This window comes from Osmerus mordax, chromosome 18, assembly GCF_038355195.1.
Source record: "Osmerus mordax isolate fOsmMor3 chromosome 18, fOsmMor3.pri, whole genome shotgun sequence".
NCBI classification, from domain to species: Eukaryota; Metazoa; Chordata; class Actinopteri; order Osmeriformes; family Osmeridae; genus Osmerus; species Osmerus mordax.
In genome coordinates, this window is record NC_090067.1 from 14703043 (window position 1) to 14846260 (window position 143218).

A 143218-nucleotide genomic window follows, 5' to 3' on the forward strand; every position below is an offset into this window, starting at 1 on the left:
GAGGTAGAGAGGGAGAGAGGTAGAGAGGGTACAGGGAGAGAGGGAGAGGGTACATGGAGAGAGGTAGAGAGGGAGAGAGGTAGAGAGGGTACAGGGAGAGAGGTAGAGAGGGAGAGAGGTAGAGAGTGTACAGGTAGAGAGGTAGAGAGGGAGAGAGGGAGAGGGTACAGGGAGAGAGGGAGAGAGGTAGGGAGGGAGAGAGGGAGAGAGGGAGAGAGGGTACAGGGAGAGAGGTAGGGAGGGAGAGAGGTAGGGAGGGAGAGAGGGAGAGAGGGAGAGAGGGTACAGGGAGAGAGGGAGAGAGGTAGGGAGGGAGAGAGGGTACAGGGAGAGAGGGAGAGAGGGAGAGGGTACATGGAGAGAGGTAGAGAGGGAGAGAGGTAGAGAGGGTACAGGGAGAGAGGGAGAGGGTACATGGAGAGAGGTAGAGAGGGAGAGAGGTAGAGAGGGTACAGGGAGAGAGGTAGAGAGGGAGAGAGGTAGAGAGTGTACAGGGAGAGAGGTAGAGAGGTAGAGAGGGTAAAGGGAGAGAGGTAGAGAGGGAGAGAGGGAGAGGGTACAGGGAGAGAGGGAGAGAGGTAGGGAGGGAGAGAGGGAGAGAGGGAGAGAGGTAGGGAGGGAGAGAGGGTACAGGGAAAGAGGGAAAGAGGGAGAGAGGGAGAGAGGGTATGATGGGCTTGTTTGATGGTGCAGGATTGTGTCCTGGTACTTTTGATCATGTCTCAGTTCTCTTTATCATCATACACACATGCAAACACACATACGAACACATACACACACGTACAAACACATAAACAAACACATGTACACACGTACACACACATAAACACACCCCCCATCACCGTCAGACTGCAGAGTAATGCCTGCTGCTTTGAACATTGCATTTTAAACTAAATTAGCTCGTCAACACACACACACTCTCATAATTCAACACAGACTTCCCTCTCACACACAAACACTCTCACACAACAAACACAAACAAGTAAACACACAAACACCCACATAATTATGTGTCCAAGAGAAGTGTTGTTCATTAGGAGTGAAAGGAAGAGCCAACAGCACATCATGGTGACATCGCCTGATGATCTCACTATGACCCACGGTACACAATACATTTACATTACATTTAGTCATTTAGCAGACGCTCTTATCCAGAGCGACTTACAGTAAGTACAGGGACATTCCCCCAAGGCAAGTAGGGTGAAGTGCCTTGCCCAAGGACACAACGTCAGTTGGCATGACCGGGAATCGAACTGGCAACCTTAGGATTACTAGCCCGACTCCCTCACCGCTCAGCCAACTGACTCCACAATACCAAGCTCTGATTGGACCAGCTCCTGGAGGGACCTATTTTGATTGAATAGACTTTGAAATGATATTCCCTTATCATTAAATATTCAGGAGAGGTTGTAGGAGGAAGGGATAGTAGCTTTAATAACTTTTTCCTGTTATGTCAACACACAGACACACAGACACACACGTGCACACAGTCTGCTGTCACAATCATGTGTGAACAGGCTTAGACCCAGACAGTGAAGGAAAGTGTATCAACCTTGTGACCTGTCTAACCTAATGGATTGGAAAGTTTACGTCATATATTCATGTATTGGAAAGATTAAACTTTGAGTTCAGTGTCACATTACCAAGACTGTGGCCTGAACACTAATGAACTGGTCTAGTGGCTCACAGTGAGGCAGTATAGAGTCTGGTGGATCACAATGAGGCAGTATAAAGTCTTGTGGATCACAGTGAGGCAGTATAGAGCCTGGTGGATCACAGTGAGGCAGTATAGAGCCTGGTGGATCACAGTGAGGCAGTATAGAGTCTTGTGGATCACAGTGAGGCAGTATAGAGTCTGGTGGATCACAGTGAGGCAGTATAGAGTCAAGACTGTGGCCTGAACACTAATGGACCTGGCTAAACTACCACAAGACCTTCTGGAGCACACACAAAGAACCACACTACACCTCTCTCTCACACACACACACACACACACACACACACACATACAGAACCACACTACACTTCACACACATACAGAACCACACTACACCGCACACAAACACACCACACACATAACTACACTACACCTCACACACACACACACACACACACACAGAACCACACTATACCTCACACACACACACACACAACACTTTGTGCACACACACTCATACACACACACTACACTTCGCATACACACAGAATGCACAAGACAGTTTGCGCACACACACACTGTGGCAACCCTGGAGCTCAGGGTCATGTGATCCAGGGGGAGTACCACAGGGTCCTGCTCCCTAGCTGCTTACGAGGACCACAGCTGTACCTTGTCAGCCTACCAGGGGAGCCGCAGCATGTCAGCTGACCAGTACAGGGAGGCAGGGGAGAGAGCAACCATGGCCGCAGCTCCATGCCATGATTCACCTGGTTTCCTCTTTAAACTGGCCTAGAGCCCCGACTAGCGCATGGAGGCTGACCTTTCCCTCCACCAGGAAGTCCCACCTGGTTAAACTGTCCCTGGTTGTGCTATCTTTCTTTCTTCGGTCATATGACGTCAAAGCCTGAGTGAGCTCCCTGGTTACCACAACACACACACACACTAAACCTTGAGCACACACACATACACACATTCAGACACACTACACATCGCACACACACACTTAAGCATACACACCTGACATATTTGTGTTATTCCCTCACCTGACTGGTCAGTCAGTGTGTCTTATGTCTCCAGTTGCTTTAGTGATGTTTACATCAGGCTCTGGGTGTGTGGACCTTATATTCAGGACCCTGGTCTTTCATCTCTCTCTTTCTACCTCCATCTCTATTTCTCTATCTCTTGCCCTGTCTCATTTACCATATCTCTCTCTCTCTCTCTCTCTCTCTCTCTCTCTCTCTCTCTCTCTCTCTCTCTCTCTCTCTCTCTCTCTCACCATCTCTCTCTCTCTCTCTCTCTCACCATCTCTCTCTCTCTCTCTCTCTCTCTCTCTCTCTCTCTCTCACCATCTCTCTCTGTCTCTTTCTCTCCATCTCTCTCTCGCTATCTCTCTGTCTCTCTATCTCTCCATCTCTCTGTCTCTCTCTCTAAATGATATGGAGAAAGCAGGAGTATGCTACTAACAGCTTTTTCAGTGTTTAAAGCGCTGAGGGCAGGGCTGTGTTCACCATCTGAAAGGAATTTTAATTTATCATAACTTCTTGGTCACCTGAGACTGGACTGGTTTTGTTTTCAAGTGTTGCTGTTTTGTTTTGCTTCATTTTTATTTCTTAGCATGTGAAGAGTAATGGGTTAGAAAATGAGAGAAAACAGGAGTGAGGGGGAGGAAAGCAGCAAGACATAAAGGTAATGGGAAAGAAAAAGGGAGAGAGAGAGAGAGATAGAGGGTACAGGTAGAGAGGGAGAGAGAGAGTTAAACCATTGTGGGAGAGCTACGGTGTGCTAGAGAAAGAGATTAAAAGGGGCAGGAGACCGAGAGAGATAGGGAGAAGAGGTGAGAATGTGGACTGGAGGGATGAAATATTGCCTGCTGTCACAAGAGAATGGACTGGAAGTGCTTTGCCCTGATGGAAAGACCACAGAGGAAGTGTGTGTGTTCCAACAATGCTTATACTGATGTCACACACACACACACAGCCAAAGCTTTATGAACCCTAATTGAGACAGTTGCCCTTCTTTCCCACAAAGTTGGTTTACATTTTTATCTTTTCACCTCCTATTCTCTCACCTTTCTGTCCCCCTGTCCTCTACCCTCCCCTCCTCCAACTGTGTCCAGTCCATGTGTCTCTCTGTGTGTGTGTCTGTCTCTGTGTGTGTGTCTCTGTGTGTGTCTGTGTGTGTGTGTGTGTGTGTGTGTGTGTGATTGTGTGTCTCTGTGTGTCTGTATCTCAGTGTGTGTGTCTGTGTGTGTGTGACTGTGTGTCTCTGTGTGTGTGTCTGTGTGTGTGTGTCTGTGTGTCGGTCTGCGTGTATCTGTGTGTGTGTCTCTGTCTGTCTGTGTGTGTGTGTGTGAATGTGTGTGTCTGTGTCTATGAGGGTTTGTGTGTTTTGTGGGTTTGTCGGTTGTGGATGCAATGCAGTTAGTAAATAGCTAGTACATTACATTTATTCATTTTAGTAGACCAACAACATACTGTAGAACTATGCACTTCTGCTACTTGATCTTATCTATTCATGTGTTGCTTTGAATAAAAGCACCTGATAAATTCATTAAATGTAACAATGTAAATTCATGGGCTGTGCGTTTCTTTGGCTCTCTAGGCAGGGTTGTGGTCAGGCTCTGTGCTGTGTTCAAGCTATGCACTGTGTTTGGCTTCCTGGGTGGGTAATACCTGAGGCTCTGTGCTGTGTTCAAGCTATGCACTGTGTTTGGCTCCCTGGGTGGGTAATACCTGGAACCACTGGCCCTAATGAACACCGCTGCAGCCCCTCGGTAAAGAGAGGAGAGACGGGGAGAGAGGGATAGGGAGAGAAAAGTAGAGAGAGAGAGAGACAGAACGAGAGGGGGTAAAAGGGAGAGGGAGGGAAGGTGATGATGAGATATCTTGAGTTCCTGCAATGCGACATTACAGAGACCTCTCTGTCCAGGACATCCTATTGGTCAAACTGTGCCAGACTGTAAAGGATTCTGGGTCAAGTAATATTCAATATATTTGAGTCCGGGGCCTACTTTGCACAGGGTTAGGGTTAAAATGATCGTATTTGGAGGATGATTATCATGCATCTGGCAACATTTTACCTCACACAGCCTTAGTCACTTACTCAATTATGCAAATTAGGTGATGGCGTCATTTAGCGGCTTTTTGCGACTTTTAGGACAGCCAATAGCTACTTTCCTTACTGAGGAGTTGGCAACACTGGTCAGAGCCCGCGCAAGAAGGTGGAACATAAGGGAGATACCCTTTCCAAAACTTGTAAGGGCTTAATAACTAGTTTATGAAAGACCCAGAGAAACACAAATATCCAACGAGGCACAATCTCGGACAATTTTGGAATTCCTGCCGGACGCATTTTTTAGGTCTTGAAAAGAGGACATGTCCGGGTTAAGAGGATGTATGGTCACCCTATGCAAATGCAATATTTACGCTGCTGAGAGCTTGCACAAACACAGACACACAAATACAGACACACACACACCGACTCAGCCACTCAGATTTCTTTTGGGACATTCCACCTCCAGGCAGTCTGTTGGAGGAGACTTTAGGGGGGGACAGGAAGGACAAAGGGAGATGGAGAGCATGTTCATATGATGTCATTTGACTCCCCTCTTTTGTCCTCCCTCTCTGCTTCCTGGAGGAGTGTGGTAGAAGTTTTTGGATGCACTGACTCAGCCGGTGTGTGTGTGTTAGCAGACCTTTCATCCCGAAGACATGGAGCACCGTTTCCTCATGAGACTGTGGTGAGTAGAACTAATGGCACACACACTCACACACACACACACACACACACACACACATACTCATACACACACTCACACACTGTGGTATAATTGTAAAATAAAGTATACAATAAAAGTAGCCACTCCCGGAGACGAACATAACGCCCCTCTACCACACGTCCATCCATGATGCCACAACACTCATACACACACACAGACACACCCTCTACCACACGTCCATCCATGATGCCACAACACTCATACACACACACAGACACACACTCTACCACACGTCCATCCATGATGCCACAACACTCATACACACACACAGACACACCCTCTACCACACGTCCATCCATGATGCCACAACACTCATACACACACACAGACACACACTCATAACGCCCCTCTACCACACGTCCATCCATGATGCCACAACACTCATACACACACACAGACACACACTCTACCACACGTCCATCCATGATGCCACAACACTCATACACACACTCATAATGCCCCTCTACCACACGTCCATCCATGATGCCACAACACTCATACACACAGACAGACACACCCTCTACCACACGTCCATCCATGATGCCTCAACACTCATACACACACACAGACACACACTCATAACGCCCCTCTACCACACGTCCATCCATGATGCCACAACACTCATACACACACACAGACACACCCTCTACCACACGTCCATCCATGATGCCACAACACTCATACACACACACAGACACACACTCTACCACACGTCCATCCATGATGCCACAACACTCATACACACACACAGACACACCCTCTACCACACGTCCATCCATGATGCCACAACACTCATACACACACACAGACACACACTCATAACGCCCCTCTACCACACGTCCATCCATGATGCCACAACACTCATACACACACACAGACACACACTCAGACATAGATATTCTTGTCACCTGCAGCCTCACACAGTATGTATTCTGCTTGTTTAATCATGTTTGATGTGGATAAAACCTGAGGAGCTGCTGGAAGAAGAGGAGCTGACTGTGGAGCTTTGGAGCTGACTGTGGAGCTGACTGTGGAGCTGACTGTGGAGCTGACTGTGGAGCCGACTGTGCAGCCGACTGTGGAGCCGACTGTGGAGCCGACTGTGGAGCCGACTGTGAGCTGACTGTGGAGCTGACTGTGGAGCTGACTGTGGAGCTTTGGAGCTGACTGTGGAGCTGACTGTGAGCTGACTGTGGAGCTTTGGAGCTGACTGTGGTGCTGACTGTGGAGCTGACTGTGGAGCTGACTGTGGAGCTGACTGTGAGCTGACTGTGGAGCTTTGGAGCTGACTGTGGTGCTGACTGTGGAGCTGACTGTGGAGCTGACTGTGGAGCTGACTGTGGAGCTTTGGAGCTGACTGTGGAGCTTTGGAGCTGACTGTGGAGCTGACTGCGGAGCTGACTGTGGAGCTTTGGAGCTGACTGTGGAGCTTTGGAGCTGACTGTGGTGCTGACTGTGGAGCTTTGGAGCTGACTGTGGAGCTAACTGTGGAGCTGACTGTGACTTACTAATTAAAAACTAAAAAAACCCAGTCCGTCGAATGCTAGCTTTGGTGTGGCTGGGGTATGTTGACCCACAGCACAAGATGGCGGCTGCCGTCTATGGGCAACACGCGGCACAACCAGTTACCTTGTGGCTTGACGATGGTAGGAAAGTCTATTGAGTCTATTGGGAGTCAGGTGGCTGAGCGGTTAGGGAACCGGGCTAGTAATCTGAAGGTTGCCAGTTCGATTCCGGCAATGTCAAATGACGTTGTGTCCTTGGGCAAGGCACTTCACCCTACTTGCCTCGGGGGAATGTCCTGTACTTACTGTACGTCGCTCTGGATAAGAGCGTCTGCTAAATGACTAAATGTGAAATGTGAATGAGCAGATCGACAACATCCAGGAGAATCTTAATAGAGTTCGTCGAGGTCTTTGATTGTCCAGAAGAATGGAAAGTTTCCTGAATTTGGCTATCCGTCAAATTATGTCCTTTTCCAGTCTGACACAGTCCCTTTATGAATTTTAACCCACAACGGAGTTGCTTATCCGACAGCTCACCAGTTACATTCAGAATATGGTTACCTAGTTGGCAAAATATCCAACTAACTTAAAGGTCCCATGACATGAAAATGTCACTTTAGGAGGTTATTTAACATTAATATGAATTCCCCTAACCTGCCTTTGGTCCCCCAGTGGCTAGAAATGTTGATAGGTGTAAACCAAGCCCAGGGTATTCTTCTCCGCCTTGAGAAAATGAAAGCTGAAACGCTCGGTTTTGAAAATGCTACTTTTATGACGTCATAAGATAAAGTTTACCTCCCCTTTCTCTGCTTTGCATGCCAAGGGAATCTGGCACGCCCTTGAGAAACTGAGCTACGACCGTACGAGTGCGATATCGTTTTTTACTCAAGAGACATCATGGCTTGCAAACGAACGAAGTACAAGAACAGTTGCTCAGTGTTTTGATGTACAAATGAAACCCAAAATCTTTTTTTAGTTCCTTTATCTGAGCCTCTGAAGAATCAGTGTCTTAATTTTATTTTCTCTGGAAAGGCGCCGACACAACTTCCCAAATTTTTGTATGTTGCTTTACTGTATAGCCTATGGTTACCTAGCTTGTTACCCTTAGAATGTGGCTGTAACATTAGCTCTGCAGCTAACAGCTAACAGCCCGGTTACCGTCGCTAATGTAAATGTACATAGCATCAAGTATGTGTGTGAATACACATGCTGTAACGTGAGTGTTGTACACTTCTTTGTTATTTGGATAACCGTTCTGCTGTTGGTGTTATGGCGGGCGCGATATCCACCTCTCCCCTCTTCATTAGCATTTAAAGCTACAGACAGAAACGGCACATCCTGAGGAAAGCTCATTGTGGGACTGCTCGTAGTGGCTGTAATTCTGTACCAAGGCTGAATTTCGGGAAAGAGACTTCAGATACAGTATTAGGGGACCACTAAGGCCTAAATAAAAGCATCCAAAAACAGCATGTCATGGGATCTTTACTATCGTAAAGTTTAAGTTCAACAAGGACTGCAACACTCTAATCAAAACTTGACACACACAAACTCAGATCTGATCTCCACCATCTTCTCCCTCCTTCTGTTTCCCTTCATCCCAATATAAATCTTAGCAAGGGGCTACATTGTTCTTTTTGGTGAAATTAAAAACTAAGAATTGAACTATTTGACTTGATATGTTTACTGCTGTTCAAACAATTGTATATGTTGCTTAAAAATAAAATATATTGTGTTCAACAAAAATATTTTACAGCTGTAATCGCAATACTGTGATACTGTGAAACCATGGTATTTTTTCTCAAGGTTATCATACCGTAAAAATCTGAAACCAGCCCATGCCTACATACAGGTAAAGGTCTGTTTTGCAGATAACATCATGGTAATGTACACTAAGGTCACACTGCTATTCCTGGTTCCAATCCCCTTCTCATCCCTCTCTCCCTTTCTTCTCGCCTTCCCTCTCTCCTACTTCTCTCTCCTTCCCCAACCATTCCCTCATTCCCTCATTCTGGTCCTTCACTCTATCATTCTCTCTCTTTGTTTCTAACGGAGTGAAACCACTTTTCCCCATCCATCTTCTCAGTTATATACGTTATTTATCTGTCCATTCCTCCATCCATCCATTCATGAGCCACATTACTCATTTATCCATGCATCTCTTGTCTCAGTATGTTGGTATGTCTAGTGTCTGAGGGTTAGAGATAGTGAGAGAGAGTGAAAGGGTTAGAGTTAGAGTGAGTTGGGGACATTACATTAAGTGAACTGTGTAGACACAAAGATGTGTGTCAGCGTGGAGATACTCCTTAGCTGTGTGTATGTGTTGGAGGGGAGAGTGTTAGATTTACTACTCACCTGTGTGTGTGTGTGTGTGTGTGTCTATAGGAATCAGTCGGGTAGATTGTGGCTGATCTCCATATCTTTCCATACTCAAGAGTTGTTCCAGTGAAACCTTACTTGTGTATGTATGTGTGCACATGTATGTATGTGTGCATTTGTATGTGATTCCTTGTGTGTTCCTTGTATGTTTCTCCCCCATGAAGTTAAGTTCAACTGTAGTTTGTTCAAGATCAAGGCAGGAAGTAAACAGTAATTAAGTGTAATTTAAACCAACCGCAGGGCTCTCTTTGATGGCGTGTGTGTGTGTGTGTGCCTGCGTGTGTGTGTCCATGCATGTGTGTGTGCGTATGCGAGTGACTGTTCTCTGTAACCCTCTCTACAGATCAGACTGGGTGATTAGGTTTAGGACTAGATAGGTTTAGAACCTGTGTCTGTGTGTTGGTGCAAGGTACCTTAGGCTTGTTGAAAAACTGCATCCAGTCTCAGTCCCAACACACTGCCCATTATCACAGTGTGATTCCCTGCCATCCCCAGCGCCTAAGAAACGATCTGCTCTATGGACCCCCCCACCATGATGAATAATGGAAGGTTCTGATGTATGGAACCCCCCCCCCCCCGATGTTGAATAATGGAGCAGTCCGTATGTCCTTGTGAAACTGGAGCACCAGCACTGGGCCTGGTCACGTGATACCCCAGGCTGCCCCTAGGCCTCCTGGGTAACAGCGGGCGGTAGGCTGTCGATGTGGGGCACTGTGCTGGGGGCTCTCTGGGGCTCTCCCTGCCCCCTGCCCCTCCACACACACTTTCCAGGCCCCCCCCCCCACATCCTCCCTGCCCCCCCACACACACCCTCCCTGCACCCCAGCCTCCCACACACACCCTCCCTGCCCCTCCCCACACACCCTCCCTGCCCCCCAACTAACACTAACCTGCACACATTAATTCTTGAATGAAAACTGTTGTGACCTTGTTGTCTGGTTGGTGGGGATCTGAGATATCTTATTGTTGAGTGTGTGTGTGTGAGTGTGTGTGAGTGCACGTATGTCTCTTTTTGTGTGTGTTTGTGTGTGTGCCTCTGTTCTGTGTGTGTGTCTCCCCCTTCCCCCTATCACCCTCTCTCCCACTCTCCCCCACCTACACCTCTCCTCCCTCTGTCTCTCCCCTCTTCCTCTCCTCCCTCTGTCTCTCCCCCTCTTCCTCTCTGTCCTGTGGCTTTGCCAGCTTGTTTCTGTGCTTTGATTCACTCAGGTGTTTTTTGATTTATTTGTAGTCGGTCACATCTGGCTGCTGTGTCTGGGCGTCAGGGTCATCACTGATTTGAGGACCCCAAAATGGCTCCTGTTTCATGGTGCCCTGAGAGCTTAGAGGGGCCATCATGTCAGAGCTGCACCCAGGATAGGAATTCAAAACGTCATGGCTCGTCAGTAACAGTTAGAGTTATGGAGAGAGACGTGTGTGTGTTCATGTGTGCATGCTTGAGTGTGTGTGTGTGTGTGCTTGCATGAGCAGAGTGGAGCTAATGTGGTTATTAGAAGTGATTGTGATTAATTGGATGATTAGAAGTGTTCACTGACAAGCTGTTCAGTCTGATTACACATCAGTTTGATATAAAAGACACCTCTTCCAACCCCCACACCAAGGACGTTCCAGAGGTGTTCCCACACCAAGGACGTTCCCTATAACCTCCTCCCTTGCTCCAGCACTCCTCCATAATCTCTGTTTTTAAATTACTCTAAACAACCTCCTTCTCTCTCCTACACTCTCCTCCTATCTCCTTCTTTCTCTTCCTCTGTCTTCTCTCTCATACTCTCTCCTCCTCTTCTCTTCTTTGTTCATGAATGTTGTTTTGCAGGCTCAGTTGTTTTTACTGATTGTTGATTGACAGCCTCCACACTCTGACACACACAGTTGAACAACTGAGCAAGCAGTCAATTGGTATGTGAATCTTTCTTTTTGTCTTCCTTTGCCACCTCACAGTCTTGTCTAAACACCAGGCTGGTATAAACACTGCCAGTACAACATCCCAGTCGGGATGGGAAGAATGAGGGCTCCTTCCATTCATAAGTGCAGAGCATTTCTCAATGTTACCTTGGCTAAACAACATGTGCAATGTTACCTAAACAACTGGAAGTACATGAAAGCTCAGTATGAATGAGGAAGCATGTTATTCATAACACTGGAGATGAGGGAGGTGTAGTGTGCATTAGTGAGGAGGTGTGATAAGGAGTGGTTGTGAGTAGTGTAGTATCTAAAGGCACACAGTGAGGCAGTATTGAGTCTGGTGGATCACAGGGAGGCAGTATAGAGTCTGGTGGATCACAGTGAGGCAGTATAGAGTCTGGTGGATCACAGTGAGGCAGTATAGAGTCTGGTGGATCACAGTGAGGCAGTATAGAGTCTTGTGGATCACAGTGAGGCAGTATAGAGTCTTGTGGATCACAGTGAGGCAGTATAGAGCCTGGTGGATCACAGTGAGGCAGTATAGAGTCTTGTGGCCGCTGACAGGAAGGACTGCCGATGGTGCTGCTTGTGACACCAGGGTGGGATCTCTACTTCCTGGTAATTAGATACAAATCTAATAGTGTATGGTGTGATATGGGTGAGACATGGAATATTATGTGTGCATGTTTAAACTATCAGACCTTTCACTCATGGTCTCTCGTTCTCTTTTTCCCTGTTTTCCTTTCTCTCTCTATCTTCCCCTCTCTCTTTCTTCCCCCCTCTCTCTCTCTCTCGCTCTCTCTTTCTCTATCTCTCTTGCTCTTTCTCTCTTCATCTCTTTCTCTTTTCCCCACCATTTTCAGTTCAAAGTTCTGGCGTTCTTCTTTCTTCTATTTTTATAAACACATGAATGCGCACACACACACACACCCTGAAGCACTCAACACAGAGAGTGCTGTAGTAACAGAGCCACAGAGCAGACATATTCATCACTAAGTGAAGTAGATTGTCTTAGTCTGGCTGTGCCTAGCGTAATGGAATTACAGACATCTCTCTCCTCCATATGGACCAAGATGGAGATTGTTGAATGTTTGAATGAGTTTCAGGTTGTATTTATTTTTTTAAAGAAAAACTGAGCAAATGCTTGTCTCAAGTTCTGGGGGAAAAAAGAAGGTTATGGCAGAGGGGAGGGGTGTAGGAAGGGTGGGGCAGAGGGGAGGGGTGTAGGAGGGGAGGGGTGTCGGAAGGGTGGGGCAGAGGGGAGGGGTGTAGGAAGGGTGGGGCAGAGGGGAGGGGTGTAGGAAGGGTGGGGCAGAGGGGAGGGGTGTAGGAAGGGTGGGGCACAGGGGAGGGGTGTAGGAGGGGAGGGGTGTAGGAAGGGTGGGGCAGAGGGGAGGGGTGTAGGAAGGGTGGGGCAGAGGGGAGGGGTGTAGGAAGGGTGGGGCAGAGGGGAGGGCTGAATTAAGCTATGTAGCAACATCAGAATCAGCTTTAAGTAAGTTTGTACAAACTATTACTATTACTATTTACTATGGCCGGAAGGTGCATACGATAAACATATAAGAGTTTTAAATATAAAATGTAGAAAATATCACATGTAGAAAATGTACAAAAGTGTCTAAATAATTCCAACCACTACTATACAATGTAATATATATATATGTATATATATAAAAAAAAAATACAATAAAAAAAAAAAAAGATATAAAGAAGTGTAATGAACAATAAGTGACCGATGGACACATGCAGTTATACATAAACACACACACACGCACATATAAACAAGGCTGTAGAACTGACCAATAAGGGTCCCCTTTGAGAAACTCAAAGCAACAGAACCTCAGCTGTGAAAGCAGACAAGTGACACATTCAGGAAGGGCTGGTGACCGTGTGGGTGTGGGTGTAGTAAACTAAGAACACATTTACCTTAAGGGGGACATTTTCTTGGGCTATTTCTAGAGGGTCTAGTGTTAGTGTTAGAATAACATGAAGGTTTTGAGTTATACAAACACGATTTTGAATGAGTGAATTGTGTGTCCTCAGTAGAATGGAGTGTGTGTGTGTGTGAGAGAGAGAGAGTCTTTATGCACACCTGTGTGTGTAAGTGCATTTTCATGTACCAGTGCGTGTGTTTATGTATACCTGCGTAGGTGTGTGTGGTGCTGTGTGTAGTGTTAGTGTGTACCATGACATGGATTTTGTACTGTTTTACTGAAGGCCCCGCGAAGCCTGCGCTTTGGACTGGGGACAAATAAAATCATTTGTTTTCCAACCGACGAGGACATTACATTTACATTTATGCATTTAGCAGACGCTTTTATCCAAAGCGACTTCCAAGAGAGAGATTTACAAAAGTGCATAGGTCACTGATCATAACAACGAGATAACCCCAAACATTGTGAGCAGCCAAAACATGAGGCATACATTGTGAAAAACCAAATAAGTGCCAAAGGCACTTATTCATACAATATGAAGACATGCATAACTGACAATGGGTGGAACAGCACACACGCACATACAGAAAGGATTATATGGGTTAAGGTTGGATTATATGGGTTAGGGTTGGATTATATGGGTTAGGGTTGGATTATATGGGTTAGGGTTGGATTATATGGGTTAGGGTTAGGGTTGGATTATATGGGTAAGGGTTAAGGTTGGATTATATGGGTTAGGGTTGGGTTAGGGTTAGGGTTGGGTTAGGGTTGGGTTAGGGTTAGGTTTGAATTATATGGGATGAATCATCTCCCAGGACCTCAAGTGGGAACTGAACATCAGCTCCCTCACCAAAAAAGCACAACAGAGGATGTACTTCCTACGGCAGTTTGAAGAAATTCAACCTGCCAAAGACAATGATGGTGCACTTCTACACAGCCATCATTGAGTCCATCCTCACCTCTTCCATCACCATCTGGTACGCTGCTGCCACTGCCAAGGACAAGAGCAGACTGCAGCCTATCATCCGCACTGCTGAGAAGGTGATCGGCTGCAATCTGCCTACCCTCGAGGACCTGCACGCCTCGAGGACCCTGAGGCGTGCGAGGAAGATCGTGGCCGACCCCTCCCACCCTGGTCACTACCTGTTCCAGCTACTCCCCTCTGGCAGAAGGCTGCGGTCCATCAGGACCAAAACCTCACACCATAAGAACAGTTTCTTTCCATCTGCTACTGGCCTCTTCAACAAGGCCAAGGACACCCATTGACATTCATTCACTTATTTAACTATTATAAGTCCATCTAATGGCAATTCAGTATGCATAAGCCACTTTATCTCAGTATCCGATTGCACTATGTTGACCATTCACGTTGCTCATTCTATTCTTATTTTTATATTTATTTTATTTTATATTTAAATTGTTGTATTCTTAGATTGTTTAGTTCTTAGAAATAGTTAAACTTTTGTACTTTTACTTAATTTAAGATCTGTATATGTTTAGTGTTTTGCACCTCCCTGCCACAGTAAATTCCGTGTTAGTATAACATACATGGCGAATAAACCGAATTCTGATTCTGATGTGGAGGCTGATCATACGTATTAATCTGACCAGGCAGTTTAGATCGACCGTTATCAGGATGTCATGGAAACTCATTATGCAAATCTGCTCTACATGTTGTAACCTAGTTCATGCAGTAACCTAGCAACACTCAAGAGTTTGTGTGTGTGTGTGTGTGTGTGTGTGTGTGTGTGTGTGTGTGTTTAGTACATCTAAGGCCCTCTACACAGAGCAAGGAAACAATAAAGACCTCATCCAAAATACACGAAAATGCAACATAAATACTACCTAAGAGCAGTTTTGCATTGTGCAAACTCAGAGTCAGCATGAAACTCCTATTCAGACAGCTCCTTCTTCTATCCCTCTCTCTCCCTCTTACTCTCACTCTCACTCTTTCCCCCTCTCTCTCCCTCTTGCCCTCTCCCTCTCTTTCTTTCTATCCCTTTTTCTCTGTTTCTGTCTCCATATCTTTGAATGTGTTCTACAGTGCTGTGTGAGTGTTCTACAGTGCTGTGTGAGTGTTTTACAGTGCTGTGTGAGTGTTCTACAGTGCTGTGTGTGTGTTCTACAGTGCTGTGTGAGTGTTCTACAGTGCTGTGTGAGTGTTCTACAGTGCTGTGTGTGTGTTCTACAGTGCTGTGTGTGTGTTCTACAGTGCTGTGTGAGTGTTCTACAGTGCTGTGTGGGTGTGTTCTACAGTGCTGTGTTCTACAGTGCTGTGTGAGTGTTCTACAGTGCTGTGTGAGTGTTCTACAGTGCTGTGTGTGTGTTCTACAGTGATGTGTGAGTGTCCTACAGTGCTGTGTGAGTGTTCTACAGTGCTGTGTGTGTGTTCTACAGTGCTGTGTGAGTGTTCTACAGTGCTGTGTGTGTGTTCTACAGTGCTGTGTGAGTGTTCTACAGTGCTGTGTGTGTGTTCTACAGTGATGTGTTCTACAGTGCTGTGTGTGTGTGTTCTACAGTGCTGTGTGAGTGTTCTACAGTGCTGTGTGTGTGTTCTACAGTGCTGTGTGTGTGTTCTACAGTGCTGTGTGAGTAATGGAATGTCCTAGGTGGTATTCTGTAGGAACCTACAGGAGAGGTGGGGCAGGGAGGGGTGGAGAGCAGAGAGAGAAAGACTCTCTCTGCCTGTCTCACTCTGCCTCTGCCTGTCTCAGTGTCTCTCTGCCTGTGTCACTGCCTGTCTGTCTCTCTGCCTGTCTCTCTGCTTGTCTCTTTACATATTATCTATGGCTATTGATTAAATATCAAATATAAGTTTCTTCTAGAATGGTGAATATTTCTGATGCTCTAAAACAGGTCAAAAAGTCCATAATGAATAAATATCCCACATTTACCAGCTGAATGTGACACAACATGTATTCCTTTATCAACATTTGTTGTAGCTGAGCTGAATAGCTCCACTTCCTGAGTGAGACATCTTTAACCCTCCTGAATGGGGCTGCAGTGGATGTGTGTCTGATTGAATGTTCCCATTGTTGCTCCACGAGGTGCTGTGTGAACAAGTTAACATTCTCCTGCTGTAAACCACCATGCTGCAGTTTCAGAGAAACACAATGGATCTGCTTTCACAATGAGGAACTGTTGAAATCTGCACAGGCCAGACAGTGGTGGTGTTCTCTGAATGATGTCTGTACATTGTCTAATGTATAGACATGATGGTGATGTTAGCAGTGATGTTAGCGGTGTAGAGATGTTAGCGGTGTAGAGATGTTAGCGGTGTAGAGATGTTTGGGGTGTTGAGATGTTAGCGGTGTAGTGATGTTAGCAGTGTAAAGGTGTTAGCGGTGTTGAGGTGTTAGCTGTGTAGAGGTGTTAGCGGTGTAGAGGTGTTAGCGGTGTAGAGATGTTAGAGGTGTAGAGATGTTAGCAGTGTAGTGATGTTAGTGGTGTAGAGATGTTAGCGGTGTAGAGGTGTTAGCGGTGTAGAGATGTTGGTGGTGTAGTGATGTTAGCGGTGTAGAGATGTTAGCGGTGTAGAGATGTTTGGGGTGTTGAGATGTTAGCGGTGTAGAGATGTTAGCGGTGTAGAGATGTTAGCGGTGTAGAGATGTTAGCGGTGTAGAGATGTTAGCGGTGTAGAGATGTTTGGGGTGTTGAGATGTTAGCGGTGTAGAGATGTTAGCGGTGTAGAGATGTTAGCAGTGTAGAGATGTTAGCGGTGTAGAGATGTTTGGGGTGTAGAGATGTTAGCGGTGTAGAGATGTTTGTGGTGTAGTGATGTTTGCAGTGTAAAGGTGTTAGGGTGTTGAGATGTTAGTGGTGTAAAGGTGTTAACGGTTAAATGTTCCTTCAGATTATCTCTGAGGGTCAGAGCTCAGTCATTGGCTGAGTGGATCAGTCATGTGTATCTGTGTGTGTGTGTATGTATCTGTGTGTGTGTGTACGTCTGTGTGCATGCAAGGCTTGAAATAGCTTTTTTGTTGCATATGCTCCCGAAATTGTATGTACTCAAAATATATTTGAGAGCATTTGTGGGGGTGCAAATAATCGTTATGGTGTAACCTGTTTTATTTCGTACAAAACACTCGATCGATTGATTGATCTTTAATGCAGATTTTATATTTCATATATATTTTTAACCTCCTTGTCACTCACTAACTAGCGGTCAAAATAAATCCAGGGTTCTCAAGTCTCATGCATAGTTCCATAATGACGGCGGAGAAAGATGCGAGCGAAGCCATTCGGTCAGTTGTGGCAACGCTGCCTAATATTTAGAAGTTAAAGCCGGAGCAAGAACAATCTTTGATCCCCACGGGGTTTGTTTGATTTTCCAGCTAGCTCTGTTAGTCCGTTAGGGAGTCAGGTGGCTGAGCGGTTAGGGAATCGGGCTAGTAATCAGAAGGTCGCCGGTTCGATTCCCGGCCCTGCCAAATGACGTTGTGTCCTTGGGCAAGGAACTTCACCCTACTTGCCTCGGGGGAATGTCCCTGTACTTACTGTAAGTCGCTCTGGATAAGAGCGTCTGCTAAATGACGAAATGTTAATTTAAATGTAGTCGTGAAGTAGTTGGCTAAGGCAAACGCTAGCGATTGGTTATGGCAGATCCAGAGTGGCTCTGGGCAGATCCAATAGTTTTATATTTCAACAGAGTACCCGCCTTCAAGGAAGTTAACGCTTGTCAATGGAGCGAGCCCAGACTCTCTGTACAAATGAAATGTACGAGAGTCTGGTTAGGACCAGGCTACCTTGATATTCGGTAGGTGCTCCAACATTTTCAAAATTGGGAGCACCAGTACCACCAAGTAAAAAAAGTTCATTTCAAGCCCTGGCGTGTGTGTGTGTACAAGCAGAGACAAGCAGAATGAGACACAGGCTCCACGGAAACTGACTGGAGGATTGAAGGAAGTAGGTCAAGAGCAGACTAAGAGAGGGAGAGATACAGAGAGAGGGGGTGATAGAAGGAGGGAAAATGGGAGGAGAGAGAGAGAGAGAGAGAGAGAGAGAGAGAGAGAGAGAGAGAGAGAGAGAGAGAGAGAGAGAGAGAGAGAGAGAGAGAGAGAGAGAGGTGGAGAATAAGAATGTTATTGCACAAAGACAGATTCAACACGCTACATACCCTTACTCTTACACATTGTATTTTGCCGTATTCTTTCCTCAAGGTGTGTGTATGAGGTGAGGTGTGTGTGTGTGTGAGGTATGTGTAAGGTGTGTGTGAGGTGAGGTGTGTGAGTAACATGAGTAAGTCATACATACACATAACACACATAAACAAGCAAATCACACACACTCTCAAGACACCCAGCAGCATGTTGCATATGAAGTATTGGTTTACACACACACACACACACACACACACACACACACACACACACACACACACACACACACACACACACACACACACACCCACACACACGCACACACACTCAGCCCTTCCAGCTTGTGGCCTCCTTATGGAACTCATTCAGAAAAGCTTGTTGTCACGGCTACACCAATGACACGGCTGGATCTCTAGCTCTTCCTATGTGGAAGCTCTTATTCAGCCAATCAAGGAAAACAGAACATTATCTCAACATCTGTCCTCTCTCTCTGTCACTCTTTCCCCCTCCTCCCTCTCTCTCTCTCTGTCTCTCTTTCCCCCTCCTCCCTCTCTCTCTGTCTCTCTTTCTCTCTCCCCCTCTCTCTCTTTCTCTCTCCCCCTCCTCCCTCTCTCTCTCTCTCTCTCTCTCTCTTTCTCTCTCCCCCTCCTCCCTCTCTCTCTCTCTCTCTCTCTCTCCAGGGTTAGGGATTGAAAGGGAGTGAATTGCCAGTCCTCACTAGGGTTAGGGTTAGTTAGGGTTAGTGTTTAGTAGGGTTAGTATTTCTAACCCATTACAAAGGGAGTGAATTGTCAGTCCTCACTAGAATGTTAAAACAAGGATTGAAGGATTCTCACCAGCCTGCAGATTGGAGTTGTTTTCAAACACAAATGTGTAAAGTTTGAAATTTGGGTTCTCTGTAGTTATAATTTTTATAGGTTAATTCCTTTTCAGTGTCTGTGTGTATCTTTCTCTCTTCTCTCTGTCTCATTCACTCTCACACACACACACACTCACAAACACATATTTCCTGCTTTCTGAAGTCAGTAGGCATTCTAACCGTAGACATAATAAAGAGTCGACGCCACACTGGCTGCTGGGCGCGAGAAATGCGGCCGCCATCTTGGACAGGGCAAATTCCTAGATGCGTAGCATCAGAATAACCAAGATGTCAGCACTGTGCAGCATATTCCTGCTCAGATCGGCAGACAATCGCAAACAGGGCTCGGGGGATTACTTTCACCAGTAAGATTTAACATCACCATGTCCTGTATCATAGCTACATGTTTGACCTTTGCAGCAAAGCAAACCATGTGAAATTCAGTTTGGTTATGATTAATTAAATGCGCTGACAGCTCATTTTCCCAGCCAAACAGATGACACTGAGTGGAGCGGGTGCCCGTTCCAAGATGGCGGCCCCACGGCTCGTCAGCGCCAGTAGGCAGTAGCGGTTGATGCGGCGTCTACTCTTTATTATGTCTATGATTTTCTAACCACTGGTTTCTTCTTCCCTGTTTTCAGGTGAGACTGGCGCAGCCCTGTCGCGCCCACAGCGCCCCCTGTCGGCCCGGCCGGCCCACCACGCCCCCATGAGGAGCCACCCCAGCCGCAGCCTGTCCCAACACTCCTCTGGGGGAGGGCCCTGCCACTGCATGCCCGAGGACGGCGAGCCCAGGGTGGGCAGGGACTACCATCACCACCACCCCTCTGAACAGTACCAAGACCAGTCGTACTACCCCCCTGGGGGGCCCCCGGAGCCCCTGGCCCTGAAGAGGCACCATGGCCACTCTGGGGGAGGCACCTTTCCGCGCTCTCATCCCAGCCAGCACCCCCCCCTGCAGGGGTACGACTCATGCGAGGAGTGCCTGACCACAGTGGTGGGTCCTGGGGGGAAGGTGCACCGGATCCCCCCCGGCCTGCTGGAACAGTTTGAGAAACTCCCCTTCCAGCCGGACGGCTTCCACACTCTGCAGTACCAGCGCTCGGCCAGCGGGGAGCAGCGCAGTGAGAGCCCCTCTCGCATCCGCCACCTTGTCCACTCTGTCCAGCGACTCTTCGCAAAGTCCCATTCACTGGAGGCGCCGTCCAAGCGGGAGCACAATGGCACGCGTGGAGGAGGGGAGTACCGGGGTGGGCACCGCAGTGGGGGGGAGGAGGGGGGAGGCCCTGGCCACCAGTCACGCTCCGCCCGGCGATGCAAGTCCCGCGAGCGCAGCAGGAGCGGAGACTCCCGGCACGAGTCTGGCCGGCGGCACCGCAGCAGGACAGCGGGGTGGTGGAGCTCTGACGACAACCTGGACAGCGACAGCAGCTTCTTGGTTACTGGGGGTGGTCCCAGGGGGGGGGCGGGGCTACCTGGCAGGCCACGAGAGCCTGGACTCAGCCATTCAGGAGCTGACACTGAAGAAGCCCAGGGGAGGGGGGGGGGGAGGGGGGGGGAGGAGGAGGGGGGCAGGGGGCCCTGCCTGCTCCTGCTCAGGGGGAGTGCATGGCGTGCACCAGCATGATGCTGGCGGGAGGCGAGGGGGGTGGAGCCTCCCTGAAGAGGAGCACCTGGTCAGCTATGACAGTCAGCCAGGCTCGGGAGGTGTACCCCTCCACTAGGGGCGGGGCCCTGGACAAGGCTCTGGTTCCCATGGACAACAAGATGAAGGAGAGGAACTTCCACTACCTGCAGGTATGTGTGTGTGTGACAGTGAGGGTCCAGACTGAGAACAACAGAGTACAACAGTACTGTTGGGATGAGTGATGAACACACAGCTGAGACACACACTTACATGCACACAAACACTCTCATACACACACGTACTCACACACACACATTATACACACGCATATGCGCGCACACACACACATGCATACTGGTTATTAAACTCACAGTCTTTCAATCTCTTCCATTTCTCTTAGTCTCTCTCTTTTCTCACCTGCTCTCTCTGCCTCAATTGCTTCTAGTCATTTGAACACATCTACTGTCAATGTCTTTGTACCGCACACACAAACTCACACACACACCCACTCACACACATTCACACACAGAAACTCAGTCAAACTCACACACACACACGGTGCTCCACCATGCCGGCTGTGTTTCTACAGTAACAGGAGGGAGCGACAGGAGCTCTCATCAGGACCTCAGCTGTGGAGGAGGGGAGGGTGGCCTCTGATAGGAGGAGGGGAGGGTGGCCTCTGATAGGAGGAGGGGAGGGTGGTCTCTGATAGGAGCATGGGAGGGTGGTCTCTAATAGGAGGAGGGTGGTCTCTGATAGGAGGAGGGGAGGGTGGTCTCTGATAGGAGGAGGGGAGGGTGGTCTCTGATAGGAGGGGAGGGTGGCCTCTGATAGGAGGAGGGGAGGGTGGTCTCTGATAGGAGAATGGGAGGGTGGTCTCTGATAGGAGGAGGGTGGTCTCTGATAGGAGGAGGGGAGGGTGGTCTCTGATAGGAGGAGGGGAGGGTGGTCTCTGATAGGAGGAGGGTGGTCTCTGATAGGAGGAGGGGAGGGTGGTCTCTGATAGGAGGGGAGGGTGGTCTCTGACAGGAGGAGGGGAGGGTGTCCTCTGATAGGAGGAGGGGAGGGTGGACTCTGATAGGAGTAGGGGATGAGAGAGGATGAAGGGATGAGAGAATGAGAAGATGAAAGGATGAGAGGGGATTAAGGGATAAGAGGATAAGGAGATGAGGGGATCAAGTGATGAAGGGATGAGAGGATGAAGGGATGAGTGGATGAGGGGATGAGAGGATGAGGGGATGAGAGGATAAGGGGATGAGAGGATAAGGGGATGAGAGGGGATGAGGGGATGAGAGGATGAGGGGATGAGAGGGGATGCTGAGTGTTTAAACTAACAGCTCTGAAAGGTGGAGGACAGAAAGCCAACACTGTGGTGAATCTCTGTCTCTCCCTCCTGCCCTCCTCCTATATCTCCTTTCCTCTCTGTCTCTCCCTCCTGCCCTCCTCCTATATCTCCTTTCCTCTCTGTCTCTCCCTCCTGCCCTCCTTCTATATCTCCTTTCCTCTCTGTCTCTCCCTCCTGTCCTCCTCCTATATCCTTTCCTCTCTGTCTCTCCCTCCTGCCCTCCTCCTATATCTCCTTTCCTCTCTGTCTCTCCCTCCTGTCCTCCTCCTATATCTCCTTTCCTCTCTGTCTCTCCCTCCTGCCCTCTTCCTATATCTCCTTTCTTCTCTGGGAAAAAAAGGGATACGAGGAAGTAGGATAGTGAGATAGTAACCCCTAGCTGAGGGGGAGGGGGAGGGGGTTCGAGCTAGAGAGATTAAACGGAATCATCTCTTTAAAGTGATGACCTTTAAAAACACACTTGGCTGGACAAAGCCATGCACCCAGGACTAACATGTGTGCACGTGTGTGTGTTAATGTGTGTGCATGAGTGACTCACACATGCACAGGCACTCACATACACACAAGAACACACGCACACACAAATATACTGATGAAAATATGTCTGTCTCTTTTTGGTTTCTGTCTGCTTACCCCCCTCTCTCTCTCTCTCTCTCTCTCTCTCTCTCTCTCTCTCTCTCTCTCTCTCTCTCTCTCTCTCTCTCTCTCTCTCTCTCTCTCTTCCTCTCTATCCCTCTCTCTCTCTCTCTCTCTCTGTCTCCCTCTCCTTCTCTACCTCTCTCCATTTCTCCCTCCTTCTCCCTCACTCCTTCCCTCTCTCCCTCCCTCTCCCTCCTTCTCTACCTCTCTCTCTCTCCCTCTCTCTCTGTATCAGTGTTTTTCTAGTTGTCAGAGTTTCTCGCTCTCTGTAAGTCTTCACCTCTGTTTCTACCCATCCTCATTACTGCTCTCTGGTGCAGCATGTGTGTGTGTGCAAGTTTGTGTTCCTTAATGTAGGCTACATGTGTGCATGTGCATGCACATCCAGATAGGTGTCTGTCTGTGTGTGTGTGTGTGTGTGTGTGTGTGTGTGTTGTGGTAACCACTGAGGTGAGCCGCATACAGTCTAAGCACAACAGGGGCAGAGGTTAGGGTCAGATTAAAGGGTCAAGGTAAAGGGTCAGGGGTCATATTAAAGGGTCAGGGCAAGGGTCAGGCAGAAGGCTCAGGGGTCAGATTAAAGGGTCAGGGTCAGGTTGAAGGGTCAGGTTGAAGGGTCAGGTTGAAGGGTCAGGGGTCATATTAAAGGGTCAGGGGTCAGGGTCAGGTTGAAGGGTCAGGTTGAAGGGTCAGGGGTCATATTAAAGGGTCAGGGGTCAGGGTCTGACCCTCCTCCTTCTGAGGGCACCACACCTCACGCTGTAGAGGGTTCCCACATGTTGCCAACACGAAGTAGTTTCCTCATAACACAACCTCTGGATGATGCAACAGCAAAAGACATCAAGTACATCTGCCTGGTGTTTACCAGCCTGTACTAACCTGTGATGTTGGGTTAGTTAGGTGTTTACCAGCCTGTACTAACCTGTGATGTTGGGTTAGGTAGGTGATTACCAGCCTGTACTAACCTGTGATGTTGGGTTAGGTAGGTGATTAACCTGTATGCATCATACTATGAAAACAAGATTTATTACAGTAATGACACTCCCATGTTATGTATGTATGTGTGTGTCTATGCGTGTGTGTGCATTCTCATGTGTGTGTATCTGTGTGTATATATCTGTGTGTGTTTGTATCTACCTGTGTCTGTGTGTTTACCTGTGTGTGTCTACCTGTGTGTGTGTGTGTGTGTGTCTACCTGTGTGTGTCTACCTGTGTGTGTGGGTGTGTGTGTGTGTCTACCTGTGTGTGTGTGTCTACCTGTGTGTGTGTGTCTACCTGTGTGTGTGTGTGTGTGTGTGTGTGTGTCAGGTTCCCTCAGGTGAGTGGGGAGTGCTCCCAGGTGAGATCCCCTGCAGGAGGATGAGGAGTGGCAGCTACATCAAGGCGATGGGGGACGAAGACAGCGGAGAGGACAGCCCCCAGGCCTCCCCCCGGACCCCAGCCCTCCCCCCGGCCTCCCCCCGGACCTCCGCCCTTGCTCAGAGAGACGCCTTCAGGAGGTCCGTCAGCATGGACCAGAGGTCCTGCACCCCCAAGTAGGGCTCAGTACTCACACGCAAGCACATCCACACATCTTTTCAAGCAGATCATCTCATATCAGTGTTTGTGAGTGTAAAGCAACAGTGTGTGTTTCCAGGTCCTCCTGTCAGCAGTGTACAGACTCCCACCCAAAGAGCCACGGTCGATCTCGTAGCTACACTCGCTCTCTCACCAGCTCACAGGTAGCACCCCTCACCTACAGCACTGTGTGACAGAGCATGTGTGTGAGAGAGAGAGAGCATGTGTGTGTGTGTGAGAGAGAGAGAGAGAGAGAGAGAGAGAGAGAGAGAGAGAGAGAGAGAGAGAGAGAGAGAGAGAGAGAGAGCATGAGTGTGTGTGTGTGACCCTGTGCTCTGTCTGTCCAGTTCGGGGCCAGTCTGAACAGTCTGAACCGGCAGTTTGAGGTGGTGTGTGAGAGTATGTTTGGGGGGGCGGAGTCTCCTGCTGTGGAGGCCCTCGACCTGCCCGGATCCTTCCGCACCCGTAGCCATAGTTACGTCCGCGCCATCCAGGCCGGCTGTTCCCAAGACGACGACTGCCTGTCTGTCTTCTCCATGTCGGGTCCTCAGGGAAGCTTAAAGAGCGTAGCTGGTGAGTTCATCCCTCTCTCTCCTCCTCTCCCCTCCCTTCATCCCCCTCTCTCCTCCTCTCCCCTCCCTTCATCCCCCTCTCTCCTCCTCTCCCCTCCCTTCATCCCCCTCTCTCCCCCTCTCTCCTCCCTTCATCCCCCTCTCTCCTCCTCTCCCCTCCCTTCATCCCCCCTCTCTCCTCCTCTCTCCCCTCCCTTCATCCCCCTCTCTCCTCCTCTCCCCTCCCTTCATCCCCCTCTCTCCTCCCTCTCCCCTCCATTCATCCCCCTCTCTCCTCCTCTCCCCTCCCTTCATCCCCCTCTTCTCCTCCTCTCCCCTCACTTCATCCCCCTCTCTCCTCCTCTCCCCTCCCTTCATCCCCCTCTCTCCTCCTCTCCCCTCCCTTCATCCCCCTCTCTACTCCTCTCCCCTCGCTTCACTTTTCTTCTCCTCCTGGTCTCTACCTTTCACCTCTCTTATCCACTCCCTCCTTCAATCCCTGTTATCTTTCCTCCCTCCCTCTCTCTCAGACAGATCCTGTCCACGGTGTGTGTGTTCTACAGTACGATAGTTTTAGAGGGCTAATATTTCCTGGCTTAGACCTGCAAATCCCCCTGAGATGTATTAAAGCCTGTGAGAAGTGTCATATACACACACACACACGCACACATACAAACATGCACACACACAAAAACATGTGCACACACACACACATGCACACATTCACTGCAGGGAGCTTGTCTTCCTGGAGGCTCATCACGTCTTGGAGACAGGCGGGTTGAAAATAAAGAACCAAGAAGAGAGAGAGGAGAGAGAGAGTGTGAAAGAGAGAGAGAGAGAGAGAGAGAGAGAGAGAGAGAGAGAGAGAGAGAGAGAGAGAGAGAGAGAGAGAGAGAGGAAAGGGTATATTTACAGTCTGCATGCTCTCAATTCTTCGGTTTAATATTCCTCTCAGGTTTAATATTCCTCTCAGGAAATTGCTTTATCGTCTTAAAAAACGAGTAAAGTTAGCTCTAAGGAGAGTACCCTGACAGTCATTGCATCTGTGTCCCTCCTCTTTCTCCCTCTCCCTCCCTCTCTCTCCCCTCTCCCTCTCTCTCCCTCTCTCTCCCTCTCTCTCCCTTTCTTCTCTGAAAATGAAACCAACAAAACAAACCATACAGCCTCTATCTCTGAAATTGAGGATGTTGGTATGCTGAAAAACCAAGATTTGCTCTTCTTAATAATGACTTTATCTCTTTATCGCTATCTCTCCATGTCCATCCCTCTTTCTCCATCTCCTTCCTTCCTTCCAGCTCTGTCCTACAGTAAGGCTCCCTCCTCTGTTACATGTTGACTTGCTGTCCATAAAGTTTTCCGACCTGCCATTGGTTGAAATTCAAAATTTGTGTCTTGCCTCCCCTCTCCTCTCCCCTGCCTCTCCCCTCTCCAGTCTTCCCCAGCCGAAAGGGTGGCCCCCCTCCCCCCCTCCCCCCGCGCATGTCCAAGTCCTCCCTCTCTGTGCATGCTCAGAGCTCCACAGAGTCCACCCAGGATGCCTACTTCCAGAGCACAGGCCAGCCCCCACCCTCCCAGCCCCCACAGGCCCCCCAGGGCTCGGGGCCCCGACACCCCCGGCAGCACAGCAACTCGGTGGACCTGGGGGGCTCCGAGGGCCCCTCCTCCGGGCAGACGTCCAGGGCCGGAGGGGGTTACTACACAGGTACCGCTCCACGCGGGGGACACGGCCGGCTACACAGCAACTCAGCAGAGAGCCTGGAGGGGGGGTCCAGGGAGCTGGTGCCCTACGCGGGCGGGGGGACCATGAGGAACAGGCACAGCGGCTCAGCTGACAGCCTGCTGGAGGGGCCGGGGGGCAGGGGGGGCAGGGGGGGCAGGGGGGGAAGGGCTGGTGGCAGCCTGGGGAAGGCGTCCCTCCCCCAGAACAGCGTGGCCCTGTGCAGGTCTGGAGGAGGAGGGGTGGGGCAGGAGGACGGGAGAGGACACAGGTGGAGGCCGTCAATTGCTGTGCAGGTGAGGGGGGGTGAGGGGGGGGGGCGAGGGAGGGCGGTTGAGGGGGAGGGGGAGGGGGGATGGAGGGTTGTACAATTTTAACTGTACAGTCCGTCTAACAGGTGTGTGTGTGTGTGTAAGGTGGACAGCTCAGAGACCCTGTCAGATTCGGAGGCTGAGGGCCTGAGAGACGTCCACTCTGTAGGGGTGCAGGTGGAGGATGACAAGAGGTACTCACCATCATCATCCTCACCATCCTCACCCTCACTATCCTCACCATCATCCTCACCCTCATCACCATAATCATCAAAGTACTCCTAACACACCATCATCCGAGTCAGTCATCATCCTAATATGGAGTCAGGTGGCTGAGCGGTTAAGGAATCGGGCTAGTAATCAGAAGGTTTCTGGTTCGATCCCTGGCTCTGCAAAATGACGTTGTGTCCTTGGGCAAGGCACTTCACCCTATTTGCCTCGGGGGAATGTCCCTGTACTTACTGTAAGTCGCTCTGGATAAGAGCGTCTGCTAAATGACTAAATGTAAATGTAATATACCCAGGCTCTCGCTCTATTTCTCTCTAACGCCTGGGACACACTGGCTGCGATTAGCTGCGAAGCGCTTGGAAGCGCCGCCTTTTTTCTTTCGGCCGCGATTGCCTGCGACCGGCAGCGATCGTTTTGGCAGCTGGTTGAATTATTTCGCGAAACGCTTGCGAAATCGGCTGCAGGATGATGAAATACACCATATTAGTTGACATATTTGAATAAAAAAACATATTATTAAGATTTTACTACATTAATTGTAGACTACGGTGAACATTTGTAAAGTTGTAGACTTTATAATTTTTTTTTTAATATTACTTTGGAGGCCTTCGTACTTTACCAATATTCACTCTATATAAAACCTAACTACACAATGTTGGTAACGAACGGCCGTTCCATGTGGTTACCCTGATAAAAACAAATGAAGATAAACGGATTGATCTGTTGAGCCAGCATGCCCGTAGTTGTTGTGTTTGTTTGAGAGAAACGAGTTGTCACGCGTTGCACACAACACACACGCGTACAGACACAGTCTACCGAGAGAGAACCCCCAAGTCTATTTCTAAAATCAGCGAGAAATTCAAGGAGATGGACGACATCAAATTAATTCTCGAAGTTGGAAAGCACAGGGATTTTTACAAGGACAACTTAGAGAAGGATCAATGCTAGGATGCTGTTGGGGCGGCTGTTGGGATAACACGTTTCCTAAATATAGCCTATGCCATGTTTATGTACCATGTCAGCGTTACATGTGAAAAAGGAACGCTCAGAGTAGCTGAAAGACTTGGTGACCGGCGCGGAGAAATGCGCGTCTGGTGTGAACAGCCTTGAGCCAGTCGCAGCCGATTGTGACGCTTACAGGCACTTCCAGGCACTTCGCAGCCGGTGTGTCCCAGGCATTGCGCTGTTTTTCTCTCACTCTGATACTGTAAAGTGATAATTGTAACCATGACTACCTCAAATCATACACACAGCATGGTTTTTACACATTACGTAACCTTGGTCCTAATAATACACCCTGTTACCTACAGATCAGGTGAACTCACACACACACACACTTCCATCCAGCTCCCCTCATCCAGCTCCCCTCATCCAGCTCCCCTCATCCAGCTCTCCTCATCCAGCTCTCCTCATCCAGCTCTCCTCATCCAGCTCCCCTCATCCAGCTCTCCTCATCCAGCTCTCCTCATCCAGCTCTCCTCATCCAGCTCCCCTCATCCAGCTCTCCTCATCCAGCTCCCCTCATCCAGCTCTCCTCATCCAGCTTCCCTCATCCATCTCTCCTCATCCAGCTCCCATCATCCAGCTCTCCTCATCCAGCTCTCCTCATCCAGCTTCCCTCATCCAGCTCTCCTCATCCAGCTCCCCTCAGATTCAATTAGCAGTGTAAATGAACACATCTAGGTTATCATGTATAACTTTTCCTGTCTCTCTCTTTCTATAACACTCACCTCTCTCCTCTTCCTCTCTTTCTATAACCTCTCTCTCTCTCTCTAAATGCTCTCTCTATCTCCTCTTGTCTCTCCCCCCAGGAGGGCTCGTTTCCGGCGTTCCAACAGTGTAACGGCTGCCGTACAGGCAGACCTGGGCCCAGAGGGGGGCTTCCTACTGGGGGCCCCCGCCCAGGACAGGGGCCTTCAGTTCAGCTGTTCCTTCCAGAGGCACTCCTCTGAGCCAGAGTCGGCCGGCCAGTACGCAGAGTACCAGCGCACAGTGCACACACAGGGCCAGTGGGCCTACCGAGAGGTGAGCAGACTGCGGGGGCTGGGGGGGTCGAGGGGGCTGGGGTGCTGGGGGTCTACCGAGAGGTGAGCAGGCTGCGGGGGCTGGGGGGGTCGAGGGGGCTGGGGTGCTGGGGGTCTACCGAGAGGTGAGCAGGCTGGGGGTAGGCTTCCATATATTATAGCAATCATCTCCTCTCTCCTCTCATCTCCTTTCTCCTCTCCTCCTCCTTTCCTCCTCCTCCTCTCCTACTCCTCCTCTCATCTTCTCCTCCTCCTCCTCTCATCTTCTCCTCCTCTCCTACTCCTCCTCCTCTCATCTTCTCCTCCTCCTCTCCTACTCCTCCTCCTCTCATCTTCTCCTCCTCCTCTCCTCCTCTCCTACTCCTCCTCCTCTCATCTTCTCCTCCTCCTCTCTTCCTCTTCACCTCCAGGGAGGCTACTCCCCAGACTCCTGCCCCCCCCTGCACCCCCCCCTGCCCCCGCGTGCCCACTCCCCCCTGCCTCTCCTGTCCTCCCTGGAGGGCCCTGGCAGCCTGCCCGACTCCACCCGCGCCTCGCCCTGCCCCCGTGAGGGAGAGATCTTCCTGCGCCTGCTGCAGACGGAGGTGGAGAGGATGGAGGGATGGTGCCAGAGCATGGAGCGAGAGGCGGAGGACAACAAGCTGCCGGAGGAAGGTGGGTGGAGAACAGGTGGATAGAAGAGTGGGAGAAAAGGGTTAGAGAGGGAGGGTTAGGCACTGTAGCAGGAGGGAGGAACTGAAGCAGGATGAATGGAGGGAGGAAGGGATGGAGGGAGGATGGGATGGATTTCTGTCTACTTCCTGGTTACTTCCTACTTCCTGTCCCCTTCCTGTGCTGTGTGTAGTTCTGGAGCAGATCAGGAGTGCCGTGGGCGCTGCCCAGATGCTCATGTCTCAGAAAGTACAACAGTTCTTCCGCCTGTGCCAACAGAGCGTGGTGAGTGAGTGTGTGTGTGTGTGTGTGAGTGAATGTGCGTGTGTGTGTGTGTGTGTGCGTGTGTGTGCGTGTGTGTGTGTGTGTGTGTGTGTGTGTGCGTGCGTGTGAGTGTGTGTATGTGTATATCAGAGATCCAAATCAAAGCTTCAAATACATTTAAATCAACCCCCCCTCCACCCCCCTCCTCCTCCTCCCCAGGACCCGTCTACATTCCCGTCCCCATCCCCCCAGGACCTGGCTGGCTGCTGGGACCTTCTGCAGCTCAGCATGGACGACGTGTGTCTGCAGTTCCAGGACCTCCAGAGACTGAAGGACTCCGGCTGGAAGCTGCTGCCTGACAAGAAGGTGAGTGGTGCCGGGGTGGTGGCAGCCCTCCTCCTCTTCCGCTTCCTCCTCTTCCTCCCTCAGCCCTCCTCCTCTTCCTCCTTTTCCTCCCTCAGCCCTCCTCTTCCTCTTCTTCTTCCTTTTCCTCCTCCAGATAAGTTTCAGCAACAAAATGGCTCCTGAATGGAATTGTTTCTAAATGTTTGGTCGATACAAGGCCTTCAACCAGCTTTGCTGCTTCTTTTATCAATGTTTACATTATTATACTATTTAAATAGGGTTAGCATGTCTCAAACTGGGGATGATCTCGTAATAGAGGTGTGTGGTATAGAAAGATGAGACTTCAGTATGGGCATAAACATTTATATATATAGATATCGTAACTGAAATTAAAGTGTTCATAAAAATATGATTTAGAACAATTGAATCGTATAATAATTCCATGACATTTCAGTATCACTGAAGTGGAACGTCTATTTCAGTTCCAGTCAGTTAGTAGACGTGTTTGTGTGTGTTACCAACCAGTTCCTTCTATGAAAACTAACTCTGGTCTTTCTCTTCCACTTCTCCATCTGTCATGTTCATTTATTTATTTATTTTCATGCTTTGATCCATATTCATCCGTATTCAATCCTGCCCTTGTCCGGAAATGTGTTGTTTTAATCTTAAATATAATGATATAACGTGGTCTTACCTCTGTGTGCATACAAACCTAACACGCCCCTCCCTGTCATGGCCTTGTTACCCTCCTTTCCATTTATGACATCATAATCTCCCTTTTTTGCATTTATTACATAATGATCACTCCTCCTTTTACATTTATGACATCATCAACCCCTTTGCATGTATGACATCATCATCACCCCCCTCTCCATGTATGACATCATCCTCACCCCCTTTCCATTTATGATATCATCATCACCCCCCCATTTCCATGTATGACATTATGATCACCCCCCCCCCTTTCCATTTATGACATCATCGCACCTCTGCCCGCATAACAGGATGACAATAAGCCACCTCCTCCGTTACCCAAGAAACCGCTGGGTGGGGTGGGAGGCAGCCTGCGTGCGGACAGTGTGGGGGCGGGGCTGCTGGTGCCAAGGGGCGGGGCCGGGGGCGGGGCCAGGATGCTGCCCTTGAAGGAGAAGTCTCTGGACCTGGCAGATACACGCAGGAGGCTGCAGACCAAGAGGGCCGCTTCCTTCAGACAGAACTCAGCCACGGAGAGCGCTGACAGCATCGAGATCTTCATCCCAGAGGCGCAGACTAGGCTGTGAACGGACTGGGCCTCTCTCTCTCTCTTTGTGTCTGTCTCTCTCTCTGTCTCTGTGTCTCTCTCGTTCTCTGTCTGTCTGTCTGTCTGTCTGTCTGTCTCTCTCTCTCTCTTAGTCTCTTGCTCTCTGTCTCTCTAAGCCCTGTCCACCTACTTTTTCTCCTAACTACCTCTTCCTACTAGAATCATCCTCCATGACTCATCCTTCCTCTCGCCCTACATGTTCCTGCTACATCTGACCCCCCTGTTTGGACAGTGCTGGTGAAGCACCCGGCCCAGGCTGTTCCAGTACTCACCATGAATCACAGAGACAAACCTCAGAAACCATCGTGGAGACAGTCAACCTGACACCCCACTTTAATCACTCTGAATCAGACAAAGTAGAGGAAGAGAGGAGAGGCTGGTGGGAGGAGTCTAGTGCTTGTGGCATGAGTGTGTGTGTGTTCCTCATAGTGGTGCTCCTGCAGAGGAAACAAATGCTCCAAAAGGAACGATAGAACACGGTTCGATATAGACATTTATCTATTATTCACATCAAAACAGACACAACAGATGACCCCAGATTAACCTTGACTACGTTTTCATGAGAGGGACTTCCTTTAAAAAAAAGTATTTGGAACAGACAGGTCCTCTGTGGGATGCAGGTGATGCAGACTCAGTATTCAGACAGGTCCTCTGTGGGATGCAGGTGATGCAGACTCAGTATTCAGACAGGTCCTCTGTGGGATGCAGGTGATGCAGACTCAGTATTCAGACAGGTCCTCTGTGGGATGCAGGTGATGCAGACTCAGTATTCAGACAACAGAAACCAGTCTGCAGTGAAACCCCAGTCAGTGCTTGTCTACCGAAGGATGCACTGTTGACCTCTCCTCTGAGTGAAGCATCTCTTCCTAACCCTGACATTCACCGCTCTGTGTGTGGACTCTATCAAGCTCTTTGAAGGCTGAAGGCATGTGTGTTTTCACACGCAGCTGGCATGTGCTAGTGGGAGTGTAGCATAGCGTAGCTGTGCACATCTGACAGCCAGAGAGCATCATAAGCAGAATCCTGTCATGTTTGCTTTTAACATCTTTCTGATGTTGAACCTTTTAATGTGGATGAGTGGGATGGGCGGCTGAAAGCTGTTTTTTAAGCGCTTTGAGACTTTACAGAATGGGTTCCTTCTTTCACTGTGAGACAATGGCGCCCCCATGTGGCCAACTGGTTCCTGCTGGGCGCTGAGCATCACATTTACATTTAGTCATTTAGCAGACGCTCTTATCCAGAGCGACTTACAGTAAGTACAGGGACATTCCCCCTAGGCAAGTAGGGTGAAGTACCTTGCCCAAGGACACAACGTCAGTTGGCATGACCGGGAATCGAACTGGCAACCTTCGGATTACTAGCCCGATTCCCTCACCACTCAGCCACCTGACTCCATCACAAGAGGTGGGTCTGCCTGGTCCCCTGCCAGTTACAGATGTAGATAAAGATGTATCTGTATACTTTTATACGAGAGATATACATTCTTAAGAATTCGCACTGTATCACCTGGTCAGCTCCAGATCATCCAGGGTAACACTCAACAATTCACCCAATCAGAGCAGAGAGGAATCTCAACAACATCTGCAGAGGATTTCTTTGCTCCCCTCCCTTCACACCTCTTTCCTCTCCTCTAACCCTCTCTCCTCCCTTCTCCTCTCCTCTAACCCTCTCTCTTCTCTTCTCCTCCTCTATCCCTCTCCTCTCCTCTAACTCTGTCTCCTCTCTTCTCTAACCCTCTCTCCTCTAATCCTCTCTTCTCCTCTCCTCTAACTCTCTCTCCTCTCGAACCCTCTCTCCTGTCAACTATCCCTCTCTCCTTTCCTCTATCCCTCGCTCCTGTCAAGTGTGTGACCCAAACAGGGGAATCCACTCCAGTTCATCCCCATAGGGACACAGCCAATCTCCTATGTATTATATTATAAGATGAATCCTCCCTCCAGAACTACAAGGCTGGTAAACAGGAAGCAGGATGACAGTGTGTGTGTGGCTCACATGGTGTACTATAGGAGCAGTAACAATGGAATTATTGATGAGTTGGTTGCCCTTGAAAAGAGGTTTATGTGTGCACTCATGTTTGTGAGTGTCATTTTCCATCTTGTTTTGTCTCCAAGGAGATGGTATGGTATGTTTCTCTAAGCATAGTACAGTAGCATGATCCAACTGTCGTCCCATTGTAGTTTATACTTTTGACAATTTCATTTTAAAGAAACTGTATGTTTGCTTGTGACAGAGAGACAGTGGCAAAAACGTGAAGCTCAATTTAAAAGAAAAAAACAACAACATATAAACCCTAATCCTCCATTTTGAAAAGAGACAGAATCTCACAAGCATGACTTGGCTTTTTTTCTAAATATTTGAAATGGACTGTAATGAAAATGAAATATTTTAATTGGAGATGTATATTTTATAACGTTATTTACATTTATAGAGTAGTAGAGATGAAGAGTACAATATATATGTACAGTACAAAGAGAATCTATAATGTGAAATACAGTATTATGATCTATACGTAGCATCGTGTAATATTACTACTATGTGGCATATTCAGACGCTGTACGTGTACTCATCAGACTGATGATGATCACAGGGTACAAACTGGAGAGAGAACTCTGCCAGGTAACACTCGCTCTTTACACCTTACCTAGCCCTCTCTGTCTCTCCCTCTCTCCCTCACCACTCTCTCCTCTCCCCCTCCATCTCTCTCTCTTCCTCATCCCCCTCCCTCTCTTATCCTTCTATGAACTAACTCTGTGTGCCTAACCATGTGTGGGCTTCATTTGATCTATACAGCTTTATGCATTATATAGATTATACAGACATGTGCATTATCTCAAGAGAATTGATATTGTGTTTTACATTTGACTGTATTAACTAAAACTTCTTACATGTAATCACTTTATTCCACACACTCTTTCTCTCTCTCTCTCTCTCTCTCTCTCTCTCTCTCTCTATCTCACACACACACGCTCACACACACCCGCTCACACACCAATACATGCACACACACTCTTTCATATACTGGAGGTTAGAAGAACACAGAGAAGCCTGCTGTATGGTGTTTCAATGTTGCATGCTTTATATCGTATCCATGATACAGCCATGTGAAATATTTAGTCCATCTATCAACGATACACTAACATTCTCTTTACTTGAAAAACTGTTTAATGAAGTATCTCCAGAACAGGGATGCTCTGGGTTTATCTGGTGGATAGCCTCCGTTAGCCTACAGACTCTTTTCTAGCACTACCTAGATCTGTTCTAGCTTCTATTGAACACACACACTTTCACACATGCACACACACGTACACACACGTTCACACGTACACACACACGTTCACACATGCACACACACGTTTACACATGCACGCACACACATATTTATGTGAACATTGCATCTGAACTTAAAATGCCACCTTGAGATCTTGTGTCGAAAAGCTTTTTCAGAGTTGTGTGAGACAACCCTCTTGAATCAAGCACAAACAGCTGAGTCACTGTGAACAACTCTAGTCCCTCTGACAGGACTGCCGTGGAGGGATACTAGGAGAAGTAAACAGGCCTCAGTTTGGTATCCATCCACTGACTGTTTTCTTTCTCCTTGATCTTTCTTTTTATTATTTCAAACTATTTAATAATGGGAGATGGCTAAACCCAAGTGAGTTGTGGTGTCGTTAGCAATGTAGTTTGTTAATGGCCATCTTGCCTTTTACAAAGGAAACACGTTTTTCTTTCCATGGGCGATTGTGGTTGCCATACAAACGTTGTTCTACACAGTTGATGAACATTGTTGACAGTAGGGCTGGTCTTCTTTCCTTGGGGTCACCCCAGCACTCACAAACACTCAGAGACTTTTTGGAACAGAAGGACAATCCCAACGTTCTGGAACAGAAGGACAACCCCAACGTTCTGGAACAGAAGGACAATCCCAACGTTCTGGAACAGAAGGACAACCCCAACGTTCTGGAACAGAAGGACAATCCCAACGTTCTGGAACAGAAGGACAACCCCAACGTTCTGGAACAGAAGGACAATCCCAACGTTCTGGAACAGAAGGACAATCCCAACGTTCTGGAACAGAAGGACAACCCCAACGTTCTGGAACAGAAGGACAATCCCAACGTTCTGGAACAGAAGGACAATCCCAAACCCGCCGTAGTACCTCAACCTCTAGCCCAGGTTCTAGAACACAAGCATGGAGCCTTGGGAAAGCATTCTAAAAATGAGGGGCACAGTCTCAGAGTAGCCTGTCCTAACCCTGCATCCTGGAGAGGCCTATAGTCACACTGAGCCCAAAACCAGTATATCGCCAGTATCTCCTAGACTTGTAGTGACAAGGCTGTAGTCCCAGGTGGAAGTGTTCAGTGGTAGCGTGTGTGTGATGTAGCATGGCCCGTCCACACAGTAACCTTGGCTCACAGGGACCCGTGTGGGCTTGTAGACAACAACAGAGTAATTACTGTGTAATTACATATATACTAATCACCCTTATGTTTAACTACATATAAATATTATGTTGCCAATGGACGTTAATCTTAACAATATGACATAGAAAAATTATTAGTATTATTAGTATAATTATTAGTCCTACTACTTATTATTGCCATTGCTGTCATTATTCTGAATAATATTGTAATTTTAAATTATATGGGAACCTGTAATCAAGGGCGTGTTTTGTGTCCAGTCAAAGTAGCCTTTTCTAGGGAGATCACTTTTGGCTGCTACTGTAGAGGGAGGTACACCGTCACCATGGTGACCGTGTAGGGCGTCATGAGAAACGGACGGACAGGCTGACAGAACGCTCAGCGTCCACGGTATGCCGTCAGACTCCGTCACTTCCGGTCTTGGAGGAGGTAGAACCAGTGTCCTCCCAGATTCTCAGTAGTATTTATATAATGTAGCAAAAACAAACTCCTCTCCTATTTCCACTTTCCCCTTCTCTCTCTCGGCGTCTCCTGTCATCCCCAGGGTTAGGGTTAGTAACCCTAACCCTAACCCTTCTCTCTCTCGGCGTCTCCTGTCATCCCCAGGGTTAGGGTTAGGGTTAGTAACCCTAACCCTTTCCCCTTCTCTCTCTCGGCGTCTCCTGTCATCCCCAGGCCGCCTGCAGGTTTCACACAGAAACTGTTCTTTGGATTCAAAATATGGCAGTTTCATGTTCATTTTTTATACACGTTTGACTCTGTGCCAAGCTAGGAGATGTGCTCACCAAACAGTGTCAGTGTCTTTTATGTTAGTCTGAAAATTGATCATCTGATTTTTGCTTTTGTTAAGTGGAGTGACAGGAGGATATAGCAATAGTGATGCCATAGTGAAGAACCTGTTTAAGCCACCAATGGATGCACAGATGCATGAAAAAACCCATCCTGATTGGTCGAGAGAGCTCCACAGGGGGTGGCCTGAAGATGTCCCAACCAATGGGAGAGAGTGTAGCACAGTTAAAGTATTAATCATAATTATGTTTGGTGTCTTGTGTATATCTCTTTCTTTTGTACATATATAATGATATTAATTTATTGATCAATGTTTACTGAGATAGATATGTAGAAAACACTGCTATCTGAAACCAGAGAAATGGCACACTGTGATGTGGTTTACCCAACACAGAATGTATCCCTGGCAACCGTTGTCCAACATTTTCTAATGGCTTCTATTATTACTATTAATATGATTATTATAAAGCTATTTTTAGCGAGTGAAATTAAAAAGGATACGTGTTTGTCTTGGTTTTTCTTTCAAGTTGAATCCCTGAATCCAGTATGACCTGACTCCTACATCAGTATGACCCCTACATCAGTATGACCCCTACATCAGTATGACTCCTACATCAGTATGACCCCTACATCAGTATGACTCCTACATCAGTATGACCCCTACATCAGTATGACCCCTACATCAGTATGACTCCTACATCAGTATGACCCCTACATCAGTATGACCCCTACATCAGTATGACTCCTACATCAGTATGACCCCTACATCAGTATGACCCCTACATCAGTATGACTCCTACATCAGTATGATCCCTACATCAGTATGACCTGACCCTACATCAGTATGACCTGACCCTACATCAGTATGACCTGACCCTACATCAGTATGACCTGACCCTATATCAGTATGACCTGACCCTACATCAGTATGACTTGACCCTATATCAGTATGACCTGTCTTTAAAACCCAACACACCTCTTCTGCTAAATAGGAAACCATCCACCCGTTACTGAAAAATGTTTTTTTTTTTTTTTTGAAAATATTTTACAAAATTGTCAAATATAATACAGAATTTCTTTATGCAAAAACATTTTAAAACCCAATTTTGCCCACAGAGAAGTGAAAGATAAAGTGAAGCCTGTGAGAACACCACTAAACCTAAAACCTTCATTCACAACCATCCTCTGATTAAAACAACCATCTTCTGATTAAAACAACCATCGGCTGATTAAAACATCGCAATTAACAATCAAAGGCTTTTCAAAAAGGACTAGGGAGAGTGACAAAGTCATAAAAATATGAATCTGACTCATTCAGAGCATCGCAGTACAATTAAACTACTGACAAATGTGATCCTTGTGAGCATGTGAGGACTCTCACACCTGCACAGCCACCAGACTGTCGTCCTAGTTGCTGGTACCCCATCATCAGGTCAGTCTGACTGAGGCAGCAGTACCAGACGCTGGTGCTGCAGCCTCCAGGTGGATCTACTGCACACTATCCAGCCGCAGCATCCAGGCCTGGCCAGGGGTGAAGGGTAGCTCAGGCAGCAACACGATGAGGCCAGAGGGGAGCAGGGGAGCCCAGCTCAGGCCCTGGCCCTGCAGGGTCACCTGGTACAGGGTTAAAGGTCAACACTATAGCTCAGAGGCTGGCCCTGCAGGGTCACCTGGTACAGGTTTAAAGGTCAACACTATAGCTCAGAGGCTGGCCCTGCAGGGTCACCTGGTACAGGGATAAAGTTCAACACTATAGCTCAGGCCCTGGCCCTGCAGGGTCACCTGGTACAGGGTTAAAGGTCAACACTATAGCTCAGGGTTAGGGCCTGGCCCTGCATGGTCACAGGTCAACACTGTAGCAATACAGATGTCGTGCACAATAATGTTGATGAAGCTAGAGATGGCCTTACTGTGGTGGTCTCGCTGGTCAGGGGTGCAGACAGCTTGAGTGTTGCTGTCGGAGGCTTGGTGAGAAGAAAGGCATACACACTGGTCCCTTTAGAAGTATACCTGAGAGGAGGGGGAGGGAGGGGAGAGACACACACACAAACAGAAGCCATCAGAGGGTCTCTCCCACAGTGAGTCCCTAATCCCTCCTCCCCTTCATACCCCTCCCACCCCTCTTTCCTCCCTCCTCCCCCTCCCCCCTCCCCCTCACCAGATTGGCAGGGAGGTGTTCTCCATCTGCACCCTCCAGGGTTGGGAGCCGTAGATGGCGTCCCCGTTGACCCCCAGCCAGGCCCCCATGCCCCTCAGCCTCTCCTCAAACAGGGGGGGCAGTATCCCGTCTGGGGTGGGGCCCACGTTCAGCAGGTAGTTACCTCCCATGGCAACCGTGGTCACCAGGTCCTGTTTTAAAATCAACAGCAATGAACAAACAGCGAAGAAGGGATGTCAGGGTTTTTCCTGCGTTCATGGTGTTTGTGAGTGCCCCCTAAAGAAACGTAGTTAAGTCAGAAGCATGGTGTTTGTGAGTGCCCCCTAAAGAAACGTAGTTAAGTCAGAAGCATGGTGTTTGTGAGTGCCCCCTAAAGAAAGGTAGTTAAGTCAGAAGCATGGTGTTTGTGAGTGCCCCCTAAAGAAACGTAGTTAAGTCAGAAGCATGGTGTTTGTGAGTGCCCCCTAAAGAAACGTAGTTAAGTCAGAAGCATGGTGTTTGTGAGTGCCCCCTAAAGAAAGGTAGTTAAGTCAGAAGCATGGTGTTTGTGAGTGCCCCCTAAAGAAAGGTAGTTAAGTCAGAGCCGGGTGTTTGTGAGTGCCCCCTAAAGAAAGGTAGTTAAGTCAGAAGCATGGTGTTTGTGAGTGCCCCCTAAAGAAACATAGTTAAGTCAGAAGCATGGTGAGAGGTTTCTGGATGTGTGAGCATAAGCTGCCCTGCAGGCCCTGTGTAAAAGGGCAAGAATGAGAGAGAAAGAGAGCCCACACAAACCCACACCTGTATAATACCAGGCAGGTCCATCAGCTCAAACATCTTCATGTTTCTACGGTAACCCCAGGAGGCGGTGTCCACAGACGTGCACTTCTCCCACTTGTGATTGGGCAGGACTCCTGGCGTGTACTTGTCTGCACAGTTATAGTAGCCGCCATGTTTGCAGGAGCAGCCCGCCCCCCACCTGTCATTGGTCACAATGGTGTCCTGAAGGATGATGGATACGAATACAATACAATCACCAATCATGCTGAATAACCTAAATGATTACCTTTTACGGCGACCACAAACACAGTAAATTACAATGAAATTGATGTGATCCACAATGTATTGCTGTATCTCTGTGTGGTAGGTATCAGGGGCAGATCCACAACCTTTCTGCTGGGGTAACCAGGTTAGACCAAGGACTTTTATCAGGGTGCCAAAATAACAAGCAAACTTAGCGTGTAGCAGGTGTGTGTGTAGCAGGTGTGTGTATATCAGGTGTGTATATATCAGATGTGTATATATCAGGTGTGTATGTAGCAGGTGTGTATGTAGCAGGTGTGTGTATAGCAGGTGTGTGTGTAGCAGGTGTGTGTATAGCAGGTGTGTGTATATCAGGTGTGTGTATAGCAGGTGTGTATGCAGCAGGTGTGTATGCAGCAGGTGTGTGTATAGCAGGTGTGTATGCAGCAGGTGTGTATGCAGCAGGTGTGTATGCAGCAGGTGTGTGTATAGCAGGTGTGTATGCAGCAGGTGTGTATATAGCAGGTTTGTGTATAGCAGGTGTGTATATAGCAGGTGTGTATATAGCAGGTGTTTATATAGCAGGTGTTTATATAGCAGGTGTGTGTATATCAGGTGTGTATATAGCAGGTGTGTGTATAGCAGGTGTGTATGCAGCAGGTGTGTATATAGCAGGTGTGTGTATATCAGGTGTGTGTATATCAGGTGTGTGTATATAGCAGGTGTGTGTATATCAGGTGTGTATATAGCAGGTGTGTATGCAGCAGGTGTGTATGCAGCAGGTGTGTATGCAGCAGGTGTGTGTAGTGTTCTGCACCTTTACAGGGCTGTCGTTGTAGAGCCAGGCCAGGAAGTGTGTGGAGTTCCAGTAGGTGTCAGGGGCCTCCCAGTCACCATCAGACCAGATCAGCTCCGGCTGGTACCTGCACAACACTCAGCATGTAACGTGCGTGTGTGTGGTACCTGCACAACACTCAGCATGTAACATGCTAGATTTTGATCTGTCAGTGTCACTGTCACCGGGGAGTCAGGTGGCTGAGCGGTTAGGGAATCGGGCTAGTAATCCGAAGGTTGCCAGTTCGATTCCCGGTCATGCCAACTGACGTTGTGTCCTTGGGCAAGGCCCTTCACCCTACTTGCCTCGGGGGAATGTCCCTGTACTTACTGTAAGTCGCTCTGGATAAGAGCGTCTGCTAAATGACTAAATGTCATGTGTAAGCAAGACAAAGGGGGCGGGGCTAAGGGCTGCACAGACATTCATTTGGAATAGACCAACCGGCCTGGGGGAAAGGGGGGCCGGCCAACCGTGTCACTATCTTCTGCCAACATTTTTATTAGTAGTTAGTTAAATTATAAGGCAAGCAGTCCTCCAGCCCAGAAGTGTCTCGGCCCACCGGGAATTCTCCCGGTGCTCCCGATGGCCAGTCCGCTACTGTGTGGAGGTTGAACAAGTACTTCCAGAGACGACAGAGAATTTCAATTGCAATCTGAGAAATATAGGTACCAAAGCCACTGAGAAGAACTGTCATCACCAGCTGCATCACAGGCACTAAACTGGCTATAATTCCAGAAATCTGTGTGTGCCACCAACATCATTGTGGGCATTGTGCCCTATATACAATTCCAGGAATCTGTGTGTGTGTGCCACCAATTTTATCACGGGCCCTGTGCACTAGTGTAACATAATTTTAGGGTGTCTTTTACCTTATAACCATGTTGTAAAGCTCTGGCAGCAGCTTATGGAAAACAAAGTCTTGAGTTTTGAAGCCATTCGCTTTGTCTGCCAGGTATAGGGGATGAAACCATTCAAACAGTGAATTGTAGAGTCCGTAGTGCAACGACCTGGGTGTGACGGATAATTAACACAAATCCGTAAAATAATAGTTAACATTATTTCTGTGGTTGTGTTGTGACTGACAATTACCTAAAACATCGATAAAATCCCAAATATATATGAGAAAAGGTTTGTTTATACCTGTTGCGTACTGCCTCTCCCAAGTCACCGACAAGGTCTCGGTGTGGCCCGGTGTCGACGGAATTCCAATTCCACGAGTATGGAGACTGCCAGTTTGTGAAGCCCTCGTGATGTTTGGCGGTTAGAACCACGTACCTGAAATCACAGATGAATTTCGTATAACTTGCGGGATCTGGCAAAGTCTTTCCGTTTAATTTGTAATTTGGAAGCAAAAATATAAACACGAAAAGAATTGACTCACTTGGCACCGGAAGATTGAAATATATCGGCCCATTCCTCCGGGTCAAAGAACTGGGCTTGGAACTGGGGCGCAAACTCGGCATAGGTGAACCCTGGAGGATAGTTCTGTTTCATGTAGTCAACATACTTCGGGTCCGTTGGTTGTCCTTGCCAGTGCCACCAGAACCACTCGCTGCCGAACCCTGGTACCGAGAACACACCCCAGTGTACAAAGATCCCAAACTTCGCTTCGTCGTACCACGACGGTAACGGCCTAGCATCCAAACTGGCCCAGTTCGCTTCATACCGGGCGGCGGTTTTTGACAACAGGAGAGTGACGCACAGCCAAACAAAAGCTGCCTGCGCAAACATGGTCAGGTAGGCTACTATCCAGCTTGTCGTTAGTGCACGATGTCCTCTGGTCTAACGCCTATTACTGTCCCACAGCTCCAGAGAAATACAATTGTTTTTTAATAATAACGAATATGTGGGCTGCTCCTATGGTTCCGGGATGCACATTATGTTATCGTAGTGTATCTCCATCACGTGACTCCAGTCATATGACTGTCTAACCAATCAAATAGGAGAAGGAAGGAAAACCAATGAGCCTGGTGTTTTTTGTTGTTGTATAAATGTAGATATGGTCAAGTTATCCATGTTTTGTGGCATTTAAATTTTTTCAAAAGATCTAGTACTGCATACTAGTTAGCTAAGTACATGTAATGTAATACATGTAATTTTTAATAAATATAATTAATAAGAAATAAGTATTTAAAGGTGTTACAATTTCATTTTAATTGCTTGAGAAAATCACAATAGGCTATCACATTTTATTATTATTTAGACAGCATGTCATTATTTCACATTTATGACATCATACAAGGATAATGATTTTTTTTAACCTAAATCTTATTAAAATCGATCCAGACACATCTAAAGGATCAGGGGGTTCACCAATACTGCTACACATAAAGTCTGTCCCTTTGAGTTGCAACAGCAGCTTCAGCCCTGCCCAGGGCTCACACAACCCCCAGCAGCCTGAGGTCCCAGGCCTGCCCAGGGCTCACTCAACCCCCAGCAGCCTGAGGTCCCAGGCCTGCCCAGGGCTCACTCAACCCCCAGCAGCCTGAGGTCCCAGGCCTGCCCAGGGCTCACTCAACCCCCAGCAGCCTGAGGTCCCAGGCCTGCCCAGGGCTCACTCAACCCCCAGCAGCCTGAGGGCCCAGGCCTGCCCAGGGCTCTCAGGAAGGTCAGGCAGCAGAAGGATCAGCCCTGCTGTCGGAGTCAACGGGGCCCACTGGAGAAGTAGCGGGTACTTACCCAGCAGGATCACCTTAAACGCACGCATGCACACACACACACAATGTTTATGTGTGTAATTGGTCTATTATAATTGGAGTCTATTGTCTGTTTTCAGTTTCAATGTGTCGTAATAATTCTTCTAATGACCCAGACCCTTCCCACCTGGCAAGATAATACATCAGCCTTCATTATCATGACTGCATTTCAATGATCAAGGTTTGAATCATTACATACACCGCTAATCCTTACCTGGGTAGCAGGTGTGGTAATGGGGGTGTGGAGGGTTAGGAGGTACTCAGATGGCCGGGCCAGTAGTATAGCATACACAGTCGTGTTCTTGGCAGTGTACCTATAAAGAACCACACCCATGACTGAACATCAATCAACACAACATGTTACCAAGTCTACCAACACATGTATTTATATATCCTCTGAGATACGCCTATGAGATAGGGGAGGCCCCTTTCTGCCCCTCCTCCTCCCCTTCATACCCTTCCCACCCCTCTTTCCTCCCTCCTCCCCCTCCCCCTCACCAGATTGGCAGGGAGGTGTTCTCCATCTGCACCCTCCAGGGTTGGGAGCCGTAGATGGCGTCCCCGTTGACCCCCAGCCAGGCCCCCATGCCCCTCAGCCTCTCCTCAAACAGGGGGGGCAGTATCCCGTCTGGGGAGGGGCCCACGTTCAGCAGGTAGTTACCTCCCAGGGCAACCGTGGTCACCAGGTCCTGACAGAGGTGGAGGGGAGGCAGAGAGGGGAGGGGAGAGAGAGAGAGGGCAGGGGAGAGAGAGGGCAGAGAGAGAGAGGAGGGGAGAGAGAGAGGGGAGGGGAGAGAGAAAAAGAGTAAACAAGGCAGACAGAAAAACATGGAGGGTTAGGGATCTATCTTCTTGCAGAGTTTTAGGCACGTAAGACACTAGAGCTCTGAAATTAGACAAACTTTGACCTCAACACCATCTACAAGACACTTCCTGTGTGACCTCTCACCTTTATGATGGTAGGCAGTTCCATCAGCTCATCCAGCCTCATGTTTCTACGGTAACCCCAAGACTGAAGGTCGATTGACTGACATTTTTCCCACTTGTGATTGAGCAGGTGTCCTGGGCTGTACCTATCAGCACAGTTGAAGTACCCTCCATGTTTACAGTAGCAGCCCTTCCCCCACCTGTCATTGGTCACCACCACATCCTGAGGAAGGACATCAAGGACAACAGCAAGCCACATGGACACCATGGTTCTATAACATGATGTTTACCAAAGGAAGTAGTTGGTGTTTTCATTGATTGACCTCCAAAGTGTAGTGTTCTGCTAACAGGTGTGTATATCAGGCGTGTATGTAGCAGGTGTGTATATATCAGGTGTGTGTATATCAGGCGTGTATGTAGCAGGTGTGTGTATATAGCAGGTGTGTGTATATCAGGTGTGTATGTAGCAGGTGTGTGTATATCAGGTGTGTATGTAGTAGGTGTGTATATATCAGGTGTGTGTATATCGCAGGTGTGTATATAGCAGGTGTGTGTATATCAGGCGTGTATGCAGCAAGTGTGTGTATATAGCAGGTGTGTATGCAGCAGGTGTGTATGCAGCAGGTGTGTATATAGCAGGTTTGTGTATAGCAGGTGTGTGTATAGCAGGTGTGTATGCAGCAGGTGTGTATATAGCAGGTGTGTGTATAGCAGGTGTGTGTATAGCAGGTGTGTATACAGCAGGTGTGTATGCAGCAGGTGTGTATGCAGCAGGTGTGTATGCAGCAGGTGTGTATGCAGCAGGTGTGTATGCAGCAGGTGTGTATGCAGCAGGTGTGTATGCAGCAGGTGTGTATGCAGCAGGTGTGTATGCAGCAGGTGTGTATGCAGCAGGTGTGTGTAGTGTTCTGCACCTTTACAGGGCTGTCGTTGTAGAGCCAGGCCAGGAAGTGTGTGGAGTTCCAGTAGGTGTCAGGGGCCTCCCAGTCACCATCAGACCAGATCAGCTCCGGCTGGTACGTCTTCACCAGGTGGATAAGTTCAGGAAGAACTTTCCCAAACACAAATTTCTGGCTCTTGAACCCCGAGGCCTTGTCAGCTAGATAGAGTGGGTGGAACCATTCAAAGAGGGAATGGTACAGTCCCAAGTGCACTGACCTGTCAGATTATGGTAGGAACACGTGTTTACTGGGTAACATTTTATGTGACAAAAATGTTTATGTGTTATGAGGCTCCGAATAAGCACATAACCTTCATTTCATGTTTGGTACATTTCATCAAGGTGCATCTGAGAAGTTTGTGGTCTCTTTAAATATTTGAAATATTAAGGATATGTTCAGTTTACAGATATGTTATTTCTCTGTGTGCATGTACTGCAAGTTGAGGCTGATTTTTTTTTTTTAAAGCAACCTTCCTCCCTGAACAGAGAAATCACCAATCTGATTGGTCTACACCAGCTGCACATGCATGCCATTAAAATAGAAGTTGGTATAATGTTATGCATACCCTCGATATAATGTAATAATGCTTTTATTCGTTTAGCAGACGTCTATTTAAAAAGCAACAGCAGGATCTTTAAAACCTCTGAGCTATGTCCTTCTAACCTGCTGGTGGGTGAAGGAAGGAGATATTTCTAGCTGCATTCAGAAGCGGCGTGTTAATCAGAGGACTCACGTCTTCCTGATGGCTGCCGCCAGCTCCGCCACCAGATCCCGGTGGGGCCCGGTGTCCACGGAGTTCCAGTTCCACGAGTACTCAGAGCCCCAGTTGGTGAAGCCCTCGTGATGCTTGGTTGTAAACACCACGTACCTGGGGGATGGCAACCGAAATACATGTGCACACACCCGTCAGACATTGACCTTATGTTTATTAGGCCTATGTAATTGTTGGCTACTTTTAACAAGACCGCTAAACTGTGATTTGAGACAATGGATCGAAACGACTATAGTAACATACTGTAAAAGCATCAACGTCCTTATTGAGGATAAGCCGTTTTCGTTTTATGGTCTCTGAATTTATAATAATCTGTTTGAACTGCACAGTAATATAATTGTTTTAAATTGATTTACTGTACTTAGGTCTAAGTCGATTTTTCTGGTATCAGAAGCCTACTTTACTTCACTATTTATTGTAGTCAGTACTTCCTACTTTTACCAATCTTTTTGGCGGCCTCTACAGGTTTGTGCTGATTATTTACCCACCTGCAGGCACGCGGAACTTGTGACTAAGTTAATAAAATAGTTTAAATGTGAGATTGTTAAATATTGTTTCGGACCTTACTTTGCTCCTGAAGCTTGAATTATTTCAGTCCAAAAATCGGGGTCAAAAAATTTACCGTGAAAGTCATGCGCAAAATCCGGATAAGTAAAACCAGCAGGATAATTTGTCTTCATGAACTCGATTTCTGCCTCCCGTTTCGTTCCTTGCCAATTCCACCAGAAATACTCGCTGTATTTACCAAATCCAGGTACTGAGAATACACCCCAGTGAATGAAAATCCCGATTTTGGCTTCGTCGTACCATTTCGGCAGCGGCCTGGCATCAAGACTCGCCCAGTCCGCGGTGTAGATCACGGCCTCTGCATGTTCCCCTGTCAGCACAGCGAGCACCACAGTCGGCAGAACAAAACTGGTCAGCAACATTTTGTAAACCTTCAGGAGTTATGGTGAAGGTTTATAACCTACTGTGGAACACTTTCCGTTGGAGTGAGAAAAACACCCAACACTCACACATGCAAGAAAAGTATCATCTGACTTGCGGAATTTGACATCCAGGAAGAGACAAAGCAGCAGAACGAGCTGAACTGGAATATCCCCGGCCTGGTCACCTGGTTACAGAAACAAACAACACATCTCGGCGGGGAAGTACACAAGTTGTACAAGGTTTGTTGCGCGATGAATGAAACTGATGTATTTATCTTCAACAGGGTTACTGAAATAAGGTTTAATGTATCACAATAGAAAAATAATAGAATGACATTACTCACATATTCAAAACAAGGCTTAACAAGTAATAAGACACGATTTCTTTAAGAATGTTATATTCATTCAATACAATACATACAGTGGCATATTTAATTGCAGATTACATGTTTTCCTACACCTGCTTAATAAATAGGTTTATATAATCTTGCAATTGGCATAAATAGGTGATTGGCTGGTACCCCAAGATGGCAATGATATAGCATAATTTGAATTATTCAAACAAAGAGATACTTTTAAAAGTTCACAGTGTGGTCTCTATGACAGAGATGTCTGTTCTGAGAGTGAGAACATTAATGTTCATTTACAGCAGGGCACTCCAACCCTGCTCCTGGAGAGATACCCTCCTGTAGGGTTACACTCCAACCCTGCTCCTGGAGAGATACCCTCCTGTAGGGTTACACTCCAACCCTGCTCCTGGAGAGATACCCTCCTGTAGGGTTACACTCCAACCCTGCTCCTGGAGAGATACCCTCCTGTAGGGTTACACTCCAACCCTGCTCCTGGAGAGATACCCTCCTGTAGGGTTACACTCCAACCCTGCTCCTGGAGAGGCGGGTCTTTCTCCAGGGGCAGGGTGGGAGACCCCTGGTCTTGACGAACACCCCTGAAAAAGGGCTGGCCCTTTCTGTCACTCAGCTGAAAGCAGAGGGAGCAGCACCTCTGGTTCAAAGCCCTGGTTTCCATCTGTGTGATGAGAGGAGGAGGAGGGAGAGAGAATAGAGAAAGGGGGAGCTCTTACATCATGCCTGTCCCCAGAGGGAGCTGTGCTGTGTGGAGTCCCCTCCTCTCCTCCAGCCTCTCCTCCACATTGGCCCCAACCTCCACTTCCTCTACATCCTCCATGAAACTCGACCAATCCGTGTCCCCGTCCCCGTGCTCTCCGTCTCCTGGTTGGCTGGTGTGGTGGGCTTGGTCCAGGTGGGTGGGGTCCTGGTGGGTGGTGGAGACGCAGGTGCAGCTGTCACACAGGCCAAAGCGCTTCAGGCCGCTGGACACTACCCCGCTGAAGGAGCGCCTGCAGCCCTTACACACCACAGGCCAGCTGGAGCGATGCACCTGACACACACACACACCGTGTTAACACACACACACCACACTGTGTTAACAGTGTTAGGGTCAGGGGTGAAGGGTCAGAGGTAAAGGAGCTTACACTGAGTGCGTGGCTGCGGAGGTGCTCCTGCCTGGTGAACCTCTTGCCACAAAGCTGGCAGGGGAAGGGCCTCTCCCCGGTGTGGCAGCGCACGTGTCTCTTCAGGATGCCTTTCTGTTTGGCCGCATACGGACAGAACGGACAGCGGTGGAGCTTCACCGGCACCAGCAGTCCATCACCTGCAGGGGGAGACAGAGCAACCACAGGCAACCAGGGTATACAGTAGATATAGATTATCAAAAAAAATAAGACTACTGTGATTTAAATAACATAATTAACTATCTATCAATATGGAATATTATTTCCTGAATCACGTTGTTAATGTGATGAGACCTAGGCATTGCTGCCACATCATCACACACCTGGAAAAGAGGGCCGGTCAGGAACCGGTCTGAATGACGTACCTGTGTCCTCTCCATACCAGTCACTGTGGATCTCCATGCTGGACGGCCCCAGACCCAGGCCCTCGTCCACTCTGCCTGTCCCAGGTCCAAAGCTCATTCCCTGGGCAAGCATCTGGGCTTGTTCCCCTCTGTCCCTGTGGGGACTGGATCTTCGATCCAGGGCATGGTAGCCAGTGTAGCCCAGGGTGGAGTGCTCGCCACTGGGGTTGGAGCTGCTGGGGAGCAGCCTGTCATGATGAGGCGCTTCGTTGCTGAACAGGTCTTTATCGTCGGAGGATAGGGTTAGCTCTTCGTCCGGATCGTATTCTATCTTGGGGTGCACCAACACCAGCGACAGCCCCGAGGATGTGGAGGAGGAGGAGGGCTGGGAGTGGTCCCTGGGCCCCTGCCCACCCACAGACAGGCACTCCCTCCTGGGGCTTCCGTCGCTCTCAGAGTCCCTGACAGCGCCCGTGGCGGAGGGGACTGCCGCCGAGGGGTGCCGCATGGAGTTGGACGCGTCTGAAACCACAGCAGGACCCCCACAGGGCCCCAGAGAGGGGGCTGCCAGGGGCCCCGGCGGGGAGGGGGGGAGTGTGGAGGGGGCAGGGGGGAGGGCAGGGGTTCCACTATCAGCCTCCCCGCTTCCCCCGTGCCTCTCCTTCCCCTCCTCCCTCTCGCGGGAGCAGATCTCCAGGGAGGATCGGATGTAGGTCTTGCAGAAGCTGACCACGTCTGTCATCTGGAGGTAGCTGGCAGCAGACATTACCTCGATCACGTTGGAGCTATTGAGGCCCAGACGGCCGGAGTACAGGAAGTCCAAGATGGACGAGAAGGCTTCTGCCGTCACAATGTCCAGAGAGGCCGTGCTGTGGCCCTGACCGCTGTCCTGAGGGAGGGAGGGAAGATGGAAGGAGAGACAGAGGTTAGGACCAGAGACTTGTCTCACCTGTAGGTAGTGTAAACCTGTCTCACCTGTAGGTAGTGTAAACCTGACTCACCTGTAGGTAGTGGACCAATAAGGCACGGAAGTAGCCGCTGCTGGCAAACAAGATGTTGCGATGTGCCTTGAAGACCCGCCCCTCCACCAGGATGCTGCAGTCGCAGAAGAAGTCCCTCCTCCGCTGCTCATCCAGCTCAGAGAGAAGCCTGGCCTGGTAGGACGGAACCTCCATCTGCCTAACTAGCTGTGGAGGGGAGAGGGGGAGAGAGAGATTCAAGAGAGTAGGGAGAGAGACATTTGAGAGGACAGTGAGAGAGGGTAGGGAGAGAGAGTAGGGAGAGAGGGGGGGATAAAGGAGGGTTATGAAGTTGTTGAGCAAGAGAAAGCGGTGAAGGAGTGATACAGAGAGATGGGAGAGATGTCTGAATTTAGTACCTTTGTGTACCACTGCTAACGACACAGCACATTCATAAGCAGTCTTGCTGACAGACTACCGTTTTGTTACCTGGCTAGCTGGTGTACCGGGCTGCATTATCACCTTTCAAACTCTCCAACGTTACAGACCCCATTATCGTATGTTATTCAGGGCTCTCAAGTCTCACGCATTCCCCTTGAAACTCACGCATTTCAACCATTTCTCACCAACACCTTGTATTTCTCACGCTGAGAAGTAATGTATAACTTGTCCCGCTATATACAATTAATGGACAAGGTGCAGGCATACGGAGGGAGGTTTTCTGCCGAGTTGATAGTTGTCTCGAGTTATACAGAGTTAAATGACCCCTACCAGCCAATAAGAAACATCAACAGCACACCACCCCCCCTCACGCCAAACTTTTGATAACATTTGAGAGCCCTAAATATATATTTAAATGTACTCAAGAATATTTGCTGCAAAAACGAAATTAATATATCTATAAATCTTATATTGTCTCTATACCAAATTACAACCTACTACTTGAACATCTTAAAATACAAACTCACCCGTTAAAACATGCTAACCCTAACCCTAAGATTGGTCTAGTGATAGCAACTTAGCTAACAACACTTGGCTGTGTACTGTAGCTAGCAATCTCTCATTCTTTCAGGTTTGCTAGCTACATTTGCCCATATATCTATACCTTTTAGCGAGTACATCTGAAATATGTAACAAATTACGGTACCTGGCTAGCCGTTTGAAGAAGTCGTTCGAACCACCATAGAGATATAACGTGTTTATAAAAGTGTCGCTAGCTACCAAACTAGCTCTGTTTCAGCTCCTCTGCTGTGCTGGCAACCACTTCCTCTTCCTGAAACATTCATCCAATCAGACATGGGATGACGCCCTAAAGGCGGGGCTAGTGGGGAAGAAGGAATAATTCAGTATTCGTAATTAGGGCTTGATTCATTGATTCATCATTCATTTATTGACACTAAAATATAATGTAATTTTTACGCATTATCACATAAATCATATTAACATTTAAATGAAAAACAAGAACAATGTGTAGTTCTACTTGGAGTTAGGTAACATAAAGTGAAGTCGTTTCCTTTCTCATCACTAGAGGGCAGATATTCACTAAACCCCCGCGAGCTGAGACGTGAACGAGGCCTTTGGAGGTTTCATTAAAAAGTTTTGTGTTTCTATGACAACCATTGGCAGTGTTATGTGAGGTAGTACATAGCTATTTACCAATATGTTGTGTTTCATTCCTTGAATCAAAGGGAGGAAGGTTGAGGAGGAGGTGGGGAGGCAGCCTGGTGTCCATACTTCTACTATGTGAGAGGAGGGGGGGAGGCAGCCTGGTGTCCATACTTCTACTATGTGAGAGGAGGGGGGGGGGGCAGCCTGGTGTCCATACTTCTACTATGTGAGAGGAGGGGGGGGAGGCAGCCTGGTGTCCATACTTCTACTATGTGAGAGGAGGGGGGGGGGGCAGCCTGGTGTCCATACTTCTACTATGTGAGAGGAGGGGGGGGGCAGCCTGGTGTCCATACTTCTACTATGTGAGAGGAGGGGGGGGGGGCAGCCTGGTGTCCATACTTCTACTATGTGAGAGGAGGGGGGGGAGGCAGCCTGGTGTCCATACTTCTACTATGTGAGAGGAGGGGGGGGGGGCAGCCTGGTGTCCATACTTCTACTATGTGAGAGGAGGGGGGGGAGGCAGCCTGGTGTCCATACTTCTACTATGTGAGAGGAGGGGGGGGGGGCAGCCTGGTGTCCATACTTCTACTATGTGAGAGGAGGGGGGGGGGGCAGCCTGGTGTCCATACTTCTACTATGTGAGAGGAGGGGGGGAGGCAGCCTGGTGTCCATACTTCTACTATGTGAGAGGAGGGGGGGGAGGCAGCCTGGTGTCCATACTTCTACTATGTGAGAGGAGGGGGGGGAGGCAGCCTGGTGTCCATACTTCTACTATGTGAGAGGAGGGGGGGGAGGCAGCCTGGTGTCCATACTTCTACTATGTGAGAGGAGGGGGGGGGGCAGCCTGGTGTCCATACTTCTACTATGTGAGAGGAGGGGGGGGGCAGCCTGGTGTCCATACTTCTACTATGTGAGAGGAGGGGGGGGGCAGCCTGGTGTCCATACTTCTACTATGTGAGAGGAGGGGGGGGGGGCAGCCTGGTGTCCATACTTCTACTATGTGAGAGGAGGGGGGGGGCAGCCTGGTGTCCATACTTCTACTATGTGAGAGGAGGGGGGAGGCAGCCTGGTGTCCATACTTCTACTATGTGAGAGGAGGTGGGGAGGCAGCCTGGTGTCCATACTTCTACTATGTGAGAGGAGGGGGGGGGGGCAGCCTGGTGTCCATACTTCTACTATGTGAGAGGAGGTGGGGAGGCAGCCTGGTGTCCATACTTCTACTATGTGAGAGGAGGGGGGGGGCAGCCTGGTGTCCATACTTCTACTATGTGAGAGGAGGGGGGGGGCAGCCTGGTGTCCATACTTCTACTATGTGAGAGGAGGGGGGGGGAGGCAGCCTGGTGTCCATACTTCTACTATGTGAGAGGAGGGGGGGGGGGGCAGCCTGGTGTCCATACTTCTACTATGTGAGAGGAGGGGGGGGGGGGGCAGCCTGGTGTCCATACTTCTACTATGTGAGAGGAGGGGGGGGGGCAGCCTGGTGTCCATACTTCTACTATGTGAGAGGAGGGGGGGGGGGGCAGCCTGGTGTCCATACTTCTACTATGTGAGAGGAGGGGGGGGGCAGCCTGGTGTCCATACTTCTACTATGTGAGAGGAGGGGGGGGGCAGCCTGGTGTCCATACTTCTACTATGTGAGAGGAGGGGGGGGGGGGCAGCCTGGTGTCCATACTTCTACTATGTGAGAGGAGGGGGGGGGGCAGCCTGGTGTCCATACTTCTACTATGTGAGAGGAGGGGGGGGGGGCAGCCTGGTGTCCATACTTCTACTATGTGAGAGGAGGGGGGGGGGCAGCCTGGTGTCCATACTTCTACTATGTGAGAGGAGGTGGGGAGGCAGCCTGGTGTCCATACTTCTACTATGTGAGAGGAGGGGGGGGGGGGGCAGCCTGGTGTCCATACTTCTACTATGTGAGAGGAGGGGGGGGGCAGCCTGGTGTCCATACTTCTACTATGTGAGAGGAGGGGGGGGGCAGCCTGGTGTCCATACTTCTACTATGTGAGAGGAGGGGGGGGGGCAGCCTGGTGTCCATACTTCTACTATGTGAGAGGAGGGGGGGGGGGGGCAGCCTGGTGTCCATACTTCTACTATGTGAGAGGAGGGGGGGGGGGGCAGCCTGGTGTCCATACTTCTACTATGTGAGAGGAGGGGGGGGGCAGCCTGGTGTCCATACTTCTACTATGTGAGAGGAGGGGGGGGGGGCAGCCTGGTGTCCATACTTCTACTATGTGAGAGGAGGGGGGGGGGGGCAGCCTGGTGTCCATACTTCTACTATGTGAGAGGAGGGGGGGGGGGGGCAGCCTGGTGTCCATACTTCTACTATGTGATCCGCCACATCGTCAGGAATGTGTTTATTTGCCTTTCACTCCCAGAGAGAAAACCTCCAGACAAAGTCAGAAAACAAAAAGACAAAAGTAAACAAGCCGTTCCTCTGGGTGTTGCACCACGCCCTTCCAGCCCAGCCCAGCACACACACAGGGACTGCCACTGGACAGATTCTTTGTTTCAGCTCCTTTCCCATGGGGAAGCAGGAAGCATCAAGACCTGGAGGAACTGTACATCAGCCTCCACACTCACCCCCAACACCCCTCTCTTTGGAGAATGACATTTATAGCAGCCCATAAAACTCCATTCACTCTCATAACCCCTAAATATAAACCAGTATAAACCGGTCTGCCAGCCCGTTCCTGGAAGAGCCAGAGGAGAGCTTGTAACGTCAGTGAGGCCTCTCCCAGTCAGACCGACCCTCCACTGGCAGCCCTAGCCTCTCACCTGGAGCTATGACCCAGCCTCTCACCTGGAACTGAGGTGACCCAGCCTCTCACCTGGAACTGAGGTGACCCAGCCTCTCACCTGGAGCTGAGGTGACCCAGCCTCTCACCTGGAGCTATGACCCAGCCTCTCACCTGGAGCTGAGGTGACCCAGCCTCTCACCTGGAGCTGAGGTGACCCAGCCTCTCACCTGGAGCTGAGGTGACCCAGCCTCTCAACTGGAACTGAGGTGACCCAGACTCTCACCTGGAGCTATGACCCAGCCTCTCACCTGGAGCTAAGGTGACCCAGCCTCTCACCTGGAGCTATGACCCAGCCTCTCACCTGGAACTGAGGTGACCCAGCCTCTCACCTGGAGCTATGACCCAGCCTCTCACCTGGAGCTAAGGTGACCCAGCCTCTCACCTGGAGCTGAGGTGACCCAGCCTCTCACCTGACGCTGTGCTGTCTGTTGTACTGAGGATGTCCCAGCTGTGAAGCAGGAGGTTGGTGACTACTGACTTAAGAAGTGTGTTTAAGCACTCTTGTCATTAAAGTATACTCCTAAACTATTTTCAAGTGTGTGCTCGTTAGGAAGTGGTTGTGTGACCAAACCTTCTTGTGGTGTGTCTGAGATGAGATGTTGCTACACTGTGAACAGGATTGTCTCTTGGTCCTGACTGGGAGGCCCTCAGAACTTCCCTGAGCATCAGTAAGTCCTTTTGATAACAGATCAGCTAAATAATAACATGTAAATGTGTGTCATTGTTCCGGGTAGTTCAGGTTCAGCTAATGTATTTTTTTGTGTTCTGTGTTGTGTTTAGTATTTGCCAGTAGTTTTCAAACCTAATCCAGTTATGTGAAGTATCTTGTCCCAGCAGCTCCCAGCAGCTCCCAGCAGCTCCCAGCAGCTCCCTGCAGCTCCCTGCAGCTCCCTGCAGCTCCCAGCAGCTCCCAGCAGCTCCCAGCAGCTCCCAGCAGCTCCCTGCAGCTCCCTGCAGCTGCCTGCAGCTTCCAGCAGCTCCCAGCAGCTCCCTGCAGCTTCCAGAAGCTCCCTGCAGCTTCCAGCAGCTCCCTGCAGCTCCCAGCAGCTCCCAGCAGCTCCCTGCAGCTCCGAGCAGCTCCCAGCAGCTCCCAGCAGCTCCCTGCAGCTCCCTGCAGCTTCCAGCAGCTTCCAGCAGCTCCCTGCAGCTCCCAGCAGCTCCCAGCAGCTCCCAGCAGCTCCCTGCAGCTTCCAGCCCACTAGGCTGATTACAGGGAGGAGACAATGGAAGGAGCCGCAGCAAGGAGTCTCCTCTATCTCCGGGAGGACAAGCATGAGCAGAGAAACGTTTGAATTCCCTCAGAATGTCAGGAATCCAGCCTGGGGCCCAGAAGGACCCTGCGTCACACATCAAAGAGCCCAGACTAGAGTGTGGTGGACTGGTGGTGGAGAGAGAATGTGTGTGTGTGAGTCCAATGTCAAACTATGTGTATTTTTTATGTGTTCTTGTTCTTGTCTTAAGATGTGCTCAAAAAGGCTGCATGTAAATGTAAGCTCAAAGGCTGAGTGAGTATATCTCTGAGTGTGTGTGTGTGTGTGTGTGTGTGTGTTTGTTTGTGTGGGAATGTGTGTGCATGTGGGAATGTGTGTGTGTATGTGTGTGTAGGTGGGAATGTGTGTGTATGTGTGTGTATGTGTGTGTCATCTATCCCTTTGTCCCTTCATCCCTCTGTGATCAGATAATACTAATCATTTTGAGGCTAATATGCAGGGCGCCTGTCTGCAGTAAGGAGACACTAACCCTAACCCTAACCACTCTGCTCTGTGGTCAGAGTGATGGAGGACAGAGAGAGGAGAAGAGAGAGGAGAAGAGAGAGGGTGGCGGAGGATAGAGAGAAGAGAAAGGGAGAGAAGAGAGGAGAGAGGGAGAGAAGAGGAGAGGAGAGAGGGAGGGAGAGAAGAGAAAGGGAGAGAAGAGAGGAGAGAGAAGAGAGGGAGAGGAGAGGAGAGAGGGAGGGAGGGAGGGAGAGAGGAGAAGAGAGAGGAGGGGAAACCTTTACTTTCTTTCTCTGTAATTTCCACTTAATGTTCTTTAGTTTTGGGACATCTGTCTTTGAAACAAATCTGCCAGCCTTCTTATCATCTTATATTTAGCAGCAGGGGAGACTAGCAGGCCCAGACACGCTTTCGGTTGCGGGGAGAGGAGGGGGGCGGAGGTGGGGGTGGGGGGTGGGGGGGTGGGGGAGAGGAGGGGGGCGGAGGTGGGGGTGGGGGGTGGGGGGGTGGGGGAGAGGAGGGGGGCGGAGGTGGGGGTGGGGGGTGGGGGGGTGGGAGAGAGGAGGGGGGCGGAGGTGGGGGTGGGGGGTGGGGGGGTGGGGGAGAGGAGGGGGGCGGAGGTGGGGGTGGGGGGTGGGGGGGTGGGAGAGAGGAGGGGGGCGGAGGTGGGGGTGGGGGGTGGGGGGGTGGGGGAGAGGAGGGGGGCGGAGGTGGGGGTGGGGGGTGGGGGGGTGGGAGAGAGGAGGGGGAGACGAGGAAGGGGAGAAGGGGGGGAGGAGGGGGGGAGGAGGGGGTACAACCCAGACCCATGTCCAAAGTGTAGAACTGTGTTGATACAGTCATGCTTGTTTAAGTTTGCATCACGGAGCCCTGTACTACATTCAGTACCGGGCCTGTTGATTCAACATTCACACCTAACCACCTCCCATCCTGTCCCCTCCTCTCTCTTGTCCTCGCCTTCCTTTCCTCCGCTCTTCTCTCTTGTCCTTGCCTTCCTTCTCTCCTCTCTCTCACTCCCTTCCCTCCCTCACACTCACAGTAATCCCCTTCTGGGAACTTCTAAAGTTAGCTCACGTCTGTCCTTGATGCTGACTCCTGACTCCTCTGTCCAGAGCTGCCCACGCAGGGAGGTGTTGTGTGTGATGTCACGCCGCTCAGAGGTGTAACTCTGAGGAGGATTTGAGACTTTGAAGGCTGTCAGGAGACACTGGGAGAAGGTGTCCCACTACCATGTCAACAAGGTAGTTCTACTCCTACAAAAAGCATCGCTACTTTAAGTTCAAAATCTTTCAAAATAGAATGTGATACCAACTGTATGAAAGTCGGTACATACATCAATACTAAACATGCCCCAAGCCTGAGTGGGTTAGGGTTAGGTGATGTTATACAGCCTGCTGTTGTTATACAACCTGGTGATGTTATACAGCCTGATGATGTTATTCAGTGTGAATGCAGGGGTAAATCCTGTTTTGGGCTTTCAGAGTTAAACAGCCGTGTTGCGTGCCTGAGCAGGGTACACCGAACGGATTAGGCTCTTCTCTTTCTCTGAGCCCTCTCTCTTTCCTTCCTCTCTCTGTCTTTCCTTCCTCTCTCTCTCTTTCCTTCCTCTCTCTCTTTCCTTCCTCTCTCTCTCTCCTTCCTCTCTCTCTCTCTTTCCTCCCTCTCTCTCTCTTTCCTTCCTCTCTCTCTCTTTCCCTCTTTCCTTTCACTTACTCTCTCTCTGTCTCTCGCAGCCATAAAAGATTGTGTCCTGTGTGTGATGTGGTGGAGGACTGTGTCCTGCGTATGTGTATATGTGTGTCCTGTGTGTGTGTGTGTGTGTGTGTGTGTGTATATGTGTGTCCTGTGTGTGTGTGTGTGTGTGTGATGTGGTAGAGGATTACAGTCGGAGTGGCTGATTAGGGAAGAGAGACGGCAGTCTTTAGAGTCACGGCACCCACCAACATTCTTCAGACTCTCCAAAATAGTAACTTGTTTTTTTCAGATTTTGTTTTTCTCATTGTAGGACTGTGGGGCATCTTCTACAGGGGGAGGGCAGGGGGGGGGTGGAATCATAACCAGACTCATTTTTTTTCTTCTTCTTCACTTTCTCTCTTTTTTTTATATCAATCCCTTTGTTGTTGGAGTTTGTTTAATCTTGAGAAGAAAATTGGCTAAGCGTGGGAAAGACAGAAAGGTTTTGCTGTTTTAGAGTTGCATGTGTTTTCTGTATAGACCCAGGAGCCAAACGACAGAGAAAGCCAAAGCTCCAGAATGCAGCTAGAAAGACAAGGAGGAGAGGGAGAGGGAGAGGGAGAGGGAGGAGAGGGAGGAGAGGAGAGGATAAGGAGGAGAGGGAGCAGAGGGAGGAGAGGAGAGGGAGGAGAGGATAAGGAGGAGAGGGAGGAGAGGGAGGAGAGGAGAGGGAGGAGAGGGAGGAGAGGAGAGGGAGGAGAGGATAAGGAGGAGAGGGAGGAGAGGGAGGAGAGGAGAGGGAGGAGAGGATAAGGAGGAGATGGAGGAGAGGGGAGGGGAGGGAGGGGGAGAGGAGAGGAGAGGAGAGGGAGGAGAGGAGAGGAGAAGGAGTTGAGGGAGGAGAGGGAGGAAAGGAGAGGAGAGGGGAGGGGAGGGGGGAAGGAGGGGAGAGTAGGAGAGGAGGAGAGGAAAGGGACCAGAGGAGAGGGAGGTGAGGAGAAGGAGTTGAGGGAGGAGAGGTAGGAGAGGACAGGGGAGGGAGGAGAGGAGAGGAGAGGGAGGAGAGGGGAGGGAGGAGAGGAGAGGAGAGGGAGGAGAGGAGAAGGAGTTGAGGGAGGAGAGGGAGGAGAGAGAGGAGAGGAGGGGGAGGAGAGAGGATGGAGGGAGGAGAAGAAAGAGGCAGGCCATAGCACCACAGAGATAGGGGCTGTCTGCACAGAGCTTCACACATGACATTCTCCAGGGAGAGAGAGAAGAAAGCGACAGACAAACGTGAGGGGAGAAGGGGGGGAGGAGGCAGTGCTGATGGGTCGGTGGGGGGGGGGGGGGGGGGGGGGCGACAGAACAAAGAGAGGGGAGGGGGGGCATTCCCCCGGCCCACATTAAGAACATGAAAAAGAAAACAAACAGAAAAACATGTCTGACATGAAGAGGCTGGTTTCCGCGGCGACAGCACAATGGCTGCCTGTGGCTCTCAAGGCCCTCTCCTCTTGTCTGGGGGCCGGCACCAGCGAGCCACCACAGCACCGCGCTCTGGGGTGTGTGTGAGTGTGGTGTGTGAGTGTGCATGTATGAGAGTGTGTGTGTGTGTGACATGGTGAATGTCTTCCTCAGTGCTGTGGGAACAGGGACCCCACTCTGCAGCCACAAAATACTCTCTCTGTTTCCTCTGCTTGGCTTTTAGCCTCTTTATTTATCTAAGAGCCTCTCCCTGCTTCTCTCTCTCTCCCTGCTTCTCTCTCTCCCTGCTTCTCTCTCTCTCCCTGCTTCTCTCACATTTACATTTAGGCAGACGCTCTTATCCAGAGCGACTTACAGTAAGTACAGGGACATTCCCCCCGAGGCAAGTAGGGTGAAATGCCTTGCCCATGGACACAACGTCATTCTGCACGGCCGGGAATCGAACCAGCAACCTTCTGATTACTAGCCCAATTCTTTAACCGCTCAACCACCTGACTCACTTCTCTCTCCCTCCTTCTCTCCCTGCTTACATTTACATTTATTCATTTAGCAGACGCTTTTATCCAAAGCGACTTCCAAGAGAGAGCTTTACAAAGTGCATAGGTCACTGATCATAACAACAAGATAGCCACAAAACATTGCGAGTAGCCAAAACATGAAGCACACATTGTGAACAATGCTTCTCTCTCTCTCCCTGCCTCTCTCCCTCTCTCTCCCTGCCTCTCTCCCTCTCTCTCCCTGCTTCTCTCTCTCTCCCTGCTTCTCTCTCTCCCTGCCTCTCTCCCTCTCTCTCCCTGCCTCTCTCCCTCTCTCTCCCTGCTTCTCTCTCTCTCCCTGCTTCTCTCTCTCTCCCTGCTTCTCTCTCTCCCCCCGCTTCTCTCTCTCTCCCTGCCTCTCTGTCTCCCTTTCTCATTCTCTATATTATTGACCGTATTTATAGGCAATATTGCAGGATTAAATGTTACAATAAAAAGAAAAACATTATCATAACCAACCAGACTGTCAACCTGGTAGTCGTAGCAACATAACTGTTGCTAAATTTAACTTGGAATGATTCCTGTACAAAAATTATTGTTTTCTCTTACAGATTTCCACACAACAGAAAAAGTCATGCATCAATGATTATGCAGGGAGTGATTGGCCCATGTAAAATGTTTGTGTGTATTAAAGAGTGTGAGGGTGTTTGTGAGTCATAACAACTGCAGCCAGATAGTGGCCTTGGATAATGGGGTGTGTGTACTATGTGTGTGTGTGCTTGTGTGTGTGTGTGTGTGTGTGTGTGTAAAGTGGGAGACTAAGATCTGCAGAAATATCATAGAATTCCTCCATAATCCAGTCCACAATCCAACATCCAGTCCACAATCCATAATCCAGGAGAGGGTGGCAAGGGGAAGAACTAAAAGTTCAGACGCAGTTTTTATGAACAACATGAGCAAAACGATGGAGAAGAAAGTTGATCTGTGAAGGACCCTAACCCTAACAAGAGAGTCTCAGAGACCCTAACCCTAACAAGAGAGTCTCAGAGACCCTAACCCTAACAAGAGAGTCTCAGAGACCCTAACCCTAACAAGAGAGTCTCAGAGACCCTAACCCTAACAAGAGAGTCTCAGAGACCCTAACCCTTCTTCTCTCATTCCTGATGGAGGGACTTTAGATGAGATCCAGACCAGAATTAAATAATGATTGAAAATTATGGAGGGATGGAGGGAGGAATGGAGGGATGGAGGGAGGAGGGATGGAGAAGATGGGATCTCTCTACTCCTCTCATCCTGACACACACACCACAACCACAGACACACGCACACACACTCATTCAAAAAACAGAGAGATCTTCTGATCAGGCATGGTGGTATGAAACAGTACTTCCAGTCTGCCAAGCAGGAAGAGAAACACTCAATTGTGTTGGAGGGGGCATACTACACACACACGCATGCACACACACACTCATACACAACCACACTGCTTGGTCAGTAGCTTGCTCCTGACAGCAACTGCTTGCGTTGGCATGGTAACCTGTACCAGAGATCTTCCCACGGTTGCAGCAACCCAAGTAATGAGTGTATCCGAGATGGCAAAGTATGTGTGTGTGAGTGTATGTGTCCTGTGCGTGTGTGGGTGTGTGTATGTGTGTGTGAATGTACTGCTTGTATATGCATTTAAGTGTGTGTGTGTGTGTATGTGTAGACTGCTATCTTGTCTGGTGAAAAGCCGCTCTGTTCAGACACTCACTAGTTGATTCCTCTCTTGACCTGCCGGACCCCTTTCTTCAAAGACAGGCAGACAGACAGACAGACAGACAGACAGACAGACAGACAGACAGGAAGGCAGGCAGGCAGGCAGGCAGGCAGGCAGGCAGGCAGGCAGGCAGGCAGGCAGGCAGACAGACACACAAAAATACACACTCTACTGACAGATATCTTTCACAATCACATGCTAACCCTTTAATCTTTACACCCCAACCAACTGTGACTGGGACAGCTCTTCCCACACATCTCTCTCCTCTCTCTCTCTCTCTCTCTCTCTCTCTCTCTCTCTCTCTCTCCTCTCTCTCTCCTCTCTAACTTCCTCTCTCTCTCCTATTGTTCTTTAGGGGAGAAGGTGTAATTACAAGACCAGCGAGAGAGAAAAGAAGGGAGAGAGGGAGTGTGGGATGAAACAGCAGAGAGCGACGGCTAATTGAAAGGATGACTGAGCGTGGGGGTATGCTGGAGGAGAGAGGAGGGGATGGGATGGAGGGGAAAGGGGAGGGAGGGAAAGAGGGAAGGAGGGAGGAAAGAGAGGGGGAGCCAAAACTGGCAACCCTGCCCAAGTGCCAAAGTCTTGTTTTGACACTGGGTGACAGAGAGGAGAGAGAGAGAGAGGAGAGGGAGAAGATAGAAACAGAGAGATAGAAAGTCTGAGAGACTATAATTGGATGCCACTGATAGGGTTAGGGTTAGCAGTGATAGGGTAGCAGTTTATGAGCGTCTGCCTGATAAATGTTGTTTTCTGGAGGATGACCAAGCTGCTCGACCTGACAGAAGAACAGAGAAGAGCAGGAGGAGGTCGAGTGTGACATCTAGACTTTCATCCATCCATCTAGACTGTAGAGGAGAAGAATTCCCACTGAGAAGACAAGGGCCATCCATCCATCCAATCCCCACCTTGGCCTCCGTTGGTAGCTGTCCTGGAGAGGAGTGGAAGAGGAGGAGACATGAAGAGACCTCACGACTACAGCTCTCCGGACACGGACGCAGACGAGCTCATCGACGTGGGACAGGAGGACAGCTACTGGTGAGAACATCCACCAATCACACCTGAGATTACAGCCCTCTGACCAATCACACCTGAGATTACAGCCCTCTGACCAATCACACCTGAGATTACAGCCCTCTGACCCATCACACTCCTGAGATTATAAAATGTACATTAATCAAAGAGTAAAGATTTATGTCAGTCATCATTGTAACATGCCTACCATTGGGTGTCTTTATGAACAGAATTCTAGATTTATCAGACTGAACAATCATATTTAAACAAACAGGTTAATTATCAATCCCATCCGAGATATAGATGTGGAGCAGTAACAGTGCAGGTTGAACTGTAATCAGTTATTTTACGACTCCTGACCAACTGAAAGTGCCCCAGAAATATAATCTTTCATATCACTGTTCTTGAAATTCAGTTTGAAACTCTTCTGTGTGGTGTCAAGGTGAGAGTTAATAGACCTGATGGATTCAGGGTGAAGGTTTATAGACCTGATGGATGCAGGGTGAAGGTTTATAGACCTGATGGATGCAGAGTGAAGGTTTATAGACCTGATGGATGCAGAGTGAGAGTTAATAGATGCACACGTTAGTTTTCAGTATTATGGGATGTTTTTCATGTCAGAAATATTCTAAAATGTCTCATCTAATCTCTTGTCAGTTTTCTGACCATAACCCTGCTCTTCACTCCCATTTGTATTGTTATATAAATGTACAGGAATGTATAATTCATATCAAGTTCATGAATACCCTTAGTTAGGTTGTGCTGCTATAATGATATCCTCAATGAGATTTCCAAAAGTCTTATTTTAGTGAGAAAACATTTTCTATACTGGTCATTTTGGAACATTGTACAACATGTTTGACAAATTGACAAAACATTGACAAAAAAAGTGTGTCACAAAATTTAACTTAGTGATATCATTTTGAATTACAACTCAACCTACCCGGGTTTATGTTCAAAAGAAGAGAGAGCAAAAATCTGAAATCATATTATGAATCTAAACTGGAACATGAAGGGAAACTGGCAGTGTCTAATGTCCAAATCCAACACAGCTCCAACAGACGATGGTTAAAAGACTTTAAGCTGTCAAGCTCTTTGTGAGATGTAAGATGAGAGCATTCCCAAAAACAAGTTCCATATTTACTGGTCGTGTTCAGAGAGACTGTACAACATAACGTGCATGTTAGAGGAGCTAGCTACAGAGATGCCCTGAAGCTATATAATCATCTCTCAAAAAATGCTTTGGTAGCATGGAAGGAGAGTTGCATGTCATCCAACTGCAACTAATGTCTGTAAACTGGCGTTAAACCAAAACAATCTCTCCTCTCCTTCCACTCTTTCTCTCTCTTCTCCTTACTCCCCTCTTACCCTCTCCTTTACTCTTCTCTTAACCTCTTCTCCTCACTACTCCCCTCTTCTTCTCCCCTTCCTCTTCTCCCCCCTCCTCTCCTCTCCTCTCTTCCATCTTCTGTACTCTGATTGAAAGCAACGATGTGCCATCTTGCCTCTGTCTTGTATTAAAGAGAGCATAACAAAAACAGTATGTAATACAATCAAAGTGAATATCTCTACATGTCTCCCTCTCGCTCTCCCTCTCCCTCTCCCTCTCTCCAGTCCAGTCTCTGGCTCCATGTCACCTGGCAGCACATCTCAGATCTTAGCCAGAAAGAGGAGGAGAGGAGTAAGTTAATCTCAGGAGAGATCACACAGTGTCACCACATAGTAAACACCAGGCTGAGCGTTGAAGTATGATCGTGGTTCTGATTGTCCCCTTGCTCCTCCCGTTCAGATTATTGAGAAGAGACGTAGAGATCGCATCAACCACAGCCTATCAGAGCTCAGGAGACTAGTCCCCAGCGCCTTCGAGAAACAGGTAACCGGCCAATCAGGTAACCGGCCAATCAGCAGGAAGACAACCAGCACCCCTAGAACCTTGTGAGTCGTTGGGTTTTAAGGTAGCATTCTCTTTCTCTCCCTGTCAGGGCTCTTCCAAACTAGAGAAGGCTGAGATCCTGCAGATGACTGTGGACCACCTTAAACTGTTGCATGCTATGGGTGGTAAAGGTAAGCCTTCTTCCCTGACTCCATCTCCCTCCCTCTGTCCTTCTTTTCTTTCATAATACCTCTCCCTTTCCCTCCCTCTGTCTGTGGACCTTCAGGCTACTTCGATGCGCGTGCCTTGGCAGGGGACTATCGCACGCTGGGGTTCAGAGAGTGTGTTGGGGAGGTGGTTCGGTACCTGAGCTCTCTGGAGGGGCAGACCCCCGACCCTATGGGGGCGCGCCTAGTGTCACACCTGTCTCAGTGTGCCAGCGACCCGCTCCTGCTCCAGACACCAACCTCTTGGGCCTGGCCCTCCCTCCCCCAGCTGGCCCCACCCTCCCAAGCCTCCTCCCTCCAGGGGGGTCGGAGGGGGCCATCTCTCCTGGGGGAGTACCCCTCGCCCGGTTCCCTGCGGCTGGCTGCCCAGCAGGGGGCGTTGCTTGGCCCTCCTGTTGCCTCCCTGGCCAGTGTCCGCCGGGCGCCGTCTCTCCCCTCCCCCGCACTCTCCCCGCCCTGCCCCACCCACAGACATGCCCCTCTCCCCTCCCCCACCCCGCCCTCCTCCAGTCAGAGGCACGCCCAGCACTCTCCCAGTGCCCCTAGAGCCTCTCCTCTCCTCCCCTCCTCCTCCTTCTCCCCCTCTGCCCCGCCACAAGTCTCCTTCAGGCCCTTCTCCGCTCTGGGCTCTCCCATGGGCCAACGCAGGGGCGTGGGGGCGGGGGCCAAGTCGGCACAGGGATATGGGACCGAGATGATTGGAGCCTTCTAATTGGTCCACCTGGTGACTGTCTCCAGACATCCTGTTCCTGTCAGACTTCACTTGACCATGAAGAGAGAGACCATGGTCATGCTGCTGCCTGACCTCACTCCAGACCTCTCCCTCCCACCAGACACCCTCCCTCCAGACCTCACCCTCCCTCCAGACCTCACCCTCCCTCCAGACCTCTCCCTCCCACCAGACCTCTCCCTCCCACCAGACACCCTCCCTCCAGACCACACCTTCCCTCCAGACCTCACCCTCCCTCCAGACCTCTCCCTCCCACCAGACACCCTCCCTCCAGACCTCACCTTCCCTCCAGACCTCACCTTCCCTCCAGACCTCACCCTCCCTCCAGACCTCACCTTCCCTCCAGACCTCACCTTCCCTCCAGACCTCACCTTCCCTCCAGACCTCACCCTCCCTCCAGACCTCACCTTCCCTCCAGACCTCACCCTCCCTCCAGACCTCACCTTCCCACCAGACACCCTCCCTCCAGACCTCGACTTCCCTCCAGACCTCACCCTCCCTCCAGACCTCACCCTCCCTTCAGACATCATCCTCTCTTCAGACCTCACCCTCCCTCCAGACCTCACCCTCCCTCCAGACTTCACCCTCCCTCCAGACATCATCCTCCCTCCAGACCTCACCCTCCCTCCTGACCTCACCCTCCCTCCAGACTTCACCCTCCCTCCAGACATCATCCTCCCTCCAGACATCATCCTCCCTTCAGACATCATCCTCCCTCCAGACCTCACCCTCCCTTCGGACATCATCCTTCCTCCAGACCTCACCCTCTCTCAAGCCATGTCCGACAGGAGCCAAGCTCTCAGATGATTAAGAGAAGGTGGAAAGGATGGAAGTTGAAGGAATAAGGAACAGAACAATTATGGAGGAAGCTGCATTAGCTTATTCCTCAAGAAAAAATAGAATGTGCAGTGGATGATAAACTAATGTAAACTCAATATACTTGTGAGTGTGTGGGTGAGTAGTGGAGGAGGGGATTGAGGATGTGCAGAAGAAGCTGCATGTCTGTTAATGTGACCTGCAGAGGAACAGGACATCATGTTCTCATGTTCTCTACATTGAGGGACACAAGTCATATGTAAGTACGTAAAAATGATGGTTTACAACAAGAGCCATAATTGAGATTTCGACTCTAAAGAGACCATCAAAATAAAAAAATCTGTGATGTTTAGATTTCTTAGTATACAAATCATTTAAAATGTGTTCATATTACTGTAACGTGAATTATTCTGTTGAATTGACATGGAATGTTTTGAAAAAATGTCAAACAAAAAATAGGTGCCTTTCATGTCCAATTTCTCGTCCATTAACTTTTCATTGTGTGTGTGTCTGAATACAGAGGCATACTGTATTGAACCATTTTGATTCATAGCTGCTCATCAGAGATGGGAAGTAACGAAGTACAAATACTTGGTTATTGTACTTAAGTCGATTTTTCTGGTATCAGTACCTTACTTCACTGTTTATTTTTCTGACAACTTTTTACTTTTACTAAATTTTTTACACCATATCTGTACGTTCTACTTCTTACATTTTAAAGCCAGGCTAGTTACTTTAGTTTTTATCTGTATTTGGTGGCATGATCAATATTATTTCTTGTCATTGCTTTTTTCCGGGCTAAGCTGTATGTAAGCTACCATGGAGCAAGGCAGAAGGCAGCAAGAAGAATATTTGTATAAAAAGGTTTATTGATTAGTACTCTACTATACTCTACTGTATAGTATTGTACTCTGCTCTTGATAATATACTCTGTTTCAGGCTTCTCTGTTCTCCCTCTCTCCTCCTCTCTCTTCTCCTCACTGTGTGTGAATTTTCTTTTTGATAAAAACGTTTCAAAATGTTGAAAAAAAACGTTACCAAAAAGCCTAAGATTATTTTTTTTACTTTTTTGTGTCGTGTTGTGTGTGAAAAAAAATTAAAAAAATGTGTTATGGATAACAGAGGGAGACATTCCTGATCACCCATGGCCATATATGAGGGAGATTTGAAAGGTTTGAAATTGTCGGCGTCAAAAAGGATTCCCGGTGAATGCTCTGCGTGTTGCAAGTCTTTAGTGTCTTTTTGCATTAATGTATTAATATGAAGTGAGGTCCAGTTACCAGCGTGACACTAAAACAGGTGTAGTAATGGTTACTTTATACTTAAGTATATATATCAGAGCCCACACTTCAACTTGAGAGAAAAAGTGTAGTCAGTACTTCAACTTTTAACAGTCTTTTTAAACATGAGTATCTGTACTTGTACTTGAGTGAAGGATGTGTGTACTTTTTCCATCTCTGGTATTCACAACAGTTCCATAAAAACGGAACCAGAAGAAAGCTACTCTATGATTTTCTGCTGTCAGAATGAACACCAGAGGGCGAACTTTCTCCCTCAGTGCTACTCCGTCAGGGTCTATAACAAACACTACAAATGTCAGGAGTCAAGAGCTAACCAAGTCTGCAAACAACTACATCTCCCTTCAGCCCTATCAGAGTGTCTGATGTGGAGGCTGATGGGATATGCGGTCTTTTTCCAACAGAGGATAAACAAGATGGGAGCAGAGGATGCTTTGGTTAACCACAGGGAAGCAAACAGGCTCATCGTAGTGCCCTCTCATCGGCAAAGAGACGTTTATAAATGTTTGGCCTCATAAGTATTTCTATATCTGTCTCTCTCTCTCTATTTGTCTGTCTCTCTCTCTAGTCAATTCTGTGGTCTACCAACGGGATATTGGCTGTCCCTGTTTGTCTGCCGGTATGTGCTGTGTTTGCGTGTGTCTGTGTGTGTGTGTGAGAGAGAGAGAGAGATCTGAAGGAGTGTGGTCAAATAGCTGACACCATGGGACAGGTGTAGTCATGACAACTGGAAGATGTTTCTCAGGAACATCCTGACACTGAAACCAACTTCTTCATCAGGATTTAAAAAAAGAAGAGACTTGCGTGTTAACTGCTAGAAATCTTTTAAATCTAAATTAAAATCTAAATGTGCGTTTGTAATGTCCACATGTATGAGTGTGTATGAATGCGTGTGTGTCTGTAAGTGTGTCGGTATGAGTGTGTGTGTGTGTGTGTGTGTGAGTGTGTATGTGTGTGTGTATGTGTGTGTGTATGAGTGTGTGTGTATGAGTGTGTGTGTCTCCAGGCTGGCGTCTGAACCAGTGTGGTCCCGTGTGGATGCAGGCCGGTGGTCAGACGGACGCTATGAAGGGGAATGTTTATGGAGTGCACACACGCTCATACGCATACACACACAAAAGTGACTGACTGGCACTATTCTGGACGCGTTCGAGCCAGAAAAGAACAACCACAATCACACAGCACTGGCTTGGGGGGGGGGGGGGCAGAAAGAAGAGGATGGAGGGATAGAGAGAGAGGAGAATGTTAAAGATAATAGAAGAATAACAGAAGAAAATACTATCAACAAGTGCTTACAAAATAAGTAAAACTCTTAATCACAGGCAGGCCTGCGAGTGTCTTCCCCAACAAATCAAATCAAATCAAAATGTATTTGTATAGCCCTTTTTACACGCAAGCATGCCACAGAGGGCTTCACATACGCCCATAGAACTGCCCCTCAACCAACCTAAACCCTCAAGGAAGACATGGAAAAAGTCCCAGAAAAACTCACTGGAGGAGAAAAAAAGGGAAGAAACCTTGGAAGGAGCAATTCAGTGAGGGATCCCCTCCTCCAGAGACGGTTGGTGAAAGAGAGGAGCAGAACATAGGCTTAGTAACATAGTCCTACAGCAGGGAAGTGTCAATGGGTTTTGAAACACCAAAATGTAGGTAGATGTGGGAAGGGACCGGGAAACTCGCTGTTGCCCGTCATGGAGACTGGTTTCCGGTTGGCGACCAGGTCTAGCGTTGGCAGACCGACGACCAGGCAGGTGCTGACAGCTCAAACCCCCCACACCACAGGGGATGTGTGGAGGGGGGACAGAGAGAGGAGAGCAGGGATTAGAGAATGCCAGGAGCAGCTAACAGTTACAGTCATATTAGAATGAGATCCCTACCGGTCAAGTGTGGACTAGCGCAGCAATTTAGCAGAGCAAAAAAGGGTATTTGATGCAGCCCTAGACACTAAGACAGCGCCAGCCCCCCTCGGTTGGAACATGAAATCTGTTCCAGGGGAAAGAACTCTAAAATAAGTTATACTTATACGAATAAGGATGAGAATGCCCCGTCCCTCGTCGTCTCCAACTAGTAACAGAAACAATAACGCTAACAATATACAGTAACAGGTTTACTTTATTTGTAAAATCTAGATGGGGCAACATGAACATATAGAACTTTGAAATCAGCTCTGGCTTGGATAGGGAGCCAGTGTAAAGAGACGAGAGTAGATATGTGATCAAACTTTCTGGTTCTTGTCAATAGTCTAGCAGCAGCATTTTGCACCCGCTGTACATTTTTTAAGTAGGTAATTGGGAGGCCAGAGAATAATACATTGCAATAGTCCAGTCGGGATGTAACAAATGCATGTATTAGTTTTTCAGCATCATCCTTTAAGAGGAATTTTCATATTTTGGCTGTTATGTAGATGGGAAAATGCAGTTCTGGTAATTTGCTTAATATGGTACTCAAACGAAAGGTCTGGGTACATTGTGACTCCTAAATTTTTTACCAGCTGGCTTTGAGAGACTTTGATGCCGTTTAAGTCTAAGTTCAGATTGGATAAATTATTTCTGTATTTTTTAGGACCGAAAATTTGCACCTCTGTTTTATCTGAATTGAGAAGAAGGAAATTTGCTGTCATCCAAGTTCTTATCCAAGAAACACATTTTTCCATAGCGTGTGGTAGTTCTCCAGACTTTATAGACATATATAGCTGAGTATCATCTGCATAACAGTGAAAATTTACCCCAGAGCTTTTAATTATGTTTCCTAAAGGCAGCATGTAGAGCGAAAATAACAGAGGGGCTTGAACTGAACCCAGTGGAACTTCTGGATGAGCAGCCATCATAGTGGACAAATTGTGATCTGTCAGATAGATACAATCTAAACCACTGAAGTGAAGTACCAGAACTCCCAACATAGTTCTCCATATGTTCCAGGAGAATCTCATGATCCATAGAGTCAAAAGCTGCACTTAGGTCTAGGAGAACCAGGACAGAGATAGAGCCCGTGTCAGAGGCTAATAGTAGATCATTGACTACCTTGGCTAATGCAGTATCAGTGCTGTGGTGAAGACGAAATCCAGACTGGAGAGGTTCATAAAGTTGATTTAAGCTGATTCTCTCAAAAATAATTGAGAGAAATGGCAAATTTGAAATTGGCCTGTAGTTGCTAAGACAACCTGGATGCAGGTTTTTTTTCAGAAGGGGCTTAATAATTGCTTGTTTAAAATCGTCAGGGACTTGGCCAGTTACGATAGATTCATTAATAATACTAAACATGGGTGGTCCAATAATAGGGAGAAGTTCCTTACAAAGTTTGGCAGGGAGGGGATCGAGAAGGCAACTGGTGGGTTTTGATAAATCTATCAGCTTTATGAATGCTTCCATAGAAATAGGGTTAAAGTGAGTGAGAGCCTCACCATGCAGCATGCTTGGTATAGAGGAAAATTCAGTGTTCATGGCTATTCCTCCAGGACTAGCCTGTAGTTTGTCCCTTATTGCATAGATGTTTTGGTCAAAGAATTCTAGGAAATCATTGGGAGAGAGATCTGTACTAACACCATGTGTACTTTTCATAGTGAGTTTTGCAACGGTATCAAATAGGAACTTAGTGTTGTGCTGGTTCTTACTAATCAACTTAGATAAGTATTCAGATCTGGTCCTGATGAGGACTTGCTTGTACTCCATTAGGCAGTCCTTCCAGGCCAGGCGGAAAACCTCCAATTTAGTGGTACACCACTTCCGTTCAAATTTTCTAGTGGACTTTTTGAGAGTATGGGTTTCCTCTGAATACCATGGAGCCAATTTCTTATCTTTTCTTTTCTTAGGTTTGAGAGGGGCAACAGAGTCTAGTGATAGCTGAAGAACCTAATTCAGATCCTTAGTTTTATCATTTAATGATTTATTTGGAACGTTAAATGCTTTTAGTGCAGCGGGTAGAATACTAGCCAGTCCCATGATGTATTAATTCGTCGATGGAGTCACCTAACACAGGCACTGTGAAACTACGACTCCACTGCTCTACTTGCCCTCTAGTCTCTGATCATTATGGCAAGGTTGCCACCTTGTGGCAGACAAGATATATTTCCAATAATAAGCATTCTGCTAGGAACAGGCACATTACTGAGGTTCCAGTGGCTCTTGAACTCAGATGGACTTTATAGACCAGACTGAACTCAAGCTCTTTGAATTCAGGGAATATTTCCGAACCAACCAACATTTCATTCCAGTTTCGAGAGAGCCAAGGAAATTCATGTTCATCTTCAATAGAAATTAGGAATTTACTTACAGACTCCAAGTCTGGGGAGATTGGAGAGGTGAAAATGTAACATTTAAATTTAAAATGAGACAGAATAATTCTAGCAGAGCAAAACAGCATCTGGGATGCATAGAATAGTATAATTTTTCAGGCCTAATAAATAGACTGAAATGCATGGACTTGCTTGTTATTGTACCAAGCCAACGTGCACGTCTGTGTGTGACTTTACTGTAAGTCGCTCTGGATAAGAGCATCTGCTAAATGACTAAATGTAAAATGACCAAATTTCCAAGCTCCTCCCCAATCTCAGATGGGTCAATGTAGATGCTATGATTCATCAAATTGAATTTGTGATTCAATGTATGTCTTTTAGACGACATTGCACCGCCATTTTTATGGCCAAACTTGTTGAGCAGAAATCTATAAACTCGCTAGTTAACGTTAGGGTTAGAGTCTTCCCAGTAGCCTTCAAAATATGAAGACAGAGGTTGTTATGTCAGACATACGCGTTGCTGGGTGGCGGAAATAAAAGATATAAACATGTAACATGTTGACTGTTTTTATTGAAACAGTACAGTTATAATGTGGTATTTCTTTTATGAAGTTATGGTATTTAAAAGTTGAAGAACATCCCATTTTAGATTATGTTTATATTTTGCCACGGTATCATATAGCCTACTTATGCAAGTCTAGTCTGCTTTCTCATTATGATGATGTCTATCGGAAATGTTTGTCATCCGACCACCGAAGTCGTCCTCTGCCTCCCTGCGCATGGCTGTATCGATGACCAAAGCCGCATCCTCATAGCTCAACCTTTGTTCAAGCATTCTATACTTATGATGCATTTGATTTCCAAGTATATGTTGCACACTTGGACACAATGTGTTCCAGGCGTGCATATGGTTGAATAATTCTCTTTTTATTTCAGGAAATACAGAGGTACATATTAACTCTTCAGCATAGCTACCTTTCGTATTGATCTCCGGGTCTACTACTACTACTACGGAGTCAGTTGGCTGAGCGGTGAGGGAATCGGGTTAGTAATCCGAAGGTTTCCAGTTCGATTCCAGGTCATGCAAACTGACATGGTGTCCTTGGGCAAGGCGCTTGACCCTACTTGTCTCGGGGGAATGTCCCTGTACTTACTGTAAGTCGCTCTGGATAAGAGCGTCTGCTAAATGACTAAATGTAAATGTACTACATTGCACGTGCAAGAACTTGCTCCTGCACCATTTCCATGCCCGTTTAAGTGCCTGTGTGAGCCTCACTTATGGCAAGCCCATATTGCCTTACTAACAATACAATAGTTGGCATTGTGAAGAAAAAAAACATGAATGAACAACACAACAGAAATAACTGAACCAAAATAATACAGTCCCCATCAGGGGCGTCGTTAGACCCTTTTTACTACCCCAGTATAAATCTGCTGTGCCCCAGTAAAATCTAAAGTTTGAGTTTTAACAATTTACTTTATTAGTCATTGCATTAATTTAGATTGATAATCTCTGAAAAAATAAACGCAGTATCCCAATCCACGCTTGTAAAATCCAAAAAACAGTATTTGCGTTCAAATGAATGCAGAGAAATGTGCGCGCTCGCATTAACTATTGATGTCCCTTCCAAATCTGATATCAAACTTGCGTCCCTGAACTGTTGTATAGTGGGTTAAGTAAGGGGAGTTTCTATAGCCTATAGTGCATTGTGCGCAGCAAGCTTGACAGAAAAAAGGGAATATGAATAGGGGCCTGTGCCCCAGTAGAGTTTTATGTCTAACAACGCCTCTGCTCCCCAATACCCTGAACCTCACTGTGGGTCTCACATATTAGAAATAGGCTTCTCTCTGCTTACTGAAGTAGATGCTGTATTAAGTTAATGTGAACAGCTTAGCTGCAGGGATGATCTGCAGATGTCGCCAGTGTCAGGGATAAAACACAGACAGATGATTATTTCATAATAGGATGAAGGCCATCATAAGACAATCAGACATGCACACAACTAACTAACCCTAACCCCATAAAAAGATGGAGCATCAGTTCTGACTGTAAAAGACTAGTCTGCCTGTAAAAGACTAGTCTGACATTTCCTATAATATAGTCTGTCTCTAATAAAAACGCACAGGCTACTGGTGTGCAAATCAAATGGATCTGCTTTAGTTTCTAGAAGCTCAATAAACGAAAGGTTCCATCAGACCATGTTGAGCAAGTCTGTTTCAGCACCATGGACAGGGCCGAGGGGGCTAGCTCCAGACCCGACAGAAGACAGCTCGGTGGAGGGGTGTCTTCAGGGCCGGCCCTGGGTGTATTTCTGTATCTTGAATGCTTTCCAAACCATTTGACATTTTATTCCACTAAACTATGACACCATGTCTGAAGCTTATGTGGGCCTGTGCTTGTCAGGAGAACGGAGTGTCCTCGTGTCCGTGTTAATTCGTTAAGCAGTAGCGTGTCAGATATGGGCTCTGTAGTCTGTGGCAGAATGTCACACCAGTTTGAGATAAACGAACAATAAGACAGCACGTGCGCTATATTTAAATATATTTACATAATTTGATAGATTAACAGAGATGATATTTTGAGGATACGTGTCGGCGTGTAAAAAAACAAAACTATAGCCTCCATTTCAAGATGGGTTTTACTTTGCTACTGTCTCATATAGATGGGAGTATTCAGATTTTAGGCATGATAGGTAAGCTATGATCACATGATTGCAGAGCCCTAGCTCGCTCTCTTGCTCGCGCGCATCTCTTTCTGGCCAGAAGGCGAGCCGCGGCAGTCACGGGCTGTATGGAAATACCGCGCACGCATCGTTGCTTTGTTTCCAACCCCTCTCGGCGGATCCGTCCTCAGCCATGCGATGGATATTTTGTGGCAATATCAGTTTAGAATTATTTTACTCGGAGATTCTACCGTTGGAAAATCGTCTCTGCTAAAACGCTTCACTGATGGTATATACAGCGATGTTGCGGATCCTACAGTTGGTGTAGATTTTTATGCCCGTTCGTTAGACATCGAGCCAGGGGTAAAAATCAAGCTTCAGCTCTGGGATACGGCTGGCCAGGAACGATTCAGGTGAGATGTAGAACAGGTTAAAGACTAACCGTCGTTATGATAAACAATCGTTTCTGACAGCCATCATTTGCCTGTACCCACCCAGCAGATGAATTATGAATCAGACAAAACGCTAAAGCCCTGAGCCTTCAATATGTCTGTAGCATTCACGGACATTTTGTACGATGACAAAATAGACTTTACAGCCTTATACGTTTTTCAAACATAACTGTTAGTGTTAGTATGATGTAGGGCTCAGTGTAAAGAGGTAATCTCCTCCATAGGCCTTTACTCCAATATAAGAAGCAGCCAATTGGGGCGCATCATTCACGGTTGATTGACAGACCGCCTTGATTTTTTCTATTCGATAAGGACGGTGCTCATAAAACGACAACGAATTTCAATACATTTGCCGTTTACATTTTGACTAAGGATAATGCTGTGTATATCAGGTTTTAAGTTAAATGATGTAGAATGAATATTATTTATGCTCTACAGCCTAGACATCTGCGTACATCCCATTAGCTCCGCGCAGAGATAACATAGTAAACAACGTCAGTCTCCGGGTTGCTGCCCCGGATGTCACGCACGCAATTCATCTCTAAGAAGCAAAAGTCCTCGCATTACACTTTGTAAATTCTGCCTTCAGATCTATGTTTCGTTTGAAAGTAACACAGTCACTGTCACAGAATGAAAGGTATTTAGCCTCGAGGACGTCTACAGAAGACACCTAACAATTTCTCACTTGTGTAGATCTGCTCCTAGCCCCGTTCATTCATGCATCTGATCAAATAATCTGGTCCTAATATGTCATCCAGTTTTGGAGATGAGTTCTATTGTATTTGTTCCAGTGGAAGGTAGAATGAGGGCAGGGAAGCAGAGATGAGACCCTGGTGAGGTTAGGGTCAGGGTTGAGACCTTGGTGGGGTTAGGGTCAGGGTGGAGACCCTGGTGGGCAGGCTGGGCTCCAGGGTCTCTGGTCACACCAATACTCCTCCTGTGTACCTGTCTGTGTTCAGATGCGCTCATGGAAATGTTCTGAGCTTTTACATTATATAACAGTCCATCTGTTGAGTTTGGTCCTTCCAGGTTATCTGAACAGCCAGCATCTCTCTGTGTTTCCCTCCCAGGTCCATCACCACTTCCTACTACCGTAATTCCGTGGGAGGCTTGCTGGTTTTTGACCTGACCAATCGCAAGACCTTCGACCACGTGAGGGAGTGGCACAAGGAAGTGAGTGAGCACATCCTGCCCCACCACATGGTGTACATTCTGATTGGACACAAGAGTGACCTTACCATGGAGCGGCGGGTGAGTCGCGAGGAGGCGGAGCAGCTGGCTGCAGACCTGGGCGTGCGCTACGTGGAGACGTCCGCCAAGTGCAACAGCAACGTGGAGCGGGCGTTCGAGCTGCTGACCAGAGACATCTTCCAGCTGATGAAGATGGGGGAGATCTGCACGCGGGACGGCTGGGACGGGGTGAAGAGCGGCCTCACCGCCAAGGTCCTGTACCCCTCCGAGGACGAGGAGGCGGTAGCCGCGGCCGAGAAAGGCTGCCACTGCTGACTGGCCCCCCTCCCCCACACCCCATCCCCCGCACACCCCCTCCCACATCCTAACCCCCTGCCCCGCCCCTCCCTGCTGACCTCCACGCCCCGCCCAACCTCATCCGTGTATCCACTGTGCCCTGTGTTCCACAACCAGCATAGTCATGTGTATTAAAAACACTGTTTAGATAGGGCTCACATCCTGAGACATCATCGAAAGAGATGATGTCTCAGGATAACCCTAACCCGAGGGAGAGAGAGGTAGAGAATGGCAGAGATAGAGAGAGGTAGAGAGAGATGAAGAGGGAGGGAGAGAGATGTAGAGAATGGTAGAGGTAGAGAGAGAGGTAGAGAGAGAGAGATGAAGAGGGTGGAAGAGAGTGGAAGAGGGGAATTGAGAGAGAGGTAGAGATAGAGAGAGGTAAAGAGAGTGAGAGAGGTAGAGAGGGAGTGAGAGGTAGAGATTGGTAAAGAGATAGGTAGAGATAATAGCGATAGGTAGAGTGGTAGAGAGAGAGAGACCCTGCCCCAGACATGTGTTCCACCCCTCCAGGTCCTGTAGACATCAGTGCTGCTCTGACAGGAGCCATGAGACCCACGTGCACCTCATGTCCCCTGTGACTCCACGCTAGGCCAGCTGCAGAGCACAGAGACCCTGCAGCTGAGCCCAGGCCAGCTGGAGAGCACAGAGACCATGCAGCTGAGCCCAGGCCAGTGGCTCAATCACCTATTCATGGATGCCTTTTGCCGACCTGGAACTTTTGGACTTTGAGGCAGGCATGGTATCCGCTCACAGACTGTGGTTGTGGTTGGGCATCCCTGTCAAACTAAATGTGTAAATGCTTTGCCTGCCATCTCTTGTGGTTGCACATGATATCTGTAAGGGTTCAATCAATTGAACTTTGGTATCAATGGTCACTTAGATATAAATAATAAACAGAGTGTATACAAATACTGTAGATACATCAGCACCATTCTTATCTGGGTAACAGTATGGTCTTGTAGTAGATAGTTTCTACTACTCTATGTGCACACATGCCAAAATCGTTTAGCTGCATCATTCTGTGGTCTTTATGATTGTGAATAGACACTGTAAGTAAGGTTTTTGTTAGAAAAGTAACATCTATTATTTGTAGGTGAAGCTTGGGGCCACATACTATTGGAATTTCTTTTGGGATTTGTAAAGCATATACATGATTATTCCCACAAAAAGCTGTCATTAATTCTTAGGAAAAGAGGATAAATATCCAGGAAACACACCTTTCTAAGACACACCTGGAAACCCCTGTTTGTCCCTTTAGGAAGGTAGCCAAGGCCACTAACCCTAACACTATCAGCCTAACTGTATTACCCTAACTCTAACACTGGTCCCCTGCTCCCCCGACTCTTGCTCTCCTGCTCCTGGTCTCCTGAATCCTGGTCCCCTGACTCCTGACTCTCATCAGCATCACAGCAGACAGCTACCAAAACACCTAGAAGTGACCGCTGGACAACACAAGTGGGAGGGATTCACACCGAGACTCCAGTTTGACTCATTCAACTTTTTTCCAACAGCAGCAGAGATTTTGGAAAGTGTCTCCAGTTATGGGAGGATCTCCTCTCACCAGTACCCCACCTGCACCACGAACCTGTACAACGAGACACATCTGGACATTCAGGAATTATACCTTCTTGTATGCTGTGTTATTGTCCTTTAGTTTGTTTGTTTTTTGGTTGAGGAAGACCAAAACAATGTGGGTCATAAACCACTTAACGATGGTAAGAATATCAAAGTCAACATCTACTGTAAAGCTTTAAGCTGTTTTTGTTGTTTTTGATATTTATTTTTCCCCCAAACCCAGTTACTGTAACGTGACTATCAGTGTACAGAACGTCCCTGTCCTGCAGAGAAGCACGTACAAGTAGAACTCCTTCAGAACCAGATCGTTCTCGGGTCAGAACAAGCAGAGCCCAACTGGGTCCTCTCCTCGCTCCCTCTCATGGCTTCTATCAACATGGTTCAGGTTGTACAGTTTTTATGTTTCTGTGAGGAGATAAGTGCAGGATTTGGGATGAGACTTCTAGTCATGCAAAGGATGGAGAATCAACTTTCTCATGTTTAAAGATAATAATATAAACGGCCATGTGTTCAGTTAACAAGGTTTTTTACATTCACTACTGTAAAACTCACATTATTAGCATAGCTTCCCAAAAACAGTTACTTTTCTGGTTTTGTGAAAATATTTTTTGTAAATGTGGTAATAAGTGACAGGGTTAAGAATAAACTCAAGAATAAAGTGTAAAGTGCTTGTTACGTTTCTCAGAATCTCACTGTTACAAGGAGTTTGGCCCCCTCCTCTGGTGGACGGCAGGAATACATGTGACCTATTTAAGGAGCATAGTGATCAATACATCATGTACATATTGTGTTTATTTAGCAGATGCTTCTACTCAGACTGGGATTAATATAAGAATAAAGATGACAATGGGTTATGTTATGAACAGCCTCATGCAGGAGATGTTTGAAAAACATGTGTGGGCTTCGAACATCATTTGAAAATCTCATGAAAATGGTGTGTTGATAGGTGAGGATTATAGGGTAAGTGTTAGGGTTGTAAAGTTATAGGGTTATAGTTACAGGGCTAGGCTTAAGGGGTTACTGGGTTATAGGTGTTTAAACGTTTTCACTTTCCTGGACAGCCTGGACTCAGCGTTGTTTTGAAAAATCAAAGGAATGTTTCTTACCAGACAAAGAGTCTGAATAGAGTTGAGTCATATATTATTGCCTATACTGTCCAAGTTGACCCTTGTCAGACTATTTTTGCGCTCCAAGTAGGGAGTAGGGAGTCAGGTGGCTGAGTGGTTAGAGAATCGGGCTAGTAATCAGAAGGTCGCTGGTTTGATTCCCGGCCGTGCAAAAATTACATTGTGTGCTTGGGCAAGGCACTTCACCCTACTTGCCTCGGGGGGAATGTCCCTGTACTTACTGTAAGTTGCTCTGGATAAGAGCGTCTGCTAAATGACTAAATGTAAATGTAAGTAGCGGTAGTCAAAAGCATAGATGTGTGACAAAAGACCAGGTTTTGACAACATTTTCCGAGAGATATTCAAACAGTAACTTTATCTCATACTGAGCCACCCCTTCAAGTATGTCATGCATTATGTCCAAAGAAAAGTTGTAGCAGACGTGAAAGTACTGTAGGCTGTTAAGAGTTGTGTGGCGGCCTTTCTATGGTTTCTAATTTTCGAACTCCAAGATCCAGTCAAGGATTTGGCTGCGCCGTCTGCACCGTTGTCGAGCGAGCCTACTTGGGAAATGTTGTTCTCAGGCTAAAGGTCATCTGCCACTTCATCACCATCACTCATCCATGCTTGCGTTTGTTCAATAAACGCCCTAAAATTAATTAACTTGGGCTCATACCAGTACGTATGGTCAGCTTCTCGCTCATCTTCGCTTAGTATCAAACTCTGAACTGAAACTTGCAATTCCATAAATTCCTCCAAACAATGATTAAACATTTCCATGTGCTCATTAACCAATTCTTTCGATTCTCCTGCTTGTATACAGGTCTCAATTTCATTATGTTTTCTTGTTAGAAAGCTGAGTTTGCCTCTGCGTGTTCTAATTAACTTAAAAAGTTCACGTTCTTGTTCAATGGCTTGTTCATCGTCCTCCATTTTAAACTCAATTCAATTTTCAGCGATTCAAAAACTCAATTCGATTCACATCAATGTCCAATTAAAATTAAAATGTTCCAACTTACTTATATATATACACATTGTTTCCTTAAATCAGTGGTGATTCAAAGTCCAGCCCGACACGTCGGGTCATTCACAAACAATTCACCGCGTCGCTCACAAGCTTTCGCGATGTATCCAAGTTTATTCCACCTAAATCCCAAGTCGTTTTCTAGTAATCCATGGGTTGTTTTACTTAAATGTGGTGGCCTTTCTATGGTTTCTAATTTTCGAACTCCAAGATCCAGTCAAGGCCGTGGGTCTAGTGAGCAGGTAGTGCATTACACACCTTTGATACTCCTTTGATATGATCCATTTATTTGGTTCAAAAAAGGTGAACATAAACGAGTTGTAAATTCATACAATAAAGCAAAGGTAATGACAGTAAACTAAAAAGGTTAAGATAGTACCGAAAGGTGGTCAAAAAACCGTATCTGTTACGCGCCTCTAGACCCAACATTTGGCTACCAAGTCATCTACCCAATGAGCCGTCCAGGTGCCGCAATTATAACATTCAAGGTAATGCCCAATTTACCAATTATCCTATTGTTCAATCAAATGATAGTCCAATATGCAAATATAGAAACAATATTCAAATACAGAAACAACATAATCACATAACACACGTAACACAACCAAAGTAACCCAAGGCAAGTGCAACTTCTATAGTCGGATCAAAAATGTCCGAAATGGCTATAACAAGTTGAATTCTTCTTTAGACCAAACACACACAGCTTTTGTGGATATGATTGCAACTCACTGCAGTGCATTTCAAAAAGCTCTTTTCCACGCAAGATTATCTTTGGGTCATCCTCTTTGAAAAAATTCTGAGCATCAGGGAGTCAGTTGGCTGATCGGTGAGGGAGTCGGGCTAGTAATCCGAAGGTTGCCAGTTCGATTCCCGGTCATGCCAACTGACGTTGTGTCCTTGGGCAAGGCACTTCACCCTACTTGCCTCGGGGGAATGTCCCTGTACTTACTGTAAGTCGCTCTGGATAAGAGTGTCTGCTAAATGACTAAATGTAAATGTAAATCAACTTTTTCTATCAAACACAAACGACAGAAGTGACCAATTTTCAGCACAGGAGTGTAATGGCCCAAACCAGCCCATCCCCACCAGGTGCCGAGCCATACGTTGAACATTTGGGGCTTAACCCGAACCTAGGACCTAGGTTTTGATGTGATTTGAAATCGGAACTTCACATTAATGCGGGCGGGCATAGCGCACGAGCAAAATAAATTGCATTAATTTCAGTGCAAAATAGTTTTTTTTAGCTTATGTAATATGAACATTACGTTGGTCTCATATTGTTATATTTCAAGGGTAAAATTACAACCACGATTTTTTCCTGAAAGATTCTGGGATTTTGAGAAAACATATTATTTCCACCCTTGCAGGAACCTAGATTTATGAAGTGACAGTTCTTTCTTTTTTTACCTTGCTTTTTCAGTTCCTAAACAGTAAGTAACCAGACCAAGTTTGGTGCATGTGGGGCCATCCTAGTCAGAGTTATGGGGTGGATAAAGGTGGAAAAAAAACGCACGTAGAGTGGACTCTAATGAGCAAACCAGACCAAGTTTGGTGCATGTGGGACCTTCCTAGGCAGAGTTATGGGGTGAAAAAATAAATAAATCTATAACAAAACATAAACAAGACCAATTTTCAGCACAGGAGTGTAATGGCCCAAACCAGCCCATCCCCACCAGGTGCCGAGCCATACGTTGAACATTTGGGGCTTAACCCGAACCTAGGACCTAGGTTTTGATGTGATTTGAAATCGGAACTTCACATTAATGCGGGCGGGCATAGCGCACGAGCAAAATAAATTGCATTAATTTCAGTGCAAAATAGTTTTTTTTAGCTTATGTAATATGAACATTACGTTGGTCTCATATTGTTATATTTCAAGGGTAAAATTACAACCACGATTTTTTCCTGAAAGATTCTGGGATTTTGAGAAAACATATTATTTCCACCCTTGCAGGAACCTAGATTTATGAAGTGACAGTTCTTTCTTTTTTTACCTTGCTTTTTCAGTTCCTAAACAGTAAGTAACCAGACCAAGTTTGGTGCATGTGGGGCCATCCTAGTCAGAGTTATGGGGTGGATAAAGGTGGAAAAAAAACGCACGTAGAGTGGACTCTAATGAGCAAACCAGACCAAGTTTGGTGCATGTGGGACCTTCCTAGGCAGAGTTATGGGGTGAAAAAATAAATAAATCTATAACAAAACATAAACAAGACCAATTTTCAGCACAGGAGTGTAATGGCCCAAACCAGCCCATCCCCACCAGGTGCCGAGCCATACGTTGAACATTTGGGGCTTAACCCGAACCTAGGACCTAGGTTTTGATGTGATTTGAAATCGGAACTTCACATTAATGCTGGCGGGCATAGCGCACAAGCAAAAAAAAAACATTAATTTCAGTGCAAAATAGTTTTTTTTAGCTTATGTAATATGAACATTACGTTGGTCTCATATTGTTATATTTCAAGGGTAAAATTACAACCACGATTTTTACCTGAAAGATTCTGGGATTTTGAGAAAACATATTATTTCCACCCTTGCAGGAACCTAGATTTATGAAGTGACAGATCTTTCTTTTTTTACCTAGCTTTTTCAGTTCCTAACCAGTAAGTAACCAGACCAAGTTTGGTGCATGTGGGGCCATCCTAGTCAGAGTTATGGGGTGGATAAAGGTGGAAAAAAACGCACGTAGAGGGGACTCTAATGAGCAAACCAAACCAAGTTTGGTGCATGTGGGACCTTCCTAGGCAGAGTTATGGGGTGAAAAAAAAAAAAAATCTAATCCAAAAGCTGCAGATAGAGGGGATTCTCAACTTTCTAGTTGGCGCTGAAAATGGCTGCCTAGGTAGGCTCTCCTGCCAGAGTAAATTCCTTGTTTATGCAAACTTTCATGGCAAATAAACACCAATTCTGATTCTGATTCTGATGACCCAAAGGTGGAAAAAAAACGCACGTAGAGGGGACTCTAATGAGCAGACTCTAATGAGCAGACCAGACCAAGTTTGGGGCATGTAGGGCCTTTCTAGGCAGAGTTATGGGCCGGACAAAAAGGGAAGTCAAATATGGTCAATTCTTTTAAAAATCCAATCCAAAACACGCCCGTAGAGGGGACTCTGATGAGTAGACCAGACCAAGTTTGGGGCATGTAGGGCCTTTCTAGGCAGAGTTATGGGCCGGACAAAAAGGGAAGAAAAATATGGTCAAAAATATCAAAATCCAATCCAAAACACGCTCGTAGAGGGGACTCTGATGAGCAGACCAGACCAAGTTTGGGGCATGTAGGGCCTTTCTAGGCAGAGTTATGGGCCGGACAAAAAGGGAAGACAAATATGGTCAAAAATCTTAAAATCCAATCCAAAACACGCCCATAGAGGGGACTCTGATGAGCAGACCAGACCAAGTTTGGGGCATGTAGGGCCTTTCTAGGCAGAGTTATGGGCCGGACAAAAAGGGAAGACAAATATGGTCAAAAATCTTCAAATCCAATCCAAAACACGCCCGTAGAGGGGACTCTGATGAGCAGACCAGACCAAGTTTGGGGCATGTGGGGCCTTTCTAGGCAGAGTTATGGGCCGGACAAAAAGGGAAGACAAATATGGTCAAAAATCTTAAAATCCAATCCAAAACACGCCCGTAGAGGGGACTCTGATGAGCAGACCAGACCAAGTTTGGGGCATGTGGGGCGTTTCTAGACAGAGTTATGAGCTGGACAAAAAGGGAAGAGAAATATGTTCAAATCTTTTAAAATCCAATCCAAAACACACCCGTAGAGGGGACTCTGATGAACAGACCAGACCAAGTTTGGGGCGTGTAGGGCCTTTCTAGGCTGAGTTATGAGCTGGACAAAAAGGGAAGACAAATATGGTAAAAAAAAAAAAAAATCCAACCCAAAACACGCCCGTAGAGGGGACTCTGATGAGCAGACCAGACCAGGTTTGGGGCATGTAGGCCCTTTCTGGGCAGAGGTATGGGCCGGACAAAAAGGGAAGAGAAATATGGTCAAATTTTTAAAAATCCAATCCAAAACACGCCCGTAGAGGGGACTCTGATGAGCAGACCAGACCAAGTTTGGGGCATGTAGGGCCATTCTAGGCAGAGTTATGAGCTGGACAAAAAGGGAAGAGAAATATGGTCAAATTTTTACAAATCCAATCCAAAACACGGCCGTAGAGGGGACTCTGATGAGCAGACCAGACCAAGTTTGGGGCATGTAGGGCCTTTCTAGGCAGAGTTATGAGCTGGACAAAAAGGGAAGACAAATATGGTCAAATTTTTACAAATGCAATCCAAAACACGACCGTAGAGGGGACTCTGATGAGCAGACCAGACCAACTTTGGGGCATGTAGGGCCTTTCTAGGCAGAGTTATGGGCCGGACAAAAAGGGAAGACAAATATGGTCAAAAATCTTAAAATCCAATCCAAAACACTCCCGTAGAGGGGACTCTGATGAGCAGACCAGACCAAGTTTGGGGCATGTAGGCCCTTTCTGGGCAGAGGTATGGGCCGGACAAAAAGGGAAGAGAAATATGGTCAAATTTTTAAAAATCCAATCCAAAACACGCCCGTAGAGGGGACTCTGATGAGCAGACCAGACCAAGTTTGGGGCATGTAGGGCCATTCTAGGCAGAGTTATGAGCTGGACAAAAAGGGAAGACAAATATGGTCAAATTTTTACAAATGCAATCCAAAACACGGCCGTAGAGGGGACTCTGATGAGCAGACCAGAACAACTTTGGGGCATGTAGGGCCTTTCTAGGCAGAGTTATGGGCCGGACAAAAAGGGAAGACAAATATGGTCAAAAATCTTAAAATCCAATCCAAAACACTCCCGTAGAGGGGACTCTGATGAGCAGACCAGACCAAGTTTGGGGCATGTAGGCCCTTTCTGGGCAGAGGTATGGGCCGGACAAAAAGGGAAGAGAAATATGGTCAAATTTTTAAAAATCCAATCCAAAACACGCCCGTAGAGGGGACTCTGATGAGCAGACCAGACCAAGTTTGGGGCATGTAGGGCCATTCTAGGCAGAGTTATGAGCTGGACAAAAAGGGAAGAGAAATATGGTCACATTTTTACAAATCCAATCCAAAACACGGCCGTAGAGGGGACTCTGATGAGCAGACCAGACCAAGTTTGAGGCATGTAGGGCCTTTCTAGGCAGAGTTATGGGCCGGACAAAAAGGGAAGACAAATATGGTCATTTTTTTTTATTATCCAATCCAAAACACGCCCGTAGAGGGGACTCTGATGAGCAGACCAGACCAAGTTTGGGGCATGTAGGGCCTTTCTAGGCAGAGTTATGGGCCGGACAAAAAGGGAAGTCAAATATGGTCAAAAATCTTAAAATCCAATCCAAAACACGCCAGTAGAGGGGACTCTGATGAGAAGACCAGACCAAGTTTGGGGCATGTAGGGCCTTTCTAGGCAGAGTTATGGGCCGGACAAAAAGGGAAGACAAATATGGTCAAAAATCTTAAAATCCAATCCAAAACACGCCCGTAGAGGGGACTCTGATGAGCAGACCAGACCAAGTTTGGGGCATGTAGGGCCTTTCTAGGCAGAGTTATGGGCCGGACAAAAAGGGAAGTCAAATATGGTCAATTCTTTTAAAAATCCAATCCAAAACACGCCCGTAGAGGGGACTCTGATGAGCAGACCAGACCAAGTTTGGGGCATGTAGGGCCTTTCTAGGCAGAGTTATGGGCCGGACAAAAAGGGAAGTCAAATATGGTCAAAAATCTTAAAATCCAATCCAAAACACTCCCGTACAGGGGACTCTGATGAGCAGACCAGACCAACTTTGGGGCATGTAGGGCCTTTCTAGGCAGAGTTATGGGCCGGACAAAAAGGGAAGACAAATATGGTCAAATTTATAAAAATCCAACCCAAAACACGCCCGTAGAGGGGACTCTGATGAGCAGACCAGACCTAGTTTGGGGCATGTAGGCCCTTTCTAGGCAGAGTTATGAGCTGGACAAAAAGGGAAGACAAGTATGGTCAAATATGGTCCAATTTTTAAAAATCCAACCCAAAACACGCCCGTAGAGGGGACTCTGATGAGCAGACCAGACCAAGTTTGGGGCATGTAGGGCCTTTCTAGGCAGAGTTATGGGCCGGACAAAAAGGGAAGTCAAATATGGTCAAAAATCTTAAAATCCAATCCAAAACACTCCCGTAGAGAGGACTCTGATGAGCAGACCAGACCAAGTTTGGGGCATGTAGGCCCCTTTCTGGGCAGAGGTATGGGCCGGACAAAAAAGGGAAGAGAAATATGGTCAAATGTTTAAAAATCCAATCCAAAACACGCCCGTAGAGGGGACTCTGATGAGCAGACCAGACCAAGTTTGGGGCATGTAGGGCCATTCTAGGCAGAGTTATGAGCTGGACAAAAAATGAAGAGAAATATGGTCAAATTATTACTAATCCAATCCAAAACACGGCCCTAGAGGGGACTCTGATGAGCAGACCAGACCAACTTTGGGGCATGTAGGGCCTTTCTAGGCAGAGTTATGGGCCGGACAAAAAGGGAAGACAAATATGGTCATTTTTTTTTATTATCCAATCCAAAACACGCCCGTAGAGGGGACTCTGATGAGCAGACCAGACCACGTTTGGGGCATGTAGGGCCTTTCTAGGCAGAGTTATGGGCCGGACAAAAAGGGAAGACAAATATGGTCAAAAATCTTAAAATCCAATCCAAAACACGCCAGTAGAGGCGACTCTGATGAGAAGACCAGACCAAGTTTGGGGCATGTAGGGCCTTTCTAGGCAGAGTTATGGGCCGGACAAAAAGGGAAGACAAATATGGTCAAAAATCTTGAAATCCAATACAAAACACGCCCGTAGAGAGGACTCTGATGAGCAGACCAGACCAAGTTTGGGGCATGTAGGGCCTTTCTAGGCAGAGTTATGGGCCGGACAAAAAGGGAAGACAAATATGGTCAAAAATCTTAAAATACAATCCAAAACACGCCCATAGAGAGGACTCTGATGAGCAGACCAGACCAAGTTTGGTGCATTTCACGACAGGCGTGTTGTATTCCTTCTTGCCATGAAATGCAGCCCCTGCTAACTCTGACTAGGAAAGTGTCACATACCTGAAACTTACCGTTGTCACTCATACTAGTGCCCTCAGTGTACAGTAAGAATCATTTGATGCTGGGATATACAGAACAGACAATAAAGGGGGTGCATTTAAAAAATATGGTCAAAAATATCAAAATCCTCTCCAAAACACTCCCGTAGAGGGGACTTTGATGAGCAGACCAGACCAAGTTTGGGGCATGTAGGGCCTTTCTAGGCAGAGTTATGGGCCGGACAAAAAGGGAAGTCAAATATGGTCAAAAATCTTAAAATACAATCCAAAACACGGCCATAGAGAGGACTCTGATGAGCAGACCAGACCAAGTTTGGTGCATTTCACGACAGGCTTGTTGTATTCCTTCTTGCCATGAAATGCAGCCCCTGCTAACTCTGACTAGGAAAGTGTCACATACCTGAAACTTACCGTTGTCACTCATACTAGTGCCCTCAGTGTACAGTGAGAATCATTTGATGCTGGGATATACAGAACAGACAATAAAGGGGGTGCATTTAAAAAATATGGTCAAAAATATCAAAATCCAATCCAAAACACGCCCGTAGAGAGGACTCTGATGAGCAGACCAGACCAAGTTTGGGGCATGTAGGGCCTTTCTAGGCAGAGTTATGGGACGGACAAAAAGGGAAGACAAATATGGTCAAAAATCTTGAAATCCAATCCAAAACACGCCCGTAGAGGGGACTCTGATGAGCAGACCAGACCAACTTTGGTGCATTTCACGACAGGCTTGTTGTATTCCTTCTTGCCATGAAATGCACCCCCTGCTAACTCTGACTAGGAAAGTGTCATATACCTGAAACTTACCGTGGTCACTCATACTAGTGCCCTCAGTGTACAGTAAGAATCATTTGATGCTGGGATATACAGAACAGACAATAAAGGGGGTGCATTTAAAAAATATGGTCAAAAATATCAAAATCCAATCCAAAACACGCCCGTAGAGAGGACTCTGATGAGCAGACCAGACCAAGTTTGGGGCATGTAGGGCCTTTCTAGGCAGAGTTATGGGCCGGACAAAAAGGGAAGTCAAATATGGTCAAAAATCTTAAAATCCAATCCAAAACACTCCCGTTGAGGGGACTCTGATGAGCAGACCAGACCAATTTTGGGGCATGTAGGGCCTTTCTAGGCAGAGTTATGGGCCGGACAAAAAGGGAAGACAAATATGGTCAAAAATCTTGAAATCCAATCCAAAACACGCCCGTAGAGGGGACTCTGATAAGCAGACCAGACCAAGTTTGGTGCATTTCACGACAGGCTTGTTGTATTCCTTCTTGCCATGAAATGCACCCCCTGCTAACTCTGACTAGGAAAGTGTCACATACCTGAAACTTACTGTGGCCACTCATACTAGTGCCCTCAGTGTACAGTAAGAATCATTTGATGCTGGGATATACAGAACAGACAATAAAGGGGGGTGCATTTAAAAAATATGGTACAAAATATCAAAATCCTGTCCAAAACACTCCCGTAGAGGGGACTCTGATGAGCAGACCAGACCAAGTTTGGGGCATGTAGGGCCTTTCTAGGCAGAGTTATGGGCCGGACAAAAAGTGAAGTCAAATATGGTACAAAATATCAAAATCCTGTCCAAAACACTCCCGTAGAGGGGACTCTGATGAGCAGACCAGACCAAGTTTGGGGCATTTAGGGCCTTTCTAGGCAGAGTTATGGGCCGGACAAAAAGGGAAGACAAATATGGTCAAAAATCTTAAAATCCAATCCAAAACACGCCCGTAGAGGGGACTCTGATGAGCAGACCAGACCAAGTTTGGGGCATGTAGGGCCTCTCTAGGCAGAGTTATGGGCCGGACAAAAAGGGAAGTCAAATATGTTCAAAAATCTTAAAATACAATCCAAAACACGCCCGTAGAGAGGACTCTGATGAGCAGACCAGACCAATTTTGGGGCATGTAGGGCCTTTTTAGGCAGAGTTATGGGCCGGACAAAAAGGGAAGACAAATATGGTCAAAAATCTTAAAATCCAATCCAAAACACGCCCGTAGAGGGGACTCTGATGAGCAGACCAGACCAAGTTTGGGGCATGTAGGGCCTTTCTAGGCAGAGTTATGGGCCGGACAAAAAGGGAAGTCAAATATGTTCAAAAATCTTCAAATCCAATCCAAAACACTCCCGTAGAGGGGACTCTGATGAGCAGACCAGACCAATTTTGGGGCATGTAGGGCCTTTTTAGGCAGAGTTATGGGCCGGACAAAAAGGGAAGACAAATATGGTCAAAAATCTTAAAATCCAATCCAAAACACGCCCGTAGAGGGGACTCTGATGAGCAGACCAGACCAAGTTTGGGGCATGTAGGGCCTTTCTAGGCAGAGTTATGGGCCGGACAAAAAGGGAAGACAAATATGGTCAAAAATCTTAAAATCCAATCCAAAACACGCCCGTAGAGAGGACTCTGATGAGCAGACCAGACCAAGTTTGGGGCATGTAGGGCCTTTCTAGGCAGTTATGGGCCGGACAAAAAGGGAAGACAAATATGGTCAAAAATCTTGAAATCCAATCCAAAATACGCCCGTAGAGAGGACTCTGATGAGCAGACCAGACCAAGTTTGGGGCATGTAGGGCCTCTCTAGGCAGAGTTATGGGCCGGACAAAAAGGGAAGACAAATATGGTCAAAAATCTTGAAATCCAATCCAAAACACGCCCGTAGAGGGGACTCTGATGAGCAGACCAGACCAACTTTGGGGCATGTAGGGCCTTTCTAGGCAGAGTTATGGGCCGGACAAAAAGGGAAGACAAATATGGTCAAAAATCTTAAAATCCAATCCAAAACACGTCCGTAGAGAGGACTCTGATGAGCAGACCAGACCAAGTTTGGGGCATGTAGGGCCTTTCTAGGCAGAGTTATGGGCCGGACAAAAAGGGAAGACAAATATGGTCAAAAATCTTAAAATACAATCCAAAACACGCCCATAGAGAGGACTCTGATGAGCAGACCAGACCAAGTTTGGTGCATTTCACGACAGGCTTGTTGTATTCCTTCTTGCCATGAAATGCAGCCCCTGCTAACTCTGACTAGGAAAGTGTCACATACCTGAAACTTACCGTGGTCACTCATACTAGTGCCCTCAGTGTACAGTAAGAATCATTTGATGCTGGGATATACAGAACAGACAATAAAGGGTGTGCATTTAAAAAATATGGTCAAAAATATCAAAATCCAATCCAAAACACGCCTGTAGAGAGGACTCTGATGAGCAGACCAGACCAAGTTTGGGGCATGTAGGGCCTTTCTAGGCAGAGTTATGGGCCGGACAAAAAGGGAAGACAAATATGGTCAAAAATCTTGAAATCCAATCCAAAACACGCCCGTAGAGGGGACTCTGATGAGCAGACCAGACCAACTTTGGGGCATGTAGGGCCTTTCTAGGCAGAGTTATGGGCCGGACAAAAAGGGAAGACAAATATGGTCAAAAATCTTAAAATCCAATCCAAAACACGCCCGTAGAGAGGACTCTGATGAGCAGACCAGACCAAGTTTGGGGCATGTAGGGCCTTTCTAGGCAGTTATGGGCCGGAAAAAAAGGGAAGACAAATATGGTCAAAAATCTTGAAATCCAATCCAAAATACGCCCGTAGAGAGGACTCCGATGAGCAGACCAGACCAAGTTTGGGGCATGTAGGGCCTCTCTAGGCAGAGTTATGGGCCGGACAAAAAGGGAAGACAAATATGGTCAAAAATCTTGAAATCCAATCCAAAACACGCCCGTAGAGGGGACTCTGATGAGCAGACCAGACCAACTTTGGGGCATGTAGGGCCTTTCTAGGCAGAGTTATGGGCCGGACAAAAAGGGAAGACAAATATGGTCAAAAATCTTAAAATCCAATCCAAAACACGTCCGTAGAGAGGACTCTGATGAGCAGACCAGACCAAGTTTGGGGCATGTAGGGCCTTTCTAGGCAGAGTTATGGGCCGGACAAAAAGGGAAGACAAATATGGTCAAAAATCTTAAAATACAATCCAAAACACGCCCATAGAGAGGACTCTGATGAGCAGACCAGACCAAGTTTGGTGCATTTCACGACAGGCTTGTTGTATTCCTTCTTGCCATGAAATGCAGCCCCTGCTAACTCTGACTAGGAAAGTGTCACATACCTGAAACTTACCGTGGTCACTCATACTAGTGCCTTCAGTGTACAGTAAGAATCATTTGATGCTGGGATATACAGAACAGACAATAAAGGGGGTGCATTTAAAAAATATGGTCAAAAATATCAAAATCCAATCCAAAACACTCCTGTAGAGAGGACTCTGATGAGCAGACCAGACCAAGTTTGGGGCATGTAGGGCCTTTCTAGGCAGAGTTATGGGCCGGACAAAAAGGGAAGACAAATATGGTCAAAAATCTTGAAATCCAATCCAAAACACGCCCGTAGAGAGGACTCTGATGAGCAGACCAGACCAAGTTTGGGGCATGTAGGGCCTTTCTAGGCAGAGTTATGGGCCGGACAAAAAGGGAAGACAAATATGGTCAAAAATCTTAAAATACAATCCAAAACACGCCCATAGAGAGGACTCTGATGAGCAGACCAGACCAAGTTTGGTGCATTTCACGACAGGCGTGTTGTATTCCTTCTTGCCATGAAATGCAGCCCCTGCTAACTCTGACTAGGAAAGTGTCACATACCTGAAACTTACCGTTGTCACTCATACTAGTGCCCTCAGTGTACAGTAAGAATCATTTGATGCTGGGATATACAGAACAGACAATAAAGGGGGTGCATTTAAAAAATATGGTCAAAAATATCAAAATCCAATCCAAAACACGCCCGTAGAGAGGACTCTGATGAGCAGACCAGACCAAGTTTGGGGCATGTAGGGCCTTTCTAGGCAGAGTTATGGGCCGGACAAAAAGGGAAGACAAATATGGTCAAAAATCTTGAAATCCAATCCAAAACACGCCCGTAGAGGGGACTCTGATGAGCAGACCAGACCAAGTTTGGGGCATGTAGGGCCTTTCTAGGCAGAGTTATGGGCCGGACAAAAAGGGAAGTCAAATATGGTCAAAAATCTTAAAATCCAATCCAAAACACTCCCGTTGAGGGGACTCTGATGAGCAGACCAGACCAATTTTGGGGCATGTAGGGCCTTTCTAGGCAGAGTTATGGGCCGGACAAAAAGGGAAGACAAATATGGTCGAAAATCTTGAAATCCAATCCAAAACACGCCCGTAGAGAGGACTCTGATGAGCAGACCAGACCAAGTTTGGGGCATGTAGGGCCTTTCTAGACAGAGTTATGGGCCGGACAAAAAGGGAAGACAAATATGGTCAAAAATCTTAAAATACAATCCAAAACATGCCCGTAGAGAGGACTCTGATGAGCAGACCAGACCAAGTTTGGGGCATGTAGGGCCTTTCTAGACAGAGTTATGGGCCGGACAAAAAGGGAAGACAAATATGGTCAAAAATCTTAAAATACAATCCAAAACACGCCCGTAGAGAGGACTCTGATGAGCAGACCAGACCAAGTTTGGTGCATTTCACGACAGGCTTGTTGTATTCCTTCTTGCCACAAAATGCACCCCCTGCTAACTCTGACTAGGAAAGTGTCACATACCTGAAACTTACTGTGGTCACTCATACTAGTGCCCTCAGTGTACAGTAAGAATCATTTGATGCTGGGATATACAGAACAGACAATAAAGGGGGGTGCATTTAAAAAATATGGTACAAAATATCAAAATCCTCTCCAAAACACTCCCGTAGAGGGGACTTTGATGAGCAGACCAGACCAAGTTTGGGGCATGTAGGGCCTTTCTAGGCAGAGTTATGGGCCGGACAAAAAGGGAAGTCAAATATGGTCAAAAATCTTAAAATCCAATCCAAAACACTCCCGTAGAGGGGACTCTGATGAGCAGACCAGAACAAGTTTGGGGCATGTAGGGCCTTTCTAGGCAGAGTTATGGGCCGGACAAAAAGGGAAGACAAATATGGTCAAAAATCTTGAAATCCAATCCAAAACACGCCCGTAGAGGGGACTCTGATGAGCAGACCAGACCAAGTTTGGGGCATGTAGGGCCTTTCTAGGCAGAGTTATGGGCCGGACAAAAAGGGAAGTCAAATATGGTCAAAAATCTTCAAATCCAATCCAAAACACTCCCGTAGAGGGGACTCTGATGAGCAGACCAGACCAAGTTTGGGGCATGTAGGGCCTCTCTAGGCAGAGTTATGGGCCGGACAAAAAGGGAAGACAAATATGGTCAAAAATCTTGAAATCCAATCCAAAACACGCCCGTAGAGGGGACTCTGATGAGCAGACCAGACCAACTTTGGGGCATGTAGGGCCTTTCTAGGCAGAGTTATGGGCCGGACAAAAAGGGAAGACAAATATGGTCAAAAATCTTAAAATCCAATCCAAAACACGCCCGTAGAGAGGACTCTGATGAGCAGACCAGACCAAGTTTGGGGCATGTAGGGCCTTTCTAGGCAGAGTTATGGGCCGGACAAAAAGGGAAGTCAAATATGGTCAAAAATCTTCAAATCCAATCCAAAACACTCCCGTAGAGGGGACTCTGATGAGCAGACCAGACCAAGTTTGGGGCATGTAGGGCCTTTCTAGGCAGAGTTATGGGCCGGACAAAAAGGGAAGTCAAATATGGTCAAAAATCTTCAAATCCAATCCAAAACACTCCCGTAGAGGGGACTCTGATGAGCAGACCAGACCAATTTTGGGGCATGTAGGGCCTTTTTAGGCAGAGTTATGGGCCGGACAAAAAGGGAAGACAAATATGGTCAAAAATCTTAAAATCCAATCCAAAACACGCCCGTAGAGGGGACTCTGATGAGCAGACCAGACCAACTTTGGGGCATGTAGGGCCTTTCTAGGCAGAGTTATGGGCCGGACAAAAAGGGAAGACAAATATGGTCAAAAATCTTAAAATCCAATCCAAAACACGCCCGTAGAGAGGACTCTGATGAGCAGACCAGACCAAGTTTGGGGCATGTAGGGCCTTTCTAGGCAGTTATGGGCCGGACAAAAAGGGAAGACAAATATGGTCAAAAATCTTGAAATCCAATCCAAAATACGCCCGTAGAGAGGACTCTGATGAGCAGACCAGACCAAGTTTGGGGCATGTAGGGCCTCTCTAGGCAGAGTTATGGGCCGGACAAAAAGGGAAGACAAATATGGTCAAAAATCTTGAAATCCAATGCAAAACACGCCCGTAGAGGGGACTCTGATGAGCAGACCAGACCAACTTTGGGGCATGTAGGGCCTTTCTAGGCAGAGTTATGGGCCGGACAAAAAGGGAAGACAAATATGGTCAAAAATCTTAAAATCCAATCCAAAACACGTCCGTAGAGAGGACTCTGATGAGCAGACCAGACCAAGTTTGGGGCATGTAGGGCCTTTCTAGGCAGAGTTATGGGCCGGACAAAAAGGGAAGACAAATATGGTCAAAAATCTTAAAATACAATCCAAAACACGCCCATAGAGAGGACTCTGATGAGCAGACCAGACCAAGTTTGGTGCATTTCACGACAGGCTTGTTGTATTCCTTCTTGCCATGAAATGCAGCCCCTGCTAACTCTGACTAGGAAAGTGTCACATACCTGAAACTTACCGTGGTCACTCATACTAGTGCCCTCAGTGTACAGTAAGAATCATTTGATGCTGGGATATACAGAACAGACAATAAAGGGTGTGCATTTAAAAAATATGGTCAAAAATATCAAAATCCAATCCAAAACACGCCTGTAGAGAGGACTCTGATGAGCAGACCAGACCAAGTTTGGGGCATGTAGGGCCTTTCTAGGCAGAGTTATGGGCCGGACAAAAAGGGAAGACAAATATGGTCAAAAATCTTGAAATCCAATCCAAAACACGCCCGTAGAGAGGACTCTGATGAGCAGACCAGACCAAGTTTGGGGCATGTAGGTCCTTTCTAGGCAGAGTTATGGGCCGGACAAAAAGGGAAGACAAATATGGTCAAAAATCTTAAAATACAATCCAAAACACGCCCATAGAGAGGACTCTGATGAGCAGACCAGACCAAGTTTGGTGCATTTCACGACAGGCGTGTTGTATTCCTTCTTGCCATGAAATGCAGCCCCTGCTAACTCTGACTAGGAAAGTGTCACATACCTGAAACTTACCGTTGTCACTCATACTAGTGCCCTCAGTGTACAGTAAGAATCATTTGATGCTGGGATATACAGAACAGACAATAAAGGGGGTGCATTTAAAAAATATGGTCAAAAATATCAAAATCCAATCCAAAACACGCCCGTAGAGAGGACTCTGATGAGCAGACCAGACCAAGTTTGGGGCATGTAGGGCCTTTCTAGGCAGAGTTATGGGCCGGACAAAAAGGGAAGACAAATATGGTCAAAAATCTTGAAATCCAATCCAAAACACGCCCGTAGAGGGGACTCTGATGAGCAGACCAGACCAAGTTTGGGGCATGTAGGGCCTTTCTAGGCAGAGTTATGGGCCGGACAAAAAGGGAAGTCAAATATGGTCAAAAATCTTAAAATCCAATCCAAAACACTCCCGTTGAGGGGACTCTGATGAGCAGACCAGACCAATTTTGGGGCATGTAGGGCCTTTCTAGGCAGAGTTATGGGCCGGACAAAAAGGGAAGACAAATATGGTCGAAAATCTTGAAATCCAATACAAAACACGCCCGTAGAGAGGACTCTGATGAGCAGACCAGACCAAGTTTGGGGCATGTAGGGCCTTTCTAGACAGAGTTATGGGCCGGACAAAAAGGGAAGACAAATATGGTCAAAAATCTTAAAATACAATCCAAAACATGCCCGTAGAGAGGACTCTGATGAGCAGACCAGACCAAGTTTGGGGCATGTAGGGCCTTTCTAGACAGAGTTATGGGCCGGACAAAAAGGGAAGACAAATATGGTCAAAAATCTTAAAATACAATCCAAAACACGCCCGTAGAGAGGACTCTGATGAGCAGACCAGACCAAGTTTGGTGCATTTCACGACAGGCTTGTTGTATTCCTTCTTGCCACAAAATGCACCCCCTGCTAACTCTGACTAGGAAAGTGTCACATACCTGAAACTTACTGTGGTCACTCATACTAGTGCCCTCAGTGTACAGTAAGAATCATTTGATGCTGGGATATACAGAACAGACAATAAAGGGGGGTGCATTTAAAAAATATGGTACAAAATATCAAAATCCTCTCCAAAACACTCCCGTAGAGGGGACTTTGATGAGCAGACCAGACCAAGTTTGGGGCATGTAGGGCCTTTCTAGGCAGAGTTAAGGGCCGGACAAAAAGGGAAGTCAAATATGGTCAAAAATCTTAAAATCCAATCCAAAACACTCCCGTAGAGGGGACTCTGATGAGCAGACCAGACCAACTTTGGGGCATGTAGGGCCTTTCTAGGCAGAGTTATGGGCCGGACAAAAAGGGAAGACAAATATGGTCAAAAATCTTGAAATCCAATCCAAAACACGCCCGTAGAGGGGACTCTGATGAGCAGACCAGACCAAGTTTGGGGCATGTAGGGCCTCTCTAGGCAGAGTTATGGGCCGGACAAAAAGGGAAGACAAATATGGTCAAAAATCTTGAAATCCAATCCAAAACACGCCCGTAGAGGGGACTCTGATGAGCAGACCAGACCAACTTTGGGGCATGTAGGGCCTTTCTAGGCAGAGTTATGGGCCGGACAAAAAGGGAAGACAAATATGGTCAAAAATCTTAAAATCCAATCCAAAACACGCCCGTAGAGAGGACTCTGATGAGCAGACCAGACCAAGTTTGGTGCATTTCACCACAGGCTTGTTGTATTCCTTCTTGCCATGAAATGCACCCCCTGCTAACTCTGACCTGGAAAGTGTCACATACCTGAAACTTACTGTGGTCACTCATACTAGTGCCCTCAGTGTACAGTAAGAATCATTTGATGCTGGGATATACAGAACAGACAATAAAGGGGGTGCATTTAAAAAATATGGTCAAAAATCTTAAAATCCAATCCAAAACACGCCCGTAGAGAGGACTCTGATGAGCAGACCAGACCAAGTTTGGGGCATGTAGGGCCTTTCTAGGCAGAGTTATGGGCCGGACAAAAAGGGAAGACAAATATGGTCAAAAATCTTAAAATACAATCCAAAACACGCCCATAGAGAGGACTCTGATGAGCAGACCAGACCAAGTTTGGTGCATTTCACGACAGGCTTGTTGTATTCCTTCTTGCCATGAAATGCAGCCCCTGCTAACTCTGACTAGGAAAGTGTCACATACCTGAAACTTACCGTGGTCACTCATACTAGTGCCCTCAGTGTACAGTAAGAATCATTTGATGCTGGGATATACAGAACAGACAATAAAGGGTGTGCATTTAAAAAATATGGTCAAAAATATCAAAATCCAATCCAAAACACGCCTGTAGAGAGGACTCTGATGAGCAGACCAGACCAAGTTTGGGGCATGTAGGGCCTTTCTAGGCAGAGTTATGGGCCGGACAAAAAGGGAAGACAAATATGGTCAAAAATCTTGAAATCCAATCCAAAACACGCCCGTAGAGAGGACTCTGATGAGCAGACCAGACCAAGTTTGGGGCATGTAGGTCCTTTCTAGGCAGAGTTATGGGCCGGACAAAAAGGGAAGACAAATATGGTCAAAAATCTTAAAATACAATCCAAAACACGCCCATAGAGAGGACTCTGATGAGCAGACCAGACCAAGTTTGGTGCATTTCACGACAGGCGTGTTGTATTCCTTCTTGCCATGAAATGCAGCCCCTGCTAACTCTGACTAGGAAAGTGTCACATACCTGAAACTTACCGTTGTCACTCATACTAGTGCCCTCAGTGTACAGTAAGAATCATTTGATGCTGGGATATACAGAACAGACAATAAAGGGGGTGCATTTAAAAAATATGGTCAAAAATATCAAAATCCAATCCAAAACACGCCCGTAGAGAGGACTCTGATGAGCAGACCAGACCAAGTTTGGGGCATGTAGGGCCTTTCTAGGCAGAGTTATGGGCCGGACAAAAAGGGAAGTCAAATATGGTCAAAAATCTTCAAATCCAATCCAAAACACGCCCGTAGAGGGGACTCTGATGAGCAGACCAGACCAAGTTTGGGGCATGTAGGGCCTTTCTAGGCAGAGTTATGGGCCGGACAAAAAGGGAAGTCAAATATGGTCAAAAATCTTAAAATCCAATCCAAAACACTCCCGTTGAGGGGACTCTGATGAGCAGACCAGACCAATTTTGGGGCATGTAGGGCCTTTCTAGGCAGAGTTATGGGCCGGACAAAAAGGGAAGACAAATATGGTCGAAAATCTTGAAATCCAATACAAAACACCCCCGTAGAGAGGACTCTGATGAGCAGACCAGACCAAGTTTGGGGCATGTAGGGCCTTTCTAGACAGAGTTATGGGCCGGACAAAAAGGGAAGACAAATATGGTCAAAAATCTTAAAATACAATCCAAAACATGCCCGTAGAGAGGACTCTGATGAGCAGACCAGACCAAGTTTGGGGCATGTAGGGCCTTTCTAGACAGAGTTATGGGCCGGACAAAAAGGGAAGACAAATATGGTCAAAAATCTTAAAATACAATCCAAAACACGCCCGTAGAGAGGACTCTGATGAGCAGACCAGACCAAGTTTGGTGCATTTCACGACAGGCTTGTTGTATTCCTTCTTGCCACAAAATGCACCCCCTGCTAACTCTGACTAGGAAAGTGTCACATACCTGAAACTTACTGTGGTCACTCATACTAGTGCCCTCAGTGTACAGTAAGAATCATTTGATGCTGGGATATACAGAACAGACAATAAAGGGGGGTGCATTTAAAAAATATGGTACAAAATATCAAAATCCTCTCCAAAACACTCCCGTAGAGGGGACTTTGATGAGCAGACCAGACCAAGTTTGGGGCATGTAGGGCCTTTCTAGGCAGAGTTAAGGGCCGGACAAAAAGGGAAGTCAAATATGGTCAAAAATCTTAAAATCCAATCCAAAACACTCCCGTAGAGGGGACTCTGATGAGCAGACCAGACCAACTTTGGGGCATGTAGGGCCTTTCTAGGCAGAGTTATGGGCCGGACAAAAAGGGAAGACAAATATGGTCAAAAATCTTGAAATCCAATCCAAAACACGCCCGTAGAGGGGACTCTGATGAGCAGACCAGACCAAGTTTGGGGCATGTAGGGCCTCTCTAGGCAGAGTTATGGGCCGGACAAAAAGGGAAGACAAATATGGTCAAAAATCTTGAAATCCAATCCAAAACACGCCCGTAGAGGGGACTCTGATGAGCAGACCAGACCAACTTTGGGGCATGTAGGGCCTTTCTAGGCAGAGTTATGGGCCGGACAAAAAGGGAAGACAAATATGGTCAAAAATCTTAAAATCCAATCCAAAACACGCCCGTAGAGAGGACTCTGATGAGCAGACCAGACCAAGTTTGGTGCATTTCACCACAGGCTTGTTGTATTCCTTCTTGCCATGAAATGCACCCCCTGCTAACTCTGACCTGGAAAGTGTCACATACCTGAAACTTACTGTGGTCACTCATACTAGTGCCCTCAGTGTACAGTAAGAATCCTTTGATGCTGGGATATACAGAACAGACAATAAAGGGGGTGCATTTAAAAAATATGGTCAAAAATCTTAAAATCCAATCCAAAACACGCCCGTAGAGAGGACTCTGATGAGCAGACCAGACCAAGTTTGGGGCATGTAGGGCCTTTCTAGGCAGAGTTATGGGCCGGACAAAAAGGGAAGACAAATATGGTCAAAAATCTTAAAATACAATCCAAAACACGCCCATAGAGAGGACTCTGATGAGCAGACCAGACCAAGTTTGGTGCATTTCACGACAGGCTTGTTGTATTCCTTCTTGCCATGAAATGCAGCCCCTGCTAACTCTGACTAGGAAAGTGTCACATACCTGAAACTTACCGTGGTCACTCATACTAGTGCCCTCAGTGTACAGTAAGAATCATTTGATGCTGGGATATACAGAACAGACAATAAAGGGTGTGCATTTAAAAAATATGGTCAAAAATATCAAAATCCAATCCAAAACACGCCTGTAGAGAGGACTCTGATGAGCAGACCAGACCAAGTTTGGGGCATGTAGGGCCTTTCTAGGCAGAGTTATGGGCCGGACAAAAAGGGAAGACAAATATGGTCAAAAATCTTGAAATCCAATCCAAAACACGCCCGTAGAGAGGACTCTGATGAGCAGACCAGACCAAGTTTGGGGCATGTAGGTCCTTTCTAGGCAGAGTTATGGGCCGGACAAAAAGGGAAGACAAATATGGTCAAAAATCTTAAAATACAATCCAAAACACGCCCATAGAGAGGACTCTGATGAGCAGACCAGACCAAGTTTGGTGCATTTCACGACAGGCGTGTTGTATTCCTTCTTGCCATGAAATGCAGCCCCTGCTAACTCTGACTAGGAAAGTGTCACATACCTGAAACTTACCGTTGTCACTCATACTAGTGCCCTCAGTGTACAGTAAGAATCATTTGATGCTGGGATATACAGAACAGACAATAAAGGGGGTGCATTTAAAAAATATGGTCAAAAATATCAAAATCCAATCCAAAACACGCCCGTAGAGAGGACTCTGATGAGCAGACCAGACCAAGTTTGGGGCATGTAGGGCCTTTCTAGGCAGAGTTATGGGCCGGACAAAAAGGGAAGTCAAATATGGTCAAAAATCTTCAAATCCAATCCAAAACACGCCCGTAGAGGGGACTCTGATGAGCAGACCAGACCAAGTTTGGGGCATGTAGGGCCTTTCTAGGCAGAGTTATGGGCCGGACAAAAAGGGAAGTCAAATATGGTCAAAAATCTTAAAATCCAATCCAAAACACTCCCGTTGAGGGGACTCTGATGAGCAGACCAGACCAATTTTGGGGCATGTAGGGCCTTTCTAGGCAGAGTTATGGGCCGGACAAAAAGGGAAGACAAATATGGTCGAAAATCTTGAAATACAATACAAAACACCCCCGTAGAGAGGACTCTGATGAGCAGACCAGACCAAGTTTGGGGCATGTAGGGCCTTTCTAGACAGAGTTATGGGCCGGACAAAAAGGGAAGACAAATATGGTCAAAAATCTTAAAATACAATCCAAAACATGCCCGTAGAGAGGACTCTGATGAGCAGACCAGACCAAGTTTGGGGCATGTAGGGCCTTTCTAGACAGAGTTATGGGCCGGACAAAAAGGGAAGACAAATATGGTCAAAAATCTTAAAATACAATCCAAAACACGCCCGTAGAGAGGACTCTGATGAGCAGACCAGACCAAGTTTGGGGCATGTAGGGCCTTTCTAGGCAGAGTTATGGGCCGGACAAAAAGGGAAGTCAAATATGGTCAAAAATCTTAAAATCCAATCCAAAACACTCCCGTAGAGGGGACTCTGATGAGCAGACCAGACCAACTTTGGGGCATGTAGGGCCTTTCTAGGCAGAGTTATGGGCCGGACAAAAAGGGAAGACAAATATGGTCAAAAATCTTGAAATCCAATCCAAAACACGCCCGTAGAGGGGACTCTGATGAGCAGACCAGACCAAGTTTGGGGCATGTAGGGCCTCTCTAGGCAGAGTTATGGGCCGGACAAAAAGGGAAGACAAATATGGTCAAAAATCTTGAAATCCAATCCAAAACACGCCCGTAGAGGGGACTCTGATGAGCAGACCAGACCAACTTTGGGGCATGTAGGGCCTTTCTAGGCAGAGTTATGGGCCGGACAAAAAGGGAAGACAAATATGGTCAAAAATCTTAAAATCCAATCCAAAACACGCCCGTAGAGAGGACTCTGATGAGCAGACCAGACCAAGTTTGGTGCATTTCACGACAGGCTTGTTGTATTCCTTCTTGCCATGAAATGCACCCCCTGCTAACTCTGACCTGGAAAGTGTCACATACCTGAAACTTACTGTGGTCACTCATACTAGTGCCCTCAGTGTACAGTAAGAATCATTTGATGCTGGGATATACAGAACAGACAATAAAGGGGGTGCATTTAAAAAATATGGTCAAAAATCTTAAAATCCAATCCAAAACACGCCCGTAGAGAGGACTCTGATGAGCAGACCAGACCAAGTTTGGGGCATGTAGGGCCTTTCTAGGCAGAGTTATGGGCCGGACAAAAAGGGAAGACAAATATGGTCAAAAATCTTAAAATACAATCCAAAACACGTCCGTAGAGAGGACTCTGATGAGCAGACCAGACCAAGTTTGGGGCATGTAGGGCCTTTCTAGACAGAGTTATGGGCCGGACAAAAAGGGAAGACAAATATGGTCAAAAATCTTAAAATACAATCCAAAACATGCCCGTAGAGAGGACTCTGATGAGCAGACCAGACCAAGTTTGGGGCATGTAGGGCCTTTCTAGACAGAGTTATGGGCCGGACAAAAAGGGAAGACAAATATGGTCAAAAATCTTAAAATACAATCCAAAACACGCCCGTAGAGAGGACTCTGATGAGCAGACCAGACCAAGTTTGGTGCATTTCACGACAGGCTTGTTGTATTCCTTCTTGCCACAAAATGCACCCCCTGCTAACTCTGACTAGGAAAGTGTCACATACCTGAAACTTACTGTGGTCACTCATACTAGTGCCCTCAGTGTACAGTAAGAATCATTTGATGCTGGGATATACAGAACAGACAATAAAGGGGGGTGCATTTAAAAAATATGGTACAAAATATCAAAATCCTCTCCAAAACACTCCCGTAGAGGGGACTTTGATGAGCAGACCAGACCAAGTTTGGGGCATGTAGGGCCTTTCTAGGCAGAGTTATGGGCCGGACAAAAAGGGAAGTCAAATATGGTCAAAAATCTTAAAATCCAATCCAAAACACTCCCGTAGAGGGGACTCTGATGAGCAGACCAGACCAACTTTGGGGCATGTAGGGCCTTTCTAGGCAGAGTTATGGGCCGGACAAAAAGGGAAGACAAATATGGTCAAAAATCTTGAAATCCAATCCAAAACACGCCCGTAGAGGGGACTCTGATGAGCAGACCAGACCAAGTTTGGGGCATGTAGGGCCTCTCTAGGCAGAGTTATGGGCCGGACAAAAAGGGAAGACAAATATGGTCAAAAATCCTGAAATCCAATCCAAAACACGCCCGTAGAGGGGACTCTGATGAGCAGACCAGACCAACTTTGGGGCATGTAGGGCCTTTCTAGGCAGAGTTATGGGCCGGACAAAAAGGGAAGACAAATATGGTCAAAAATCTTAAAATCCAATCCAAAACACGCCCGTAGAGAGGACTCTGATGAGCAGACCAGACCAAGTTTGGTGCATTTCACGACAGGCTTGTTGTATTCCTTCTTGCCATGAAATGCACCCCCTGCTAACTCTGACCTGGAAAGTGTCACATACCTGAAACTTACTGTGGTCACTCATACTAGTGCCCTCAGTGTACAGTAAGAATCATTTGATGCTGGGATATACAGAACAGACAATAAAGGGGGTGCATTTAAAAAATATGGTCAAAAATCTTAAAATCCAATCCAAAACACGCCCGTAGAGAGGACTCTGATGAGCAGACCAGACCAAGTTTGGGGCATGTAGGGCCTTTCTAGGCAGAGTTATGGGCCGGACAAAAAGGGAAGACAAATATGGTCAAAAATCTTAAAATACAATCCAAAACACGTCCGTAGAGAGGACTCTGATGAGCAGACCAGACCAAGTTTGGGGCATGTAGGGCCTTTCTAGGCAGAGTTATGGGCCGGACAAAAAGGGAAGACAAATATGGTCAAAAATCTTAAAATACAATCCAAAACACGCCCATAGAGAGGACTCTGATGAGCAGACCAGACCAAGTTTGGTGCATTTCACGACAGGCTTGTTGTATTCCTTCTTGCCATGAAATGCAGCCCCTGCTAACTCTGACTAGGAAAGTGTCACATACCTGAAACTTACCGTGGTCACTCATACTAGTGCCCTCAGTGTACAGTAAGAATCATTTGATGCTGGGATATACAGAACAGACAATAAAGGGGGTGCATTTAAAAAATATGGTCAAAAATATCAAAATCCAATCCAAAACACGCCTGTAGAGAGGACTCTGATGAGCAGACCAGACCAAGTTTGGGGCATGTAGGGCCTTTCTAGGCAGAGTTATGGGCCGGACAAAAAGGGAAGACAAATATGGTCAAAAATCTTGAAATCCAATACAAAACACGCCCGTAGAGAGGACTCTGATGAGCAGACCAGACCAAGTTTGGGGCATGTAGGGCCTTTCTAGGCAGAGTTATGGGCCGGACAAAAAGGGAAGACAAATATGGTCAAAAATCTTAAAATACAATCCAAAACACGCCCATAAAGAGGACTCTGATGAGCAGACCAGACCAAGTTTTGTGCATTTCACGACAGGCTTGTTGTATTCCTTCTTGCCATGAAATGCAGCCCCTGCTAACTCTGACTAGGAAAGTGTCACATACCTGAAACTTACCGTTGTCACTCATACTAGTGCCCTCAGTGTACAGTAAGAATCATTTGATGCTGGGATATACAGAACAGACAATAAAGGGGGTGCATTTAAAAAATATGGTCAAAAATATCAAAATCCAATCCAAAACACGCCCGTAGAGAGGACTCTGATGAGCAGACCAGACCAAGTTTGGGGCATGTAGGGCCTTTCTAGGCAGAGTTATGGGCCGGACAAAAAGGGAAGACAAATATGGTCAAAAATCTTGAAATCCAATCCAAAACACGTCCGTAGAGGGGACTCTGATGAGCAGACCAGACCAACTTTGGGGCATGTAGGGCCTTTCTAGGCAGAGTTATGGGCCGGACAAAAAGGGAAGACAAATATGGTCAAAAATCTTGAAATCCAATCCAAAACACGCCCGTAGAGGGGACTCTGATGAGCAGACCAGACCAACTTTGGGGCATGTAGGGCCTTTCTAGGCAGAGTTATGGGCCGGACAAAAAGGGAAGTCAAATATGGTCAAAAATCTTAAAATCCAATCCAAAACACTCCCGTTGAGGGGACTCTGATGAGCAGACCAGACCAACTTTGGGGCATGTAGGGCCTTTCTAGGCAGAGTTATGGGCCGGACAAAAAGGGAAGACAAATATGGTCAAAAATCTTAAAATACAATCCAAAACACGCCCGTAGAGAGGACTCTGATGAGCAGACCAGACCAAGTTTGGGGCATGTAGGGCCTTTCTAGACAGAGTTATGGGCCGGACAAAAAGGGAAGACAAATATGGTCAAAAATCTTAAAATACAATCCAAAACACGCCCGTAGAGAGGACTCTGATGAGCAGACCAGACCAAGTTTGGTGCATTTCACGACAGGCTTGTTGTATTTCTTCTTGCCATGAAATGCACCCCCTGCTAACTCTGACTAGGAAAGTGTCACATACCTGAAACTTACTGTGGTCACTCATACTAGTGCCCTCAGTGTACAGTAAGAATCATTTGATGCTGGGATATACAGAACAGACAATAAAGGGGGGTGCATTTAAAAAATATGGTCAAAAATATCAAAATCCTGTCCAAAACACTCCAGTAGAGGGGACTTTGATGAGCAGACCAGACCAAGTTTGGGGCATGTAGGGCCTTTCTAGGCAGAGTTATGGGCCGGACAAAAAGGGAAGTCAAATATGGTCAAAAATCTTAAAATCCAATCCAAAACACTCCCGTAGAGGGGACTCTGATGAGCAGACCAGACCAAGTTTGGGGCATGTAGGGCCTTTCTAGGCAGAGTTATGGGCCGGACAAAAAGGGAAGTCAAATATGGTCAAAAATCTTAAAATCCAATCCAAAACACTCCCGTAGAGGGGACTCTGATGAGCAGACCAGACCAATTTTGGGGCATGTAGGGCCTTTCTAGGCAGAGTTATGGGCCGGACAAAAAGGGAAGACAAATATTGTCAAAAATCTTAAAATCCAATCCAAAACACGCCCGTAGAGAGGACTCTGATGAGCAGACCAGACCAAGTTTGGGGCATGTAGGGCCTTTCTAGGCAGAGTTATGGGCCGGACAAAAAGGGAAGTCAAATATGGTCAAAAATCTTAAAATCCAATCCAAAACACTCCCGTAGAGGGGACTCTGATGAGCAGACCAGACCAATTTTGGGGCATGTAGGGCCTTTTTAGGCAGAGTTATGGGCCGGACAAAAAGGGAAGACAAATATGGTCAAAAGTCTTAAAATCCAATCCAAAACACGCCCGTAGAGGGGACTCTGATGAGCAGACCAGACCAACTTTGGGGCATGATATATACTTGGCACGATGGCGCCGATGATGGCTGCCTCGGTCGTTAGGTGCGCTCTTTTTTGTCTTGTTTTGTCTGTTAATTCAGTGTTCTGCCAAGATTTCCGGGGTTCTCTAACTAGAGAAGTACTTCTAAACATCAGGACTACAACTCCTGTGGATTTATTTCCCACTTTTCTGCTTCCAGCGGCGGAATTAGTGGGAATTATAGTCAAAGCCACCCTCGGCTTTGTCCTAGCAGCGAAGCGCCGTAGGAGAGGCAAACGAGCCGGTGCTCTGGTGCGACTCCGTCGGCGTGGGGCACGCACAGCGTTACCGGGGATATTTCTCTCCAACGTGCGTTCACTGAGCAACAAACTGGATGAACTTCAGCTACTGGTGTGGAAAAACAGAGACTTTCATTCATCTTCCGTTTTGTGCTTTACGGAGACATGGCTGAGTGAACTGATCCCAGACTCTGCGCTACAGCTAGCAGGTTTCAAACTGCTGAGAGCGGATCGTAACCCTGTGCTCTCTGGCAAAACGAAAGGCGGTGGTATTTGTTTTTACATTAACAGTGGCTGGTGTGAAGATGTGACAGTGATTCTGCAGCACTGTTCTCCTGATCTGGAATCATTTTTTATTAACTGTAGATCTTTTTACTCGCCACGAGAGTTTGCATCATTCATTCTGGTTGGCGTCTACATGCCTCCGCAGGCTAGCGTTAACGAGGCTCAACGTGTGCTCGCCAGCCAGATACTGAGTGTGGAGCATGAAAATCCGGATTCCTTGGTTATTGTGCTAGGCGACTTTAACAAAGGCAATCTCACTCAAGAACTCCCAAAATATAGACAATTCATCAAATGCCCTACCAGAGAAGGAAACACCCTGGATCACTGCTACTCTACAATCAGCAAAGCATACCATGCGGTCCCCCGAGCAGCACTGGGTCACTCTGACCACGCCATGGTCCACCTGATTCCTGCATACAGGCAGAAGCTAAAGCGCTGTAAGCCTGCTGTGAGGACATCAAAACAGTGGACCAGTGAAGCTATGGAGGATCTGCGGGCGTGCTTGGACTGCACTGACTGGGACATGTTCACGACTGCTACCAATAGTCTGGATGAGCTCACAGAGGCTGTGACATCATACATCAGCTTCTGTGAGGACTGCTGTATACCAACACGCACCAGGGTAAGCTACAACAACGACAAACCCTGGTTTACAGCTAAACTCAGAAGGTTGAGGTCAGAGAAAGAGGCCGCGTTTAGGAGTGGGGACAAAGACAGTTTCAAGGAGTCAAAGAACAGGTTTAGCAAGGCGGTGAGGGAGGCTAAACGACTGTACTCAGAGAGGCTAAAACACCAATTCTCTGCAAACGACTCTGCTTCTGTCTGGAGAGGGCTCAGGCAAATGACCAACTACAAGCCCAGAGCCCCCCACTCCACTAACGACTCCCGCCTGGCCAACGACCTGAATGAGTTCTACTGCAGATTTGAAAGACAATTGGACAGTCTTGAACTACCCCTTCCCACCCAGGAGGCCTCCCACCTCCCCCCCTCTACAGTGACGACTCTCTCCATTCAGGAGGGTGAAGTTAACAGACTTTTCAAGAGGCAGAACCCCCGCAAAGCAGCTGGGCCGGACTCTGTCTCTCCAGCCACCCTCAAGCACTGCGCTGACCAGCTGTCTCCGGTGTTTACCCACATCTTTAACACCTCCCTTGAGACATGCCATGTGCCAGCCTGTCTCAAGTCCTCCACCATCATCCCTGTGCCCAAAAAGCCAAGGCCAACAGGACATAATGACTACAGACCCGTCGCCCTGACCTCTGTGGTAATGAAGTCTTTCGAGCGCCTGGTGCTGGCACACCTTAAATCCATCACTGACCCTCTACTGGACCCCCTGCAGTTTGCCTACAGAGCCAACAGGTCTGTGGACGATGCAGTTAACATGGCCCTCCACTTCACCCTACAGCACCTGGACTCCCCAGCATCCTATACCAGGATCCTGTTTGTGGACTTCAGCTCTGCCTTCAACACCATCATCCCCGCCCTGCTTCAGGACAAGCTCTCCCAGCTGAACGTGCCTGATTCCACCTGCAGGTGGATCACAGACTTCCTGTCTGACAGGAAGCAGTGCGTTAAGCTGGGAACACAAGTCTCTGACTCCCGGTCCATCAGCACCGGATCACCTCAGGGCTGCGTCCTTTCTCCTCTGCTCTTCTCCCTGTACACCAACAGTTGCACCTCCAGTCATCCGTCCGTCAAACTCCTGAAGTTTGCGGACGACACCACCCTTATTGGGCTCATCTCTGGTGGAGACGAGTCTGATTATAGGTGGGAAGCGGCCAACCTGGTGACCTGGTGCAGCCAGAACAACTTAGAGCTCAATGCTCTTAAGACAGTGGAGATGGTTGTGGACTTCAGGAGGAACACAGCCCCACTCACCCCCATCACCCTGTGTGACTCCCCAGTCAACACTGTGGAGTCCTTCCGCTTCCTGGGCACTATCCTCTCCCAGGACCTCAAGTGGGAACTGAACATCAGCTCCCTCATCAAGAAAGCACAACAGAGGATGTACTTCCTTCGGCAGCTGAAGAAGTTCAACCTGCCAAAGACAATGATGGTGCACTTCTACTCAGCCATCATTGAGTCCATCCTCACCTCCTCCATCACCGTCTGGTACGCTGCTGCCACTGCCAAGGACAAGAGCAGACTGCAGCGTATCATCCGTACTGCTGAGAAGGTGATTGGCTGCAATCTGCCTACCCTCGAGGACCTGCACACCTCGAGGACCCTGAGGCGAGCGAGGAAGATTGTGGCCGACTCCTCCCACCCTGGACACTCCCTGTTTCAGTCACTCTCCTCCGGCAGAAGGCTGCGGTCTATCAGGACCAATACCTCACGCCACAAAAACAGTTTCTTCCCTTCCGCTGTTGGCCTCTTCAACAAGGCCAAGGGACCACACTGACTCAAATGACTTATTGCCTAAAGCACTGCTTTTGCACTGCACCATAACATGGTATCTTGTACATTTGTATTTTTTGTAATATTTGTATTTTTGTATTTTTATATTGTAATTTACGGCAACTTATATTTATCCCACTTAGTACTGCTAGTTTATGTACCCTTAGTATAGTTAGTCCACATATTTAAATTTTAGGTATATGTTTATTGTATGCACCTTCCTGCCAAAGCAAATTCCTTGTCTGTGCAAACTTTCATGGCGAATAAATCCCTTTCTGATTCTGATGTAGGGCCTTTCTAGGCAGAGTTATGGGCCGGACAAAAAGGGAAGACAAATATGGTCAAAAATCTTAAAATCCAATCCAAAACACCTCCGTAGAGAGGACTCTGATGAGCAGACCAGACCAAGTTTGGGGCATGTAGGGCCTTTCTAGGCAGAGTTATGGGCCGGACAAAAAGGGAAGACAAATATGGTCAAAAATCTTGAAATCCAATCCAAAACACGCCCGTAGAGGGGACTCTGATGAGCAGACCAGACCAACTTTGGGGCATGTAGGGCCTTTCTAGGCAGAGTTATGGGCCGGACAAAAAGGGAAGACAAATATGGTCAAAAATCTTGAAATCCAATCCAAAACACGCCCGTAGAGGGGACTCTGATGAGCAGACCAGACCAACTTTGGGGCATGTAGGGCCTTTCTAGGCAGAGTTATGGGCCGGACAAAAAGGGAAGTCAAATATGGTCAAAAATCTTAAAATCCAATCCAAAACACTCCCGTTGAGGGGACTCTGATGAGCAGACCAGACCAATTTTGGGGCATGTAGGGCCTTTCTAGGCAGAGTTATGGGCCGGACAAAAAGGGAAGACAAATATGGTCGAAAATCTTGAAATCCAATCCAAAACACGCCCGTAGAGGGGACTCTGATAAGCAGACCAGACCAACTTTGGGGCATGTAGGGCCTTTCTAGGCAGAGTTATGGGCCGGACAAAAAGGGAAGACAAATATGGTCAAAAATCTTAAAATACAATCCAAAACACGCCCGTAGAGAGGACTCTGATGAGCAGACCAGACCAAGTTTGGGGCATGTAGGGCCTTTCTAGACAGAGTTATGGGACGGACAAAAAGGGAAGACAAATATGGTCAAAAATCTTGAAATCCAATCCAAAACACGCCCGTAGAGGGGACTCTGATGAGCAGACCAGACCAACTTTGGTGCATTTCACGACAGGCTTGTTGTATTCCTTCTTGCCATGAAATGCACCCCCTGCTAACTCTGACTAGGAAAGTGTCACATACCTGAAACTTACCGTGGTCACTCATACTAGTGCCCTCAGTGTACAGTAAGAATCATTTGATGCTGGGATATACAGAACAGACAATAAAGGGGTGCATTTAAAAAATATGGTCAAAAATATCAAAATCCAATCCAAAACACGCCCGTAGAGAGGACTCTGATGAGCAGACCAGACCAAGTTTGGGGCATGTAGGGCCTTTCTAGGCAGAGTTATGGGCCGGACAAAAAGGGAAGACAAATATGGTAAAAAATCTTAAAATCCAATCCAAAACACGCCCGTAGAGGGGACTCTGATGAGCAGACCAGACCAAGTTTGGGGCATGTAGGGCCTTTCTAGGCAGAGTTATGGGCCGGACAAAAAGGGAAGACAAATATGGTCAAAAATCTTGAAATCCAATCCAAAACACGCCCGTAGAGGGGACTCTGATGAGCAGACCAGACCAAGTTTGGGGCATGTAGGGCCTTTCTAGGCAGAGTTATGGGCCGGACAAAAAGGGAAGTCAAATATGGTCAAAAATCTTCAAATCCAATCCAAAACACTCCCGTAGAGGGGACTCTGATGAGCAGACCAGACCAATTTTGGGGCATGTAGGGCCTTTTTAGGCAGAGTTATGGGCCGGACAAAAAGGGAAGACAAATATGGTCAAAAATCTTAAAATCCAATCCAAAACACGCCCGTAGAGGGGACTCTGATGAGCAGACCAGACCAACTTTGGGGCATGTAGGGCCTTTCTAGGCAGAGTTATGGGCCGGACAAAAAGGGAAGACAAATATGGTCAAAAATCTTAAAATCCAATCCAAAACACGCCCGTAGAGAGGACTCTGATGAGCAGACCAGACCAAGTTTGGGGCATGTAGGGCCTTTCTAGGCAGAGTTATGGGCCGGACAAAAAGGGAAGTCAACTATGGTCAAAAATCTTCAAATCCAATCCAAAACACTCCCGTAGAGGGGACTCTGATGAGCAGACCAGACCAAGTTTGGGGCATGTAGGGCCTTTCTAGGCAGAGTTATGGGCCGGACAAAAAGGGAAGTCAAATATGTTCAAAAATCTTCAAATCCAATCCAAAACACTCCCGTAGAGGGGACTCTGATGAGCAGACCAGACCAATTTTGGGGCATGTAGGGCCTTTTTAGGCAGAGTTATGGGCCGGACAAAAAGGGAAGACAAATATGGTCAAAAATCTTAAAATCCAATCCAAAACACGCCCGTAGAGGGGACTCTGATGAGCAGACCAGACCAAGTTTGGGGCATGTAGGGCCTTTCTAGGCAGAGTTATGGGCCGGACAAAAAGGGAAGACAAATATGGTCAAAAATCTTAAAATCCAATCCAAAACACGCCCGTAGAGAGGACTCTGATGAGCAGACCAGACCAAGTTTGGGGCATGTAGGGCCTTTCTAGGCAGTTATGGGCCGGACAAAAAGGGAAGACAAATATGGTCAAAAATCTTGAAATCCAATCCAAAATACGCCCGTAGAGAGGACTCTGATGAGCAGACCAGACCAAGTTTGGGGCATGTAGGGCCTCTCTAGGCAGAGTTATGGGCCGGACAAAAAGGGAAGACAAATATGGTCAAAAATCTTGAAATCCAATCCAAAACACGCCCGTAGAGGGGACTCTGATGAGCAGACCAGACCAACTTTGGGGCATGTAGGGCCTTTCTAGGCAGAGTTATGGGCCGGACAAAAAGGGAAGACAAATATGGTCAAAAATCTTAAAATCCAATCCAAAACACGTCCGTAGAGAGGACTCTGATGAGCAGACCAGACCAAGTTTGGGGCATGTAGGGCCTTTCTAGGCAGAGTTATGGGCCGGACAAAAAGGGAAGACAAATATGGTCAAAAATCTTAAAATACAATCCAAAACACGCCCATAGAGAGGACTCTGATGAGCAGACCAGACCAAGTTTGGTGCATTTCACGACAGGCTTGTTGTATTCCTTCTTGCCATGAAATGCAGCCCCTGCTAACTCTGACTAGGAAAGTGACACATACCTGAAACTTACCGTGGTCACTCATACTAGTGCCCTCAGTGTACAGTAAGAATCATTTGATGCTGGGATATACAGAACAGACAATAAAGGGGGTGCATTTAAAAAATATGGTCAAAAATATCAAAATCCAATCCAAAACACGCCTGTAGAGAGGACTCTGATGAGCAGACCAGACCAATTTTGGGGCATGTAGGGCCTTTTTAGGCAGAGTTATGGGCCGGACAAAAAGGGAAGACAAATATGGTCAAAAATCTTAAAATCCAATCCAAAACACGCCCGTAGAGGGGACTCTGATGAGCAGACCAGACCAACTTTGGGGCATGTAGGGCCTTTCTAGGCAGAGTTATGGGCCGGACAAAAAGGGAAGACAAATATGGTCAAAAATCTTAAAATCCAATCCAAAACACGCCCGTAGAGAGGACTCTGATGAGCAGACCAGACCAAGTTTGGGGCATGTAGGGCCTTTCTAGGCAGTTATGGGCCGGACAAAAAGGGAAGACAAATATGGTCAAAAATCTTGAAATCCAATCCAAAATACGCCCGTAGAGAGGACTCTGATGAGCAGACCAGACCAAGTTTGGGGCATGTAGGGCCTCTCTAGGCAGAGTTATGGGCCGGACAAAAAGGGAAGACAAATATGGTCAAAAATCTTGAAATCCAATCCAAAACACGCCCGTAGAGGGGACTCTGATGAGCAGACCAGACCAACTTTGGGGCATGTAGGGCCTTTCTAGGCAGAGTTATGGGCCGGACAAAAAGGGAAGACAAATATGGTCAAAAATCTTAAAATCCAATCCAAAACACGTCCGTAGAGAGGACTCTGATGAGCAGACCAGACCAAGTTTGGGGCATGTAGGGCCTTTCTAGGCAGAGTTATGGGCCGGACAAAAAGGGAAGACAAATATGGTCAAAAATCTTAAAATACAATCCAAAACACGCCCATAGAGAGGACTCTGATGAGCAGACCAGACCAAGTTTGGTGCATTTCACGACAGGCTTGTTGTATTCCTTCTTGCCATGAAATGCAGCCCCTGCTAACTCTGACTAGGAAAGTGTCACATACCTGAAACTTACTGTGGTCACTCATACTAGTGCCCTCAGTGTACAGTAAGAATCATTTGATGCTGGGATATACAGAACAGACAATAAAGGGGGGTGCATTTAAAAAATATGGTACAAAATATCAAAATCCTCTCCAAAACACTCCCGTAGAGGGGACTTTGATGAGCAGACCAGACCAAGTTTGGGGCATGTAGGGCCTTTCTAGGCAGAGTTATGGGCCGGACAAAAAGGGAAGTCAAATATGGTCAAAAATCTTAAAATCCAATCCAAAACACTCCCGTAGAGGGGACTCTGATGAGCAGACCAGACCAACTTTGGGGCATGTAGGGCCTTTCTAGGCAGAGTTATGGGCCGGACAAAAAGGGAAGACAAATATGGTCAAAAATCTTGAAATCCAATCCAAAACACGCCCGTAGAGAGGACTCTGATGAGCAGACCAGAACAAGTTTGGGGCATGTAGGGCCTTTCTAGGCAGAGTTATGGGCCGGACAAAAAGGGAAGACAAATATGGTCAAAAATCTTGAAATCCAATCCAAAACACGCCCGTAGAGGGGACTCTGATGAGCAGACCAGACCAAGTTTGGGGCATGTAGGGCCTTTCTAGGCAGAGTTATGGGCCGGACAAAAAGGGAAGTCAAATATGGTCAAAAATCTTCAAATCCAATCCAAAACACTCCCGTAGAGGGGACTCTGATGAGCAGACCAGACCAAGTTTGGGGCATGTAGGGCCTCTCTAGGCAGAGTTATGGGCCGGACAAAAAGGGAAGACAAATATGGTCAAAAATCTTGAAATCCAATCCAAAACACGCCCGTAGAGGGGACTCTGATGAGCAGACCAGACCAACTTTGGGGCATGTAGGGCCTTTCTAGGCAGAGTTATGGGCCGGACAAAAAGGGAAGACAAATATGGTCAAAAATCTTAAAATCCAATCCAAAACACGCCCGTAGAGAGGACTCTGATGAGCAGACCAGACCAAGTTTGGGGCATGTAGGGCCTTTCTAGGCAGAGTTATGGGCCGGACAAAAAGGGAAGTCAAATATGGTCAAAAATCTTCAAATCCAATCCAAAACACTCCCGTAGAGGGGACTCTGATGAGCAGACCAGACCAATTTTGGGGCATGTAGGGCCTTTTTAGGCAGAGTTATGGGCCGGACAAAAAGGGAAGACAAATATGGTCAAAAATCTTAAAATCCAATCCAAAACACGCCCGTAGAGGGGACTCTGATGAGCAGACCAGACCAACTTTGGGGCATGTAGGGCCTTTCTAGGCAGAGTTATGGGCCGGACAAAAAGGGAAGACAAATATGGTCAAAAATCTTAAAATCCAATCCAAAACACGCCCGTAGAGAGGACTCTGATGAGCAGACCAGACCAAGTTTGGGGCATGTAGGGCCTTTCTAGGCAGTTATGGGCCGGACAAAAAGGGAAGACAAATATGGTCAAAAATCTTGAAATCCAATCCAAAATACGCCCGTAGAGAGGACTCTGATGAGCAGACCAGACCAAGTTTGGGGCATGTAGGGCCTCTCTAGGCAGAGTTATGGGCCGGACAAAAAGGGAAGACAAATATGGTCAAAAATCTTGAAATCCAATCCAAAACACGCCCGTAGAGGGGACTCTGATGAGCAGACCAGACCAACTTTGGGGCATGTAGGGCCTTTCTAGGCAGAGTTATGGGCCGGACAAAAAGGGAAGACAAATATGGTCAAAAATCTTAAAATCCAATCCAAAACACGTCCGTAGAGAGGACTCTGATGAGCAGACCAGACCAAGTTTGGGGCATGTAGGGCCTTTCTAGGCAGAGTTATGGGCCGGACAAAAAGGGAAGACAAATATGGTCAAAAATCTTAAAATACAATCCAAAACACGCCCATAGAGAGGACTCTGATGAGCAGACCAGACCAAGTTTGGTGCATTTCACGACAGGCTTGTTGTATTCCTTCTTGCCATGAAATGCAGCCCCTGCTAACTCTGACTAGGAAAGTGTCACATACCTGAAACTTACCGTGGTCACTCATACTAGTGCCCTCAGTGTACAGTAAGAATCATTTGATGCTGGGATATACAGAACAGACAATAAAGGGTGTGCATTTAAAAAATATGGTCAAAAATATCAAAATCCAATCCAAAACACGCCTGTAGAGAGGACTCTGATGAGCAGACCAGACCAAGTTTGGGGCATGTAGGGCCTTTCTAGGCAGAGTTATGGGCCGGACAAAAAGGGAAGACAAATATGGTCAAAAATCTTGAAATCCAATCCAAAACACGCCCGTAGAGAGGACTCTGATGAGCAGACCAGACCAAGTTTGGGGCATGTAGGTCCTTTCTAGGCAGAGTTATGGGCCGGACAAAAAGGGAAGACAAATATGGTCAAAAATCTTAAAATACAATCCAAAACACGCCCATAGAGAGGACTCTGATGAGCAGACCAGACCAAGTTTGGTGCATTTCACGACAGGCGTGTTGTATTCCTTCTTGCCATGAAATGCAGCCCCTGCTAACTCTGACTAGGAAAGTGTCACATACCTGAAACTTACCGTTGTCACTCATACTAGTGCCCTCAGTGTACAGTAAGAATCATTTGATGCTGGGATATACAGAACAGACAATAAAGGGGGTGCATTTAAAAAATATGGTCAAAAATATCAAAATCCAATCCAAAACACGCCCGTAGAGAGGACTCTGATGAGCAGACCAGACCAAGTTTGGGGCATGTAGGGCCTTTCTAGGCAGAGTTATGGGCCGGACAAAAAGGGAAGACAAATATGGTCAAAAATCTTGAAATCCAATCCAAAACACGCCCGTAGAGGGGACTCTGATGAGCAGACCAGACCAAGTTTGGGGCATGTAGGGCCTTTCTAGGCAGAGTTATGGGCCGGACAAAAAGGGAAGTCAAATATGGTCAAAAATCTTAAAATCCAATCCAAAACACTCCCGTTGAGGGGACTCTGATGAGCAGACCAGACCAATTTTGGGGCATGTAGGGCCTTTCTAGGCAGAGTTATGGGCCGGACAAAAAGGGAAGACAAATATGGTCGAAAATCTTGAAATCCAATACAAAACACGCCCGTAGAGAGGACTCTGATGAGCAGACCAGACCAAGTTTGGGGCATGTAGGGCCTTTCTAGACAGAGTTATGGGCCGGACAAAAAGGGAAGACAAATATGGTCAAAAATCTTAAAATACAATCCAAAACATGCCCGTAGAGAGGACTCTGATGAGCAGACCAGACCAAGTTTGGGGCATGTAGGGCCTTTCTAGACAGAGTTATGGGCCGGACAAAAAGGGAAGACAAATATGGTCAAAAATCTTAAAATACAATCCAAAACATGCCCGTAGAGAGGACTCTGATGAGCAGACCAGACCAAGTTTGGTGCATTTCACGACAGGCTTGTTGTATTCCTTCTTGCCACAAAATGCACCCCCTGCTAACTCTGACTAGGAAAGTGTCACATACCTGAAACTTACTGTGGTCACTCATACTAGTGCCCTCAGTGTACAGTAAGAATCATTTGATGCTGGGATATACAGAACAGACAATAAAGGGGGGTGCATTTAAAAAATATGGTACAAAATATCAAAATCCTCTCCAAAACAGTCCCGTAGAGGGGACTTTGATGAGCAGACCAGACCAAGTTTGGGGCATGTAGGGCCTTTCTAGGCAGAGTTATGGGCCGGACAAAAAGGGAAGTCAAATATGGTCAAAAATCTTAAAATCCAATCCAAAACACTCCCGTAGAGGGGACTCTGATGAGCAGACCAGACCAACTTTGGGGCATGTAGGGCCTTTCTAGGCAGAGTTATGGGCCGGACAAAAAGGGAAGACAAATATGGTCAAAAATCTTGAAATCCAATCCAAAACACGCCCGTAGAGGGGACTCTGATGAGCAGACCAGACCAAGTTTGGGGCATGTAGGGCCTCTCTAGGCAGAGTTATGGGCCGGACAAAAAGGGAAGACAAATATGGTCAAAAATCTTGAAATCCAATCCAAAACACGCCCGTAGAGGGGACTCTGATGAGCAGACCAGACCAACTTTGGGGCATGTAGGGCCTTTCTAGGCAGAGTTATGGGCCGGACAAAAAGGGAAGACAAATATGGTCAAAAATCTTAAAATCCAATCCAAAACACGCCCGTAGAGAGGACTCTGATGAGCAGACCAGACCAAGTTTGGTGCATTTCACGACAGGCTTGTTGTATTCCTTCTTGCCATGAAATGCACCCCCTGCTAACTCTGACCTGGAAAGTGTCACATACCTGAAACTTACTGTGGTCACTCATACTAGTGCCCTCAGTGTACAGTAAGAATCATTTGATGCTGGGATATACAGAACAGACAATAAAGGGGGTGCATTTAAAAAATATGGTCAAAAATCTTAAAATCCAATCCAAAACACGCCCGTAGAGAGGACTCTGATGAGCAGACCAGACCAAGTTTGGGGCATGTAGGGCCTTTCTAGGCAGAGTTATGGGCCGGACAAAAAGGGAAGACAAATATGGTCAAAAATCTTAAAATACAATCCAAAACACGCCCATAGAGAGGACTCTGATGAGCAGACCAGACCAAGTTTGGTGCATTTCACGACAGGCTTGTTGTATTCCTTCTTGCCATGAAATGCAGCCCCTGCTAACTCTGACTAGGAAAGTGTCACATACCTGAAACTTACCGTGGTCACTCATACTAGTGCCCTCAGTGTACAGTAAGAATCATTTGATGCTGGGATATACAGAACAGACAATAAAGGGTGTGCATTTAAAAAATATGGTCAAAAATATCAAAATCCAATCCAAAACACGCCTGTAGAGAGGACTCTGATGAGCAGACCAGACCAAGTTTGGGGCATGTAGGGCCTTTCTAGGCAGAGTTATGGGCCGGACAAAAAGGGAAGACAAATATGGTCAAAAATCTTGAAATCCAATCCAAAACACGCCCGTAGAGAGGACTCTGATGAGCAGACCAGACCAAGTTTGGGGCATGTAGGGCCTTTCTAGGCAGAGTTATGGGCCGGACAAAAAGGGAAGACAAATATGGTCAAAAATCTTAAAATACAATCCAAAACACGCCCATAGAGAGGACTCTGATGAGCAGACCAGACCAAGTTTGGTGCATTTCACGACAGGCTTGTTGTATTCCTTCTTGCCATGAAATGCAGCCCCTGCTAACTCTGACTAGGAAAGTGTCACATACCTGAAACTTACCGTGGTCACTCATACTAGTGCCCTCAGTGTACAGTAAGAATCATTTGATGCTGGGATATACAGAACAGACAATAAAGGGTGTGCATTTAAAAAATATGGTCAAAAATATCAAAATCCAATCCAAAACACGCCTGTAGAGAGGACTCTGATGAGCAGACCAGACCAAGTTTGGGGCATGTAGGGCCTTTCTAGGCAGAGTTATGGGCCGGACAAAAAGGGAAGACAAATATGGTCAAAAATCTTGAAATCCAATCCAAAACACGCCCGTAGAGAGGACTCTGATGAGCAGACCAGACCAAGTTTGGGGCATGTAGGTCCTTTCTAGGCAGAGTTATGGGCCGGACAAAAAGGGAAGACAAATATGGTCAAAAATCTTAAAATACAATCCAAAACACGCCCATAGAGAGGACTCTGATGAGCAGACCAGACCAAGTTTGGTGCATTTCACGACAGGAGTGTTGTATTCCTTCTTGCCATGAAATGCAGCCCCTGCTAACTCTGACTAGGAAAGTGTCACATACCTGAAACTTACCGTTGTCACTCATACTAGTGCCCTCAGTGTACAGTAAGAATCATTTGATGCTGGGATATACAGAACAGACAATAAAGGGGGTGCATTTAAAAAATATGGTCAAAAATATCAAAATCCAATCCAAAACACGCCCGTAGAGAGGACTCTGATGAGCAGACCAGACCAAGTTTGGGGCATGTAGGGCCTTTCTAGGCAGAGTTATGGGCCGGACAAAAAGGGAAGACAAATATGGTCAAAAATCTTGAAATCCAATCCAAAACACGCCCGTAGAGGGGACTCTGATGAGCAGACCAGACCAAGTTTGGGGCATGTAGGGCCTTTCTAGGCAGAGTTATGGGCCGGACAAAAAGGGAAGTCAAATATGGTCAAAAATCTTAAAATCCAATCCAAAACACTCCCGTTGAGGGGACTCTGATGAGCAGACCAGACCAATTTTGGGGCATGTAGGGCCTTTCTAGGCAGAGTTATGGGCCGGACAAAAAGGGAAGACAAATATGGTCGAAAATCTTGAAATCCAATACAAAACACGCCCGTAGAGAGGACTCTGATGAGCAGACCAGACCAAGTTTGGGGCATGTAGGGCCTTTCTAGACAGAGTTATGGGCCGGACAAAAAGGGAAGACAAATATGGTCAAAAATCTTAAAATACAATCCAAAACATGCCCGTAGAGAGGACTCTGATGAGCAGACCAGACCAAGTTTGGGGCATGTAGGGCCTTTCTAGACAGAGTTATGGGCCGGACAAAAAGGGAAGACAAATATGGTCAAAAATCTTAAAATACAATCCAAAACATGCCCGTAGAGAGGACTCTGATGAGCAGACCAGACCAAGTTTGGTGCATTTCACGACAGGCTTGTTGTATTCCTTCTTGCCACAAAATGCACCCCCTGCTAACTCTGACTAGGAAAGTGTCACATACCTGAAACTTACTGTGGTCACTCATACTAGTGCCCTCAGTGTACAGTAAGAATCATTTGATGCTGGGATATACAGAACAGACAATAAAGGGGGGTGCATTTAAAAAATATGGTACAAAATATCAAAATCCTCTCCAAAACAGTCCCGTAGAGGGGACTTTGATGAGCAGACCAGACCAAGTTTGGGGCATGTAGGGCCTTTCTAGGCAGAGTTATGGGCCGGACAAAAAGGGAAGTCAAATATGGTCAAAAATCTTAAAATCCAATCCAAAACACTCCCGTAGAGGGGACTCTGATGAGCAGACCAGACCAACTTTGGGGCATGTAGGGCCTTTCTAGGCAGAGTTATGGGCCGGACAAAAAGGGAAGACAAATATGGTCAAAAATCTTGAAATCCAATCCAAAACACGCCCGTAGAGGGGACTCTGATGAGCAGACCAGACCAAGTTTGGGGCATGTAGGGCCTCTCTAGGCAGAGTTATGGGCCGGACAAAAAGGGAAGACAAATATGGTCAAAAATCTTGAAATCCAATCCAAAACACGCCCGTAGAGGGGACTCTGATGAGCAGACCAGACCAACTTTGGGGCATGTAGGGCCTTTCTAGGCAGAGTTATGGGCCGGACAAAAAGGGAAGACAAATATGGTCAAAAATCTTAAAATCCAATCCAAAACACGCCCGTAGAGAGGACTCTGATGAGCAGACCAGACCAAGTTTGGTGCATTTCACGACAGGCTTGTTGTATTCCTTCTTGCCATGAAATGCACCCCCTGCTAACTCTGACCTGGAAAGTGTCACATACCTGAAACTTACTGTGGTCACTCATACTAGTGCCCTCAGTGTACAGTAAGAATCATTTGATGCTGGGATATACAGAACAGACAATAAAGGGGGTGCATTTAAAAAATATGGTCAAAAATCTTAAAATCCAATCCAAAACACGCCCGTAGAGAGGACTCTGATGAGCAGACCAGACCAAGTTTGGGGCATGTAGGGCCTTTCTAGGCAGAGTTATGGGCCGGACAAAAAGGGAAGTCAAATATGGTCAAAAATCTTAAAATCCAATCCAAAACACTCCCGTAGAGGGGACTCTGATGAGCAGACCAGACCAACTTTGGGGCATGTAGGGCCTTTCTAGGCAGAGTTATGGGCCGGACAAAAAGGGAAGACAAATATGGTCAAAAATCTTGAAATCCAATCCAAAACACGCCCGTAGAGAGGACTCTGATGAGCAGACCAGAACAAGTTTGGGGCATGTAGGGCCTTTCTAGGCAGAGTTATGGGCCGGACAAAAAGGGAAGACAAATATGGTCAAAAATCTTGAAATCCAATCCAAAACACGCCCGTAGAGGGGACTCTGATGAGCAGACCAGACCAAGTTTGGGGCATGTAGGGCCTTTCTAGGCAGAGTTATGGGCCGGACAAAAAGGGAAGTCAAATATGGTCAAAAATCTTCAAATCCAATCCAAAACACTCCCGTAGAGGGGACTCTGATGAGCAGACCAGACCAAGTTTGGGGCATGTAGGGCCTCTCTAGGCAGAGTTATGGGCCGGACAAAAAGGGAAGACAAATATGGTCAAAAATCTTGAAATCCAATCCAAAACACGCCCGTAGAGGGGACTCTGATGAGCAGACCAGACCAACTTTGGGGCATGTAGGGCCTTTCTAGGCAGAGTTATGGGCCGGACAAAAAGGGAAGACAAATATGGTCAAAAATCTTAAAATCCAATCCAAAACACGCCCGTAGAGAGGACTCTGATGAGCAGACCAGACCAAGTTTGGGGCATGTAGGGCCTTTCTAGGCAGAGTTATGGGCCGGACAAAAAGGGAAGTCAAATATGGTCAAAAATCTTCAAATCCAATCCAAAACACTCCCGTAGAGGGGACTCTGATGAGCAGACCAGACCAATTTTGGGGCATGTAGGGCCTTTTTAGGCAGAGTTATGGGCCGGACAAAAAGGGAAGACAAATATGGTCAAAAATCTTAAAATCCAATCCAAAACACGCCCGTAGAGGGGACTCTGATGAGCAGACCAGACCAACTTTGGGGCATGTAGGGCCTTTCTAGGCAGAGTTATGGGCCGGACAAAAAGGGAAGACAAATATGGTCAAAAATCTTAAAATCCAATCCAAAACACGCCCGTAGAGAGGACTCTGATGAGCAGACCAGACCAAGTTTGGGGCATGTAGGGCCTTTCTAGGCAGTTATGGGCCGGACAAAAAGGGAAGACAAATATGGTCAAAAATCTTGAAATCCAATCCAAAATACGCCCGTAGAGAGGACTCTGATGAGCAGACCAGACCAAGTTTGGGGCATGTAGGGCCTCTCTAGGCAGAGTTATGGGCCGGACAAAAAGGGAAGACAAATATGGTCAAAAATCTTGAAATCCAATCCAAAACACGCCCGTAGAGGGGACTCTGATGAGCAGACCAGACCAACTTTGGGGCATGTAGGGCCTTTCTAGGCAGAGTTATGGGCCGGACAAAAAGGGAAGACAAATATGGTCAAAAATCTTAAAATCCAATCCAAAACACGTCCGTAGAGAGGACTCTGATGAGCAGACCAGACCAAGTTTGGGGCATGTAGGGCCTTTCTAGGCAGAGTTATGGGCCGGACAAAAAGGGAAGACAAATATGGTCAAAAATCTTAAAATACAATCCAAAACACGCCCATAGAGAGGACTCTGATGAGCAGACCAGACCAAGTTTGGTGCATTTCACGACAGGCTTGTTGTATTCCTTCTTGCCATGAAATGCAGCCCCTGCTAACTCTGACTAGGAAAGTGTCACATACCTGAAACTTACCGTGGTCACTCATACTAGTGCCCTCAGTGTACAGTAAGAATCATTTGATGCTGGGATATACAGAACAGACAATAAAGGGTGTGCATTTAAAAAATATGGTCAAAAATATCAAAATCCAATCCAAAACACGCCTGTAGAGAGGACTCTGATGAGCAGACCAGACCAAGTTTGGGGCATGTAGGGCCTTTCTAGGCAGAGTTATGGGCCGGACAAAAAGGGAAGACAAATATGGTCAAAAATCTTGAAATCCAATCCAAAACACGCCCGTAGAGAGGACTCTGATGAGCAGACCAGACCAAGTTTGGGGCATGTAGGTCCTTTCTAGGCAGAGTTATGGGCCGGACAAAAAGGGAAGACAAATATGGTCAAAAATCTTAAAATACAATCCAAAACACGCCCATAGAGAGGACTCTGATGAGCAGACCAGACCAAGTTTGGTGCATTTCACGACAGGCGTGTTGTATTCCTTCTTGCCATGAAATGCAGCCCCTGCTAACTCTGACTAGGAAAGTGTCACATACCTGAAACTTACCGTTGTCACTCATACTAGTGCCCTCAGTGTACAGTAAGAATCATTTGATGCTGGGATATACAGAACAGACAATAAAGGGGGTGCATTTAAAAAATATGGTCAAAAATATCAAAATCCAATCCAAAACACGCCCGTAGAGAGGACTCTGATGAGCAGACCAGACCAAGTTTGGGGCATGTAGGGCCTTTCTAGGCAGAGTTATGGGCCGGACAAAAAGGGAAGACAAATATGGTCAAAAATCTTGAAATCCAATCCAAAACACGCCCGTAGAGGGGACTCTGATGAGCAGACCAGACCAAGTTTGGGGCATGTAGGGCCTTTCTAGGCAGAGTTATGGGCCGGACAAAAAGGGAAGTCAAATATGGTCAAAAATCTTAAAATCCAATCCAAAACACTCCCGTTGAGGGGACTCTGATGAGCAGACCAGACCAATTTTGGGGCATGTAGGGCCTTTCTAGGCAGAGTTATGGGCCGGACAAAAAGGGAAGACAAATATGGTCGAAAATCTTGAAATCCAATACAAAACACGCCCGTAGAGAGGACTCTGATGAGCAGACCAGACCAAGTTTGGGGCATGTAGGGCCTTTCTAGACAGAGTTATGGGCCGGACAAAAAGGGAAGACAAATATGGTCAAAAATCTTAAAATACAATCCAAAACATGCCCGTAGAGAGGACTCTGATGAGCAGACCAGACCAAGTTTGGGGCATGTAGGGCCTTTCTAGACAGAGTTATGGGCCGGACAAAAAGGGAAGACAAATATGGTCAAAAATCTTAAAATACAATCCAAAACATGCCCGTAGAGAGGACTCTGATGAGCAGACCAGACCAAGTTTGGTGCATTTCACGACAGGCTTGTTGTATTCCTTCTTGCCACAAAATGCACCCCCTGCTAACTCTGACTAGGAAAGTGTCACATACCTGAAACTTACTGTGGTCACTCATACTAGTGCCCTCAGTGTACAGTAAGAATCATTTGATGCTGGGATATACAGAACAGACAATAAAGGGGGGTGCATTTAAAAAATATGGTACAAAATATCAAAATCCTCTCCAAAACAGTCCCGTAGAGGGGACTTTGATGAGCAGACCAGACCAAGTTTGGGGCATGTAGGGCCTTTCTAGGCAGAGTTATGGGCCGGACAAAAAGGGAAGTCAAATATGGTCAAAAATCTTAAAATCCAATCCAAAACACTCCCGTAGAGGGGACTCTGATGAGCAGACCAGACCAACTTTGGGGCATGTAGGGCCTTTCTAGGCAGAGTTATGGGCCGGACAAAAAGGGAAGACAAATATGGTCAAAAATCTTGAAATCCAATCCAAAACACGCCCGTAGAGGGGACTCTGATGAGCAGACCAGACCAAGTTTGGGGCATGTAGGGCCTCTCTAGGCAGAGTTATGGGCCGGACAAAAAGGGAAGACAAATATGGTCAAAAATCTTGAAATCCAATCCAAAACACGCCCGTAGAGGGGACTCTGATGAGCAGACCAGACCAACTTTGGGGCATGTAGGGCCTTTCTAGGCAGAGTTATGGGCCGGACAAAAAGGGAAGACAAATATGGTCAAAAATCTTAAAATCCAATCCAAAACACGCCCGTAGAGAGGACTCTGATGAGCAGACCAGACCAAGTTTGGTGCATTTCACGACAGGCTTGTTGTATTCCTTCTTGCCATGAAATGCACCCCCTGCTAACTCTGACCTGGAAAGTGTCACATACCTGAAACTTACTGTGGTCACTCATACTAGTGCCCTCAGTGTACAGTAAGAATCATTTGATGCTGGGATATACAGAACAGACAATAAAGGGGGTGCATTTAAAAAATATGGTCAAAAATCTTAAAATCCAATCCAAAACACGCCCGTAGAGAGGACTCTGATGAGCAGACCAGACCAAGTTTGGGGCATGTAGGGCCTTTCTAGGCAGAGTTATGGGCCGGACAAAAAGGGAAGACAAATATGGTCAAAAATCTTAAAATACAATCCAAAACACGCCCATAGAGAGGACTCTGATGAGCAGACCAGACCAAGTTTGGTGCATTTCACGACAGGCTTGTTGTATTCCTTCTTGCCATGAAATGCAGCCCCTGCTAACTCTGACTAGGAAAGTGTCACATACCTGAAACTTACCGTGGTCACTCATACTAGTGCCCTCAGTGTACAGTAAGAATCATTTGATGCTGGGATATACAGAACAGACAATAAAGGGTGTGCATTTAAAAAATATGGTCAAAAATATCAAAATCCAATCCAAAACACGCCTGTAGAGAGGACTCTGATGAGCAGACCAGACCAAGTTTGGGGCATGTAGGGCCTTTCTAGGCAGAGTTATGGGCCGGACAAAAAGGGAAGACAAATATGGTCAAAAATCTTGAAATCCAATCCAAAACACGCCCGTAGAGAGGACTCTGATGAGCAGACCAGACCAAGTTTGGGGCATGTAGGGCCTTTCTAGGCAGAGTTATGGGCCGGACAAAAAGGGAAGACAAATATGGTCAAAAATCTTAAAATACAATCCAAAACACGCCCATAGAGAGGACTCTGATGAGCAGACCAGACCAAGTTTGGTGCATTTCACGACAGGCTTGTTGTATTCCTTCTTGCCATGAAATGCAGCCCCTGCTAACTCTGACTAGGAAAGTGTCACATACCTGAAACTTACCGTGGTCACTCATACTAGTGCCCTCAGTGTACAGTAAGAATCATTTGATGCTGGGATATACAGAACAGACAATAAAGGGTGTGCATTTAAAAAATATGGTCAAAAATATCAAAATCCAATCCAAAACACGCCTGTAGAGAGGACTCTGATGAGCAGACCAGACCAAGTTTGGGGCATGTAGGGCCTTTCTAGGCAGAGTTATGGGCCGGACAAAAAGGGAAGACAAATATGGTCAAAAATCTTGAAATCCAATCCAAAACACGCCCGTAGAGAGGACTCTGATGAGCAGACCAGACCAAGTTTGGGGCATGTAGGTCCTTTCTAGGCAGAGTTATGGGCCGGACAAAAAGGGAAGACAAATATGGTCAAAAATCTTAAAATACAATCCAAAACACGCCCATAGAGAGGACTCTGATGAGCAGACCAGACCAAGTTTGGTGCATTTCACGACAGGCGTGTTGTATTCCTTCTTGCCATGAAATGCAGCCCCTGCTAACTCTGACTAGGAAAGTGTCACATACCTGAAACTTACCGTTGTCACTCATACTAGTGCCCTCAGTGTACAGTAAGAATCATTTGATGCTGGGATATACAGAACAGACAATAAAGGGGGTGCATTTAAAAAATATGGTCAAAAATATCAAAATCCAATCCAAAACACGCCCGTAGAGAGGACTCTGATGAGCAGACCAGACCAAGTTTGGGGCATGTAGGGCCTTTCTAGGCAGAGTTATGGGCCGGACAAAAAGGGAAGACAAATATGGTCAAAAATCTTGAAATCCAATCCAAAACACGCCCGTAGAGGGGACTCTGATGAGCAGACCAGACCAAGTTTGGGGCATGTAGGGCCTTTCTAGGCAGAGTTATGGGCCGGACAAAAAGGGAAGTCAAATATGGTCAAAAATCTTAAAATCCAATCCAAAACACTCCCGTTGAGGGGACTCTGATGAGCAGACCAGACCAATTTTGGGGCATGTAGGGCCTTTCTAGGCAGAGTTATGGGCCGGACAAAAAGGGAAGACAAATATGGTCGAAAATCTTGAAATCCAATACAAAACACGCCCGTAGAGAGGACTCTGATGAGCAGACCAGACCAAGTTTGGGGCATGTAGGGCCTTTCTAGACAGAGTTATGGGCCGGACAAAAAGGGAAGACAAATATGGTCAAAAATCTTAAAATACAATCCAAAACATGCCCGTAGAGAGGACTCTGATGAGCAGACCAGACCAAGTTTGGGGCATGTAGGGCCTTTCTAGACAGAGTTATGGGCCGGACAAAAAGGGAAGACAAATATGGTCAAAAATCTTAAAATACAATCCAAAACATGCCCGTAGAGAGGACTCTGATGAGCAGACCAGACCAAGTTTGGTGCATTTCACGACAGGCTTGTTGTATTCCTTCTTGCCACAAAATGCACCCCCTGCTAACTCTGACTAGGAAAGTGTCACATACCTGAAACTTACTGTGGTCACTCATACTAGTGCCCTCAGTGTACAGTAAGAATCATTTGATGCTGGGATATACAGAACAGACAATAAAGGGGGGTGCATTTAAAAAATATGGTACAAAATATCAAAATCCTCTCCAAAACAGTCCCGTAGAGGGGACTTTGATGAGCAGACCAGACCAAGTTTGGGGCATGTAGGGCCTTTCTAGGCAGAGTTATGGGCCGGACAAAAAGGGAAGTCAAATATGGTCAAAAATCTTAAAATCCAATCCAAAACACTCCCGTAGAGGGGACTCTGATGAGCAGACCAGACCAACTTTGGGGCATGTAGGGCCTTTCTAGGCAGAGTTATGGGCCGGACAAAAAGGGAAGACAAATATGGTCAAAAATCTTGAAATCCAATCCAAAACACGCCCGTAGAGGGGACTCTGATGAGCAGACCAGACCAAGTTTGGGGCATGTAGGGCCTCTCTAGGCAGAGTTATGGGCCGGACAAAAAGGGAAGACAAATATGGTCAAAAATCTTGAAATCCAATCCAAAACACGCCCGTAGAGGGGACTCTGATGAGCAGACCAGACCAACTTTGGGGCATGTAGGGCCTTTCTAGGCAGAGTTATGGGCCGGACAAAAAGGGAAGACAAATATGGTCAAAAATCTTAAAATCCAATCCAAAACACGCCCGTAGAGAGGACTCTGATGAGCAGACCAGACCAAGTTTGGTGCATTTCACGACAGGCTTGTTGTATTCCTTCTTGCCATGAAATGCACCCCCTGCTAACTCTGACCTGGAAAGTGTCACATACCTGAAACTTACTGTGGTCACTCATACTAGTGCCCTCAGTGTACAGTAAGAATCATTTGATGCTGGGATATACAGAACAGACAATAAAGGGGGTGCATTTAAAAAATATGGTCAAAAATCTTAAAATCCAATCCAAAACACGCCCGTAGAGAGGACTCTGATGAGCAGACCAGACCAAGTTTGGGGCATGTAGGGCCTTTCTAGGCAGAGTTATGGGCCGGACAAAAAGGGAAGACAAATATGGTCAAAAATCTTAAAATACAATCCAAAACACGCCCATAGAGAGGACTCTGATGAGCAGACCAGACCAAGTTTGGTGCATTTCACGACAGGCTTGTTGTATTCCTTCTTGCCATGAAATGCAGCCCCTGCTAACTCTGACTAGGAAAGTGTCACATACCTGAAACTTACCGTGGTCACTCATACTAGTGCCCTCAGTGTACAGTAAGAATCATTTGATGCTGGGATATACAGAACAGACAATAAAGGGTGTGCATTTAAAAAATATGGTCAAAAATATCAAAATCCAATCCAAAACACGCCTGTAGAGAGGACTCTGATGAGCAGACCAGACCAAGTTTGGGGCATGTAGGGCCTTTCTAGGCAGAGTTATGGGCCGGACAAAAAGGGAAGACAAATATGGTCAAAAATCTTGAAATCCAATCCAAAACACGCCCGTAGAGAGGACTCTGATGAGCAGACCAGACCAAGTTTGGGGCATGTAGGTCCTTTCTAGGCAGAGTTATGGGCCGGACAAAAAGGGAAGACAAATATGGTCAAAAATCTTAAAATACAATCCAAAACACGCCCATAGAGAGGACTCTGATGAGCAGACCAGACCAAGTTTGGTGCATTTCACGACAGGCGTGTTGTATTCCTTCTTGCCATGAAATGCAGCCCCTGCTAACTCTGACTAGGAAAGTGTCACATACCTGAAACTTACCGTTGTCACTCATACTAGTGCCCTCAGTGTACAGTAAGAATCATTTGATGCTGGGATATACAGAACAGACAATAAAGGGGGTGCATTTAAAAAATATGGTCAAAAATATCAAAATCCAATCCAAAACACGCCCGTAGAGAGGACTCTGATGAGCAGACCAGACCAAGTTTGGGGCATGTAGGGCCTTTCTAGGCAGAGTTATGGGCCGGACAAAAAGGGAAGACAAATATGGTCAAAAATCTTGAAATCCAATCCAAAACACGCCCGTAGAGGGGACTCTGATGAGCAGACCAGACCAAGTTTGGGGCATGTAGGGCCTTTCTAGGCAGAGTTATGGGCCGGACAAAAAGGGAAGTCAAATATGGTCAAAAATCTTAAAATCCAATCCAAAACACTCCCGTTGAGGGGACTCTGATGAGCAGACCAGACCAATTTTGGGGCATGTAGGGCCTTTCTAGGCAGAGTTATGGGCCGGACAAAAAGGGAAGACAAATATGGTCGAAAATCTTGAAATCCAATACAAAACACGCCCGTAGAGAGGACTCTGATGAGCAGACCAGACCAAGTTTGGGGCATGTAGGGCCTTTCTAGACAGAGTTATGGGCCGGACAAAAAGGGAAGACAAATATGGTCAAAAATCTTAAAATACAATCCAAAACATGCCCGTAGAGAGGACTCTGATGAGCAGACCAGACCAAGTTTGGGGCATGTAGGGCCTTTCTAGACAGAGTTATGGGCCGGACAAAAAGGGAAGACAAATATGGTCAAAAATCTTAAAATACAATCCAAAACACGCCCGTAGAGAGGACTCTGATGAGCAGACCAGACCAAGTTTGGTGCATTTCACGACAGGCTTGTTGTATTCCTTCTTGCCACAAAATGCACCCCCTGCTAACTCTGACTAGGAAAGTGTCACATACCTGAAACTTACTGTGGTCACTCATACTAGTGCCCTCAGTGTACAGTAAGAATCATTTGATGCTGGGATATACAGAACAGACAATAAAGGGGGGTGCATTTAAAAAATATGGTACAAAATATCAAAATCCTCTCCAAAACAGTCCCGTAGAGGGGACTTTGATGAGCAGACCAGACCAAGTTTGGGGCATGTAGGGCCTTTCTAGGCAGAGTTATGGGCCGGACAAAAAGGGAAGTCAAATATGGTCAAAAATCTTAAAATCCAATCCAAAACACTCCCGTAGAGGGGACTCTGATGAGCAGACCAGACCAACTTTGGGGCATGTAGGGCCTTTCTAGGCAGAGTTATGGGCCGGACAAAAAGGGAAGACAAATATGGTCAAAAATCTTGAAATCCAATCCAAAACACGCCCGTAGAGGGGACTCTGATGAGCAGACCAGACCAAGTTTGGGGCATGTAGGGCCTCTCTAGGCAGAGTTATGGGCCGGACAAAAAGGGAAGACAAATATGGTCAAAAATCTTGAAATCCAATCCAAAACACGCCCGTAGAGGGGACTCTGATGAGCAGACCAGACCAACTTTGGGGCATGTAGGGCCTTTCTAGGCAGAGTTATGGGCCGGACAAAAAGGGAAGACAAATATGGTCAAAAATCTTAAAATCCAATCCAAAACACGCCCGTAGAGAGGACTCTGATGAGCAGACCAGACCAAGTTTGGTGCATTTCACGACAGGCTTGTTGTATTCCTTCTTGCCATGAAATGCACCCCCTGCTAACTCTGACCTGGAAAGTGTCACATACCTGAAACTTACTGTGGTCACTCATACTAGTGCCCTCAGTGTACAGTAAGAATCATTTGATGCTGGGATATACAGAACAGACAATAAAGGGGGTGCATTTAAAAAATATGGTCAAAAATCTTAAAATCCAATCCAAAACACGCCCGTAGAGAGGACTCTGATGAGCAGACCAGACCAAGTTTGGGGCATGTAGGGCCTTTCTAGGCAGAGTTATGGGCCGGACAAAAAGGGAAGACAAATATGGTCAAAAATCTTAAAATACAATCCAAAACACGCCCATAGAGAGGACTCTGATGAGCAGACCAGACCAAGTTTGGTGCATTTCACGACAGGCTTGTTGTATTCCTTCTTGCCATGAAATGCAGCCCCTGCTAACTCTGACTAGGAAAGTGTCACATACCTGAAACTTACCGTGGTCACTCATACTAGTGCCCTCAGTGTACAGTAAGAATCATTTGATGCTGGGATATACAGAACAGACAATAAAGGGTGTGCATTTAAAAAATATGGTCAAAAATATCAAAATCCAATCCAAAACACGCCTGTAGAGAGGACTCTGATGAGCAGACCAGACCAAGTTTGGGGCATGTAGGGCCTTTCTAGGCAGAGTTATGGGCCGGACAAAAAGGGAAGACAAATATGGTCAAAAATCTTGAAATCCAATCCAAAACACGCCCGTAGAGAGGACTCTGATGAGCAGACCAGACCAAGTTTGGGGCATGTAGGTCCTTTCTAGGCAGAGTTATGGGCCGGACAAAAAGGGAAGACAAATATGGTCAAAAATCTTAAAATACAATCCAAAACACGCCCATAGAGAGGACTCTGATGAGCAGACCAGACCAAGTTTGGTGCATTTCACGACAGGCGTGTTGTATTCCTTCTTGCCATGAAATGCAGCCCCTGCTAACTCTGACTAGGAAAGTGTCACATACCTGAAACTTACCGTGGTCACTCATACTAGTGCCCTCAGTGTACAGTAAGAATCATTTGATGCTGGGATATACAGAACAGACAATAAAGGGTGTGCATTTAAAAAATATGGTCAAAAATATCAAAATCCAATCCAAAACACGCCTGTAGAGAGGACTCTGATGAGCAGACCAGACCAAGTTTGGGGCATGTAGGGCCTTTCTAGGCAGAGTTATGGGCCGGACAAAAAGGGAAGACAAATATGGTCAAAAATCTTGAAATCCAATCCAAAACACGCCCGTAGAGAGGACTCTGATGAGCAGACCAGACCAAGTTTGGGGCATGTAGGTCCTTTCTAGGCAGAGTTATGGGCCGGACAAAAAGGGAAGACAAATATGGTCAAAAATCTTAAAATACAATCCAAAACACGCCCATAGAGAGGACTCTGATGAGCAGACCAGACCAAGTTTGGTGCATTTCACGACAGGCGTGTTGTATTCCTTCTTGCCATGAAATGCAGCCCCTGCTAACTCTGACTAGGAAAGTGTCACATACCTGAAACTTACCGTGGTCACTCATACTAGTGCCCTCAGTGTACAGTAAGAATCATTTGATGCTGGGATATACAGAACAGACAATAAAGGGTGTGCATTTAAAAAATATGGTCAAAAATATCAAAATCCAATCCAAAACACGCCTGTAGAGAGGACTCTGATGAGCAGACCAGACCAAGTTTGGGGCATGTAGGGCCTTTCTAGGCAGAGTTATGGGCCGGACAAAAAGGGAAGACAAATATGGTCAAAAATCTTGAAATCCAATCCAAAACACGCCCGTAGAGAGGACTCTGATGAGCAGACCAGACCAAGTTTGGGGCATGTAGGTCCTTTCTAGGCAGAGTTATGGGCCGGACAAAAAGGGAAGACAAATATGGTCAAAAATCTTAAAATACAATCCAAAACACGCCCATAGAGAGGACTCTGATGAGCAGACCAGACCAAGTTTGGTGCATTTCACGACAGGCGTGTTGTATTCCTTCTTGCCATGAAATGCAGCCCCTGCTAACTCTGACTAGGAAAGTGTCACATACCTGAAACTTACCGTTGTCACTCATACTAGTGCCCTCAGTGTACAGTAAGAATCATTTGATGCTGGGATATACAGAACAGACAATAAAGGGGGTGCATTTAAAAAATATGGTCAAAAATATCAAAATCCAATCCAAAACACGCCCGTAGAGAGGACTCTGATGAGCAGACCAGACCAAGTTTGGGGCATGTAGGGCCTTTCTAGGCAGAGTTATGGGCCGGACAAAAAGGGAAGTCAAATATGGTCAAAAATCTTCAAATCCAATCCAAAACACGCCCGTAGAGGGGACTCTGATGAGCAGACCAGACCAAGTTTGGGGCATGTAGGGCCTTTCTAGGCAGAGTTATGGGCCGGACAAAAAGGGAAGTCAAATATGGTCAAAAATCTTAAAATCCAATCCAAAACACTCCCGTTGAGGGGACTCTGATGAGCAGACCAGACCAATTTTGGGGCATGTAGGGCCTTTCTAGGCAGAGTTATGGGCCGGACAAAAAGGGAAGACAAATATGGTCGAAAATCTTGAAATCCAATCCAAAACACGCCCGTAGAGAGGACTCTGATGAGCAGACCAGACCAAGTTTGGGGCATGTAGGGCCTTTCTAGACAGAGTTATGGGCCGGACAAAAAGGGAAGACAAATATGGTCAAAAATCTTAAAATACAATCCAAAACATGCCCGTAGAGAGGACTCTGATGAGCAGACCAGACCAAGTTTGGGGCATGTAGGGCCTTTCTAGACAGAGTTATGGGCCGGACAAAAAGGGAAGACAAATATGGTCAAAAATCTTAAAATACAATCCAAAACACGCCCGTAGAGAGGACTCTGATGAGCAGACCAGACCAAGTTTGGTGCATTTCACGACAGGCTTGTTGTATTCCTTCTTGCCACAAAATGCACCCCCTGCTAACTCTGACTAGGAAAGTGTCACATACCTGAAACTTACTGTGGTCACTCATACTAGTGCCCTCAGTGTACAGTAAGAATCATTTGATGCTGGGATATACAGAACAGACAATAAAGGGGGGTGCATTTAAAAAATATGGTACAAAATATCAAAATCCTCTCCAAAACACTCCCGTAGAGGGGACTTTGATGAGCAGACCAGACCAAGTTTGGGGCATGTAGGGCCTTTCTAGGCAGAGTTATGGGCCGGACAAAAAGGGAAGTCAAATATGGTCAAAAATCTTAAAATCCAATCCAAAACACTCCCGTAGAGGGGACTCTGATGAGCAGACCAGACCAACTTTGGGGCATGTAGGGCCTTTCTAGGCAGAGTTATGGGCCGGACAAAAAGGGAAGACAAATATGGTCAAAAATCTTGAAATCCAATCCAAAACACGCCCGTAGAGGGGACTCTGATGAGCAGACCAGACCAAGTTTGGGGCATGTAGGGCCTCTCTAGGCAGAGTTATGGGCCGGACAAAAAGGGAAGACAAATATGGTCAAAAATCTTGAAATCCAATCCAAAACACGCCCGTAGAGGGGACTCTGATGAGCAGACCAGACCAACTTTGGGGCATGTAGGGCCTTTCTAGGCAGAGTTATGGGCCGGACAAAAAGGGAAGACAAATATGGTCAAAAATCTTAAAATCCAATCCAAAACACGCCCGTAGAGAGGACTCTGATGAGCAGACCAGACCAAGTTTGGTGCATTTCACGACAGGCTTGTTGTATTCCTTCTTGCCATGAAATGCACCCCCTGCTAACTCTGACCTGGAAAGTGTCACATACCTGAAACTTACTGTGGTCACTCATACTAGTGCCCTCAGTGTACAGTAAGAATCATTTGATGCTGGGATATAGAGAACAGACAATAAAGGGGGTGCATTTAAAAAATATGGTCAAAAATCTTAAAATCCAATCCAAAACACGCCCGTAGAGAGGACTCTGATGAGCAGACCAGACCAAGTTTGGGGCATGTAGGGCCTTTCTAGGCAGAGTTATGGGCCGGACAAAAAGGGAAGACAAATATGGTCAAAAATCTTAAAATACAATCCAAAACACGTCCGTAGAGAGGACTCTGATGAGCAGACCAGACCAAGTTTGGGGCATGTAGGGCCTTTCTAGGCAGAGTTATGGGCCGGACAAAAAGGGAAGACAAATATGGTCAAAAATCTTAAAATACAATCCAAAACACGCCCATAGAGAGGACTCTGATGAGCAGACCAGACCAAGTTTGGTGCATTTCACGACAGGCTTGTTGTATTCCTTCTTGCCATGAAATGCAGCCCCTGCTAACTCTGACTAGGAAAGTGTCACATACCTGAAACTTACCGTGGTCACTCATACTAGTGCCCTCAGTGTACAGTAAGAATCATTTGATGCTGGGATATACAGAACAGACAATAAAGGGGGTGCATTTAAAAAATATGGTCAAAAATATCAAAATCCAATCCAAAACACGCCTGTAGAGAGGACTCTGATGAGCAGACCAGACCAAGTTTGGGGCATGTAGGGCCTTTCTAGGCAGAGTTATGGGCCGGACAAAAAGGGAAGACAAATATGGTCAAAAATCTTGAAATCCAATACAAAACACGCCCGTAGAGAGGACTCTGATGAGCAGACCAGACCAAGTTTGGGGCATGTAGGGCCTTTCTAGGCAGAGTTATGGGCCGGACAAAAAGGGAAGACAAATATGGTCAAAAATCTTAAAATACAATCCAAAACACGCCCATAAAGAGGACTCTGATGAGCAGACCAGACCAAGTTTTGTGCATTTCACGACAGGCTTGTTGTATTCCTTCTTGCCATGAAATGCAGCCCCTGCTAACTCTGACTAGGAAAGTGTCACATACCTGAAACTTACCGTTGTCACTCATACTAGTGCCCTCAGTGTACAGTAAGAATCATTTGATGCTGGGATATACAGAACAGACAATAAAGGGGGTGCATTTAAAAAATATGGTCAAAAATATCAAAATCCAATCCAAAACACGCCCGTAGAGAGGACTCTGATGAGCAGACCAGACCAAGTTTGGGGCATGTAGGGCCTTTCTAGGCAGAGTTATGGGCCGGACAAAAAGGGAAGACAAATATGGTCAAAAATCTTGAAATCCAATCCAAAACACGTCCGTAGAGGGGACTCTGATGAGCAGACCAGACCAACTTTGGGGCATGTAGGGCCTTTCTAGGCAGAGTTATGGGCCGGACAAAAAGGGAAGACAAATATGGTCAAAAATCTTGAAATCCAATCCAAAACACGCCCGTAGAGGGGACTCTGATGAGCAGACCAGACCAACTTTGGGGCATGTAGGGCCTTTCTAGGCAGAGTTATGGGCCGGACAAAAAGGGAAGTCAAATATGGTCAAAAATCTTAAAATCCAATCCAAAACACTCCCGTTGAGGGGACTCTGATGAGCAGACCAGACCAATTTTGGGGCATGTAGGGCCTTTCTAGGCAGAGTTATGGGCCGGACAAAAAGGGAAGACAAATATGGTCGAAAATCTTGAAATCCAATCCAAAACACGCCCGTAGAGGGGACTCTGATAAGCAGACCAGACCAACTTTGGGGCATGTAGGGCCTTTCTAGGCAGAGTTATGGGCCGGACAAAAAGGGAAGACAAATATGGTCAAAAATCTTAAAATACAATCCAAAACACGCCCGTAGAGAGGACTCTGATGAGCAGACCAGACCAAGTTTGGGGCATGTAGGGCCTTTCTAGACAGAGTTATGGGCCGGACAAAAAGGGAAGACAAATATGGTCAAAAATCTTAAAATACAATCCAAAACACGCCCGTAGAGAGGACTCTGATGAGCAGACCAGACCAAGTTTGGTGCATTTCACGACAGGCTTGTTGTATTTCTTCTTGCCATGAAATGCACCCCCTGCTAACTCTGACTAGGAAAGTGTCACATACCTGAAACTTACTGTGGTCACTCATACTAGTGCCCTCAGTGTACAGTAAGAATCATTTGATGCTGGGATATACAGAACAGACAATAAAGGGGGGTGCATTTAAAAAATATGGTCAAAAATATCAAAATCCTGTCCAAAACACTCCAGTAGAGGGGACTTTGATGAGCAGACCAGACCAAGTTTGGGGCATGTAGGGCCTTTCTAGGCAGAGTTATGGGCCGGACAAAAAGGGAAGTCAAATATGGTCAAAAATCTTAAAATCCAATCCAAAACACTCCCGTAGAGGGGACTCTGATGAGCAGACCAGACCAAGTTTGGGGCATGTAGGGCCTTTCTAGGCAGAGTTATGGGCCGGACAAAAAGGGAAGTCAAATATGGTCAAAAATCTTAAAATCCAATCCAAAACACTCCCGTAGAGGGGACTCTGATGAGCAGACCAGACCAATTTTGGGGCATGTAGGGCCTTTCTAGGCAGAGTTATGGGCCGGACAAAAAGGGAAGACAAATATTGTCAAAAATCTTAAAATCCAATCCAAAACACGCCCGTAGAGAGGACTCTGATGAGCAGACCAGACCAAGTTTGGGGCATGTAGGGCCTTTCTAGGCAGAGTTATGGGCCGGACAAAAAGGGAAGTCAAATATGGTCAAAAATCTTAAAATCCAATCCAAAACACTCCCGTAGAGGGGACTCTGATGAGCAGACCAGACCAATTTTGGGGCATGTAGGGCCTTTTTAGGCAGAGTTATGGGCCGGACAAAAAGGGAAGACAAATATGGTCAAAAGTCTTAAAATCCAATCCAAAACACGCCCGTAGAGGGGACTCTGATGAGCAGACTAGACCAACTTTGGGGCATGATATATACTTGGCACGATGGCGCCGATGATGGCTGCCTCGGTCGTTAGGTGCGCTCTTTTTTGTCTTGTTTTGTCTGTTAATTCAGTGTTCTGCCAAGATTTCCGGGGTTCTCTAACTAGAGAAGTACTTCTAAACATCAGGACTACAACTCCTGTGGATTTATTTCCCACTTTTCTGCTTCCAGCGGCGGAATTAGTGGGAATTATAGTCAAAGCCACCCTCGGCTTTGTCCTAGCAGCGAAGCGCCGTAGGAGAGGCAAACGAGCCGGTGCTCTGGTGCGACTCCGTCGGCGTGGGGCACGCACAGCGTTACCGGGGATATTTCTCTCCAACGTGCGTTCACTGAGCAACAAACTGGATGAACTTCAGCTACTGGTGTGGAAAAACAGAGACTTTCATTCATCTTCCGTTTTGTGCTTTACGGAGACATGGCTGAGTGAACTGATCCCAGACTCTGCGCTACAGCTAGCAGGTTTCAAACTGCTGAGAGCGGATCGTAACCCTGTGCTCTCTGGCAAAACGAAAGGCGGTGGTATTTGTTTTTACATTAACAGTGGCTGGTGTGAAGATGTGACAGTGATTCTGCAGCACTGTTCTCCTGATCTGGAATCATTTTTTATTAACTGTAGATCTTTTTACTCGCCACGAGAGTTTGCATCATTCATTCTGGTTGGCGTCTACATGCCTCCGCAGGCTAGCGTTAACGAGGCTCAACGTGTGCTCGCCAGCCAGATACTGAGTGTGGAGCATGAAAATCCGGATTCCTTGGTTATTGTGCTAGGCGACTTTAACAAAGGCAATCTCACTCAAGAACTCCCAAAATATAGACAATTCATCAAATGCCCTACCAGAGAAGGAAACACCCTGGATCACTGCTACTCTACAATCAGCAAAGCATACCATGCGGTCCCCCGAGCAGCACTGGGTCACTCTGACCACGCCATGGTCCACCTGATTCCTGCATACAGGCAGAAGCTAAAGCGCTGTAAGCCTGCTGTGAGGACATCAAAACAGTGGACCAGTGAAGCTATGGAGGATCTGCGGGCGTGCTTGGACTGCACTGACTGGGACATGTTCACGACTGCTACCAATAGTCTGGATGAGCTCACAGAGGCTGTGACATCATACATCAGCTTCTGTGAGGACTGCTGTATACCAACACGCACCAGGGTAAGCTACAACAACGACAAACCCTGGTTTACAGCTAAACTCAGAAGGTTGAGGTCAGAGAAAGAGGCCGCGTTTAGGAGTGGGGACAAAGACAGTTTCAAGGAGTCAAAGAACAGGTTTAGCAAGGCGGTGAGGGAGGCTAAACGACTGTACTCAGAGAGGCTAAAACACCAATTCTCTGCAAACGACTCTGCTTCTGTCTGGAGAGGGCTCAGGCAAATTACCAACTACAAGCCCAGAGCCCCCCACTCCACTAACGACTCCCGCCTGGCCAACGACCTGAATGAGTTCTACTGCAGATTTGAAAGACAATTGGACAGTCTTGAACTACCCCTTCCCACCCAGGAGGCCTCCCACCTCCCCCCCTCTACAGTGACGACTCTCTCCATTCAGGAGGGTGAAGTTAACAGACTTTTCAAGAGGCAGAACCCCCGCAAAGCAGCTGGGCCGGACTCTGTCTCTCCAGCCACCCTCAAGCACTGCGCTGACCAGCTGTCTCCGGTGTTTACCCACATCTTTAACACCTCCCTTGAGACATGCCATGTGCCAGCCTGTCTCAAGTCCTCCACCATCATCCCTGTGCCCAAAAAGCCAAGGCCAACAGGACATAATGACTACAGACCCGTCGCCCTGACCTCTGTGGTAATGAAGTCTTTCGAGCGCCTGGTGCTGGCACACCTTAAATCCATCACTGACCCTCTACTGGACCCCCTGCAGTTTGCCTACAGAGCCAACAGGTCTGTGGACGATGCAGTTAACATGGCCCTCCACTTCACCCTACAGCACCTGGACTCCCCAGCATCCTATGCCAGGATCCTGTTTGTGGACTTCAGCTCTGCCTTCAACACCATCATCCCCGCCCTGCTTCAGGACAAGCTCTCCCAGCTGAACGTGCCTGATTCCACCTGCAGGTGGATCACAGACTTCCTGTCTGACAGGAAGCAGTGCGTTAAGCTGGGAACACAAGTCTCTGACTCCCGGTCCATCAGCACCGGATCACCTCAGGGCTGCGTCCTTTCTCCTCTGCTCTTCTCCCTGTACACCAACAGTTGCACCTCCAGTCATCCGTCCGTCAAACTCCTGAAGTTTGCGGACGACACCACCCTTATTGGGCTCATCTCTGGTGGAGACGAGTCTGATTATAGGTGGGAAGCGGCCAACCTGGTGACCTGGTGCAGCCAGAACAACTTAGAGCTCAATGCTCTTAAGACAGTGGAGATGGTTGTGGACTTCAGGAGGAACACAGCCCCACTCACCCCCATCACCCTGTGTGACTCCCCAGTCAACACTGTGGAGTCCTTCCGCTTCCTGGGCACTATCCTCTCCCAGGACCTCAAGTGGGAACTGAACATCAGCTCCCTCATCAAGAAAGCACAACAGAGGATGTACTTCCTTCGGCAGCTGAAGAAGTTCAACCTGCCAAAGACAATGATGGTGCACTTCTACTCAGCCATCATTGAGTCCATCCTCACCTCCTCCATCACCGTCTGGTACGCTGCTGCCACTGCCAAGGACAAGAGCAGACTGCAGCGTATCATCCGTACTGCTGAGAAGGTGATTGGCTGCAATCTGCCTACCCTCGAGGACCTGCACACCTCGAGGACCCTGAGGCGAGCGAGGAAGATTGTGGCCGACTCCTCCCACCCTGGACACTCCCTGTTTCAGTCACTCTCCTCCGGCAGAAGGCTGCGGTCTATCAGGACCAATACCTCACGCCACAAAAACAGTTTCTTCCCTTCCGCTGTTGGCCTCTTCAACAAGGCCAAGGGACCACACTGACTCAAATGACTTATTGCCTAAAGCACTGCTTTTGCACTGCACCATAACATGGTATCTTGTACATTTGTATTTTTTGTAATATTTGTATTTTTGTATTTTTATATTGTAATTTACGGCAACTTATATTTATCCCACTTAGTACTGCTAGTTTATGTACCCTTAGTATAGTTAGTCCACATATTTAAATTTTAGGTATATGTTTATTGTATGCACCTTCCTGCCAAAGCAAATTCCTTGTCTGTGCAAACTTTCATGGCGAATAAATCCCTTTCTGATTCTGATGTAGGGCCTTTCTAGGCAGAGTTATGGGCCGGACAAAAAGGGAAGACAAATATGGTCAAAAATCTTAAAATCCAATCCAAAACACCCCCGTAGAGAGGACTCTGATGAGCAGACCAGACCAAGTTTGGGGCATGTAGGGCCTTTCTAGGCAGAGTTATGGGCCGGACAAAAAGAGAAGACAAATATGGTCAAAAATCTTGAAATCCAATCCAAAACACGCCCGTAGAGGGGACTCTGATGAGCAGACCAGACCAAGTTTGGGGCATGTAGGGCCTTTCTAGGCAGAGTTATGGGCCGGACAAAAAGGGAAGTCAAATATGGTAAAAAATCTTAAAATCCAATCCAAAACACTCCCGTAGAGGGGACTCTGATGAGCAGACCAGACCAATTTTGGGGCATGTAGGGCCTTTCTAGGCAGAGTTATGGGCCGGACAAAAAGGGAAGTCAAATATGGTCAAAAATCTTAAAATCCAATCCAAAACACTCCCGTAGAGAGGACTCTGATGAGCAGACCAGACCAAGTTTGGGGCATGTAGGGCCTTTCTAGGCAGAGTTATGGGCCGGACAAGAAGGGAAGTCAAATATGGTCAAAAATCTTAAAATCCAATCCAAAACACTCCCGTAGAGGGGACTCTGATGAGCAGACCAGACCAATTTTGGGGCATGTAGGGCCTTTTTAGGCAGAGTTATGGGCCGGACAAAAAGGGAAGACAAATATGGTCAAAAGTCTTAAAATCCAATCCAAAACACGCCCTTAGAGGGGACTCTGATGAGCAGACCAGACCAACTTTGGGGCATGTAGGGCCTTTCTAGGCAGAGTTATGGGCCGGACAAAAAGGGAAGACAAATATGGTCAAAAATCTTAAAATCCAATCCAAAACACCCCCGTAGAGAGGACTCTGATGAGCAGACCAGACCAAGTTTGGGGCATGTAGGGCCTTTCTAGGCAGAGTTATGGGCCGGACAAAAAGGGAAGACAAATATGGTCAAAAATCTTGAAATCCAATCCAAAACACGCCCGTAGAGGGGACTCTGATGAGCAGACCTTACCAACTTTGGGGCATGTAGGGCCTTTCTAGGCAGAGTTATGGGCCGGACAAAAAGGGAAGTCAAATATGGTCAAAAATCTTAAAATCCAATCCAAAACACTCCCGTAGAGGGGACTCTGATGAGCAGACCAGACCAAGTTTGGTGCATTTCACGACAGGCTTGTTGTATTCCTTCTTGCCATGAAATGCACCCCCTGCTAACTCTGACTAGGAAAGTGTCACATACCTGAAACTTACCGTGGTCACTCATACTAGTGCCCTCAGTGTACAGTAAGAATCATTTGATGCTGGGATATACAGAACAGACAATAAAGGGGGTGCATTTAAAAAATATGGTCAAAAATATCAAAATCCAATCCAAAACACGCCTGTAGAGAGGACTCTGATGAGCAGACCAGACCAAGTTTGGGGCATGTAGGGCCTTTCTAGGCAGAGTTATGGGCCGGACAAAAAGGGAAGACAAATATGGTCAAAAATCTTGAAATCCAATCCAAAACACGCCCGTAGAGAGGACTCTGATGAGCAGACCAGACCAAGTTTGGGGCATGTAGGGCCTTTCTAGGCAGAGTTATGGGCCGGACAAAAAGGGAAGACAAATATGGTCAAAAATCTTAAAATACAATCCAAAACACGCCCATAGAGAGGACTCTGATGAGCAGACCAGACCAAGTTTGGTGCATTTCACGACAGGCTTGTTGTATTCCTTCTTGCCATGAAATGCAGCCCCTGCTAACTCTGACTAGGAAAGTGTCACATACCTGAAACTTACCGTTGTCACTCATACTAGTGCCCTCAGTGTACAGTAAGAATCATGTGATGCTGGGATATACAGAACAGACAATAAAGGGGGTGCATTTAAAAAATATGGTCAAAAATATCAAAATCCAATCCAAAACACGCCCGTAGAGAGGACTCTGATGAGCAGACCAGACCAAGTTTGGGGCATGTAGGGCCTTTCTAGGCAGAGTTATGGGCCGGACAAAAAGGGAAGACAAATATGGTCAAAAATCTTAAAATACAATCCAAAACACGGCCATAGAGAGGACTCTGATGAGCAGACCAGACCAAGTTTGGTGCATTT

General features: G+C 47.1%; 6 protein-coding genes across 8 annotated transcripts; 3 read left to right on the top strand and 3 right to left on the bottom strand.

The window, feature by feature from the left end:
* Positions 1–19819: 19819 nt before the first annotated feature.
* On the top strand, positions 19820–31649 carry dlgap3 (discs, large (Drosophila) homolog-associated protein 3). The gene is given in 13 exon segments (XM_067256068.1): positions 19820–20560; positions 20562–20641; positions 20643–20907; positions 24030–24256; positions 24358–24442; positions 24626–24851; positions 26262–26842; positions 26963–27051; positions 28897–29110; positions 29520–29763; positions 29954–30045; positions 30244–30390; positions 31374–31649. Coding segments are annotated over 13 exon segments (3267 nt in total).
* Positions 31650–37937: 6288 nt separating this feature from the next.
* On the bottom strand, positions 37938–42753 carry LOC136961904 (tissue alpha-L-fucosidase-like). Its single transcript, XM_067255399.1, has 8 exons — positions 42250–42753; positions 42009–42143; positions 41738–41875; positions 40851–40956; positions 39812–40012; positions 39035–39225; positions 38787–38886; positions 37938–38490 (listed from the first exon to the last, which is right to left on the bottom strand). Exons 1-8 carry the CDS (start codon positions 42597–42599, stop codon positions 38365–38367), a joined length of 1347 nt encoding a protein of 448 aa, XP_067111500.1. The 5' UTR covers positions 42600–42753; the 3' UTR covers positions 37938–38364.
* A 259-nt stretch (positions 42754–43012) lies between these two features.
* Positions 43013–47255, bottom strand: LOC136961903 (tissue alpha-L-fucosidase-like). 3 transcript variants are annotated; one of them, XM_067255398.1, is made up of 7 exons: positions 47012–47255; positions 46166–46300; positions 45406–45649; positions 44514–44714; positions 44063–44253; positions 43779–43878; positions 43013–43560 (listed from the first exon to the last, which is right to left on the bottom strand). In XM_067255398.1, the coding sequence occupies exons 1-7, from the start codon at positions 47131–47133 to the stop codon at positions 43423–43425; spliced, it is 1131 nt and encodes a 376-aa protein (XP_067111499.1). In that variant the 5' UTR covers positions 47134–47255; the 3' UTR covers positions 43013–43422. The 3 variants fall into 3 exon arrangements, with proteins under 3 accessions (XP_067111499.1, XP_067111497.1, XP_067111496.1); XM_067255396.1 differs by having other exon boundaries at positions 45406–45590; positions 46827–47255; XM_067255395.1 differs by having other exon boundaries at positions 46772–47255.
* Positions 47256–47419: 164 nt separating this feature from the next.
* Positions 47420–51224, bottom strand: zbtb8b (zinc finger and BTB domain containing 8B). Its single transcript, XM_067255857.1, has 5 exons — positions 51115–51224; positions 50010–50195; positions 49030–49897; positions 48626–48804; positions 47420–48531 (listed from the first exon to the last, which is right to left on the bottom strand). Exons 2-5 carry the CDS (start codon positions 50181–50183, stop codon positions 48211–48213), a joined length of 1542 nt encoding a protein of 513 aa, XP_067111958.1. The 5' UTR covers positions 50184–50195; positions 51115–51224; the 3' UTR covers positions 47420–48210.
* An 11189-nt stretch (positions 51225–62413) lies between these two features.
* On the top strand, positions 62414–65281 carry heyl (hes related family bHLH transcription factor with YRPW motif like). The gene is made up of 5 exons (XM_067256434.1): positions 62414–62493; positions 64084–64150; positions 64259–64342; positions 64452–64533; positions 64629–65281. The coding sequence occupies exons 1-5, from the start codon at positions 62414–62416 to the stop codon at positions 65279–65281; spliced, it is 966 nt and encodes a 321-aa protein (XP_067112535.1).
* Positions 65282–74443: 9162 nt separating this feature from the next.
* rab42a (RAB42, member RAS oncogene family a) lies at positions 74444–76265 on the top strand. The gene is made up of 2 exons (XM_067256108.1): positions 74444–74720; positions 75830–76265. Exons 1-2 carry the CDS (start codon positions 74506–74508, stop codon positions 76263–76265), a joined length of 651 nt encoding a protein of 216 aa, XP_067112209.1. The 5' UTR covers positions 74444–74505.
* Positions 76266–143218: the final 66953 nt, after the last annotated feature.

Bases quoted from the DNA above. Each gene is read 5' to 3' on its own strand.
- LOC136961903 (XM_067255395.1), bottom strand. From the start codon at position 47,133: ATGTTGCTGACCAGTTTTGTTCTGCCGACTGTGGTGCTCGCTGTGCTG. The intron at 44,715-45,405 runs GTGCAGAACACT...GTCCTTCCTCAG, and splicing joins ACAACGACAGCCCTGTAAAG to GATGTGGTGGTGACCAATGA. The intron at 43,879-44,062 runs GTGAGGGGGAGG...GGTTCTTTATAG, and splicing joins AACACCTCCCTGCCAATCTG to GTACACTGCCAAGAACACGA.
- heyl (XM_067256434.1), top strand. From the start codon at position 62,414: ATGAAGAGACCTCACGACTACAGCTCTCCGGACACGGACGCAGACGAG. The intron at 64,151-64,258 runs GTAAGTTAATCT...CCTCCCGTTCAG, and splicing joins CCAGAAAGAGGAGGAGAGGA to ATTATTGAGAAGAGACGTAG. The intron at 64,343-64,451 runs GTAACCGGCCAA...TCTCCCTGTCAG, and splicing joins CCAGCGCCTTCGAGAAACAG to GGCTCTTCCAAACTAGAGAA.
- LOC136961904 (XM_067255399.1), bottom strand. From the start codon at position 42,599: ATGTTTGCGCAGGCAGCTTTTGTTTGGCTGTGCGTCACTCTCCTGTTG. The intron at 40,013-40,850 runs GTGCAGAACACT...ATCATCCTTCAG, and splicing joins ACAACGACAGCCCTGTAAAG to GACACCATTGTGACCAATGA. The intron at 39,226-39,811 runs GTGTGGGTTTGT...ATTTTAAAACAG, and splicing joins ACCTGCCTGGTATTATACAG to GACCTGGTGACCACGGTTGC.
- zbtb8b (XM_067255857.1), bottom strand. From the start codon at position 50,183: ATGGAGGTTCCGTCCTACCAGGCCAGGCTTCTCTCTGAGCTGGATGAG. The intron at 49,898-50,009 runs GTGAGTCAGGTT...TCCCTCCCTCAG, and splicing joins TATTGGTCCACTACCTACAG to GACAGCGGTCAGGGCCACAG. The intron at 48,805-49,029 runs GTACGTCATTCA...CTCCCCCTGCAG, and splicing joins CTGGTATGGAGAGGACACAG to GTGATGGACTGCTGGTGCCG.
- rab42a (XM_067256108.1), top strand. From the start codon at position 74,506: ATGGATATTTTGTGGCAATATCAGTTTAGAATTATTTTACTCGGAGAT. The intron at 74,721-75,829 runs GTGAGATGTAGA...TTTCCCTCCCAG, and splicing joins GCTGGCCAGGAACGATTCAG to GTCCATCACCACTTCCTACT.